This window comes from Hibiscus syriacus, unplaced genomic scaffold, assembly GCF_006381635.1.
Source record: "Hibiscus syriacus cultivar Baekdansim isolate YM2019G1 unplaced genomic scaffold, ASM638163v2 tig00110895_pilon, whole genome shotgun sequence".
Taxonomy (NCBI): Eukaryota; Viridiplantae; Streptophyta; class Magnoliopsida; order Malvales; family Malvaceae; genus Hibiscus; species Hibiscus syriacus.
The window spans coordinates 991,621-1,135,799 of NW_024062903.1; the positions used below are offsets into that span (position 1 = coordinate 991,621).

Genomic DNA, 144,179 nt, shown 5'->3' on the forward strand with positions numbered 1-144,179 from the left:
AAAAATAAAGTACTATCATAAAGTAACATAACACATAGAGACTTTCCAAAGTTAGAGAATAACTAAAATTACACTAAGTAGCGAATAATCAGATATGTATCGATTATGAGTAGTAACTGATTAATAAAGATCACATAACGTTCTAGATCAGAGAACGAGCGAGACAACAGTTAGGAGGTACAGTAAGCTGAATAGAAATAACCTATAATAACCAAAGAGATAAGAATCATAAACCATCCTTTGTGTGACACTCAGGAAACAGCCAGGACATCCAAGTTACTTTAGCAATAGGGAGATTATCTTGTTTATTAGTTTGTCCAAGTATATACTAGTCAATGTCAAGGAACTTTAGATGCCACAAGACTTGACGGAGTAAGTTGACGCGGTGTACATTTTTGTTGCAACTAAGGATCTCACCAATATACGCAAGGGGCCAGGTGTATGTTTTCGATTCAATTTCGGATCTCACGCAAGCACCCAAGGTATTTCGACAGGCTAGAGGGGTGCGTGAGCTCCGAGATATAGAACCCTCTTCCGTATTTTGATGTCTTCCACAATATGTATGTTGCATAGTTATTTCAATATTACATTCAAATAATGCAAAATAGAGTCAGTATTGCATTCAGATAATGCGTAGTAGAGTAAGTATTGCATTCAGATATTGCGTATCATGTACAACCATTAGGGTTAAAGACCCTTTAGAGAGGTACTCATGGATACGCCCCTAACAGAGAAATTAGGGACGCATGAGACCCCTACTTCAATGATATAATAGCTAAGCCTTAAGTAGGTAGTACTTGATCTAGATCATTCATGTACCTACTGCTTAGTACCATGTATTCAGTATGCTTGTGTTTATGAAATTCTTATTTTTTTCTAGATTAATGATTATATTACTGGTCTTTGTAAGCTCAACCTTCAAATGTTTTCGTTGGCAGATCAGTAGCTTCAGCAGTTCGAGGAACACCATCGCAATAGGACTTCTAGTATCTCATTTAGAGTACTGTAACATAGCTTAGTGGGTATATGTATTCATATAACCTTACTCATGTATTAAGTTTATTAAACTTAGAGTTTGTATTATTTTGGATTTAAATTACGTGTCATAGAGCTCCGATTTTGTAAAATGTTTATTATAATTATTTATGTTTAATTATGATAGCATTAAACATGTTTGAAAAGAAAACAAATAGGTTTTGAAAATTATTGGTTGCCTCGGTAGCCAAATGTGGGACTTTAGGCTCAATCAGGTTTAAGGTGTTATATTTTTGTTATGAAGTTGTTAGGTTAAGTTGGTCCTAAGACCCAGTGGTCAGTTTTAGTAAGGTGTCAGTAAATGCATACCCCTAGGCACTAAAAGTACTTGTATAAGTCTAGAACCCTAATTGTGCTTACCTCATTAATCTACATTATAGAATTTATGATGAGAGATAGTTTCGAGCATAATACAATGGATCGAATGGAGAGGTGAGCTTTTTATCCCGATAAAGTTTGTAACGTTGTACTTTCAAGGGCAGAGGTTATTGGAGTTCTATTAGGCACGTGTGTTGCCTTTTTCAGAGGTATAACGTCCACTCTTAGAGAGATAGTGGACATTATTCCTAGAGTGCATACATTATAGAATTTATGATGAGAGATAGTTTTGAGTGTAATCTAGAGGATCGGATATAGAGGTGAGCTTCTTATCCCGATAAAGTCAATAAGGGAGTTCTTCCAAGGGTAGAGGTTATTGGAGTTCTGTTAGTCGCGTGCCTTGCCTTTTTTAGAAGTATAGCTTTCACTCTCAGAGAGATATTAGACATTATTCCTAGAGCGCAGACAATTCAGTCAACAACCCAGGGTGCGTTAGTGCCAACAAAATCCCAAGTAGAGAGGCTAAGGAGGTATCAGACAGTCAACTTCTTTGGTTCAAGCGATAATGATCTGATTTCACTCGATCAGTGGTTGGGAGATACCATGAGGACCTTGAGGAAGTTTCATCTTTCCCCAATGGGTAAGTTAAAGTGTGTCACTGCTTTGCTCAAGGGTGATGATATTGATTGTTGGAAGACTGTAGAAATGGCCCTACAACCAGAGTTTCCCACGTGGAATCGATTGTTGGTTGAGTCGTTATGATCCAGATCTAGTTTTGATTGAGTTCTTAAAGTGCAAGAGGTTCCTTGAGGGGCCTCATTTTGATACCTATGTGCAGTTAGTGACAAATCCGCATAGAGTGTTTTAGTGTAGAGCATAAGGATGAGTTAGACACCCTGACTTTATGTACTAGTGTATAACTAGATATGTCTCAATCATTGGTAGAGAGAACCAGAGGTTTGCATGAGTAGAGAAGAGTGAAATCAGCTTAGTCATTTCAATTGAGTCAAAGGTCAGTTGTAGGGTCTCATAAGAGACCATCAACTCCACCATCAGTGGTGTGCTTTGGAAGCTCCAGTAGAGTTTTAGATTATCAAGAGTATGAGCGTTGTAGTAAAAATCAGCGAAGAATGTGCATTAAGTGTCTAAGAGAGTGTTGTGTGTGTGGATCCTTGATGCAAGTGGTAATGGGTTACCCTAGTTCAAGAAGAAATGTTTTATTTTGATTGAGAGATACAATCCCATCAGTTAAACATGCTTGAGAACCTTCACAGGAATGTGTCAGTCATATGTTCAGGCAGGAGAGTAGTGGAGTGGATCGACAAGTTCTCCATTAAGCTTAGCAGATTTTGAAGATTTAGGGTCAAGACATTGATGTTGCAGATGAAGTGTCAGATAGAGAATTCAAAAGTGCGAATTCAAGTGGCTATTAGGTATAACTTAATGGATTAAACAAGGTTACTATAAATAGTAGTTAAGGTCTTAGATTAGACTCGATATTCAACCTAAAAGAAATTGTTACCACAAGTGTTGCTTGACCTCAAGATTTTAGGATTTAGTGTCAAGAAGATAGGTGGTTGCTCATTGTTGAGTTGATGATCAACTCTAAGAAAAGTTTAGTCACAGAATCTTTAACCCTTAAGTTTTCCCTAGGGGAATATTATAGTAGATTGTTAGAGTTAGATACGAGGCTATAAGGACGTCTTCGTATCTTCAGCAGATGGTTCGTGTGATCGACCCATAGAGAATTAGTAATCCCAGGTTCAGTCTTGGAGGTAGAGATCTCCAAGAGAGTGTTTACTAAAGTTACTCTTTCCAGTATATCAATCACCCTATCTTCAGAAATCTCAAAATATGTCTCAGTAAGTGCTAACTAGGAACAGATGCCCCAAGTACTCACTAGGAGTAAGGTAGCCAGGTGTATGTTTTGATGCAGCAGTTATAGAATTTAACCCCATATTCTAAAGGTATTATAGATATGTCAGTGAGTTATAAGTATCATGATACAGTGAACCCTCTAAAGTCATCATGGTTTCTTTTTACGTGAACAGTTAGTGAATCAGCTAAGTGAGCCAAGCCTCGTTAGTGATGTCTTCGTGTTGGTATATGAGCATGAGTTATATCCCACACCTAGGAACATGCAAATTCGCATAGTAACATAGATTTTTTTTCTTTAGACTAAAGGAGATCAAGTGTGTTCAGTTACGCTTGACTAACATTAAATGTCATTGAATATCTTAGTAGTGGTAAGCGGTATGAGTACCAGACGTAAAGTCTCAGAATCCCTAATCAGAATAAAGTTATGACATCTCTGCTTTATGAGGCGTGCTCTCCAGTAGAGCCAGATATTGCTAGTTTCACTAGGAAAGTGCTCGGCTTCCAGTTTTGAGCACCTTATATGCTTGATTAGGAAAGTAGAGCGCATGAAGCCGCAAGGAAAATGAGAATCAACCAGGTAGCATGGTTGAGTATCAAATCAGAGTTGCACATCAGAGTCATTGAGCTCGACGTTAGAAAGTTGAGACTTATCGGCATATCTTCAGTAGATTATGTTGAGACATTGTTGCAAATTCCATAAGATCTTAGGGTATAACATGACGAGTTACCTATGTTTAGCGAGTAAAAGAGGTTATCAGGTTACGCATAGAATTAACTCAATTGAGTAAGGTTATCTATAAAAGAATTTAGAGATAGTAGTGAATCATGGAGTAGCCTTATCCTTGGGAAAAGCTCAAAGATTATAGTACCAGATAGTGAGAGTGTGATTTCTTTGGCCTCGTTCTTCTCAAAAGTTTCAATTAAGGGTCGGTGAATATAGCGGCCTTAGGAGAATCGTAGATCGATTTTACGGGTTTCAAATAACGTGTCAGGTTACAAGGCCAGTTCTTAGAGGATCAAATCGGATAAGAGCCTGAGTGTTTGACTAAAAAGTAAGTTGCTTTTAGTCCAAGTAAATTTTGAGGATGAAATTTCTTTTAATGAAGGGAGAGTGTAACACCCCAAATTTTGAGCTAGTAGTTTTAGATTTACCTGAGAGGTAAGTGGACCTCGTGAATTTTATAATTCAATTCATTGGGCTTAATTGAGTTGGACTTGTCCCCAATCAGCCATAAAGAAGGAATTTTTGTATAGTAGAAAGATAAAGAGGGACCAACCGTGTAATTATCCCATTTTTAAAAGATGAAGACTTTATATTTTCTTTTATCTTTTTCACTTTCTTTATTCTCATTTTCGTCCTCCCTTTTCCTCTCCTAGTTCCTTAGCAAAGAAAAAATGATGGTTTTCATCCAAGTCTTAAAGGAAAGGGTTTCGCTAAGCAAGGAGCCTCATTTCGGGATTCAAAAATAAAGGTAGTGTATTTCTAATTCTTTGAAGTATTAAACTTTCATGGATTTCAAGAATTTTCTAAGATTTGGTAGTTGAGCATTTTAGGGTTTCATATTTGATTCATTCCATAAATCACAAATTTATTGTAAAACATGTGTCTTATGAAACCTTAATACCCTAAATAACTACCCATAACATCAGTACATGATTTAGAATCAAACTATGGCCTTTAGAAAGATTTTTAGGTATTACTGAGCCTAAAATATCCATTTCAATGTTCGAGTATCATTACTGAGATGAACAATATCGATACTGGATTAATTAGGGTGAAAATTAGGGATTTCAAGCAGAGAGTATCGATACTTCCAGGAGAGTATTGATGTTGCCCCTATAGTATCGATACTTAGGGTGACAATATCGATACTGAGCCCCCATTTTAACAACAATATAGATTTTTAGTACCGATACTTATAGGAGTATCGATACTTGACCCTAGAGTATCGATATTACCCGCATCAGATGATCAAATTTGACCCAGTTAAGGTACGTAAGAGCTAGGGATGGTCCGTAAGGATAAAACTTAGTCCTTGAGGGACATAAATGGCCAAAGGGGCCCAACGACACTCGTAGGAGTGGGTTACAACCAATGTAACAACATATATGAGTATATTTATAGAACACATAACATATATCTATGGATGGAAGATGATTGTACAGGTTTTATCGATAAGCGATTTGACTGAATAATCATATTATAAAACAATAAAGTCATTTACCGCAAAAACGACCGAGAGTGTCGGGCATACATTTATCCTTTTAATTCGAGGGCGAATTGAGGGAAAGTATAGTCATAGCGAATAGAGTATCGTACTTAGAAATGAATCCGAGTTAGATATCGGGTTAGCCAATATAACAACCAATAACAAGAAAACATAGTAATCGCCATGAAGTCCCGAAACGCGTAGAGAGTTCCCAATGTCAAAGAATGACTAAAATGCCCTTATATAGTGAATAACTAGATCAATATAGATGATCAATCATAACAAATTAATAAACTTCTCATAATGTTCTAGATTAGAGAACGAGCGAGATAATAATTAGGAAGTACAATAAATGAGAATATAAATAGCCTATAATAACTAAAGAGATAAGAATAATAAAACTAGCCTTTGTATGAAACTCGAGAAGTAGCAAGGTCAACCAAGTTACTTTAGTAGTAGGGAGATTGTCTTGTTTGTTAGTATGTCCAGGTATATACCAGTCAGTGCCAAGGCGCTTCAGATGCCAGCTTGGCGCTATGTCCCAAGACTTGACGAAGTAAGTTGGTGGGTTGTACGTTTCCGATGAAGCTCTAGATTTCACCCCATATATCCAATGGGTAGGGTGTACAATTTTTATGCAGTTCTGGATCTTACCCAGGCACCCAAGGGTATTCTGGCAGACTAGATGGGTGCATGAGCTTCGAGATGCAGAACCCTCAGCCGTACCATGATACCAGGCACAACTTGTGTGTTTCATTATAGTCTTAGAATTGGATTCATATAATTCATAGAAGAGTTAGTATTGAATTCAAATAATGCGCAACACAATCAGTTTTGCATTTAAATAATGCTAGTAGGGTCAATATCACATTCATATAATGCACGTTAGGTACAATTATTAGGGTTAGAGAACCTTTAGATATATACTAATGGCTAAGCCCTTAGCAGATGATTTAGGGAAGAATGGGATCCTTACTTCAGTGATAGATCAACTAACCCTTAAGTAGGTAGTACTTGATATAGATCATTCATATACCTACTTTTTAGTACCATGTCTTTAGCATGCTTGTGTTTATAAAATTCTTATGCTACTCTAGATTAGTGATTATACTGTCGGGCTTTGTAAGCTTGGCCTTTGCATATTTTCGTTGACAGGTCTGTAGATTGAATAATTTGAGGAGCATCGTTGCAGCAGGACTTCCAGCATTTCCTTTAGAGTATTATAACATAGCTTAGTGGGTATATGTATTCATAGAACCTTACTCATGTATTCAGTTTATTAAACTTAGAGTTTGTATTACTTTGGTTTTAAATTATGTGTCACAGAGCTTTGATTTTGTAAAATATTTATTATTGTTATTTATGTTTAATTATGATACCATTCAGCATGTTTGAAAATAAAATGAACATGTTTTAAAAAATCAAGGGTTATCTCGGTAGCCTTATATGACACTTTAGGCCCAATCGGGTTTTAGGTGTTACAGAAGGGGTTGACACCATACAAGACGGTTTGGCCATGCATGTGTCCTTATGAAAAGAGGAAACCTCATAAAGGATATATTGAATATGCAAAAGGGATGCCATATAAAAGCCATGGCAAAGTCTTTATATAAAAAATAAAGGGACATGGCCGAATAGATACAAGATGGTTTAGCCATGAATGTGTCTCTATGAAAGTACATGATTTAATGCTAAATAAACATGTCCCTAAAGCCTTATAATGGTCTGGTTAACTCTTAGTAGCGTAGATGCCTTTTTTAGTCGAATGAATTGCATTGGTTCAGCCTTGAGTTTGAAATTAGTGGCTCACAAAAGGCCTTAGCGGAATGGTTAGGTGTTGCTTCACTTGGGAGCCCAGCTTCACTTGGGAGCTCAACTTTCTGGTGGAAGTTGCGTAGGTCGAATATGCTTATTTCTCTTCATCCTTAGCAACTAAATGTGAGGTTAAGAAGGCTTGATTGAATGGTTATGAACCCCTTGAGTTTGGATCCTATCATGTCCCATGTGAAGTGCATATCCTTTAAAGAATGCATATGGTGGCATGCTTCAATCACATGACCTTCTTGATGTAGTATGCTTCCCCACGCCATGATAAGGTGAGGTCTTGACCACTTGATATAGTTTGATGCTTAAGTAGATGTAGACACTCATTTTCATCCAAGATTTAATTCAAACAGCTTTTTCTATCTTCTTCTTACATTATTATTTTCTTTTTAGTATTTTATAAGTGTCATAAATACTATTACTTAGTATTCGTATTATGTAATGTTTACTTATATATTACTAATTAATAGTAATTATTATTATTAGCATTTATTATTTATTTTTGTGTTTATTATTATTATTATTATAATATGGGCATAATGGTCTTTGTTTACATCTATAGGTCAAATTTACAAAAATCAAGGAGAGCTCAATTATAAGAGAGTCTAACAAGCACATGAAACTTATGGTAAACAAAAAACCCTAGCAGTACAAAGATCCTCAGCCATCGTTTCCATTCCAGCTAGGCGTGTCCCGTACATGTGCAGAATAAAAGCCATTCTACATGCAGAAATTTCAGGCTCCCCCAACTAATCTTTCGCAAGAAAATCTTCTCCTGCAAAGAAAAAAGAAAGGACCATCAACAACAAATCTCAAAGAACAATTTTCAGGATTGAATGTTTCTTTGATTGGTTGGAAAGGGGAATATTTTAATGTATAAATCGGTAAAATAACATAATCAAAAGGGGGAGGGATAAAATATAACGCAGAAAACAATGAACAAGAGGAAACCATTGTACTAATCAATTAGTCTTTTCCTTTTTCTTACAGTGTACTCCCTCTCTAGCTTTACTTTTTCACATTCAAATACAAATCTGATGAGTATTTTCGAAGAACATGCAATAGAAAAAGAAAAATAGGAGAGTTAAAACAAACAAATAAAGGAGGAGGCTTTATTTTCAATCGAACCCCAGTCGTCGACTTTTGGGCTCTTCGTCGACGAATCCGAACGATGAGGAGAAAGAATGGACAGGCAGAAAGAACATAATTATAACTCAAAACGATCAAACGGTGTACGACGGCTGATCAAAACAAGGAAAAACGAACAATTTTTGTCTCTTTCATGGCAATCCGAGCATTTTTTGAAGAAACGGTCACCAAATTTAGACTCAGGAAACCAAGACGAGCCACCCCGTAAAATTTGGCAACAAACGACCCTGTCCGAGAGAGATCACTGGCGACTTATGGCAACTGTGTGAAGAAAGAAAGTATGAAAAATTTGCTTTTTGGAAATGCGCGCAAATAATTTTTGGTAGCAAAAATTTTAACCTTTAGACTTATTGTTATATTTTATGGGTAAAATCTTATTTCTGACGTTTAACTTTGATTTTAAATAATTTAATCCGTAATTATATTTATTTTATTTTGACCAATTTTTTATTTTATTGTTTATTTATTTATATCTTTATTTTAATATTTTTATTTTTACTAATACCTTATTTCTATTTTGTTTTCCAGGTTCATTCTTAATTTTTTTATATTGTTAATTCTTATTATTTAACTTTATATATTTAACTTTATATTTTATCCACTCCAATCCTCAAATTAATTTTTTTGAAGTTGCTAATCTTTATTTCATTTTTTATTAATATTTTATTTGTTTGTTTTTTCAGGTTCTCTAATGGAAGTTCATGATTTTCTTTTTACTTATTATAACTTATTTTATTTTACGTATAATTTTATTTCATCTTTAATATTTCTATATTAGTACATCATTTTCATTTTAGTATTTATCTTTGTTATTTTATTTATTTACTTACTTATCGATATGTTTATTCTTTTAATTTTTTGGGAAAGATACAAGAGGATTTAACTTTGAAGGGATCAATAATTAAATTGAAATTTAATTTTTCAATTTTTAAGACAGTTGGGTAAACGTGTGGTACCGAAAAAGCTAATTCGGGGGTGCTTATTCTTTCCCAATTGTACTCGACTCCCAAATCTGACAATTCTTTGAGAAGATGCATATCCGGTAAGTGGGCAAAATAGGGCTTTCGATCTACCTCATTCAAAAATGATCAGTGGCGACTCCATCACAATTCCAAGTCGAAGCGTGAACCCGAGACAACCTGAATGACCATGCGACATATTGACAACTTCGTTGGGGACGTTAAGAGTCAGGCCAAAATCAATTACCTGGTTCTTTTTTTATTTACCTTTGATTATTTTTTAAAATAAATAGTTATACTGATGTTTTCTCTCAGTGATTTTAGATTTTCAAAAGAAAAGCCGTTTCAAGATCTAAACCTGAGCTCTAAACCCATTTATGTGGGAGTGAAAGCGAAGCCTATGTGAGAATTTATTTTTTGTATATGCCTAGCCTAACCTTCGAGATTCGTATGCCTTATGTCTTCGTAGGAATTTATTCCTCGTGCAGGCATAGGGAAACGTATCTCTTTGACTCTAACTCAGCCCGTATAAGCCTATAGTGGGTTTAGGATCGAGGATCTAGTAGGTCTAAGGGGGCATCAATTAGGAGAACTCGGGTCCCTTTTCTAGAACCCAAAACATGTTACTACGGGAATTAGAGTCTACCCCTAAACCTCTTACAAACCCTAGGATGTTGTTGCTTTATTTCTTGCCTTTATATTATCGTTCAAAGCATGTGAACTAGAGATATATGCGGTTATGATTATTTTTGGAGGAATGCATGCACGATTAGAAATCATGATTGGGTATATAATGCGGGGTAGGAACTGTTATGATTTTTTGTTGTAATTATTAATTCACTATACTAACTTCTTTTTCTTTTGTTTCTTTTTTTCGTTTCATTTTACTTTTGCATCTGCATCTGCATCATTTTATAAGAGATATTAATTTGCGAAGTATTCGTCAAACTCTGGATAGTTTTCATTAATGTACAAAAGGGTTATGATAGAAGAGGCTAAAGAACGTTAGGCCACGATTACGATCTACGAAAAATGAAAGAAAATATGACCAAGAGATGGCTACGTTAGCTGACTTCACATCAATTGAGCAGAATGACAACCAGGAGTTGTGATGCACGTGTGGCAAACACGAGATAAGGTGTTAATGTAGTCTACAACTCTATCACAACTCTGAAATCAACAATAAAAGTGAAGACATGATGCATGATAGGGAGAATCCATTTCAAACATAACGAAGATTATAGGAGTAGATCAAGTTAGAAGATGACGAGATTAAAGAAAGCATTAAATGTGGAGTCTTGAAAAGCACAAAAACATCATGGAGAATTTAATTTGGACCTTTAATTGAATCATGTATGGTTATGGCTCAATCAAGCATCCAAATATTCAACCTCCCACCAAAGGTCTAATTCCATGACTCAATCTTTTCACCGTTGCCGATAATGCCACTTAAATTCAAATAATCTTCAAATTGCCCTCAATTCGATTTGAATTGAGTTACCGGACAAAATTTGGTTATGACACTAATTTTAATTTAATCTAATAAATTGATCGTTCAATTAGGATTTGACATGTGTTAGCACATGATCATTACACAAGTGTCAATACATGATTAAATGATTTTATTTATTAATTTTAATTTATTTAATTAAATAATCTTTCTATCTAATCAGGAGTGACATATGTCACCATCTGATTTAATATAAAATAAAGGGACTTCAAATTACACTTGAGGAAGAAAAGGAGAGTGCCCAAATCATTGCACCGAAGGTCCATAGTGGTTTTAAACTTACAACAAATTGTATTTATCCTTTAAAAAATTGTTAATGATAAAAAAAATATAGAAAAAAATAGAAGTAAAAAAATTAGAATTAAAACCTAGAAAAATTATAAAGTAAAAGAGTATATAAATAATTAAAATTTTAATATTTTATTTATATCTAAATACATTACATATATTTTTTAAATTATAATTAATGGAAGATTTACAATAAAAATAATTGTAAGATTTTTATATTTTAAAATTAAATCAAATATTTTTATAATTTCATTTTTTTATATTTTAAATTTAAATATTTTTATATTTTAATACCAATTAGGTGATACATGTAGATTTTAAAATATAAAAATATTAATTTAAATTTTAGATTTATTTTTTAATTTCAGTTTTATATTTTTGAAATTAAATATTAAATTTAAATAGCTCGAAACATTAAATTTAAGTAAAATATTAAATTTAATTTAATTAGAAATCTTCCATCAATTCAATTTAATATATATATATATATATAATTTATTTAGATGTAGATAAAATATTTAAAATTTTAATTATTTATGTGCTCTTTTATTTTATAATTTGTTTAGGTTTTAATTCTAATTTCTTTTTAGTTCTATTTTCTTTTAAGAAACTTTTAAAGAATAAATACAATTTGTTGTAAGTTTTAACCATTGGACGCTCTCCATTTCCCTCTATGAAAGTTGGTTCGATTCCCCTCAAGTACAATTTTATGTCCTTTTATTTACTATCTAATTATGTGGAGATACATATCACTCTCTGGTTGGATAGAAAATTTATTTGATTAAATAAATTAAAACTTAATAAATAAAATCATCCAATCATGTATTGATATGTGTAACTAACAACACATGTCATGATCTTATACTAACATATGTTAGATTTTATTGAATGATAAAATAAATTTAAATTAAGACTAAATTAATAGAATATAAAATATTAAAGATTAAATGTATAATTATATCACATTTTTAACTGGCATGTCAATATTTCTGTCAACTGATTGAAAAAATTAAAAGAATAGTAACAAAAGTAAAAGAGTTAAATAATTAAGTGGTCAATAATATATTTTATTCTATTATTAATTTCAATAATAAATAATTTTATAATTTATTTATTTTCTATTTCAATTAAAATAATAATAAAACTATTGTCAAATACCCTTTAGCGGGAATTTTCCCACAAAATAATTTTACCTTCAAATATTCGAGACGAAATTAAAATTAGAACATTCAAGATAACTCATTGATAGATTTTTTTTTATTCATATGAGGTAAATATAAACAAAATTAAAATTAGAACATTCAAGATAACCCATTGATAGATTTTTTTATTAATATGAGGTAAATATAAGGTAATATCTATTAAGAAAAATATAATTCTCAATCTTTCGGCATTAAAGATTTACACTCCTAACATATATGTGCTCTAACTCGGATCATAAAAAAATAACAATAATTTTTTACTACAAAGACTATTTGGTTCGTGTATACTTCGTAGATAAATAATTTATAAAAAAAATTCTTAAAAATTGATATTCTTAAAGAGCCAATCAAACCTTAACATATTTCATCCGAAGATCAAAATATTTAATCGCAAAACCCAATCTATTTAAAATGAAACTTATTATATAAAATTAAATTAAATAAGCGTGAACAACCATTTTGTAATAAAGCAATTTGATATCTTATATACTTGTAAGAAGCAAATTTGGTAGTGGTATAATCTTTTGGCTTTCCTATAATTAGAAACTTTTTTTATAGAATATTATGCCTCGTTAAAAACCTAGACTTGTCTTCCATATTACAATAGTAACATGAAGGACAAAGGAAGAGAGAAAAGAGTGCCTACTACTTTTATTAATTAGGAGAATAATACACTGCCATCCCTCACATCATACTTTAAAAGCCTTAACCTTAAACACATAAGACTTAAACACCTCTTTTTGCTAAAACTTTAACACTGATTACATAATACTGAAAACAAAATCCCTGCAAAAATGTAAGGGAGTCTAGCACGCTAAAACCCCAAAAAAAAAAGCCTAACGATCATCATATACCATCCTTAGCTAGTCTGTCCGTTTCCCAATTAGCAGCTCGCAAGATTTGTCTTAACATAATATCCTTCTCATCCATTATGGAAATGATCTCCTCCACCAAGGATAGAAACATAGGGGGGGCTTAGTTCCAAATTCTTGATCCACTTCAAAGCATTACTTGAATCCGATTCTAAAATAATCCTCTTATTAAGACCGACACCTGAATCAGACAACATGCACAACCCCCTCTTTATCGCCAATAATTCTGCCATAATCGGAGGTCCCCCCAACCTTATTAGAGAACCAATGAATCAACACACCTCTGTTGTCCCTTATAAGTCCATCTATACCACATTTATTCCAACCACTCACCATCGCCCCATCAACATTAATCTTTATGAACCCATCTGGAGGAGGAGCCCAACAAGTATGTTGGGATCCACTTTTTTCTGTCTACCAACCGAATCAGCAATGGTTAAGTCATCCACTAGGGAGTCAAAAAGAATCAGCACAGCATCAAACCTAGCAGCAAACCAAGAGACTATTCGAAATCGAACAATAAAGAACATCATCACCACATCCAACTTTCCTTTCATGAAGATAACCTCATTCCTACATTTCCATATAGTCCACAGCACAGCCCTTAGGATAAATTTCCAAATATTGGAATTCTGTAATAGATCATCCCACATAATAATAAAGTCTAAGATGTTATTAGGAATCACCAAAGAAACATTCCACAAATTTGCAAATCTAACCCACAAACCCCAAACAACCTCACAGTACAAAAAAAAAAGATGAGAAACATATTCCACAAACCTGCCATACAACGAACATAAAGGGTCTTCAATCCCAGCCACACCTCGCTTCAACAATTCCTCTTTAATCGCCACTCTCTGATGAGCAACTTGACATATGAAAGTTTCAACACGTGAAGGAGCTATCCTGACCCAAATATGTTTGTCCCACTCAGCCTGAATCCCCTGATTACCAGCCGTATCAAACAAATTGCTAATACAAGACTTAGTTGAAAAACAACCCTCTCTATTCCCTATCCAAATCCAGTAATCGTCCTCATCAAGAGATAATGAGATGTTGTTCAATGTAGAAATCAGCTGCAACCATTGTTCAATCTCCCAATCCACCAGATTTCTTCTCATTTGAATATCCCATACCCAGCCTGCAGCATTGGTCACCGTAAACTCCACCACTTTACCCATTTTATTATTCGAAAGTGCATACAATCTAGAGAACAAGTCTTTAAGAGGGATTTTTCCCAACCAAACATCATGCCAAAACTCCACAGAATGATCGTTTCCAGCTTTCAAAGGCAAATTTCTCCTAATGCAATCTCCAAACTCATCATATGAAAAGAAGTTATTAATCACTCCTCTTCAAATCCAAGAGGCTCGAGCAGTTGAAGTATTCCCCAACATTTTGGAATTCAGATCCAAATTGTTCACCTAACAAACCACCCTCTTCCACCAAGAATCCTTTTCAGAGGCAAACTTCTAAACCCACTTTCCCATCAGTGCTTTGTTCAGAATATCTAAATTCGAGATCTCTAGACCCCCCAACCTTCTCGGTTTACTGACCAAATTCCAGTTCACCCAATGTATGTTTCTTCCATCTGTCAAACCCCCCATAAAAATGTAGCCATGATCGAATTTAATTTTTGCAACACAGTTCCTGGAATTCTAAAAATAGCAAGGAAATAAGTGGGAAGGGAGCACATCACTGGTTTAACCAACACCACCCTACCTGCTAACGCTAGAGAGTTTACCTTCCATCCAGTCAACTTATTATGAAACCTCTGCACTATTGGCTTCCACATTGCAATGGAATTTCTCTTGGACCCCAAAGGCAATCCTAAATACCCTGCTAGAAAATTACCCACTGAGCAACCAATTTCATTAGACCAACCAGCTAGCACCTCCTCCTCAACATTTATTCCAAAAATTCTGCTCTTAACTAAGTTAATCTTCAACCCCACCAATAACTCATAGATCCGTAACACCCTTCTAATATTCTTCAAATCTCGGATTGATGCTTTGGAAAAAAAATAATAAGATCATCCGCAAACTGCAAATGCGATAGCTTGAAAGAACTTTCTTGAACTACTAACTCAAAGCCCGAAAACAATCCCATATCCACTGCTTTAGTTAACAACAAATGAAGCAATTCACCACCCAAATTGATTAAACAAGGGGGATCGCGAGCAACCCTGTCTAAGTCTTCTTTCAGTATAAATTCTATTCGTAGGAGTACCATTTAGTAAAACCGAAATAGAAGCAGTTGACATACACTGATACATCTAAAAGCACCATTTTTCACCAAACCCCATTTAACCCATTATTTTCAACAAAACCAACCAATCTACCGAATCATAGGCTCTCTTGAAATCCACCTTAAAGACTACCCCCTCCAACCCTCTCTTCCTCCAAAAATCGATTCCTTCATTTGCTATAAACGAACAGTCCAAAATATTCCTTCATTGAATAAACCCAAATTGAGATGGACTAATTATCTCATTAATGCACAAATTGAATCTTCTAGCTAGGACCTTTGACAAAATTTTATATAAGCCTCCCACAAGGCTAATAGGCCTAAAGTCCTTCATCCCCTCCGGATTGTCCTTCTTAAGTATAAGGGAAATAAAGGAATGATTCACCTCCAAGTCCCACTCTTTCCCCATATAAAAGTCCTTAAAAAACAACATAATATCCTCTTTCAAAGAAGACCAACATTTCTTAAAAAAACCTAAAATTATACCATCCGGCCCAGGAGCTTTGTTGTTGTCCGAGTTGGCAATTGCTTCCCAAACTTCCTCTTTTGAAAATGGCTTCTCAAGTGCTAAACTCTGTCCTACCAATAATTTTAGAAAATCTAGATCTAATTCCTCAGCCTCCAAAAAATTATTCTGACTAAACAGACCATTAAAAAACTCCACCACATAAGCTCTAATTAAGGTAGGGTCTTCTACTACTTCATTACCTACTTTGTGGGACTTAATACCATTTTTTCTTCCTCTAACTGAAGCACTATGATGAAAAAAATTGGTTTTCTTACCACCATCCATTCTCCATTTTTAGTTTTTATTTTTGCAACCAAATCGATTCTTCTTTCTTTTGTAGCTCCCATAGTTCTTTTTTTGCTTCAATTATTGATTTCATTGACACCGAATGAAGACCTTATTGCATTTCCAATTCCAGATCCTGAATTTATTTCTCCAATAATCTGATTTTTCTCGGTAACTCTAAATAACCCCTCCCAGACCATCTCTTTACCACATCCTTCACCCGCTTTAGCACCTTAGACATGGGCTTCCATTCTTCCTCTTTACAAAGTTTAACTAGCTCGTTCTCCATCATCTCACTAAACCCATCCTCCTCCAGTACATAGTTAAACAATCTGAACAGTTTCTGCCCCCAATTACATTCTTTGTTCTCTAACAGAATAATATTGTGATCTGAAACAGACCTTGGCTGCAATGACTTACTTATATTTGGAAAACAAGCTAGTAATCTCTGATCAACTAAAAACCGATCCAACCTCTCAAACGTGGGAGCTTCCCTATTATTACACCATATAAAACGACCTCTAGACAAAGGCAAATCAAACAAATTGGCCTTACTCACAAAGTCTCTAAACATATTCATTGTTACCGAATTCACAGCCCCTCATTCTTTCTCTTCCTGTGACAACACTGCATTGAAAACTCCTCCTAAGCATAATAGACAGTCAACATTATCCAAAAATGATAATAACTCACTGAAACACATCTCTTTATCTGCATCCACACTAGGGCCATACACATTAATAAAACAACAACTTCCTGGTACTCATTCCAAAGTCCCTTTTATTACTACAAATCTACTATTAATGACTACATCCTTCACCACAATCTCCTTCTGATTCCACAAGGTTATTAGACCACCAGCATAGCCTATAGCAGGAGATATTGCCGAACCAGTAAGTATTTTACCCCCATTTTCCTCATCAACATATGACTGACAACCTCCAATTTTGATTATTGCAAAAATACAAATGTAGGTTTCTTCTCATCAACAAATCTCCTAATTGCTCGAGCTTTCACCATTCTACCCAACCCTCTAACATTCCAAGACAACATTGACCACTCAACCATCATTAACATACAATAACCTTACTTCCTAGTTACAACTACCTTCCCTCTTTCGAGTTCCTTTCATTAACCATAGGAACCATTTTGTCCATAAAAGCTTTCTCTCCTCCTTTGAACTTCACACCCAACAACTTGGAAACATTCCAACATTCCAAAGCCTATGCCACCCCCTTTGTCTCATTCACTGCAAAGGATTCAGACTCATTACCATTGCAACTCTTAACTTCCTACCTCCTGGAATATACATTCTTATAAAAACCTCTCTCGATTTTGCTTACTGTCGCGCATTTCCCAGAATGACGACGCATCACCGGTGAGACAGACACGTTATGCAACTTTAAAACAACTTCTTCAACATTAGTTACTTCTACATAATTAATGGCAACAATATTTGATCTTAAATTCCTTTGAACATACCCATTTGTTAGACTCCTATCCATGCTGGTACTCAGCCCATTTTCTTGAGCAACCGTGTCCTGGCCCAATATGATATCTCCAATGCTCCTCTCATTTTCTCTCCCTTCATTAAAATCCTCTGACACTCCCTATTGACTAGGAACACCACCTACTACTGTCTCCTCAGAACAAAAGTCAACAACCAACCTTTTTTTATAGCCTACTTTTCCTTTCAAATTTTCATCGATAAACGTATCATCTCCTTATTGAGCACCTCGAACCCATGTTTCAACCCTATCCTGAGAATCTGACAAGGACTGCTGCCCCAACTGCTCTTCATGTCCTTCCTGAACATCCCACTGGCTCCAGTCCGATGAGTTCTCCTCCTAATGATCCACTGTTCCATCTTCTTCAACCATATCATCCAAGACCGAAAAAAAATCATCACTCACTTCTACCTTAATTTTAATGGTAAACGATCTTCCATACGTATTGACAGAGACCTGAGAAGGAATATCAAAAGGACTCTCCACAACAAATGTGCCACTCTACAATCCGTTTTCTGAACTGTTTTCTCCTGGATCTTCACTAGCTTGCCCCATCTCAATGCCAAGTTTGTAAAGAAAGGAACCGTCCAACAATTTAATGGAACACCTATCAAGGAAACTACACAATAGGCTAATGGAAAACAATTCTCATCCACCACAGATTCCAACCTTTTGAACCATAAGGACAATACCTTCCACTTATCTTCCATCGCTGCTTTTTTTTCCTCCACTGAGTGAAAGACTATCAAACATGCATTTTTTGCATATCCCCATCTTACCACCTTGACATTAAAACCCTCGGTCCTTAATGCCCTCTGCACAAATTCTACTTCAAAAATCCCCTTACAAATTCCTGTTAAAGAAGACCTTACCCATAACCTCTCCTCCATTGAAATAAACACTTACAGAGACTTTTTCACCTCCCTCTTATCTCCAACATTACTCATCTGCTGGCCATCAACTTTTTTCACCCCCAATATTATATCCTTATATGTCCTACCATCATGAAAATTGTTTAACAACTCCTTCTTCCCTACATCTTCCACTATGGGTATTGGTTTTTTCCTTTTAGACTCCTCTACACCTACATCTTTTGACCTCACCACAATATGTCACTTCAAGTTCCTCGCAGCACTATTCCTCTGATATTTTACAATCGACACCATTACCCTCCTCACATCGATCACTACGTTATTCATACGCTCCATTGCCTTAAGCAAATCCTCCTTACTTGCAAAATACATAAAAGCAAACATACGACCTTATAGTTAGGTCTCATATTAACAAACGGAATATACACCTTAATAACCTTGCCATGAAAACTAAATCGTTTCCATAAAACACTTCTATGCACTCCCTTCCTGAGATTATCTACAAACGCTACCAACGGAACTCCTCTTGGCTCCGCTCTACCTCTGTCTAAAGAAGCACGTTCACTCTCTCTCTAGCTTTCTCATTCATGTTTTTTCCAACACCCTATAATTAGCAACTTATATTTGTTCCATCTTTCAAAAAGGAGAAAAACGATCATTTCTTTCAGGCGATTTTTGGTTCCCTATTAAATCCCTCAAAGAAACCCGACTGTCAGAAGGAAACACAGGATTTCAAAGATCGGAGTAATTGCAAGCATCGCGCCGGAGAAAATGGACTGCCCTCCTGGTTAGTCTCCGTATTTTGTTTTCCTTGTGCTTCCTATTAATTTCACGAATTCACTTTCCAACCTCCAAGTTTCTGTGCCGTTTTCATTTAATTCATCTTCCAAACTGTTTAATTTGTTAGTCTCCGATTCTTAGTGTTTCGCGTGGTAGCTGAGGAAATCGAAATTGAAAGAAATAAGAGATAATTTAAAATCGAACGGAAGCTTACTGCTAACCTTACTCAGTACAATATTCTTTGCTCTTCCCCCCCCCCCTTCTGTTGCTTTTCGATTCTCTGTTTCTTTTCCTGCTTAATTGCTTTTTGTTTAGTGGAGATCTATGGCGGTTATGCAATTGAAAGCCGTGTAATAGCTCTATAGGTTCCGGCGTTGTAATTTAAGGTTGAATTAAAAGGAACTAACTCTAGGCATCATTTTTAATTTTTGAAGTACGCTTAAGGTATCATTAATAATTGAATATGAGGTTTCTTTGGAGTTTGAACGTTCTTGATAAATATGTTAGAAATACAGGCGGATTATTTATTAAATCAACTCCAAACGAACTTAAAACTATTCTGTGATGTCTTATGAGCACATTCACCCATTGATTACACCTGAAGAGGATGATCTATACTGCTTTATCTGTCTAATTTATACTCTCTAACTTAGTTCTTGAGATGAACTGGGTTAGGGTATGACACCAAGCAACACAGAGGAACACTTTTGTTTTCATTCTTAACCTTTTCTTGTCAATTTCAACATCCATGGGACTGCAAATATAAATTTTGGATCAGTATATTGGTCTAATGTACTCTATTTGGAATTGTTCAACTTGTAGGAAATTCGCAAGATATGGATGTTCCACCGGTTGAAGGTGTTGCAGGGGGAGGGACAGCCTATGGTTGGAATGATGCTGGTTTACATGTTTCAAGTTCACTCAAGGGCTCGACTGACCCTACAGAAGTTCAAACTGCTGATTTAGTACATGTGTGGTGCCTCCCCAGCACAGCAAATGTTGGACCGCAAGAAGTGCCTAGAAATTTAGAGCCTGTAAGTCATTGTCACGCCTTTTTATTTTTGTTTAACATCTAATAGGCACTTCGGTTTAGGGATACATTCATGCAGGTCCAAGGGGTAGATTTGGATGGTCTTTATTTTTCCTTCCTATATCTGGAGTAGGCTTTTACAACTCTGTTTGTTCACTACATGCATGCAAACACTAGTCACAGCTTGTTGTTTTGATTTAGACTTGCATGTTTATATATCATTATCAAATTATGGTTAATAATTAATGTGCTCATTTTCATTGACCTGTTAATGTTTGTAGGGGTGGAAATTGTTTCTTTTGACTTTCATTTTCGTCCAAATAGAAATATAAATTGTATTCACTTTCTCACTTTCCATACTACTACTGTTTTGCAATTCTGTGTTCATCCTCGCATCCTTATGGTCTATGGGGCAGACTTCAGGATAGATTTCATTGTATATGATTTGCATATTATAATTTTATGTTTCCTTCTCAAGAGAGCTCCTTTTGGTTGTATAATGTGTAGACTGAAATAAACACTTGGGTTTTTGTGCATAATTGATTTTTTTTTAATTTTTTCTTTTCTATATTCTCTCTTTTTTTTCTTCTTTTTTAGTTTTGTTTTTGGACACATTGGTTACAAGAACAAATTTAAGGATTGGTTACTACAAGAAATGACTCAGATGTTCTTTGAATGGATGTCTCCCACTTGACTTATAATGAATTTTTTAATCTTGAAGATAAACCTTCTGGCAGCTAGAAATGAGAGGGAAAGTGTACAAATAGCTATCCGTCCAAAAGTCTCTTGGAGTGGTTCTAGTATTGCTGGAATCGTGCAGGTTCAATGCTGTGACTTATGCTCAGCATCTGGTGATCGGTTAGTTTCTAGACAATTTCAGTTCTTTGTTTTGTGATAGGTTTAGATTATCTCCCCACCATATTCCGCTGTTGGCAGGTTGATTGTTGGTGAATCAGTAAAACTGCGACGAGTGGTTCCCATATTGGGTGTACCTGATGCTCTTGTACCTCTTGATCTCCCAATTAACCAAATAAGCCTACAACCTGGGTATGGCTCTGTTCTAATAGTGCATGCTTTGCTGGCATGAACAAATGCTGAGTGGTCCTTAATCCATATTGCTTGGCACTAAGAGGGCCGTGTTTGTTTTTCCCCTGCTGCAGGGAGACAAGTGCTGTTTGGCTTTCAGTAGATGTGCCAAATGCACAGCCTCCAGGTTTATATGAAGGGGAGATCATCATTAATGCTATAAAGGCAGATACAGAGTAACATTCCTTCCTCTTTTTTACACTGTTTACCTTAGTTTTTATTCTGTCCATTAAAATCAATGAATTGCATTTATTAACGGAGCATGCTTAATAGTTTATATGCCTTTTGTATGAATCGAGTAGTGTTACCCATATTATCTCATACTTCTTATTATAAACATGTAATCTCAAGAATTCGTACCTATAATTCAGATCTTCAACACAATGCTTGGGCAATGCTGAGAAGAGTCAACTATTCACAGAACTTCGTAATTGTCTTGATGCTGTGGAGCCTATAGATGGAAAACCATTGGATGAAGTGGTGAATATCCGGATCTGTTCATTTTTTTGGTTCCTATTACGTTTATGTTTCCTTTCTCTTTTTGAACTGTTCATATGATTAATTGCCTTGTAGATGGAGAGAGTGAAATCTGCAACTACATCTTTAAAAAGAGCTCTTTTTTCTCCATCATTTTCTGAGTTCTTTTCGGATAATGGGCCAGTTGATATGATGGATGAAGATGCCATATCAAACCTTTCTGTACGAGTCAAGTTAAGTTTGACAGTTTGGGACTTCGTCATTCCAACAACTCCCTCACTTCCTGCTGTATTTGGTGTATCCTGTATTTTATCTGTATTTATGATTTTTTTAGGCCGCCACTTCTGAGTTATGACTGAGAAGACAGACTAAAGGGTTATTAGTCTTCACTTTACCCTTGTCTACTAACTAAATTCAGATTATATTTGGAATGGCTGATGACAAGTTATAGGTGTTTCATTTTCTCCTCTCTAGAGAACTTGTTGTGTGCTTAACCATGTGTCTAGATATCTGATACTGTAATTGAGGATCGGTCTGGTGTCGAACATGGGAGCAGTGAGTGGTATAATGCATTGGAGCAGCATTTCAAGTGGCTTCTTCAGTACAGAATCAGTCCATACTTTTGTAGATGGGGTGATAGCATGCGTGTTTTGACTTACACGTCTCCCTGGCCAGGTAACAAAGAATTGACATTGACTGACCTTTACAGCTGTGATTGCTTCCTTTTATTCCCTCTTTGGTATATATATTTAACCACTTCTACTACTGCAGCGGGTCATCCAAAATCAGATGAATTCTTTTCAGACCCACGGTTAGCTGCATATGCTGTTCCACACAGTCCAGTGGTCTCCCGGTATAGAGCTAGTTGCATGCTCACATCTCTCAGGTATTTTAGTTACAAAAACTGATGGATATGCTTATTGATGTGCAACAGTAATGAGGCAGCAAAGGATTATTTGCAGAAAGAGGTCGAGATATTGAGAACAAAAAGTCATTGGAAGAAAGCTTACTTTTACCTCTGGGATGAGGTATTATCTGTTCTTCAATTGGCCGAAAAACTAGTTGTATATGGAACTCTTGACACACTGATGAGATTGTATTTCTTTCTGCAGCCACTGAATATGGAACAATACGAATCTCTTTGCAACCTTGCGAGTGGGATTCATGCTTATGCTCCTGATGCTCGCGTTTTAACCACTTACTATTGTGGTAAGATTTCACGCCCCTCTTTGTTAAGTTTTCTATTAACATGCCAGCTACCTCTTTCAAAAATCATAATTTTCCCTTGAGTAATTTTTTGTCATCTGTTTGTATGTGGAATCAATAGTTGCAACCACATGATATGATAGTATAAAGTTTCCCCCTCTCTCTGAGGGTACTTGGTAATTTTTTGTCATGGTCCAACTTCTAAAGGCTTATTGATCTGCTTCTCTAGTTGACGTGCTATAGTATCGAGATTATGTATTTCAGGAGTCATGTCCCTTTTTTGCAAGGCATCATTTTCTTAACTGTTGCAATGTTTGACCTGGTTTGCTTCTCTCATGCAGGACCAGGTGATGCTCCTCTTGCACCAACTCCTTTTGAGTCTTTTCTAAAAGTGCCAAAGTTCCTACGCCCTCACACACAAATCTATTGTACAAGGTATCTCTTTGCTTATTATAGCTCAAAGGGTTCTTCCTTGTCCTGAAGAATAAGTAAAACTCTTTGTCTTTGTGTGCAGTGAATGGGTATTTGGTAATCGGGAGGATCTTGTTAAGGATGTTATTTCTGAATTGCAGCTAGAAAATGGAGAGGTAATGCTCTTACTGGTGGTTCTGCCTATTTCTTGTCTGGTTAGGGGTGACCTAAACAAGCATCTTTATAATTATTGTCTTGACTTGAATTAATCATTTTCTTATGATTCTTTGTGGGAATATGTTATTTACTTACTTTGATCCTAGCAAAGTGAACGGATTCCTACTGGATTCTTCCTCAAAAATGTTTAGTGTACTTACCACCAGTTGAGTTGTTTCTTTGTCCTGCAAGTGTGGCATTGTACTGCGGCTTTGCAAAGTTCATATTATGTATTTTGTTAAAAATATAACTAAGTCCCAGCATGAAAGTTCCAAGCACCATGAAATGTGATGTTGATGGGAGTGAGGTTTTATATTAGGAATGGTGGACTTACGTTTGCATGGGTCCATCCGACCCTCATCCAAATTGGCATCTGGGAATGCGAGGAACACAGCATCGTGCTGTTATGTGGCGTGCATGGAAGGAAGGTGGAACCGGTTTTCTGTATTGGGGTGCCAATTGCTACGAGAAGGCAACAGTTCCCAGTGCAGAGGTATTCATTCAACATCTCAAATCCACAATAACGTATCTGAACTCTTTCAAAGAAAACAAAGATTCCTGAAAATGCAAAACATTCCTTTTCGTGCAGATAAGATTTAGGAGAGGCCTCCCCCCAGGTGATGGCGTTTTATACTACCCAGGTGAGGTGTTCTCATCTTCGAGTCAACCGGTTGCTTCGCTTAGACTAGAGCGAATTCTTAGTGGCTTGCAGGTAAGGCAAATTTCCACATCTTCGTCGGTGCCATGCTCTAAATATAGAAAGATGATAGTGGTAAATTCCTGGTGTACAAGTTTTGCAACTAATTTACTTAAAATTGTATTTATTATGCTTGAATAGGACTTTGAATACCTGAAGCTTTATGCGTCAAGATATGGAAGGGAAGAAGCTCTTGGTCTTTTAGAGAAGACAGGTGTTTATTTAGGTCCGGAGCGATACACTATGGAACATATGGCAATTGATATGATGCGAGGTGAGATTTTCAACGCCTGCAGATCATCATCAGGTTCATAAATCATTTAATGTTATTACTTTATTTTTTGTGATCCCATCTTCTTTCATATTTTAGACATCTTTTTGTACTCTTAAATCAGTAAGAGACGAGCTTAGTTACTCCTCGCCCAACAATTTATATTTGTGTCAACTTGCAGTTAGGATATAGGTATGCTATGTCGTCCTTTTTTTTATTATAAATTTTTGTGTTTGACAAGTATTTGGATTTGATACTGAAAACTTTAAAATTTTCGAGAATACAAACTTTTAATGGCATATATATTATTTTAAAGTTAAATTATTATGATAAATGTTACCAAAGAAATGAACATGATAAACATATACGAATTTGTAATTTTCAAAATATACAAGTACAAATATGATATGAACAAATAATATAAATTGGTGATTAATTGAATAAACTTTTTTCATTCTATCAAACACTTTTAGAATAGGGTACATTGTAATTGTGATCGCTTAATTTTGATGGATCTTAATCTAATCACTACCTTTTATTTTTCTAATCAAATAATTTAAAGTTAACAAAATTGATAGATATACTTATACATTTGATCTTCATTATTTACATATTTCATTGACTTGATTTTAATTTAATTTAATTTAATAGATTTAATTTTCTAATAAGTTGATGACACATGTTAAATATTTTTATTAATTTTAATTTATTTAATTCAATAAATTATTCTTTCAAATAGATGGGGACACAAATAGTGTTGAGGAAAACTGAACTTGGAATACGGGGAGGCTTGGGCATGTCTTTGCCAGTAGGTCAAATTACGCATTTGTGATATGAAATACGATATTATGTATATATATCTTATTATGTAGTTAATGTTAAAAAATAGAAAAATAATGAAATAAGAATATTTTGGTATTAGTTTTGTCACGAATAATATTCTTTAATTAGTAGTTATTGATTGTCTACGATGACTCAAAAAGTTTAATGTCAAAATAAAATTATTAAAAAAATTTAATGACAAAATTAATACACCTTTAAAAATTTATGTCAAAAACATCCTTTTGAGTATCAATAGTCATATTCAAAAAGGCATAATTTGTCGACTTCATTACGGTGTCAAAAAGATCCATCCTTATTATTATGCATTTAAAATTTAGTGGTCTCGTGAAATAATTAAAGTTAAAATCAAAATTTAATATTATAATTTTAAAAATTAAAAGTTCAATAGCATAAACATAGTTTAAATTTAATAGTATCGAATGCAGTTTACCCTTAGTTTATACTAAAATTTATAAATATTTGAATAACAAAAATTTAAATTTATATTATTTAATCTAAATATTCAAATAAAATTAAACAAATATGCGTGTGTAATATTGATTACCATTAATAGAAGATGGTAGGTTAGTTAAAACGGAAAATCTCCCGGTCTTTAGATTCCAGCTAATTTGGATGATCATTAAATATGCCAATTCCAACTGCAATACGTAATAGCCTACGGAGTACCGTTAAGCATCATAAAGACAGTTCTACCCCCATCGAAATCCCCAAACAACCGATACTCGTAGCAAATATTAGGATATCAAGATGTCAAATCCGTCAGTTAGTTTCAATTTTTGCCACGTTTAGGTCAAAATTATCCCTAAAATGATTTTCCAAGTAGAAAATTGGAAACCTAGGCTTTAGGGAATTACGGCTGCCTTTTTATGGTGACTTCCCCTTCCCTTATTTCCTGTTTCTAGGGTTTCATTAGCATTTGCTGAGCTTCGTCGCCCACAGAACTTTCTCGACTTTAGAGAAGATTCTGCATCTCAAAGATTTGGAGTCTTTTGTTTCTTTAAGGGTTTCATCATAAGGCTAGCTGAAAGAAGAACCGGTTTCTGGCGGTTCTTTCTAAACCGATCGATTCATTTCTGTTTTTTTTTTCTCTTCAAGAATTTTGGGAGTTGGGGTTTTCGATTTGATGTTTCTGGTTTGATGGCACTGTAAAGGTGAGTTTTTCTGCCTTGTTAATTCGTTGTTCTTTCTTTGAATTTTTACTTTCTGCTATGCAACTTTTGGTTTGTAGGAATTTAGGATTTCTTTCCATTTTTATGTACTGTTAGATAGTCTTGTAAACCATCTGATTTGGAAATAGATAAAATCGTATCCGCAAACTTTCCTTTTTCTATTTGTTTCTCTGTTTATATAGTTGGTTTATTAACTTGGTATCTGCAAACTTTTGTGTTTCTTTCCAGGTTTCTAAATTCCTGCTATTTTTTGAAGGAAGAGCAGGAATTATCTATTTTTAGTAATCTAAGGATTATATGTATTACAAAGTTATGAGATATTCTTTTGCATATATTAGTGACTTTTGTGTTCTTTGTAATAGACTGCTCGAAGCAAAATTGCTTTGCTTAGGAAGATAAGATGCCACCTACTTGTTTTTGGAGGCTGAAGAGTGCAGTTCAGAGTCGAATTCAGAGAACAGAATGTGGGATTCAGGATTCAATAGAAGTTCTGATAGGTACAGGGAAGCTAGGGTTTGGCAATTATAGGCTTTTTCATTCTTTAGGATTTTCGACACTAGCAGATTTGCGAGGACTTCTGCAAACAGGGACACTTTTGGCTGCAAGATCTGATTCTCTCTTAGCGAATCGAAGAAGGAACATTTCTGTTGTGGGAGCAGTTTCTCGAACCATTTCTGTTCCATCTGTTTCAGGTCCTGCTTTCCAGGTTTGTAGCTATCATATAGATAGCGCACTTGCTGACGCCAGTCAAATACCATCTTCAGTGAGGAAACTACTGAGTAAACCTATGGCTGCTTCTGGTTCTAGAGTTGCAATAGTTGGATATCTTGTTGATACAGAAAAATTAAAGCATGAGCACCTTTCATCATCAACAAGTAGTGCTGACATCTTTTACAGCAACAAACGATTGAATAGCTGCATAAAAGCTAGAATGAGCTTGAAAAACCATGAGAAACCTAACAATTCACTCATATATGGATATTTCATGTATAGTGCTGGAAAAAAATGGTGCAACTTCAATACTTTTTCGGGTTCAGGTTCCAGGGCTTTCCATAGTTCATTGCCTTCTTGTTTGTCAGCTGGAACTGCGCCTGACGTTCCCTTTGATAATTCTGCAAGTGAAGAGCAGGTTAACAATTCATCTGCATCGTCAGAAGAGTATGTACTCTGTGCAGTTTTGAATCTTCTTTTGCTAAATTATTTCACTATTTTTTGCGATTTATATTTATGCCATGTCTGAAAATTATGACAGGAAGATTTCTTCTGGAAAAACTCTGAAGCTGCTTTCAGGATCATGCTATCTTCCCCACCCTGACAAAGAAGATACTGGGGGAGAGGATGCTCATTTCATATGTGCAGATGAACAAGCAATAGGTGTAGCAGATGGAGTTGGTGGCTGGGCAGATCTAGGTGTTGATGCAGGGCAGTATTCTAGGGAACTCATGTCTAACTCTGTATCTGCTATTCGAGAGGAGCCCAAAGGTTCAGTTGACCCTGCACGAGTTTTAGAGAAAGCTCACTCTAGCACAAAAGCTAAAGGTTCCTCAACAGCGTGCATCATAGCACTGACAGACCAGGTAAATTGTTCATGTTTTGGGCTTGGGTATCATTTTTTGTTTCTATTTGCATCATGGGTTGATTTTCCTGAAATAATTATTATGAACGCTCAAGAATACTGATCTTAGCCAAAATTGTGCTTTATGTTCTTAACATGAATCGAGGAATTAATGACTTGCAATTGGATATCTTTATCCAAATGAATTTGTAAGAAGTTTCATGAAATAATTATTATGAACTGAGGAATTAATGACTGGCAATTGAATGTCTTTGTCCAAATGAATTTGGATGAGGTTTCATCCTCTGTGCGGAGAATAATCTGTCATGGGCCCTGTCCAGAAGGTTTTCCCTTGCAAATTACCTTAATATGGGGTAAAATTCTGCGCCAGTTACTTATAGTTTGGTAAAACTTGAACTTAAAATTGAGACTTTTCTATTCAACCAAAATTGTACTTCAACCTTCTTCTGGGATGACTGAAATTTTTGGGTTTTAACAGCAGGGTCTTCATGCTATAAATCTGGGGGACAGTGGTTTTATGGTGGTTCGAGATGGATGCACTGTATTTAGGTCCCCTGTTCAGCAGCACGATTTTAACTTCACATATCAACTTGAGAGTGGAAGTAATGGTGATTTACCCAGCTCTGGTCAGGTAATTAACACATATTCCACTTGTGCTCTTGCTGGAAACATGTCTTCTATTTTGACTTTATGATGTTGAAATTTCAATTATGTTATCTATGGTTGAATGGATATTTTCTTAGGTGTGGCCCTAGCATGTTAGATGGGTGTTTCTGTTGACTGTTTCCTGCTGATGATAACTTAAATATTTAAAATAGGAAAGGATAGCGTTTTATATTTGTTGATAATTGAGAGGTCAACCAAAATATTTATTAAGCACTGGTTTCCATGTTATGATTCCTTCTGCGTCTTTTTGCACATTTTATACCCAACCCTCAATTTTTTTCCAATATTAAAGAATAATTTCCAGCTTGTTTAATTATTCATGTCAGGCTTTATTTTATTCTATTGTTGTGAAATATCTGAATGACCTAAATCTTCTGTCCAACTCAGGTCTTTGCAGTTCCTGTTGCTCCAGGGGATGTTGTCATTGCTGGTACAGATGGGCTGTTTGATAACTTGTACAATAACGAAATTACTGCAGTGGTGGTTCATGCAGTGAGAGCTGGTTTGGGGCCTCAAGTGACTGCACAGAAGATAGCAGCTTTAGCTCGGCAACGAGCACAGGATAGAGATCGACAAACACCTTTCTCAACTGCTGCTCAAGATGCTGGATTCCGCTATTATGGTGGAAAGCTTGATGATATCACTGTTGTTGTGTCATACATTACTAGCTCAGAGGGAGTATGTTCTTTCTCTCTTGCATTTGCTCTTAATGATTTCTTTCTTAAATTAAGGGAACTAAAAACCATTTTCTCGTTTACTTAGCTACAACAATTCCTGGTTTTATATGATATTCTTTCCTAACACAAATGACTTTTCCTAGCTAGCCTTGCATCTTGGGCATTAAGCTAGGCTAAAGGCTTTAGGAATAAGAGTTGAGTTTTGGGCTATCTCTTTCCCCTTTGATCTGTGTTAAAATAAACATGGGGGGGGGGGGGGTTCCATTTGGTTGGTTTTTATGAAGCCTTTTGGTTTTAAAAAAATAAATATAAGTCTCTCCTATTGTTTTGAATTCATGTTTACTTGTTATTTTATTTTAATTCTTACTTAATGCAGGAGAACAAGTCTCGATGAAGTTAGTGAAGCTAGGTTTGCACGATTTATCGTTCGGTCGATCGGAATTTTGTTATAAGAAGGATTGTTGATCAGTTGGAATTGGACGATGGAATGGACTGATGGATCTTTTGTTCTATGGTGTTTTATTAACTGTGTTTCTTGTTTCTTCCATATTCCTTTATTGTCTTTCTGTCTATCAAATGAATCCATGTTGAAACCTCAACATTTTTGTAAATATATGTTACCGGTAGTATTTCTTGACTCGAGCTTATTTTATATATACATGAAATTAAATGTTGTTGCTGGAAAAATTAATTAAAAAAAGGGATCTTCCTCTGTTCCAGTTCCTGTTAAAGTTGGCTTTGATCAGTTCAAATGAGAGAATTGGAAGCTTTGTTTAGTATGATGCATAAAATGAGATATTGTAATTGGTAAAAAGATAATTCAATTAAATCAATGGATTGAACTCTTAACACAAATGATTTCTCTCACCAAAAACAGTTTAATCATTCCATCTTCTCAAAATAAATAGTCAAATGAGATGCACCAGATCTAAATATCGTCTTCTCTACTGAGAATCAACGAGGACCCTAAACCCTAGATCTTAGATTTGTTAAAGGAAAAGCCTTTCATCCATCGTTCTTTGCTTGCATTTACGAAAGAAATGATGGCGGCGGTCACTTGGGGGATCTCCCAGCAATCTCACGTCTCCCGATGCTGCTCACTGTTGTTAGTCCCAACACCTCAAAGTGGTTTGATTGAAATCAAATTGAAAAATTCAGTGATTTAATTGATATTTTTTTGTTCGAGGGTCAAAATAATATTAATCTCATAATTTAGTGAAAGAAGTTTAGCTTTATTTTTTATGATTAAGAGTTGTTGCATCGTCTACCGCATAGTTTGTGTGATAGTCCCTTGTAAATTTGGCTTTTTGTTGCCCGAAATTGCTGAGAAATTGCGAAGGATAACAATGGTTGTCTCTTTGTTGTCAACTTGTAAAGAAAAAGCATAATCTAAAGTTGGTTTTGATTCTATATCTTTGTCTGAATGAAGATTGTAACACATTGTGTCATTTTGATTTAAGCAATGTGAGAAGACATGTTTCTGGTTTCTGTTTGGACAAGTGTCAGGGGGTCCTTTCATAATGGTTATCATGTTCATACATTTCTGAATCGACCAATCACAACCTATCACTTTCATTCCAAATAAATAGATCAAATCTGGATTTTTCATTTCTGTGTGTTTTTCTTTCTGGATTTTCTGACTTGGGTTTCTGGGGAAAATTCACTCAGAATCACTTGTATCACAGAAAAATCGAAAATTTTCCATCGACATGCAAAATAGACTTAAAAGGAAAACCTTTTGTTTTTTTGGCATTTTTCTACTCTTATCCATAGATAAATAGACTGGCCACTTAGCTTTTTTGTGGCTTAAATCTTTTGATAAATCTCTTTCTTTTCCTTCAACTTTCTCTATCAAAATTTCAAAAAAAAAAATCTTTTTTTCCTTTATTTTTCTATGAAACTTTCTCAGCTTCATCAACAGAAAACATGTTCTGCAAGTTCATTTATGGTTACCCTTTTAACAAACTTCATCCTATTTCCCGCCAATCTCCCATACAACAATGAAGATGATGCATGAATATTCACAGAAAGAAAAACTTTCTTTTAGGCTATAGTCCTCAAAAAAACATTCATGGACTTCAACTCAGACATAGATTTCAATGATGTCTTTGGTGGTCCACCAAGGAGGTCATCAGTTCAAGAGACGAGGTACAGTTTTGGTGAAAACCTGGATTCATCATCTTCAGGTTTTGATGAAACAGTGGTTGCACACCGAAATCCATGGTCAGGTCTGAGCGAAAAGCCGGTGTTCGGAGAAGAAGGGACTACGAATCATCGAAGAAGATACTCGAAAAACGACTTCTTTGATGATATTTTTAGAGGGAATCAGCCTTTGACTTGTTCTCCAAAGAAGTACGAGGGGAAGGACCCTTTTGAATCAGCTTCACAGCTATTGAGTCCTTGTAGGCCTTTGCCACCAAAGGCTGAACCTTTTAGCAGTTCATTTCCTTCTCAATTCAGGTTCTGAATTTCACTCTTTGGTCTTCATTTTGTTACATTTAATATTGTCTTGTAACAGTGTTTCATATTGTCCCTAAATTGCTCTAAATAATGTCCTTTATATACTTACCATATGCTGTTGGTTGATGAAGCTGAAGCCATTGAAAACCTTAGAAAAAATCGAATATACCCGTATTAGACACATACCCGAATCTAATATTTACATCTAAATCCGAATAACATGGTACATTTATAAAGTTAGCCAATGGCTTACTTATGCTACCTTTTAACTTCCCAGCCTTCCTGCCAAATTGAACAAAGGAGTGGACCTCCCTATTTCTAAAAGCAAGGATGGCTCTTCAAATGGTTCAAGTTACCATGCATATTCTCCTATGACAAGATTCTTAGGCCAAGCAAATCATGATAAAGAACAGGAAACGAGAAGTGCTTTCAGAGGTGATTCGAAAGAAGATTCAAGCAGTTCGGGAATTACTGGAAACGAAAACCGGTTTCACTTCTCGATATACAAATGGGCAGACAAAGGAGGTGTGCCATTTGCAATTCCTCTAAGGGGAATTCATAGGTTCAAAGAAAAGGATAAACTGCAGAGATGCTCAAGTGCTAATGGTTGGATAGCTTGTGAAAGTATAGCAATGGAACCAAAAGTGAATTTTCATAACAATTTCAGCTCTACTGATAGAATGTCATCAAATGACAAGAATAAACACAGTTTTCCTATTGATTGGAGGAATGAAGTCAATGAACCGGTACAAATTATGGAGGAAGGCAACATTCCGAAGCCCGAGTCAGAAAGTTGGCCTAAAAGTACTGATAAGAAGGTTTATGGTGACACTGTCTTGCCTAGTTCAAAGGCAGAAAACAAGACCCAGTATTCCCCTAGGAATTCATGGGATAATGGAAAAGGCAGAGATAGAGGAATGGTCAAAGAGTTCATTAAAATTTTCAACCAGGAGGCTTCACCGAAACTTGGCGCTGACATCGCTTCTGAGAATCATAGCTCTAGATTGAAGCAAAGACATAATGCAAAGCCAGAGATTGAACCAAGAGTTAGTATGAATCAAAAGGATGAGAAAACTCACATGCCTAAAATGCAAAAGGAGAAGAAAATATCTGCAGATGTTCATGTAGGCGGTAGTATGTCGAACAGTGCATCAGAAATGAATACTAATGACTCAGAAAAAGACACTGGTTAGTTCATCTGGTTTTCTATGTTTACATCATTGATATATTGTTTTAATGAATACACCATGAATTTTCAAATGTTCAGTACTAATCATCCACTTACTCCATGCTGGCATCAGTTTCTGATGGCTCCAAGAGTATTGCTGAAGATCCAACAGAATCATCCGAGGTCAACTTTTCGGTATGCCATTCAATTCATGATTTCACTTCATGTCTATCTGTACATCTCCTGCAAAATAGTCGATATATTCTGGTTTTCGATCCGACTGTGCGTTGTATTGATATATGAAAGTCAATATTTGACTGCATAACAGATAGAAGACCTGACACTAGTTTCAGAAGAGAAATTTTTTCCAGAATATGGCATGGAACATGAAGAAATCCAGGTAACAAATAGTACACTAAAAGAAGCTATAAACATATCCACAAACACCTATGTTGCTTCACGTTTTTTTCAGCCAGATAGTAATTCATTGTATTGCAGGCCATTGATGCTAAAATACGGCAATGGTCAAATGGAAAACAAGGAAATATCCGTTCACTGTTGTCAACCTTACAATATGTAAGCTATGTTGTTCCTGCTCTTTATTTTTTCTCGAAATATTTATGTCCAACGCTCATATTGAACACACGGGCATTGGATACGACTTCCAAGGATCCTCGAAATACATTGAAAAACATATAAAAATCCGACCGTGCCTACACATACCAACACTCGCAATGAAGTCACGAGTAACATAGTTGTATGAAACAGGTTCTTTGGGCCGATAGCGGTTGGAAACCAGTGCCACTTACTCATATAATCGAAGGACGAGCCGTTAAAAAATCATACCAAAAAGCTCTGCTGTATCTTCATCCAGATAAACTACAGCAGAAGGGAGCTGCCTCATACAAAAAATACATTGCAGAAAAAGTCTTCGACATTCTTCAGGTAATGTATAATTCCTTTTAAGCATTTCTTCTCATATTGATTTCAGTAAAGGTCCCAATATCTATATCCGAGTATTCCGAAACATAATCGAAAACTCGCATCCGAATCCTAGTCTTTTCATAGGGGTAATTCTTTGTGATAACAGAGGTGAAAGCTTAGAAACTTGTACATGGAATCGGTGTTGGCCTACAAAATGTGTTTGATATGATTAATTATTGTACTTCAAATAATCTGCAAGTTTATACAACTGGACAAGCGCTCCCAGACAGACCACATAGGAAACTGCATAGGCTGAAGTTTCATACACATGGGGTGACTGGTTGTTTCCCCACAATCTATTTAACCTACCTACATTTCTTCTTATAGGACAAAAGCCCTAGCTGCAACTTATCACCGTGTTGGTCCGGACTTCGAGTTTTTTTATTTGAAGTAGTCGTGTCGGACACTTGTATTCGATAAATGATAATATCTTTTGATAATAATTCGAATACATGAAAAAAACCTTTTGTGATGCATGTGATTATGTTTTAACATCTATGAGGTGCAAGACAAATTTGATTTCAGTTCAACTCTCGTCATTGCAGGATGCGTGGACTCAGTTCAACTTGCTCGATTCGATCTGATTTACTATTTGTTCAACCGCGACATTTCATCTATTCAAAAATGAAACAAAATGCAAGAGCTCGGGATAAGAGGAGAATGCACATGATTAATACATCTTGAGATATCTTTTTTATTGTTTACATGCTTTATTTGTACTGCATTGGAGTTTAAAGAAGAATTCAAATTCAATCTTTAGAGAAAAAAAATGATTGGTTGATTGAATAAAATAGAACAGGAAAAATGGAGATAGAAAATAAAGGGTCCATCAGAGTTTGGCTTCATGTGAGCAGAGCCTGCAACAATGCTCTGATTGGTGAAGAAGAGATGAGAAATATAGTGTCGCTCACTCTCCTCAATTTCATGCCGTTTTGACTGTGACACGCTTGTCGTTTTATGTTTCCCCCTCACTGTGGGGGAAATTGTTATCTTTCCTTGCTATTTACATATAACTTGCTGCCATATAAGTAAGTATACAGTACCTTAATGTCCTTTGCTTAATATAAATTTCAATTCTTTAATATCAATCGAATCTTAATTAAATTAATATTATTGTTATTACAATACCGAGCATATCACCGGTAAAATTATTATTATTTCTTTCTTTTTGAATTGCTTTAATGTTTATGTTAAATAATTATTTTTAAGATTCAAAATTATTTTATTTTCAACTTCTCAATAGATTAATATTTACATTAGCTAAAATCAAACGTTTAATTATATGTATCATTTATAATATATTCATATTTAAGTAGGTAACTCACATGATAACCGGAGCCCAATTAATAATTCATAACTAATTCTATATAGAAAAGCAATTGTAATTTTAATTTTCTTAAAAAAATCAAAATCTAATCATAATCTTATTCAAGGAGGATTAAGCGAACGTGGGATGGGAATCATGTGATACAGTTTGTTTTTATTTAACCAAAGAAAATTCCAAGCGATGTTAAATTTAAAATTAGATATTTGAATAATTCGACCCACAACTTTAATGGAAAAAGTTCATAAAAAATGTGGGGAAAACAGTAAAATTAAGGGAAAGAAAGCGTGGAAGTGATTGAGGACGGAGTGAAAAAATAAAAAGGGGGTGGGGGAACAAAGAAAGGGGGCGAGATTGGGAGATAGGGAGAGGGAGGGAGATTGGGGGAGAGAGAGGAAAAGCTTAGCCTTGTCTCTTTCCTCGTCTTCCTTTAAAGCTTTGAGCTATTTCCAGTTTTCAGGCGGGGGGAGCTTAAGCTTTTATCCTTCATCTCTCTTTAACAATAAACGTCTCATCATCATCATCGTCATCTTATTCTCTTCTTCTTCTTCGTATTGTTTTCTCTCCGTTCGCCGCCATACAGAATCTCGAAGCCTTTCCTTTAAAGGCAACTCACCTTCGATTCTGTAGTGGCGGCTTGCTTTTCGTTCAACGCCGAATGGCCTTCTCTCGACCTGTATGCTCTCTCTCCCATTTTATTATTTTTTTACGAAAAATGCTTTTGGCTATGATCATTTGATGAAATTATGAGTTTTAATCTGTTTGATTCTCTGATCTTTCGCATTGTTGTTCTTCTGTTTTTAATTTCTTCTGGATCTGATGTGATTCTTTTCTTCTTGTCAAATTTATTTATGTTCCTTTTCGCGGAGTACCAATAACGTTTCTCCTTTTATTTTCATATACACAAATAAATAAATTATATTTCCATCTGGGAATGTATTTGGAAATATGCTGGTTTGATGGTTAAATTTGCCGCTAAAAGTTTCTGTCCCCCCTCAATTCGGACATGTAATTGGTTTATTTTTCCTTTTCATGGCTATAGGTGTTATTTCCTTGATATATCTGGGAAAGTTTCGCATCAATGCAGGGTTAATTAACTAGTTATGTTATCATTTACATGGTTTTGGTTTTTTATTTTATGGTAACAATAGTTTTTAATGTGTGTAAGAGTATATAAAAAATCAAGCATTTTTATACGTGATTTTTTTTATAATATGAAAAACCAGTTTGCTTCTCTTTGTATTTGACTTGTTCCACTGCTGGTCTTAGGGTGTGTTTGGTTGAGTAGAAAGTTGGAAAGAAAATTTGATGCGTAATAGAAGTGGGAGGAAAGAAACTAAGATAGAGCCATATTCCATCCTAATGCAGAAGAACAAATCAAGAGAAAAAACGAAAGCGATGTTAGTTCAAAAGTTTCATTTTCTTTCCTCTCCTTTTCTAATTCTAACCCCATTTTCCATCTTTCCATTTTTCTATTCTCTCTACCAAGCATAGCCTTATAAATGTTAATTGCTCTAACTGAAGGATAACAATTAACCATTGCACTTAACCTTTGCTTCGGGACGTCTCTGATATTTGGTATTCGTTGAACGAGGAATTTGTAATGTCAACAGATTAAACTAAGGGATAGTCTTTGGTAAAAATACTTGTATAGATGTTGTGCAGTCTTTGAATACAAGAGCGGTCAATTCTATTAGAGGGTTTTTTTCGACTTATTTTCCGTTATCCGTCATTGTCTTGTTCTTCCTATATGATGATTATGAAATAGCGTACGTACTTTAAGACAGACTGCTAACGTTTGCTAATTTTACTCCAGGTTGTGTAAGCATTAATTGAAGTCTGTTACTATCATATAAGAAGTCCGAGCTGTACACCTGTGTATCTCAACGTATACGACCTAACGCCCACAAATGGTTATTTTTACTGGGCAGGCCTTGGTATCTTTCATTCTGGTGTCGAAGGTTGGTTGATAACATTTTTACTAGAAACGATTTTAATTCTAGTTTGTCCTTGCATATAATTTCTCAGCTAATTAATTGAGTTGGAAATATAGTGGTAGAAGCAATACTAAATTGCCGGCATTATAACATTTTATGACTGCACTGCACTTAAAATTATGTCATAAGATGAAGCAATGCACTTGAATTAAATATGCAATATACAGACTTGTGTCTTAGCTATTGGGTTTTTGAGTTTTAAGTCCCTTACTCTGTATAGTTCATGGTGTGGAGTATGCATTTGGAGCTCATGACTACCCAACCAGTGGTGTTTTCGAGGTTGAGCCACGACAGTGCCCGGGATTCAAGTTTAAGAAATCGATATTCATTGGAACCACATCATTGGACCCTGCACAGGTAAGGGATTTCATAGAGCACTACTCGGAAAGGTACAATGGAGATACATATCACTTGATTGTCAAGAACTGCAACCATTTCTGTGCTGATATTTGTAAGCAGCTGACAGGTAAACAAATTCCTAAATGGGTAAATCGACTGGCAAGAATAGGTACACTATTGCATTCTTGTTATGCAAGATCATAAATCGTTTTTCTGATATGTCGCCTTATTTTTCTCAATGTTGTATTTGTCACCCATCTCAAACTTGTCTCTGTGCCAGGTTCAATGTTCAACTGCATTCTTCCTGAAGGCCTTAGATCTGCAGTTGTAAAACACGATCCGAATTACGAACCGCAAGATAGTGAGAAGAAGAGACTGAGATTTTCCTTTAGTTGCCTGGCTTTTGTGTCGAGGCAGCGGAAATCTTTACAACTTCAATCGCCCTCAAGAAAATGCCTACTAGCATCATTGGAATCGAAAAAATAGATGGAACAATGATTTTTGTGGAAAGGAAAGTTAAGAATTGGGGTTTTTTCTTTGGCATTTTGAGGGCATCCCTACCAAGCTCCAGAAAAAAGGCTTTTGATGGTTGAAGATTTGTTTTGGTGTTGTGTTGTTTCTTTAGGATGTTGTCATGTTTGTAACACAACACTAATGTGCTGAAAATTTGTTATTTTGAGATGTTGATTTATTTATTTCTCTGAGACAGTCTAATGAATGTAAGTGTCTAAATTAATAATAATTTTTTAATTTTTTTAACCAGTGTCCATAGTTTTATTGTTGCCAATAATTGTACAAGTTTTCTTTTCTTTTCTTTTCTTTTCTTAGTGATGTTGAATACTGAAATTTTACGAGGTTGTTATTATTATTAGACATAGAAACCTATTTTTTAGAAGAATAATTTTAAAGAAAATTGAAATGAAAATATCTTAATATGCTTTTTCATTATCAAGTGATTGAAATTTCATGGGGAAAAAAACGATATTAAAATATGATAAATTATTTTATGTTCCCATTTATCACGTCATCTATGATACCGGTAAATCACATCCATCGATTTTAAAATAATTTCTAAATAATCATATTATTGATTGAAACTACAGATGACGTGGTAAGCCGGACCCATCTAATAATTTTCCCTAAAATATACTTACAAAAATGCTGTAAAAATGTAATAGTTTTTCTTAATCTTCTGTTTATTCTATTAGAAAAATTAAATTGTTCAAGTTTAAAAACTATCGTTTTCTAATTTCAATTTTAAATAATTTAGTTAACGTGATATTAAGTAAATAAAGCGAAAAATGATCCACTGATTTTAGTTTTTTATTTTTTATTTTTATAAAGAATTGTTAAATCACTCATCAGATTTCGATTCTTAATATATTCATTTACCTTATCTAGTAAAATTTATTTATTACAAATTTTAAAATATTTTTTCGAAGAAATACAGTAAAGGATAACCAAGAAAAATAAATTTCAGAGAGGAGAACCCAAATAAAAAAAATCAACATTTCAGGAGTAACTGCCCCACTACATTTACAACCAATAATAAAGTAATTAACATAAATAATAGAATCAAACAATGACTGTACAGATGGAGAATCCAAACTAGCTTTGACCAAATAAACCTGCAGGAACCCAAAAAAAAAAATACATTTCAGATTTACAGTAGTCAACTTGCTGTAGGAACCCAGCAAGATACATGGCTTTGAAACCAACAAAAAGGGCCCTAGGCGTGGCTTATATAAGATGATCCTGGCCATACTTTTCATTAATAAAGTTGACAACATAGTTGCAATGGTGTTGTCAGTGCAAACTAAGAAACTCAACTGATAATAGATAAACATGTGGAAGCAAGGTTGAAGAATTTATCAATTGTTTTCGGATGCAAAACACTAGACAGACTATTATTACCATCGAGAGCGGCAATGTATATATTCGCTTCTCAGCCAACCCGATATCCGACAGTATCAAACCACCCTGCAGGCAAGAAAAGAAAAGCAATACTGCTTCAACTCTTCATACCATACCAAGTTCAAGCAACATAAAAATGAAGACAGTTAAAGTAATAGTGTCGTATATACTGTAAGCATCTGATTACCGTCAATGGAGTTGCATTTTATGATTTATCTGAACTGGTTAACATAGAATATTTTCTTAAAAGGCCCTGGTTTAGCTTTTATACTAACCGTTGGGAACAATGTAAGAGACATATCTAAGAGTTCCTGCAAATAACATGACAAAATTTCAAAACAAAGTTGATACCTTAATACAACAGGTACTACAGGTGTTCCAGCTATAAAGGCACCAGTCTTGAATGGGAGGAGGTGTCGTAATCGGTTTTCGCCCGGGTACGAATTTTTTACTTGGCGGGAAAAGTGATGTGAATAAATGTTTTTTGAAAATAATTTGGGAGTCGCCATCGGCCTTTTGGGTCAGGTAGGTCGAATACCTAAAAATTATTTTTTTAAAAGAGTTTTAAGAAAACATCAATTAAAAAAATGAACTGATCTGCGTTTATAACCAAAAATTCGTTCTTTTTAATAATAACAAGGGATTCGTGGTCGGTTACGTTTAGGGAAGGATTAGCACCCCTACAACGCCCAAAATTGGTACTTTTTAATTATAAATTGTCTTTATTATTAAAAATTCAAAATATATTTAATTTATAATCCTATTATTTCAAAATTATATAAAAAATATTTAAAAATATCGGAAAATGACTTCTAGGTGCCTTAAGACAGCTCTTTTCTTTGATATTAATAAATATTAATTTGAATAAAATTAAATAATAATTTTTTATAATATTTAATTTTAAAATACCAGAATAGGACATCCAGTTGTATTAAGACTGCCCTTTTCTTCGATAAATATTAAAATAATTTATTGAAAAAAATAAATTATTATTTATTATATATATATTTATGACTACATAATAATAATAAAAATATTTAAATATATAAACAAATAAAATTAAAACAATAAAAATATAATTAGAACTATATGAAAATATTTAAAATTGGTGACTAGATTATAGTAAAATTAAAATTAAATATCCAATTCTTAATTAATCAAAATTATAGGGATTAAACATGCTATTTTCTTATTTATTAATTCAGTGACTAAAATAAAACTTATCTAAAATTCGAATATCAGATTAAAATAAATTAAAAATATAAACTCGGGATTAAAATATTAATTATTAAAATTAAGGGATTAAATCTGTTATTTACCCTAAATATATTATTTTAATATAAAGGACTAAAATAAATAAAACTAAAATTTAAAGATCAAATTAAAAGGATTATAAATTGATTTAGTGACTAAAATGTAAGAGTTACAAGTTATAATGGCTACGGACGGGATTTAACAATTAAAATTTACACAAATAGTCCTTCCTGAAACGACGTCGTTCGGGAAGGCCTATTTAAGGTCTGAAACGGCTGGCCCGAAGGGCCAGCCTTCATTTCTCAGTTTCTCCTCTCTCTCTCTTCTCTGAGAGAGAATTTTCTCTCTCGCTTCTCTCTAAAACAGAGAGAAGCCAGCCGGCCGGCAGCCGTTCGTCGGTGTTCTTCCGCCACCGGCCACCGCCTTCGGTGGCCGAAATAAAATTTTTTTATACTAAAACATAGATCGGACCGTCCTAATGACGGTTCCGATGGCTTTTTCTTTTAAACGGCTCCCGATCGGAGCAAATCTAAGAAATATACCTTCGGTTTTCGAAGGTTTTGGTGAGGTCCGGTGGTCGTGGCTTCCTCGGTAAGCTTCTTTTCTTTCTTTTTTTTTTCTTCTGTTTCTTTGCTGGTTTGTTGGGTTGTTGTTCTCTGTTTTGTTGTTTTTGCTCTGTTTCTGTCTCTCCGGCTCTGTCTCTTTTTTCGCAGATGGGGTGATGGCTTTATAGCCATCACGGTGTGGCCATCGGACCGGGTAAAAGAATGGAGTCTGGTGAGTCACCGGACTCCCAGTGGTGACTCACCGTTGGGATGACATGTGTGAGGCTGGAGTGGCGGCGAGGCTGAAGATGATGAAACCCTAATTAGTTTTAGGGTTTCGGTTTAACTGGGCCTGGACCAGTATGGGTTGTAATTGGGCCTGGATTTGGGCTTTGTAATATTAATAAATAATTAATAATAATAATAATAATAATAATAATAATAATAATAATAAAAATGGGTAAAAAAAAATTAATATCTTCAGCTGCCCCTCTTTGCTCATTCTTATGTTGACAAGATTAGGGAAAAGACGAAAATATAATTTTTTTTATCCATTTAGCTCCACTTGACTATGATGGAGATGTTGAATAAATTCTTCTCTTTCTTCAGATGAGTTCTTCTCATTATGAACTTTCCGCTGGGGATGATGTTGACCTCTTTCCTTCTGTGATAGAGTCATTCAAAAGGTTGAATAAGCTCTACTCATTATGAACTTTTTCTTTCTTTTTCAGATGAGTTCTTCTCATTATGAACATTCTCTGGAAAGGTTGATCCATCAAGTGATGGATTTGAGAAAAAGGTTGAACAAATTCTTCTCATTATGAATTTCTTCTTTCAGATGAGTTCTTCTTCAGATGAGTTCTTCTCATTATGAACTTCTTCTTCCTTCTTCAGATGAGTTCTTCTCATTATGAACTTTCTCTGGAAAAGCTGATCCATCGAGTGATGGATTTGAGCAAAAGGTTGAACAAGCTCTTCTCATTATGAACTTCTTTTTCCTTCTTCAGATGAGTTCTTCTTATTATGAACTTCTTCTTCTTCAGATGAGTTCTTCTCATTATGAACTTCTTCTTCCTTCTTCAGATGAGTTCTTCTCATTATGAACTTTCTCTGGAAAAGCTGATCCATCAAGTGATGGATTTGAGCATAAGGTTGAACAAATTCTTCTCATTATGAATTTCTTCTTCCTTCTTCAGATGAGTTCTTCTCATTATGAACTTTCTCTGGAAAAGCTGATCCATCAAGTGATGGATTTGAGCAAAAGGTTGAACAAGCTCTTCTCATTATGAACTTCTTCTTCCTTCTTCAGATGAGTTCTTCTTATTATGAACTTTCTCTGGAAAAGCTGATCCATCAAGTGATGGAATTGAGCAAAAGGTTGAACAAGTTCTTCTCATTATGAACTTTTTCTTCCTTCTTCAGATGAATTCTTCTCATTATGAACTCGAACTGGAAAAGCTGATCCATCAAGTGATGGATTTGAGCATAAGGTTGAACAAATTCTTCTCATTATGAATTTCTTCTTCCTCTTTCAAGTAATGAGTTCTTCTCATTATGAACTCTACCTGGAAATTTTAATCCATCAAATGATGAATTCAAACAAAAGGTTAAACAAATTCTTCTCATTATGAACTTCTTCTTCCTTCTTCAGATGAGTTCTTCTCATTATGAACTTTCTCTGGAAAAGCTGATCCATCAAGTGATGGATTTAAATCTTTGCTAAAATCTTTGAAATTCCTGTCAAAATTCAACATGGATGAGAATGAATGAAAATGCACCTATTTTTTTGCAAATGCCTAAATATGATGCATGATTGTTAAGTTATTTGATTTCAGATTGGTGAACTGAATATTTCTTCATTTGTAGAAACCCAATAAATCATTCTTCTTCAAATCAGAGAATCTATCATCTTTGACAAATGTAGATGTAGATATAATGTCACAAAATCTCTTAAGAATAAAACTCAATAGTATAGGCTCTTGAAAAGCTTGCATTAATGCAACATGTTAATTCTGATAACAACTCATCTGATTATGAAGTGATCTTTCAAGATGATTTCACAGATATCGATAGTTCTTTTAATACCAAGAAATCTTGAATTCTGATTCTGATGAGGAGAATAAACTGTTATTCTTGACAAAAATGGGATTCTCAGAGACTGAAGCTTCAATAGCCATGGAGAGATGTGGTCTAGATTCATCAATTGCAAAATTGACAAATTTTATATGTGCTGCTCAAATGGCTAAGGTTACTGACACATTTCTTCCGGTAAAAGATGGGAAGCCATTATGCAATGATCCCAATTAGAAGAAAAGGTGAAACTTGGGCTATGATTTTTGGGAAAGGAATAAGCAAAAGAAGCTTTAAAAGAAACTTCTTAATGAAGACGATCATGCAATTTATCTTTTAATTTCAATGATTGTTTATGGGTTTTATATCAAACCAAATCAGAGAACTCAAAGAATACTTCCAGAAGATGCTATTAGCACATTCCTCTTCCAAATTCAATAACCGGTTCTGTGGTTCATACCAAAACAGATCAGATAACTCAAAGAACACTTCCAGAAGATGCTATGAGCACATTCCTCTTCCAAATTCAATGATTGATTTTACCAAATCAGATCAGATAACTCAAAGAACACTTCCAGAAGATGCTATGAGCACATTATTCTTCCAAATTCAATGATTGATTTTACCAAACCAGATCAGATAACTCAAAAAACACTTCCAGAAGATGCTATGAGCACATTATTCTTCCAAATTCAATGATTGATTTTACCAAACCAGATCAGATAACTCAAAGAACACTTCCAGAAGATGCTATGAGCACATTATTCTTCCAAATTCAATGATTGATTTTACCAAACCAGATCAGATAACTCAAAGAACACTTCCAGAAGATGCTATGAGCACATTATTCTTCCAAATTCAATGATTGATTTTACCAAACCAGATCAGATAACTCAAAGAACACTTCCAGAAGATGCTATGAGCACATTATTCTTCCAAATTCAATGATTGATTTTACCAAACCAGATCAGATAACTCAAAGAACACTTCCAGAAGATGCTGTGAGCACATTATTCTTCCAAATTCAATGATTGATTTTACCAAACCAGATCAGATAACTCAAAGAACACTTCCAGAAGATGCTATGAGCACATGGCATTTGTTCCAGTTAATGTTTGGACTGGGATATCACAGTACTTATTCGATGTAAAGCCAGAATTTGTAGATTCGAAGCATTTTCATGCTACTACACTGAAAAGGGCTATATTCATAATTCTTCCAATTAAGAACATATTTTCTCTTATTCTGCTTTCTCCATGTGCTGATGCTTTTCCATTGAAAAAGAAATGATGGCTTTCTTGGAATCCAAGAACAAAGTTGAACTGTTTATAAACATATACAGGAAGTGCCAAATTGACAGAAAGGATCTGTAAGGCTCTTGAAGCTTATGACAAAGAGCCACATTCGAGTGTCCAGAAGTATGTTCTTGATGAGTGCTGAAAATGGAATCTAGTATGGGTTGGAAGGAATAAAGTTGCTTCACTTGAACCTGATGAGGTGGAAATGCTTCTAGGTTTCCTTAAAAACCATACACGAGGATCTGTATAGAGACATGTTTCCCAGTGATATAAATGTCTTGTTTCTTTTTGCTGGAATCAGTGCTGCAGAGGTCGCCTTCTACTGTCTTAGTATATCTTTGAAAACAGATGTGCAAGAACTGAATGATGATCAGTTGGAGCAATTGATGAGTAGATTTGGCGGATTCGACCTTGTTGTCGGTAGCATCCCGTGTAACAATCTTGATGGAAGCAATAAACATCATCATGATGAACTAGAAGATTTTTATTGGTGCATTTTCTTGCAATGACTGCTACGACAGCTGTCTCTTCTGCTGTTCCAATATATCCCATTCTTTTCAAATCATGGAACGATTTAGTTAACAGTAAAACTGGTCATCCTCAACTTTTAGAATACTGTAACAAATGTTACCCTATATATCCAGAGTGCAAATAATGACTTGTTCATGGATTTATGATGATGATGATTGGCTTACTTTGTATTCCATGCATTTAAAAGTATTAACATAAAGTGATATCAGAAATTTTTAACTTATTTCAAAATTATGTTAATTCATAGAAGAATAAATTGAATTTTCGAAAATAAATTGAATCTCAAATAAATTGAACTTGAAATAGATAGAATTGTATTCAAAGTTATGACAAGCATAAGATTGATAAAAATTCAAATGTCTCAACAAATTATTAGCATAAGTATTTCTAAATTAATCAAATTGACACAATTTAGAGTAATGATGTAAGCTTTTGTCTGGAATATCTCAAACGTTGTCAAAATGCTTGTAGATGTGAAGTTTCTCCCAAACTGTCAAAATCTTAAGAGGGTTCAATTGCCAGATGCCTAATATCAACATGCATTTGAGCTGCCCTTTCAGGTTTTCAACTTAAATCCTTCCTTTGGTTACAAGATGCCCTTTGCGGGTTTTCACCTTGACCCCCTTTTTTTTCCTTTTTTTTTCTTTCTTTCTTTTTCTCTTCAAGCATAATATTTCTTGACAGAATCCGAGTTTATTGGATTTCTCAGAATTTTTCCATCCATTTCTACCAAGATCAACGCTCCTCCGAAAAAAGCCTTTTTTACAACGTATGGCCCTTCCCAATTAGGCATCCATTTCCCACGGAAATCTTTATGTATAGGCAAGATCTTTTTTAGTACTAGATCACCCTCTTGGAATTCTCTTGGATGTACTTTTTTGTCATGAGACTTCATCATCCGTTTCTGATACATCTGTCCATGGCAAATAGCTTTCAATCTTTTCTCCTCAACAAGATTCAATTGATCAACTCTAGCTTGGATCCATTCAGATTCATCCAATTTTATTTCTCTCAATATTCGAAGCGATGGAATCTCAACTTCAATTGGTAAGACTGCTTCCATCCCGTAGACTAAAGAAAACGGTGTTGCCCCAGTAGATGTTCGAACAGTAGTTCGGTATGCATATAAAGCAAAAGGTAACTTCTCGTGCCAATCTTTGTAAGTTTCAGTGGTCTTTGTAATGATTCTCTTGATGTTCTTATTTGCTGCTTCAACTGCCCCATTCATCTTTGGACGATATGCCAGTGAGTTTGCATGTTTGATCTTAAACTGTGCACAAAGTTCGGTCATCATTTTGTTGTTCAGGTTCAGAGCATTATCTGTAATGATCCTTTCTGGTAGGCCATACCGGCAAACTATCTCTTTCTTTATGAATTTGCAGATTGTGAACCTCTTAATATTGGCATATGAAGCAGCTTCAACCCATTTGGTAAAATAATCAATTGCCACAAGGATGAAACAATGTCCATTCGATGCTTTTGGTGTGATTGCTCCAATGACATCTATTCCCCACATAGAAAACGGCCAGGGTGCTGTCATTACATGTAAAGGAGATGGGGGTACATGAATCTTGTCTGCATATATCTGGCATTTATGACATTTCCTTGCATAATCAATGCAATCTGTGTGCATGGTAGCCCAATAGTATCCATATCTCATTATTTTTCTGGCCATGGAAAGACCATTTGCATGTGTTCCACATATTCCACTGTGTACTTCTTCAATTATGCTTTTAGCTTCGCTGGTATTTAAACATCTCAATAGCATTTGATCATTGCTTCTTCTATACATAATCTCTCCATCAAGAAAATATCCAGCAGCCATTCTTCTCAAGGTTCTTTTATCAATTTCCGATGCATTTGGTGGATAACTTTGATTTTTGATATATTGCAGAATATCATGATACCATGGTTTACCATCTACCTCTTCTTCCACACTATAACAATGTGCAGGAATTTCATATACTTGCATTTTGATTGGCATCATATCAACTTTCTTAGTTGCCTGAAACATAGCAGCTAATGTAGCCAAAGCATCTGCCATTTGATTTTCTTCTCTAGGGAGATAATTGAAGGTGACTTTCTCAAATTCTTTCACTAATTTGAGGGTAAAATTTCGGTATTCCAACAATTTGGGATCTTTTGTTTCCCATTCTCCTCGTAATTGATACACCACTAATGATGAATCTCCATATATTTTGAGACATTTGATTTTTCTTTCTATAGCTGCTTTCAATCCCATGACACAAGCTTCGTATTCCGCCATGTTATTGGTGCAAAAGAACTCCAGTCTACTTGTAAAGGGATAATAAATATTTTCTGGAGAAATTAACACTGCCCCGATTCCTCGTCCCAAAGCATTGGATGCTCCGTCAAAGTAAAGCTTCCAAGATGCAGATGCATCATTTGTTCTGACTTTTTCATTCATGGATATGCACAACAAATCTTCATCAGGAAAATTGAAGCTCAAAGACTGATAATCATTTGATACACGACTGGCCAGAAAATCAGCTATGACACTTCCTTTTATCGCTTTTTGGTTGACATATACAATATCAAACTCAGATAATAACATCTGCCATCTAGCCATTCTGCCTGTCAAAGCTGGTGATTCCATTAAGAATTTCAAAGGATCAAGTTTGGATATCAGCCAAGTAGTATGGTATAACATATATTGTCTGAGTCTTCGAGTAGCCCACACCAAGGCACAACATAATTTTTGTATTGGTGGATATCGAATTTCACAATCAGTAAATTTCTTGCTCAGATAATAAATAGCTTTTTCTTTTCTTCCAGATTCATCATGCTGTCCTAGTACACATCCCATCGAATTTTCGAAGACCGTCAAGTAGAGAATTAACGGTCTATCAGGCATTGGTGATACTAAAATTGGGGCATTGGATAAATATTTCTTAATAATATCCAAAGTTTCTTGACATTCTTCATTCCAGACTTCAGGATTATTCTTTTGAAGTAATTTGAACACTGGATCACATTTGTCAGTTAATTGAGAAATGAACCGAGATATATAATTTAATCTTCCCAAAAAGCCTCGAACTTCTTTTTTTGTATTGGGTGGTGGAAGATCTTGAATTGCTTTTACTTTATCTGGATCAATCTCGATTCTTTTTTTGCTGACCACAAATCCCAAAAGTTTCCCGGAAGTTACCCCAAAAGTGCATTTAGCTGGGTTGAGCTTTAATTGATATTTCCTCAATCTCTGGAAAAGCTTTCTCAGATTTTGAATATGTTCTTCTTCAGTTCGGGATTTGGCAATCATGTCATCCACGTATACTTCAATCTCTTTGTGCATCATGTCATGAAACAAAGTTACCATGGCTCTTTGATACGTTGCCCCTGCATTTTTTAATCCAAATGGCATCACTTTATAACAGAATGTGCCCCACATGGTTACAAATGTTGTTTTTTCCATGTCTTCAGGATTCATTTTTATCTGATTACATCCTGAAAAGCCATCCATGAATGAAAACGATGCGTGTCCTGCAGTATTGTCCACAAAGGTGTCTATGTGAGGTAATGGAAAGCTATCTTTTGGACTAGCTTTGTTAAGATCTCTGTAATCCACGGGAACAATGTTGGCTACCCATTCTGGGTATTTGGCTGCCTGTAGGAAACCTGCATTGATCTGTTTCATCACTTCCTCTTTGATCTGCAACAACATTTCTGGTCTCATTCGCCTGAGCTTTTGTTGGACCGGTTTATATTCTGGATTGATTGGAAGCTTATGCATCACTATATCTGTACTCAAGCCAGGCATATCTTGATAAGACCAAGCGAAGATATCTTTGAACTCTTGAAGAAGATTTATCAATTCTTGTTTTATCTGGATTGTCAGAGTAGTACCAATTTTCACCTCTTTTATTTCTTCATTTGTTCTCAGATTCACAGTCTCAATCTCTTCTTTGTGGGGTAGAATTTGTTTGTCTTCTTTTTCTACCAATCTTAATAGTTCAGTAGGAACATCACATTCCAGTTCATCCTCACACCCATTGATTTCTTCCAGACATATGGGTTGCTCTAAATTTATCTCTTGATTAAATTTAGGAATAAACATGCTATTCACATGGTGACACCTGCAAATTTAAGTCAGACATATTTCCAAAAGAATATAGTAAATTTATGAAATAAATAAATGTATAAATGTAAGAAAATGTAAAGAATGATTGCCATCTGAAAATTTTAAAGAAAATTTCTTATATTTAACATAATTTCCTTTACAAGATAACAAAAAGTTTTCATATTTTTGAGCTAAACATAAAGATTAGTTCTGAATATTACTCTGCGTTAATATTAAAAACTATAGGAAGATCTTCAGTGGTCCAATTGTTGAGTGTTTCTCCAGGAAAACATGGGCGAATCCTATCCAAGTATTTGCCAGTCTTGTTGTCATTCATGATCATGTTGATAAATAATCCATTCATAGCTTCTTCAACTATGTTTTGATCTTTCGTCAACTTTTCTTCTTTAAAGGTTTCAACAAGCTGTTGTTCTACATTAATTGTTCCCTCTGATCTGAATGTGGTCTTCAACTGTGGGAAAAACATGTGTTCCCAAATGATTTCTTTCCCTTTCAACCTTGCCTTTCTGTCTTCACATCTTCTTTTCATCTCTTTGTTCTTTTGCTGAAAATTGGGCTTAAATCCAAGCCCAAAACGATCTTTCTTCATCTGTATATTTACAGGAACCGAAATCCCTTGAAGATTCTTTCCTAAACCTTTCCCAGCTTTAGCTCCGATGCCTAAAGTTTGTCGTACCGTCATCTTGGTACAATCAGATAATCTGGGATATGGAATTTTACTTCCTTCTACAATAAAGGTTGCATTTACAAATTCAAGAGCTCGGAAAGAGCATTCAAGAGCATCATCATTGGTTTCGATATATGGAACATCACTTGTTACAGACGTAATGATTTCTTCTTCAGCTCCGACGCATATTAGTTGTCCATCAACAACAAATTTCAATTTCTGATGTAATTAAGAAGGAACGGCTCCTGCTGAATGAATCCATGGCCTCCCTAATAAACAATTATATGTAGGGTGGATGTCCATCACCACAAAGTCAATATTGTACACGACTGGACCAATTAACAACGGTATTTCCATTTTCGCAAGCACATCTTTTTGAGTACCATCAAAGGCTCGTACTACATTCTGATAGCTCTTCATGTGTGATTTATCCACAGGCATTCTTTGAAGTGTGACTAGAGGCATCAAGTTGAGAGCGGATCCATTGTCAATCAATACTCCTGGCAACACATGGCCATGACAATGTGTCGTGATATTCAAAGCTTTTACTGACCCCATTCCGCCTTCAGGTATTTCATCATCCGTGAACGATATATAATTGTCAACGGCTATATGTCCCACAATTCTGTCAAGTTTATTGAGGGATATATCTTCAGAGATAAATGTTTGATTGAGAATTTTCATCAAAGCATTTCTATGTGCTTCTGAATTCATCAATAGATCAAGAATAGAAATTCTCGCTTGTTGTTTGTGTAGTTGTTCAACCACACTATACTCACTATGTTTTAGGAATTTCAAAAATTCTTGAGCTTGTTTTTCTGTCACAGGCTCATTGAATGCTGGAGGGGATTCATCATCAAATACCTTCTGAGGTATTACCATGGCTTTTCCTTTTGCTTTCACTTGTTCCGAGGCATTGGATGTTTCGGGAGAGTAACATCTCCCACTTCTTGTAAAGAAACCGACTTCACTCACTGCTTCAGATGTCGATGTTGTACCCAAACTCTGTATTTTCTCTTCCGTTTTTTCTAGAGAAACAGATCCTCCTACCATTGAAACATTGGTAGTATAATTCCAAGGTACCCTGCGGGTATCTTTGTATGGAAATGGTAGAGGAGTGGTGATAACTACTTTCGGCTTTATTGGTGCAGGAATCACCGTAGATGATTTCACATTAATGATCACAAGATCATTTATTCTTTGACTAGGTTTAGAATCCTCTGATGAGCAAACATCATCTTCTTTTTTCCCTGGTTTTTCTTCAAAGAATTCCATTTCTCTGTTGTTCATCAATTTTTGCACCAAATCCCTAAACTCAGGACATAGTTGAATTTTATGCCCCTTCTCTTGATGATATTCACAATAATTCTTGTCTTCATTCTGCTTTGGCCTGAATTGTTGTGGAATTATACCGGCTAAAGAGAGTTGTTGGAATACCCAAACAAAAGGAGATTTAATTTCAGAAATGTCAGTTTTTGCTTTCTTTCTGTTCTCTTCCTGAATTGCATTCACGTTTTTATCTCCATGATTTGGCAATGGATGATTTGATGCAGATGGTGTATTAAAATTCCAACTTTCCAGTGTTGATCAAATTTTGAACCACCCTTTTGAATGCCAAACAGTTTTCAATAGAATGACCCGTAATTCCTTCATGGTAAACACAGTGTGCCTTTGTATCATACCAAGGAGGGAATGGTGGTTGCATGGGAACCAAAGGATAGGGCCGTATGACATCTGCTTTTAACAGTGAATCATAGATCTCAGCATATGGTACTGGTAAAGGTGTAAAAGATAACCTTTCATTTTCCTTTCAAGATCCTCTGGACTCTGCTCGATTAGTGTTTGTTTCCTCTTTCTTAACCCTTGGCTGGGTTATTGTAACACTTTTCGATGAATCCTTGTTGTAAGAGTTTGCATTGTTAACTTCATTCTCTTTTTTTCGGTACATAGGTCTTTTGGAACTAGACCCCTCATTTGATTCAATTTTACCACTTTTCAAGACATTTTCAATGAGTTCTCCAGAAATGACCAAATCTGCAAAATTTCTGGTTGCATTCCCCTTTAGATGATTTAAATAAGGAGCTTTCAATGTATGGACAAATATTACTGTGGCCTCTTTTTCTGACAAAGGTGGTTGAACTTGGGCTGCTGTGTCACGCCATCTCTGGGCATACTGTCTGAATGTTTCATTATTCTTTTTCTCCAAATTTTGGAGAGTCCATCTATCAGGGACCATGTCTGTTACGTGGCGGTACTGCTCTAAGAATGCTTTAGCCAGATCTTTCCAGGATCTAATGTTGGCTTTGGTCAATTGAGTATACCATTTTAAAGCTAGTCCTGTCAAACTATCTTGAAAGCAATGAATTAACAATTTCTCATCTTTCACATATCCTGTCATTCTGCGACAAAACATAGTAATGTGGGATGAAGGGCATGTGGTACCGTCATATTTATCAAATTCGGGAGCTTTGAACTTGATGGGGAGGATTAGGCCTAGAACCAAACTCAACTCACTAGCGTCAAACCCATAGAATGATTCAGTTATTTCCACGGATTTCATTCGTTCCTCTAAGCTCTTGATCTGTCTGGTTAATTCTTCATTTACTTTTCCTTTCTCATTCAGCTCATTCAAATCTGGGATTAAATGCTCAGTATTAAGATCCCCTATTTTCACATCTGATATAAGCGGATTTTTGCTTGAAGATGCAGGATCCACTTGTCGATTTTCATGTGGTTTGGCTTCTTGAAATACTGATGTGCGAGCATTGATTTGTATAGGTGTAGTACCAGAGTGATAAATTGGTTCTGGTGGAAAACCTAAAGGATACATAGGTTCTTGGTCGAAAGATACAGGATTTTCATGCATTTTTCCAATGATAGCCTGTCTTTTAAACATGTCTTTTATTTTCTGCATCATGATGTCCTGTGAGTTTGCAATACTGGCTTCAATTTTCTCTAGCTTCATTCTCATTTCTGTTTGTTCTTTATTATGCTGTTCCTCAATACGTTGTATTTTATCCTCCATAATTCTCTTAGTAGCTTGTCTAGTACCGTAGTGATGTTGTATTTCTCTTTTGTCCAGAATAACTGCGATTGAAAAATCTTTTGATATTATTTTTTCCAAATTTTAATTAATGAATTTTATCTTAATAAATATCCATAAAGAAAATCATGAAATGAATAATGAATGTATGCAAAATGTATGTATGCAAAAAGGTATTGATCCCAAAAAATTAACTGTCATAGAACAACTTTCATCGGCATACAAAAGTTTCTTTATAATAGTTCATAACTACAGATAAGGCGTAGCTTTCCTATTAAGCTCTATAATTTCTTTCATTAACCTTGACACCCTCTTTCTGAACTTAGAGACTAGATCAACGTGATGCTCAATTATTTTAGCTTCAACAGCTAATTCCCCAACATATCTAGCAACTTCGCTCATTTGTACCATGGCCTCGAACACCATATTACTTCTTTCTTCACTTCTTTCAACATATAAATCAATTGACTTTTGCCATTGTTCATTAGTTCCTTCCAGAGTTTGCTCTAATTCAGTGATTCTGACTTGACAATTGTGCAGAATTTTTTCAAGATCTCTAATGCGTCTTCGCAGTGAAGCACTTTCCTCATTACTTTCTTTGAGATCATTAGGTCCTAGACGAACCTTTTCTTGAAATAATGACTCTTCAAGTTGCAAAATGTAAGCGTTAAACTCTGAGTTTTTGTTTCTAGACTGATCCAGATCTTCTTCAAGCTTTGTTCGTGCTTCTTGCGTTCTTTGATTAAGCTTTTGGATTTGAACATTCTTGTTTCTGCATCTTTGCATCCAATTACTAGCCACTTCTTGCTCTACCTCAAGTTTGGTGTTGAAATTCTTTCTTTCCAGCTCCTATTTTTCTTTTTCAACATTGAATTCTTCAATCTTTTGGCCCCTGACTTCAAGTTCAGCAATCAGCTGGTTCATTTCAGATTCAAATCCCTTGAACATGATATTTTTCTCACCTTCAAATTTATCAAAGATTTCATTCTTCATTTCTTCTAAATCTTTAGCTCGATCCCTTTCTCTTTGCATTTCATTCATGATCTCGTGGTGTTCAGCCTTGTGTTTTATAATTCGCTCTCTTCTGTCGACCTCAAAATCTTCCATTTTTTGCTTTCCTTTCTCAAGGCTTTTGAGTAGACGGCTATTCTTTCCTTTCAGATCTTCAACTCGACTTTTCTCGATGTTCAATTCTCTGGTCATCTGTACCGTTGATTGGCTTGGTCCTGATGCTTTCCGGGATTTATATAACTCTTGGTAATTTTCTTTAATGCTCTAAATTCACCATCAACTTTTTCTTTGTTTTCTCTCAACATTGCACATTGTGATGAATGAAAGTTAATATCAACACCCAACATAGCTTTATCTCATCTCATTTGCTCTAATTCTCTTGACCAGCCTTCTTTTTCTGCTTCAAATTCAGCTCTCAGGATTTCAATCTCTGATGGAACCACCTTAATGCGATCTTCCATAGAGATATCCTCATTTTGATCTGGTAGAGGAATATTTTCATTTTTCCTGACATATCTCCATTCCTCATAATTAGGAGTTAGCATTTCTTTTGCTGCTTTAGCTCGGATACAAAAAGTTGTTTTCCAAGCTGTAACGGCTTCCATGATATTTCTTTTATAATTTTTGCTGTGAAATGCGAACTCAGATGAATGTAATCCAGCGGTGACAGGTACAAATTGACGACCTTCATACTGTCTTATGACCAGAAGTGGTGCATATCCAATTCCTCCCCATAATCCGAGCAGCATTATCCAATTGTAATCACCACATTTGTAAAAGAATTCCCTTTGGATTTGCCACGGGGCTCGCCAAACAATGTCATTACTTTGCAGATTTCGAAAGGCATTAATCCACATATCTTTCTTAATTTCTTTCGGCCATTTCTGCTCCAGAAATTCTTTTAATGGTGAGTAATCCGTATTAAAGCGTCGGTATGAAACCTTTTCTGTCCTCCAGAAATGACTACGGATCCAAACATAGAACAACTGGGTACACCCTGAGAATCGTCCACCTCCTAGCTTTCTACAAGCATTTAACGATCTGAAGGTCTCTGCTAGAATTGCAGAAGCAGGATTAATCTTTTTCGGTAGCTGTTCAAACAAATCTACCACTGCAGCTTCAACATATCCCAATACTTTTGGGAAGATGACCATACCATACATACTCAGAGCAAATAGATCGAATCGTACTTTAGTGTCTGGATGACTCTGAATAAGTTCTTTAATGTTGGTCCAAGCAATGCCTTCGCTTTCGCCTTTTTGTTTTGTACGGGATGCCACCCATTCTTCTCGTACCCCGGCAATCTTTGCTAATTTAACTCGAAAGGGTTGAGTTTTAATTGACTTTGAATAGATTCGATTCTCTAAAGCCCCTTCTATATGTAGCAAAGTTGTGTACTCTTCAATAGTAGGGACCAAGTCCTCCTTATTGAGAGTGAAATAATTGTACCCTGGATTCCAGAATTGAATTAGGGCTCTGAGTAATTCATCATCAACTTCGACATAGAGCAAATATGGGATGTCTCCGTAAGTATGATAAAACTGTAATTTTTTGTTTGAATCCCAACTTTCCCAAATGCTTCGCAAATCTTGCATATCATTTCTTTTTAGCGAAACTGGAGCATAACTGGCCAAGTCAGATACATAATCATCCTGCAGACTGTCTCCTTCTTGTCTTTATAAGTCCTCAGCCCACTGTCTTACTTCTGAGTTTAGAATTATTTGATTTGAACACTTTTTATCCATGGATGAAGGCTTTCCAATGAGACAATTAACACGATGATCAATTCATTTTATCCTGTATGATGCTATGCAAAATAAAAAAAAATAAAGAACACACAAAAAGAAATGAATTAGTTTAAAGAATTTAACAATAATATCTACCTAAATATCTTTATTTAAACATGCTTTTTCATAATTTAAATAATTTAAATTTACATGTAATTTAATCAGTAAAGAAAATAAATAAATTAACAGGAAAGTTAGAATTCATTTCTCCTGTGTGTACACCTATTTTGGACAAAATTTCGGCATGACTTCAGACCGAGAGAGTTTCTAAGTTTTATTATATGCATGGTTTCAGATCTAAGAATAAAGGTACCCGAATTGTCCTTGTTATTGCCCCCTTGGGTTAATAACCCTCAATCCTAATCCATCACAGACTAAAGTGGATCGAGTTCAATTCGAGGGGATACATTTCTCTATGCCTGACACGGAGAATAAATTCTCACGAAGACATAGAGCATATGAACCCCGAAAGTTACTTGCTAGGTCTGACACGGAGAATAAATTCTCACGAAGACGTCGCTTTCACTCCCACTTAAAAGGGACAAACTCAATTATAGAGCTTTGTGTTATGCAATGCAAGTGTTGTGTGTGAGGAGAAATGTTCAAACCTCTGACAGAAAAATAAATAATGAAATAAAATATTTGCAACTAAAAAAAATATTAATAGGAAAAATATATACATACTATGAAAATAATAAATATATAAAAATTTGAAAAGAAAAAATTATAAATTAAATATATAAATTTTAATTTATAATTAATAGAGATAATTTATAATTGATTTTAAAAGTTTGACCAGTCCCCAGCGGAGTCGCCAAGCTGTCGTAACCGGTTTTCGCCCGGGCACGGATTTTTTACTTGGCGGGAAAAGTGATGTGAATAAATGGTTTTTGAAAATAATTTGGGAGTCGCCATCGGCCTTTTGGGTCAGGTAGGTCGAATACCTAAAAATTATTTTTTTTAAAGAGTTTTAAGAAAACATCAAATAAAAAAATGAACTGATCTGCGTTTATAACAAAAAATTCGTTCTTTTTAATAATAACAAGGGATTCGTGGTCGGTTACGTTTAGGGAAGGATTAGCACCCCTACAACGCCCAAAATTGGTACTTTTTAATTATAAATTATCTCTATTATTAAAAATTCAAAATATATTTAATTTATAATCCTATTATTTCAAAATTATATAAAAATATTTAAAAATATCAGAAAAGGACTTCTAGGTGCCTTAAGACAGCTCTTTTCTTTGATATTAATAAATATTAATTTGAATAAAATTAAATAATAATTTTTTATAATATTTAATTTTAAAATACCAGAATAGGACATCCAGTTGTATTAAGACTGCCCTTTTCTTCGATAAATATTAAAATGATTTATTGAAAAAAATAAATTATTATTTATTATATATATATTTATGACTACATAATAATAATAAAAATATTTAAATATATAAACAAATAAAATTAAAACAATAAAAATATAATTAGAACTATATGAAAATATTTAAAATTGGTGACTAGATTATAATAAAATTAAAATTAAATATCCAATTCTTAATTAATCAAAATTATAGGGATTAAGCATGCTATTTTCTTATTTATTAATTCAGTGACTAAAATAAAACTTATCTAAAATTCGAATATCAGATTAAAATAAATTAAAAATATAAACTCGGGATTAAAATATTAATTATTAAAATTAAGGGATTAAATCTATTATTTACCCTAAATATATTATTTTAATATAAAGGACTAAAATAAATAAAACTAAAATTTAAAGATCAAATTAAAAGGATTATAAATTGATTTAGTGACTAAAATGTAAGAGTTACAAGTTATAATGGCTATGGACGGGATTTAACAATTAAAATTTGCACAAATAGTCCTTCCCGAAACGACTTCGTTCGGGAAGGCCTATTTAAGGTCTGAAACGGCTGGCCCGAAGGGCCAGCCTTCATTTCTCAGTTTCTCCTCTCTCTCTCTTCTCTGAGAGAGAATTTTCTCTCTCGCTTCTCTCTAAAACAGAGAGAAACCAGCCGGCCGGCAGCCGTTCGCCGGTGTTCTTCCGCCGCCGGCCACCGCCTTCGGTGGCCGGAATAAAATTTTTTTTATACTAAAACATAGATCGGACCGTCCTAATGACGGTTCCGATGGCTTTTTCTTTTAAACGGCTCCCGATCGGAGCAAATCTAAGAAATATACCTTCGGTTTTCGAAGGTTTTGGTGCGGTCCGGTGGTCGTGGCTTCCTCGGTAAGCTTCTCTTCTTTCTTTTTTTTTCTTCTGTTTCTTTGCTGGTTTGTTGGGTTGTTGTTCTCTGTTTTGTTGTTTTTGCTCTGTTTCTGTCTCTCCGGCTCTGTCTCTTTTTTCGCAGATGGGGTGATGGCTTTATAGCCATCACCGGTGTGGCCATCGGACCGGGTAAAAGAATGGAGTCTGGTGAGTCACCGGACTCCCAGTGGTGACTCACCGTTGGGATGACATGTGTGAGGCTGGAGTGGCGGCGAGGCTGAAGATGATGAAACCCTAATCAATTTTAGGGTTTCGGTTTAACTGGGCCTGGACCAGTATGGGTTGTAATTGGGCTTGGATTTGGGTTTTGTAATATTAATAAATAATTAATAATAATAATAATAATAATAATAATAATAAAAAAAATGGGTAAAAAAAATTTAATATCTTTCCCCATTAGTTGTTGTTCCCTCTGTTGTCAAGAAGAATATAAATCAAATTTTACTAGTTACGGATGGGCACAGGAAAATTGATGCTTGGAATGCTAGGAAATAGCAGCTACACATAAATATACACTCGTAGTGTGTGCACCATAAATTAAACCTTGTGAAAAATGTATAGTGAATATATAAGATGATCAACCTGGAAAGAGCATCATCATTGGAGCCAATTCATTTTGATGTGCATTACGAGCTCTGTCGGTCACAATGCCTGAAAGAGAAACCAATTAGGCACTGTACTTTTGATCAATTAAAGTGGCAAAGAACAAATTTGATGTTGTCAGTTCTTCTACCTGCAACACCTTTGAAGTCTGACGATTTTGACTCTCGCTGAACATAGACACAACCAAGACATTTTCTGTAAGAAACAAACTAAATATCATTCATCGCTCCAATTCAAACCAATCTATTTATACCAGGAATGGCAACATACAACACAGAAAATATAGAAATGGTAGGAAACATACGTCATAGAAGAAACATATAACTGTCAAAAACAAATGGATGAACTCAAACATTTACCAAAACTGAAGATTTTTATTCTAATATAAATGGTGACATTGTTACAACATAATATATGAACCTTGTAGATTAGGAGATTAGAGTGAAATAAAGGACAAAACTATTGCCATAACGCCATAACTATATCAAGATTTAAAAGGAAAAAGGAGAACAACTTATCAATTTAATAAGAAACAAAAAACCAACGACGACAAGTCGACAACCAAACCATGGGAGAAATTTACAAGGATAAAATTAACTCTCACCCGATATGACCAATAAAGGGAAGTTTACTCACTGATTTCTTCAGCAATAAAATCCAAGCATTTCAATTCAGAAAACCAAACAAGAAATATGTCAGTTAAACCAGCAAAAACTTGCCTTCAATAGCATAATGAACAACCAAAACGTGAAGAGTGGCTAAAGTTAACAGACCTTGGCAACAAAACTTGGAAAGGAAGAGGACATATGATATAAGATATCTAAATATGATAAGTGATTTGATACGATTGCTCCAGGCCTTTCTTGCTCTTCTGATTGTTTGGTATTCTGTAGAAAAACCAAAAACAGAAATATAAAATTTAGGAAAATACAAAGCAATTACTTCTTATGTTTAACTGAAGTCTGTAAGCTTCCATAATTAAATACATATAAATTATCTTTAAACTTGCCAAATTGGACTACTAAAACCGCTGGATAAGTATAGTCCTACCTCGGTTTTTGAATTCTCTTGGGTATTTGCGAAGTCCTTATGAATTTCATTAATCCAATAAAATCCTACAGTAAAAAGCAGCAACCTAGATAGAAAATCGGCCCGACTGGACGATCACGGCTCACCTGCACCCACCCAAGTGTGCAAAATCTTCCTGCTCTTCCTTTAGATTCGGGACCGAGAATAGCGTAAAAATTCTACAAATCAAGTAATATACGACCAGAATAGCCATTACCAAAACGAAACGTATAGGGAGAAGCATGACGAGGGCGATGCCTATCAGTAGTTTCTCCTTCAATGGCACCTTTCCGCGCCCCATGTAACCGTACACGTCATTGCGCACGAAGGCAGCGAATTTCTTCTCGAGCTCCTGGATATCTTCGGCGGCGGATTCAAGGAGGGGGCTGTCGTCGTTAGGGTCTGATTCTCCGGCCTTGGCCGGTTTTGTATTAATGCTATTGAGTTCGGATCCCATGTTGATTCCACGAACCAAATGGTTCCCTAAATATGTTTATTTGTTATATTCATAGATAATTAATAGATTGAACAGGGAATTTGGATTTGATCGGTCACACTCTCCATAGACATTCGTTTATATTTCTGATGACATCCGTTCTTATATCCGACGACATCTTTCTTCATTTTTAATTTTTTTTACATAATTTTATTTCTATATAATTTTTCAATGATTTCTCTCTCAAATTATCAACTATTAACTTAATAAATGTATATTTTTCTCTAAGTTAGTGATGATATTTAATTTATAGCTCGTTTGTATAGTAACTTAATTTACAATTTGTAGAATGAAATAATCTAATATTAATTATGTTTGGATAGATTTGTGTTATGGAGGGTCATGTGAGAATGTTAATGGTGTTTTACAATATATCTTTTTACACATGAATCTTCAACTAAAATTGTCATTAAAAAAGTTAACTTATGAAACTCTAATGTTACGTGTTTCAAAGAAATTGAATTTAGAGTTTCTAAGTGGATTTAGGCTATCTTATCATAGAAAAGGTAAAGTTTATTTGTTAACCGACAATGAAGATGTTGAACGATTCATTGCTTACATTAGTGTTTCACAAGATAATGTTACATTGTATGTTGTTGAATCTAGAAGTAGTGAAGTTGAGTCAGTAAAGGGTAGTAATCAACTAAGTTCTTCAGCCCCAGTTTATGGTACTCACAATATACAACGTTGTTATCAACCTCAAAATTTTATGGTTCCACCTAGGACTGTAAATGAGACGAGACAGATAGCGAGCTACTCGAGATCGACTCGATCAAGGCTCGATAAATACTCAGATCGAATGGACTCAACTCAAGCTCAACTCGAGCTCGACTCGAGTTCTTAACGAGCCGAAACGAGCTACTCGATATTCGACTCGAAAAGCTTGTGAGCTACTCGAAAAAAATGTTATATTATAATTTTAGATTTTTTTAAAATTACATTATTACAAATATATTAAAAATACATTATTGATAATTATTAAATTTTAAAAATATATTAAAAAAATTCTATAATACAACTACCCTCAAATTTTAATTTTTTTTAATTAACCAGCCAAAGTCCAATTTTTACATTGTATATTACTAAAAGGAAAATAAAAGCCTATTTAATTAAGCACATGTTAGATTACACGTGCTTGGTTGATTTTTTTCTTTATTTTTTAATTTTTTACTGTACAAGTACTTGACAACGTAGAAAAATAAAATAAAATATAAGAAAAAAAACCAAACAATAGAAAAATTGAAAATGGTTACAAATTATTTTTGAATAAATATTCTTATATTTATTTTAAATTAATAAAAAATTATTATCTAATGACAAATATTTAATATATTTCTAATGATAATATTTTTAATAACTAATTTTTTAAATTGTTGTTATATTTTGAGATTTCGGGTTCAAATATCATAAATATCAAGGGTTTGAGCATTTAATATCAAGATACTATATTGTACATACCTCATAAATCAATACCAAGTTGATTAATTAATGTATTTATAATGAACCCTAAACTCTAAACTTTAATCCCTAAACCCTAAGCCCTAAGTCCTAAACTCTAAACCCCATCCTTAATCTCTAAGCCCTTAATCCGATTATGTGATAGGGATTAAGTTATGCACATGAAGGTAACATACAAATTATGCAAAATAATATGTTTCGCTTCTCAATGATACACTATTAGTGGGGGAAATTTGGTAATGAAAACCATGAGAAGCATATCGTCTCGACAAACAAATTTGTTAAGGAAAGTAATCCAATTCTAGGTAAATCCAAACGAAAACTCGATGAACACACAGATTGAACTAACATCGAACACGTTCACAGATTGAGAAGTTATTAAAGGTGCAATAGAACATACGTTAAATGGAATGTAAGCATGTATGCCATTGAAAGGACCAACGGTGAAGCCTGTATATCCGACCATTGCTCCATGAACTGCGACGTGAGCAAGTAGGGCGCAGACGCAGTAGAAATTATCCGAAGCGATGCTAGGAATAGCCCGGATCATGTATGTAGGATCTGCAAACCAAATTTCTCAAGTCAAAAATTTTTGTACGTTATTTAAAAGGTTGAAATTAATAGTAAGTACGTAAAATGTTAACCTATATATTTTCTCTGAGCCGTTTTTCTATATATTCATATAGTCCACCTCTTCCTTTGAGATAGAGTAAAACAGAAAGTGTTGGAGTTTGGGTGAAATGAATGGAGAAGAAGCTGATATACAGTGGGGTTTGTCTTTGAAAAATTGTGTTGGCAGCATTCATGTGAGCTGAGCTGAGAAAGCAATTGAAACCAGGTAGGATAGTTATCCGACTTAGATTGCCCACATCAAGCATTCACTCAACGCCGCTTTTTCCGAGGTTCTGTTATGTTCTGCTGCGCCATAAACTAGTGGCACCCGCGTATTGATATTTCGATTGTTTGGTATCTTTATTATCGAACCAGGATTTGGAAATATTTATATATCGAATTATATAATTATAATCTATAAGAGATATTGGACGTGTTTGAGTATTATATATAATCTGCAATATAATCGCTATTGTTTTATGATTTCAATTGCGTAATTAGTTTTTCGAAGCAGCCAGCTGGTGGCTGAATGCATTGTCAGTATCCCACATCGTTAAGATACAAAGAGACGACGATAGAATCTGCTTATAAAAAAAGTGGGTTTCTTCATTAAAGTTTCATATCTTTCTCGGCCTTTTACATAAGATCAAGTGTAGAATTTGTTCTTATCAGTTAATTTTGTTACGTCAGATAATGTTATTAAGATATTAAATTTATCAGAGTAGCTTGGTACTGAGACTCGGGTTCATGAGTGTTGTACTACAGCTTTGAGTTCAAAATTGAGCTTCAATTGAGTTTGAGTTACAATTGAGTTTAAGTTTGAGTTTTAATTAAACTTGAGTTTTGAGCTTTAATTAAGCTTTTAAATTTTTGAGTTTAAGTATTTTTGAGTTCGAGAAAAATTTTAGGTTAGCGAGTTTTCTAAGTTGAGTTTATATTTAAAGTTTTTGAATTTGAGTAAAGTTTGACTCGGCTTGTTTATGCCTCTAGTTCTACTATAATTTCATCACCAAGAAAATTTTATTTCATCACATTTTTAATATCAAACACAATCTCAAAATCTATAATTTTTTCTTAATCCAAATCTCAATAAACTTTTAACATTAAATTTCGGTTTTCGTATTGACTAGTTAGACGATGATAAGCCAACAGAAAAAATTTGAGTACTAATCAATATTCAAAATTTGATCTTGGTCAATATCCGGATTTTGATATTGGTCAATACTTAGATTTTGATGATGTTTTAGAAGAAGAAGCAAACTCTACTTGTAATGATTTTGATATTGATCAATACCCGTATTTTGATGATGAAACAGTCGCTGCCGAGGAAGTTAAGGCTATGAATGAACATGTTGAACATCCATTCTGTAATTCATATAACCCTGAAAAAGAAAAAGAAGAAGAAAAAGAAGAAGAAAAAAAGAAGAAAGAGTCACAAGAGTATAACTGGAATATGTCAGAATTACTTCAGATACCAGAAGAAGAGTTGGTAAAGATAACAGTTGATTGTTACACAAAAGTTATTCGTATCAAGAAAGATGATTGTTTTGATACAAAGGAAGACTTGAAGATAGCTTTGTATACAAAATGTGTGGAAGCTGGGTATCAACTAAAAGTTAACAAATCAAGCAAAGATCGTTTCGAAACAAAGTGTATGATTGACAAAAACTGTACGTGACGTATGATTGCAAAAAGGCTAAAAGATTGCTAAATGTTTCAAGTTATGACTTTTATTGATAAACATACATGTTCAAGAACCCAAGTTTTTCCTCACCATAGACAGTCAAACAAAAAGGTGTTGTGTGGTTTTCTGGCTAAGTTAATGTTTTTGAATGGCATGGTATATCGGAGACATGAAATTATGACTGACATGAATGCTCAGTTCAAGATTAGTATCTCACATTCTCATGCTTGGAGAGCCAAATGGCCTTGGAATTGTTGAGGGGGTCGCCAGAAGCATCGTTTACCCAACTGTCGGCTTATTGTCACAATTTAAAGCTGAAAAATCCTGAGTGGTAACTCATATCAAAATAGATAGAGATGGATATTTTGAGTTGTTGTTTATCGTCATTGGTACTGCAGTTAGTAAATCAATATAATTTTGTTGACTCATTTTTGTTAGTTACATGCATTTCACATTTAAATGATTATATTTCTTGTGTATATTATTTTGTAGATTCGTTCGTTTATTACTTGCATGCGCCCAGTTATTATAGTTGACAGAGCACATTTGAAATATCGATACCTTGGAGTAAACTTATTAGCAGTAGCCATGGATGCTAACAATGAGATTATTAACTTTACCTTTTGAGACTATTAACTTAGGTGATTTTTAAATGCAAACGTTGTATTATGTGTATTTTATGTGTTAATGCATACATTTTTTGTAGTTAGGCATGCATTATAATGTTGTACTCCTAACATCACATATACTAGTAACTTGAGTTTGAACATTGCTATGATCTGTTCATTTGTTATCACTTATCAGATTGTTGTCTGTTATCTTTTTTAAGGTGTTTGCCTTGAATTGAAACTAGAAAAAATGGTTATTGTGAACTTCTCCAGATTCACAACTCAAATTCGCAACTCGAAAATTAAATTCCTAATTCAAAACTCAAATTCGCAACACAAAAATCACAACTCGATATTAAAATTCGCAACTCGAAAATATAATTCGCAACACGAAAATGAAATTCGCAACTCGAAATCGATCTCGATTTTCATTTTCGCGTTGCAAATTTAAATATCGAGTTGTGATTTTCGTGTTGCGAATTTGATTTCCGAATTGCGAAATCGATTTTCGCGTTGCGAATTCAATTTTCGAGTTGCGGTTTTCATTTTGCGAATTTGATTTTCGAATTACGAAATTGATTTTCGCGTTGCGAATTCGAATATCGAGTTGCGATTTTCGCGTTGCGAATTTGATTTTCTTAAAGGTAGTGTACCTTCAACATGTATTTTTTGCCTTTAACATAATGCAGATTGAAATTAAATAAATCAATTAAACAAAAAAAAATAAATTTTATTTGCACTTTACAACACATTGGTGTATTTGCCACAAACAGTACATCCAACCTAAAATGCTCCTAACAATAGGGAGCTTACAGACATTGATGTATTTACACTTTACACTTTATAGCACATTGATGTATTTACTACTTTTGATCAATATTTCATCTAAAACAAAGAGTAACATGTTAACAACCCTTGTTCAAACTTACCAATAACAAATGGTTGTTTATGCACACTTTCAGCACCTGATGAGATTGTAAGCATCTCAATATTTCTCGGCTTCAAACCTATGCATAAAACTCACAAGTGAAAATCATGTACATTCTAATCACAGTTCAGAGTCATATAGACAAGCGAAAGGAAATTCTCACATGGTCATACTATCACATATCGACCACTGGATGCAGGTAGGCAACGTCTCGCATATATCTCTCTAGCCATAAAATGCTGAAACCACAACCCTACTGCACATCTATCTCTATCTGTCGGAGGTAGAAACTGTTTACCTCCTATCGTCATACGTTCCAAGCACATGCATACAAGCGGACCACAATCCCCTCTGGATATTGACGTTTGTTGTGGCACTGTCTTGTCTCTCATCATTGTAACTTTTAACTTATTTGGCTTCTCATTTCCTGAATTAGTCCAATAAGAAATCGCATCTAAGTATTTAGCTCCATCCCCTACAAATAATATCTTTCAAATCAGACAATGGTATGTAATTCAGCATGCTGTCATATACTATCGTCTTCAGGGATGGGAGCTGAAGCTCGACGAGAAACCAATGACGATGTTCAATAACAGGGGTAAATACCTGCAATATAATAAATAATACTTCAGCTGCACACATCAAATAAATTTTATGAACACCTTTAAATATGCAAAAATAAATACTAATCTTATCGACCTCCCACAACACATGATCAAGGATAGCTTTGTCATTACCTAACGCATATAAAGCGTTTCTCTGATCTTGCAAGTGAGCTGCGTGAAAAGATGAAGGCATAATAGTCCATCGCGTCTTTTTGAGTTTCTTCAATTTCCTTAAAATCAGAAGTCGTGTTACCCATGCATCAATATGCTGTTTTATAAAAAAATACATATATTAGTGAATTTAATAAATTTAAAAAAAAATAAAAATCAATATAAAAAGAATATAATACTTACCCTCCATTCGAAATATCCATTCTCTTCAATCCCTAATAAAATACCCTACCAAGACCGCTCAAGAAACAAATGTGTATTGTCTATTTTGCATATGTCGGTGAAGTACCCCTGGCTCTGCTCATGTAGATAAAAATCAATTGTGGTCTTAGCTAAAACTGTATTATCCTTAATTGTGTCCGGTATTGTGCATATCTCATGCCGAGGAATGGTATTGGCCGATAACTGATACGAAAGCCATATCTGATCCATCATACCGGGCACAAGAAGGGGTTTACCAATATGTCGACATAGTATGGAATGTGGATCCTGAATGATGGGAGGCTGATCTTGAACGATGAGAGGGTCCCCTTGAACGATGGGAGGGGTCTCTTGAACGATGGGAGGGCCTCTTAAATTATGGGAGGGGCCTCTTGAACGATGAGAGGTGAATCCTGAATAATGGGAGGTGGATCCTGAACAATGGTAGGTGGATCAGGCTTCTTCTTACGCAGTCTTGGAACTATTACAGTGAAAGGAGACTTAATGGCAGGTTCACGACGTCTGATACGTGAACCCCGTCGTGCAAGAAAAACCCGACGTAAAACACCTACCTCATCCGGCCGCTAAAAATAAATTAATACATAAATCAGTAAATAAATAGATAATGTCGAAAAAAGGTTATTTGCGTTTTTAGTATAGTATTTCTTATAAAATTAAACAAACTTACCTCATTGCGTAGAGTATGAACCTCATTCTGCAATGATGAAACAATCTCAAGTAGAGCACCTACTTCATCACATAAAACAGCTACCTCACAACGTAAAACACCACTGTCATCATGTAAAACAACTACCTCACCACGTAAAGACCCTACCTCATCACTTCATGCACCATTTTCATCACGTAAAGCACCGACCTCATCACGTAAAGCACTGACCTTATCACATAAAGTACCTAAATCATCCCGTGGAGGTGGAGAACGGGGAGATAAATATCATGGCATCTTTACTGGTCGCCTATCATAAGGTAATGGTGGAGAAGAGGCTCGATGATGTGATGGAATATGTGATGGATCTTGGTGTCGAGGTGTAGAGTCGGCTAGAGGTGATGGATCTCGGTGTCGAGGTGTAGAATCGGCTTGATTAGGTGATGGATCTCGGTGTTGAAGTGGAGAATCGACTTGATGAAAAAGTGGGGGGTGCTCATCATCCGTCCCATAAAAAAATGCCTACTAGCTTGCCACCAATCAGTGGTAACCTCAGCCTCTGTGGGTCTCAATGTTTGTAATGAATAGTTTGCCTCCTAACAATATAAAAGCCCAAACAAAGTCAAACGTATACTAGTAATAACTTGTTTATATATGGTAGTATTTGTGTTAACTTACATCATTGATCATCATATATGGTAGTAACTCTTCCCAATCCAACAACCGGATCCTTTTCCAAGTAATAGCCCTAGGAATATCATTTGAATTCTTGATGGCATAAGTACGCATGCTGGGAAATATCTCAAATATCCAAATCTACAATATAATACACAAACATTAATTTTAGTAATTGTTAAATAATTAATTTTGGAAACATTATATAGAAATTCTCACCTTAAAGGCCCAAATAAAGCCTACCAAAGTGTATTTGAAACCATGTCCACGCAAACTACGACAGTCTCAAAGGAAGACGACAATTTTTTCCAAGTAGCTTTCCATAGATATGAACCCCACGGAAACACGTTCCATGCATCTAGGTCATCTACCAATAATATTAAATCCTTACAAATAGGATGTCTGCCCTATTTGGCTAAAAGGTCGGCATACAAAAGTAACAAAAGGCATACTCGGACAACATCAAGGTCATCCATCCGAGTAAAACCATCTTTAAGAAGTAATCTTCTCAAATCATCGACGTGTAAAGTGGCCTTCACCTTTGCTAGCTCAGGAAAAACTTGAAATAACCATGATGGGCGGGCGATATGACTAGTGTACAAACCTAATTCATCGTGTCGTTCGAAATGTAGACCAATGACCAAGTAAAACTCCTCCCGCCCAAAATGAGTATACGCCAGTGGAAAATGAAACCATATCTCCTCATCGCCACGTTGTATCCCCTCGGGTAGATCGTTAGTCATAGTCTGTAGAAACAAATGAGTCAACAAAGCATCTCCACTTGGATGTTGTACTTTCAGCCATGGCCCGAAACAAGTATTCTCAAACAAATTTCTTTGGACATGTGTAAGTGTCGACGCAATTGTAGTGACTAGGCTTAATTTATTCATTAAAGTCAATGCAGCCGAAAAAAATTCATAACAAAAACAATAAAAATACCAAGTTAGATATACTAATAATATACCAAAAACTACAAATTATACACATTAAATAGACATGATATTAAACAGGGAAAATATAACCAAATATGTTTCAAACTAGCCCGGTATTCACCCAAGTCATTATTCTATCATAGTTCACAAAATGCATCAGATAACATTCCAGAAGTAAGCACTTATATAAACATTTAAAATGACAACATATAGGTTTAGTGCAGGTTCAAGGCAACATTATAGAAGAGTAGTAGTTTATTCTTGAAACTTAAATTCGCAACACTGTGAAGTTAGTATTTGTCTTTGTTTTTTGGTTGAAGTAATGCAATTCATTCAAGTTTCAATTTACAGAAGAATAGTAGTTTATTCTTGAATCTTAAATTCGCAACACGAAAATCGCAACTCGAAAATGAAATTCGCAATACGAATTTTGAATTCGCAACTCGAATTTCTTTTTCGCATTGCGAATTTCATTTTCGCGTTGCGAATTTTATTTTCGTGTTGCGAATTTCATTTTCGAGTTACGATTTTCGTGTTGCGAATTTAAGTTTCAAAAATAAACTACTATTCTTCTGCGAATTGAAACTTGAATGAATTGTATTACTTCAACCAAAAGACAATTACTAACTTCACAGAGTTAAAGGTTAAATTGTTTAGCAGTATTGGCAGCAACAGAATGAATTTACTAAGCAATCTAAGTGAAATGATTAATCTATATATTGAAATTACGAGTAAATTTAATATCAATTTAAATATGAAAATGATTAATTATCTAATAATAATACAAAATTTTCAAAATAAAAATAATTAAAAAATCTAACCCTCGGTAGTTGATTTTTCATTTGTGGCCGTGAATGGTTGTGAGAGGGTGGCTGTGAGAGATGGAGATGGAGGGGGGTCGTCGGATATGGGGATGGATGTCGCCGGAGATGGGGACGGATGTCGCCATAGAGAGTGAGAGATGGAGATGAGAATGAGTTGCGATTTAGGGGTTTAGGTTATGAGTTGCGATTTACGGGATATATTATTTACATTTGTGTTGCGAAATTAATATTCGTGTTTCGAATTCGAAAATCGAGTTGCGAAAATAAAATTCGCGTTGCGAAATTGAAACACGCTTTGCGAATTATAAAATCTTGTTGCGAAAAGGACATTTGTGTTGCGAATTTAAAAATCGTGTTTCGAAAAAGAAATTCGTGTTGCGAAATTGTCAAATTCGAGTTGCGAATTTTACTTCTTTGTTGCGAATTCCAAATCCGTGTTGCGAATTTGGAAACTGTGTTGCAAAATTATAGTTCGTGTTGCGAATTTGAAATCGCGTTGCAAATTCGTTGGTTATTTTTGCAAATCTAAAAAAAATTGGTTAAAATCGTATATTATAAGGTATTTTCGGTCACTCAAGTTATTTTCTCTTACAAATTTCATCGCTCAATTTTTTTCTTACCTATTTTTAATTTATTCACTAAGTTTTAAATTTACATCAATTTTTATCAATTGATATTAAATTATAAATATGAAGATGTTAGGGCAGCCGCGTAAGTTGATGTAAACTATTTTTACTGATATGAAATTCACATATAATCGATTTCCCTAAAAACAATGGAAAAAGATGACAAATATGAATCTGACCTAAAATTAGAATGTTTGTATAATAAAATATTTAAGAAACAATAAAATACACAATAAATTAAAAAAATAATATAGTTTCAGAAGAATCTAGACTATGATAATGAAAGTTTTTATATATTTAATATTATTTTTAATCACTTTAATATTAAATTTTTTATCTTTTATTAACGTATAATTTCTAATTTTACTTTATTGATTCAGCAGGTCATATTCTAAAATTCCAATGCAATCGATTGAGATTAAATTGGCTTAAAACATCATACGGGTAAAAAAAATTAATCCAATAGATCATTTCTAAAATTAACTTAAGATTTAGACAAATGTATAATACAAGAAAAACTTGTTACATTTCACATAACGAGTTATTTAAATAATATTTTTTTATTTAAATTCGTCGTGTCAAAATAACGAATTTTAATAAAATATATTTTTTTATTAATTTTTTCACGTTAGATTGATAATTTTTAATAAAATATGACGAATTTCAAAATATTATAACTGCCCCAAATAAATTATGTGGTGCCGTATTGGATTAAATAATTAACCCAATTATGATATTCGGCCAAAATTGCCACCGATTGGTCCAATTCTGTAATATTATGGGCTAATGTAAACTTTGGATTCTTTTCCTTCAACGGTAAGAAAGAGAAATAGAGGAAAATGACTTAACTGCCAAGTGTCAACACAACCGTACCCACCCAATCAGTTTTTCATCACCAACATTTGGGTGACAGTTTTTCATCACCAACATTTGTATGTTATCTCAAAAGTATACCCATATTTCGAAAAATTCAGACCTAAATTTTTAAAAAATTTCCCAGAGATTTTGATGGCTAAATTGATGGGAAAAAAACGATAGAAACGAAAACGATAAATTAAATTCATTATAGGGACAACAGTTACTCTTAAACTAAACATCAACAATTGTAGAGTTTACATGTAAGAAATTTACAAAAATAAATAATTCAACAATTTGTAAGCAGTAATACCAACCATTTATGATCAATTTCTCTATTTCTGTAAAGCATAATAGTTAAAATTGTGATAAATTAAAGTAGAGACACTACGTTGTCAATTTTGAAATGCCAAATTAGGAAATGAAATTGAATCAAATATAGGCAAAAGTGATATGACATTTCCAAATCACAAGATTTGCTCTAAAAAAACAACAGATATCAAGGGAGCGGAGCAAAGTTAGACCATGAAAGAGGAAACTTGTGGTGACCAACAAGACCCAAATGAGAATATATTGCAGTGCCTCTCAAATGCCCCTTTCATCCCTTATGGTTTGTTTCACTTTCTTACAATAGAAAAACATTTCTTCTTTATGACAGCCTTGCCTCACTCCAATGCACCTAAAATGACGCCCATGAAGACACTACCATTTCTTCGGGAGACATCCGGTTGCTTCCTATTGCTTCTCCTGATTGCTTCTCTTATTCATTCGTCTTCGTCTCGTGCCTTCTCCGATTCCGAGTTCGCATTCATTGCTCGTCGTCAGACCTTGCATCTACGCGAGAACGATGACTTGACCGACGATTATGAGTCTCATGTGAAGCTTAATTTCACGTTCGAGAATTCCGGACTCAAACGTGCTTACATTGCATTTCAAGCATGGAAAAGAGCTATATATTCGGATCCTTTTAAGACCACTCGGAGTTGGGAAGGTCCCAAGGTTTGTGATTACGAAGGAGTTTTCTGTGCACCGTCCCTCAAAGATCCCAAGTTGATGGTTGTAGCCGGCATCGATCTTAACCATGCCGACATTGCCGGATATCTGCCGGTTGAGTTAGGCCTATTGACTGATTTGGCTCTGTTTCATATAAACAGTAATCGATTTTGTGGGATCATTCCCAAGAGTTTCTCCAAGCTCACTCTTCTACATGAATTGGATGTTAGCAACAATCGTTTCGTTGGTCCTTTCCCCAAAGTTGTAATATCAATACATTCTCTCAAGTTCCTTGACATAAGGTACAATAATTTCGAAGGCGAATTGCCATCGGAGTTGTTTGAGATGGAGTTGGATGCATTGTTCTTGAACAACAATCGGTTTGTGTCGAACATTCCGGAGACCTTAGGCTCGTCTACTGCTTCCGTCATCGTCGTCGCCAACAATAGGCTTTCCGGTTGTATTCCGAACAGCATCGGGAAGATGCACAATACGTTGAACGAGATTGTGTTCCAAAACAACAATCTCACGGGCTGTTTGCCGATGGATATTGGGATGCTTGGGAATGTAACAGTTTTAGACATTGCTTCGAACACGTTCAACGGTATTTTGGCGAAGACATTTAAAGGGCTTGGCAAGATAGAAGAGCTTGATGTTTCAAATAACATGTTGGCCGGTTTTATGTCGGACGACGTCTGCCGGTTGCCGAGCCTGAAGAACTTTTCGTTTTCTTATAACTATTTCAGTGGCGAGGCTGAATCTTGTCTGCCATTGAATAGGAAGGGCATTGTGTTCGACGATATTGGTAATTGCATACCTGATAGGCCTAAACAGAAGTCAGCTAAAGAATGCCAACCGGTGGTAAGCCGACCAGTCGAATGCAGTAAGTCGAAATGCGGTGGTGGCGGCGGTCAGTCACCGCCTAAACCGCCTAAACCTACAGATGATGACCCTTATGATCAATCACCTGTTAAAAGGCAGCGGCCTCCACCTCCACCAAAACATTTGCCACGACCAGTTGTTAAGCCTCCCGTCCACTCCCCTCCTCCGCCAGTCAAATCTCCACCACCACCACAACCACCACCAACAGTCCCCTCTCCACCACCTCCGGTTCACTCACCACCACCACCACCACTAGTCCACTCTCCGCCCCCACCTGTCCACTCTCCGCCTCCTCCGGTGTATTCTCCTCCTCCACCTCGGTCTCCTCCTCCTACCCCAAAAAGAGAAGTCATTCTACCACCTAATATCGGTTTCCAATACTCATCACCACCTCCGCCAAAGTTCCCAGGATACTAACGAGAACATATTCAGTTGTAATTGATTTTAGTAGTTTTACAATGTTACAACATAAACATAGTGTTGTATAGTTTATAGCTAGCTATCATTCCAAAAAGAGAATGTTTATAATTCTCTCGTGCAATACTCACCGGCAATATGTTTACCTGAAAATATGATAATTTAGAAGTAAAGCTGTGCCTGTGCATATGGACTATTGTATTATCTCTTCCAGTTTTCTTTTTTATATAAAACAATTCTCTTTTTTATATCAGAAATAAGAGTTATAGTCAGATAATTTTTAAAATAATTTGAAATTACATAAAAATATCAATTAAGTTAAAAAAATTTAACCACACGTAATAATAAAATTTTCTTATAAATTTGGGTGAATATAACTATCCAAGATAGAATATGTTTAAAGATTTAATTTTTAACAATAATTGTTTATACTTATGTATATGTTAATACTCGAATTTAAGACTTCAAGGAAATATATATATATCAAAAATTTATTTATCAAAACATTAATTGGCCTTTATTGAATAAAGAAAAGAACAAAATGTAAATCTCGAGAAGTCTAAACGAGAATACAACTAAGCAAAACACTAAAAAGAAAAACCATCAAATCATCTTTTTCATAATCCCTGAATTCTTGGATTGTTTGCTTTTTTTATAAAGATAACCGAAATGCACCCAAGAAACCGAAGTTGGCTCATTAAGGTTTATTTTTATTTGGTTGGGGCCACCCACTAAGAGCGCATACTTAAGCATTGAATTCGCTTTTCACTTACTTTACTTAGAGGGGTCTCCAGTACGGAGTTCCTTTGGTTTGCTTCTAGGGCAACTTAGAGCAAGGGATCGTCATAAGACTTTTGCTGTTGATTTTTATAATCAATCCACATCCGTCGGCCATAAGACTTTGGACATCAAGATAAATTCATAGTCCCGAGATAAGTAATTTTCTGAGGAAGAAGGGGAAGACAAGAATGGTTGTTCATTGATCGACCGTCCAATCCAATACTCGTATTTACTGGCCAATTCAAGCATTTCCTCTGACCGTACTGCATTGAATCTACTCAACGGTTCCGGAACGAGCATTTTTTAGTATGAGTTGAGAGTCAAAGGAATAGCTCCAGAATATTTTTTTAGGCTTTTAGTCATATGTATTCCCTTCTTTGAGTGTGCTAGTAATAAGCTGAGAAAGTAAAATCGCGAGGAAAAACTAGTTTGGGGACTAATTGTGGGGTGTACTTTTTGGGCCTGAATGACTTTGCTGGCCATAATGGATGGGCGTGGAATGATCACTCTATTAATTCAGGTGAAAGCCAATATGTAGTTCGTGCTCTCCACCGAGTAAACAAAAGATGTAGTAAGTGATCTAGGGCTACGTCATCCGTGTAACATCCTCCATGTCGGGTGAGTGATTAATTTGCAAAGTTTCAACATTTGATGATTAAAGTAGAATAATTATATAGTTTAAAAAGTATGGTTAGTAAATATGAGATGGAGGTAGGGACCAAATGGTCATTTGTAAGGAAAATTTTAATAAAAAAAATATGTTATGGGGATATATGAGAACCCACGTGGAGTATTAGGTTCCAGAATACTCTCATTCCTTCTTTCTTATTTCTTCTCTTCCTTCTCCAAACGTGGGCTTGCAATTAAAGGTAAGAATCTGAACCTTGGTAGTTTCTTTGATTTTTAAGATTGGAAATGAAAGCTTGGATGTTATATAAGCTAAAGGAAAGCTTATATGACATTAAAACAACAAGATAAGTGTTTTAGAGAATGATTTGGAAAATGAATTTTTAGATGAAATTTTGATAGGAATGAGTTTTTGAAGTTTGAATAAGATTTTTGACTTGTCAAGAAGCTAACTAAGAAGTATGAGGTGTTAGAATTCAAATTAGAACATATTGGAATTTGGGTTGGATTCTTAAATTCTACATGGAGAATTAGATTTCTAGGTTTTAGAGGTATTTAATGGATAATAATCAGTTTAAGTAAGTGTATGAAAGCTAAGAGTAGTAAAGGGATTGAAATATGTATGTTTGAGCTGAAATGGGATGATTTCCGAGCTCAAATTAGGATTTTCGGGCTAGGGGAATTGGTACCCATTCAAGGGGAACCGATACCCCTTCAACGAATATGATTTCCAGAATGATAGAGGGGAATCGATACCCCCAAGGGGGAACCGATACCCCCTCATCGTATATGAAATTCCAGAATGCTTGAGGGGAATCGATACCCCCAGGGGGGAACCGATTCCCCCATGAGAAAAAGAAGAAGAAAGAAAAGAAAGCAAGACTAAGCTATAAATTCTTTAAATTAGTAAGCTATTAAAGCTTAATTTCAAGACATAGACGTCTGATGATCATCTTAAAAATTATGTTTATGTAGATACCGAGCCTACTCGAGTTCGGGAACAATCTACAAGTAGGATCGATCGAGGAAAAGGCAAAGAAGTATAGGTGAGTGCATATGCATAGCATGGATATAGTATTATATTCAGTTCTAGACTTGTGATAAGTCTAGATTCCATATTTTGACATATGACACATTCCATATTATGATACATGACATGAATTTATATTATGTGTATTGCATGACATGAATATGCAGAAAAAGTTATATGAGCTATGTGATAAAGGTATGTAAATGATATGTCTATGTGATAAAGGTATGGAAATAATATGACTACGCGATATGAACTACGGGAAATGTATAAGCCCATGTTATGTAGATGAGAACTATATGTATAGTTGGCATGCCAAGGGTAGAGGGTATACTCGGTTCTTTAGGACATATGTATATCCTTTGGAACCTGTGTGAAGTCTTGAAAGACACATACTTGATCCATAGTATATGTATATGATTCTTAAGGAATTCTACGTGGTCCTTATGGACATAATTCTACGGGCACTTCGGTGCAATTCTACGGGCACTTCGGTGCAATTCTACGGGGCACTTCGGTGCATTTATACGAGCTGTGGTGACAGCATAGTGCACAACCTCACATTACTCAAATACCTTAGGTTCTCAATATGCTATCATGGGCCAATAAACTTATTAATACAGAATAATGAATGTTACAGTCATACGCTTACAGGTATGGATATTGATGAAGTATACTATATTGATTAAGTACATGTTTGCATCTCATCTCATATGATCCTGACATTTTCATTACATTACATTGCCTTATTATTATTGCCTCACTAAGTCGATGACTTAGCGTGTGAGTGTTTCACACGTAGGATCCGAGGAATTAGACGAGACAGGTGAAACAGCTTGACAGTATTACTCCTGCAACCATCAGATCAGAAGCAACTTAATCAGTAGGTCATTTTGTTATGTAAATGGCAGTTGGCATGTAATTAAAGGGTTAAGTTGTGTATGCTCTGAATATTTTTGTAAACTTATATTACAGTATGTATATTATTGTATTTTCTTAATATAAGTTCAAATATTTTACTATTATTTATTAAGAGTTATGTTTTAAAGTCGATGTAGTATCTCTGACTCATATCCGGGTCGGGTATGGGTTGGGGGTGTTACATTTAATGGTATCAGAGCCATGGTTTAGCCGATTCTAGGCATAAACCAGAGTCTATGGAGTCTTTAAATGGAATACATGCCAACAAATAGTGAGAACTTCTGATCTGGTATAGTATGAGTATGCTGTTTTGCTAATAGGATAATGTGTTTATTCTTATTAGATGTCCGGACATAATAGCTCCCGAAGTGAAGCGGGAGAAGATAGGCATGCTGAAAGCAGTAATTCACCTGCCCTGGCCAGGCAAGGTGAAGAACAGGCATCTCAAGGAGTGCCTGTGCAAGATCAAGATACGTTTTTCAGAACGTTAGACGCTATTCTGACGCGTCTTCAACCTCCTGTTCCATTAACTCCACGAATTAATGTAGCAAAAGAGTTAATAAGTTTAGGAGCTCCCGAATTTAAGGGAGAAGCTGAGGAAGGTCCGGTGTCAGCGGATCTTTGGTTGAATGATTTGAAAATCATGTTAGAGGGTCTCCACTGTTCTGAAGTGGAGAAATTAGATGGAGCTGTGTCTTTATTGAGGGGTCAGGCGAGGATATGGTGGACGAATGTCACCATGAGAATGTCAACCGACCAGTTGACTTGGTCTTTGTTTTTAAAAGAATTTAAAAACAAGTATATTGGAGATCAGTTTATCCGACAAATGAAGCAGGAATTTATGAATTTGAAGCAGATGAGCCGCTCTGTGTATGAGTACGAATGTGAGTTTAATAAGCTGAGCAGGTTTGCAGCTGAACTTGTGCCTACTGAGAAAGATGCTTGTGAATGGTTCGTGGAGGGCTTGCGCCCTAGACTTAAAGAAATGTTGATAGTATTAAACCTGTCCTCGTTCCAGGAGGTGATCAATCGTGCAAAAGCTCTTGAAAGGGCTCAGAATGAAAGATTTGGGGACTCAAGAGTTCAGACATCAAAGAGGATGACTACTTCTTCTGGCTCAGCACCAAAAAAAAGGGGAAGAGACTCGGGATTTCGATCACAAACTAGATCAGAATCAGTTGCATCGTCTGCTAGGGGAGCAAGTCAGGCAAGAACTAGACAGACGCAGTCAGTGGAATCCGGTGCTGGGAGATCTACTCCGGGTCAAAGGAAACAGTGTGAGCACTGCGGGAAAAACCATTATGGGGATTGTCGTATGGCAGCTGGGACTTGTTTTCGATGCGGAGAGGCCGGACATTTTGTCCGGGATTGTCCCTTGATTGTTGGTGAGCCGGCACCATCTGGAAGAGCTGGTTCTTTCTCACAAAGAGGACGAGGAAGAGGCAGAGGAAGGAACCCGTCTGAATTCTCTGCTCAACCTGAAGTTCGATCCACTGCTCGAGTATACAACCTAAAGACAAGTGAAGACCGTGATGACCCTGATATTATAGCAGGTACTTTTCAGTTGTATGATAAATTAGTATTGGTACTGATTGATCCGGGTTCTAATTATTCTTATATTACAAGTAAGTTAGTAAAAGAGTTGGGGATTCCCTTAGAAGCTACGAGTAATGAGATTATAGTAACAACTCCGTTAGGCAATAGTGCCCGGGTGAATAAAGTTTGTAAGGGGTGTCCCATAAAGATTCAGGGAATTGAATTCCCTGCTAATCTGATGGAATTACCCTTTGACGAGTTTGAAGTGATTCTGGGAATGGATTGGTTGTTCCGGTATTATGGAGATGTTAGTTGCAGATTGAAAAAGGTAACTCTGAAAAGTCCAGACGGAATAGAGATAAGTGTGAGCAGTGAAAAGTTTAATCCTTTAGCAAATGTAATATCAGTGATGTCTGCCAAGAAATTATTGCTACAAGGATGTCAGGGTTTTCTTGCAAATGTGATTGATTCAAGAGCTCAAGAGAAAAGGTTAGAGGAAATTCCAATAGTTCGAGAGTTCCCTGATGTTTTTCCTGCTGAATTGCCAGGATTACCTCCGGATAGAGAGGTAGAATTCCAAATTGAAATAATACCGGGAACAGCTCCGATTGCAATGGCACCTTATCGAATGGCTCCGAAAGAATTGCAAGAGTTAAAGAATCAATTACAAGAATTGCTAGAGAAGGGATTTATCCGACCAAGTGTATCGCCTTGGGGAGCTCCGGTGTTATTTGTTAAAAAGAAGGATGGATCAATGCGTCTTTGCATTGACTATCGACAGCTCAATAAGGTGACCATCAAGAACAAGTATCCCCTTCCGCGCATTGATGACTTGTTTGATCAACTAAAAGGAGTTTCGGTATTTTCGAAGATTGATCTACGTTCGGGTTATCATCAATTGAAGATCCAGGAGAAAGATATTCCGAAGACAGCTTTCAGAACGAGATATGGTCATTATGAATTCATCGTAATGCCATTCGGAGTAACGAATGCACCTGCTGCTTTCATGGATCTTATGAACAGGATTTTTCAGCCCTACTTGGACCAGTTTGTTGTTGTCTTTATTGATGACATACTAGTGTACTCGAAATCCCATGAAGAGCATAGCACACATCTGAGGATCGTCTTGCAAATTTTAAGAGATAAAAAGTTGTATGCCAAATTGTCCAAATGTGAGTTCTGGTTAAAGGAAGTAATTTTCCTGGGGCATGTGATCTCGGCAGTTGGGATTAGAGTAGACCCTCAGAAAGTTAAAGCTATAATGGATTGGGAAGTTCCTAAGAATGTGTCTGAAGTTCGGAGTTTTCTGGGACTTGCCGGTTACTATCGAAGATTCGTTAAGAATTTTTCGATGATTGTGCTGCCTCTAACAAAGCTAATGAGAAAGAACGTACCATTTGTTTGGACTTCTGAATGTCAAGAAAGTTTCGAAGCTTTAAAGAGAATTCTGACGGAAACTCCGATATTGGTTCAACCGGAATCTGGAAAGAATTTTGTAGTATACAGTGACGCATCCCATAACGGGTTGGGGTGTGTATTAATGCAAGAAGGAAAAGTGGTAGCGTACGCATCGAGACAGTTGAAACCACATGAAAGGAATTACCCCACTCATGATTTAGAAATGGCTGCTGTAGTATTCGCTCTCAGGATTTGGCGTCATTATCTTTATGGGGAACGTTGCTACTTATATACGGATCATAAGAGCCTGAAGTACCTGATGACTCAAAAAGAATTGAATTTGAGGCAACGTAGATGGGTAGAGTTCTTAAAGGATTATGATGTGATAATTGACTATCATCCCGGAAAGGCTAATGTGGTAGCAGATGCTCTGAGTAGAAAGACGGTTGCAGCTTTACGAGCTATGGATGCAAGATTATCTTTAACGGGAGACGGTGGTCTTTGTGCGGAATTAACCCTTAAACCAGCATGGTTGGAACGAATAGGAGAATTGCAAGGTAAAGATGAAATGTGTTTGAAAAGAATTGAGCAAGTAAAGAACAAAGAGATTAAAGACTTTGAGATTAAGTCAGATGGAAATCTATATTGTAAAGGAAGAATTGTAATACCCGACAATGACGACTTGAAGAAAGAAATATTAACAGAGGCTCATTGCAGTCCGTTAACGATGCACCCGGGTGGAACCAAGATGTATATGGATTTGAAGAATCGATTTTGGTGGTCAGGGATGAAGCGAAGCATCACCGAATTTGTGTCTAAGTGTTTGATATGTCAACAAGTCAAAGCCGAGCATCAAGTTCCATCAGGATTATTGCAACCGCTTTTCATTCCTCAATGGAAGTGGGAAAATGTTACGATGGATTTTGTTTCGGGGTTACCCTTGACCCCGAACAAAAGAGAATCAATCTGGGTAGTTGTTGATCGATTAACTAAGTCAGCGCATTTCCTCCCGGTTAGAACAGATTTCTCTATGGAAAAGTATGCAGAGCTGTATATTAGAGAAGTTATTAGATTGCATGGAGTACCTGTTTCCATAGTCTCTGATCGGGACCCTCGATTCACTTCTAGATTCTGGAAATCTTTGCATGGAGCGTTGGGGACTCGTTTAAACTTTAGTACGGCTTTTCATCCTCAGACTGATGGGCAATCAGAGAGAACTATTCAGATATTGGAAGATATGTTGAGAGCATGAGTAATGGAATTTAAAGGATCATGGGAAAAGTATTTACCGCTGGCAGAGTTCGCTTATAACAATAGTTATCAGTCTAGTATAAAGATGGCCCCATATGAAGCATTATATGGAAGAAAATGTCGTACTCCATTAAATTGGTATGAACTCAAAGGCCGAAGTGTTCTTGGTCCGGATTTAATTCAGGAGGTAGAACAGAAAGTTCGAGAAATTCAGCATAACCTCAAAGTGGCCTCTGATCGGCAAAAGTCCTATTCTGATCTTAAAAGGAAAGAAATTGAATTTCAAGTTGGAGATAAAGTGTTTTTAAAAGTGTCTCCATGGAAGAAAGTGTTGAGATTTGGTCGAAAAGGAAAATTGAGTCCTCGGTTTATTGGACCATATGAGATTGTAAAGAGAGTAGGACCGGTAGCATATCAGCTAGCTTTACCACCTGAGATGGAAAAGATACATGATGTCTTTCACGTTTCAATGCTTCGTAGATATAGATCTGACCCTTCTCATATCGTGACACCAGAAGAGATTGAGGTTCGTCCTGACTTGACTTATGAGGAAGAACCGATTCAAATTTTAGCACATGAAGTTAAGCAATTGAGGAACAAGACCATTCCTTTGGTCAAAGTGTTGTGGAGAAATCACAAAGTAGAAGAAGCAACATGGGAGCGTGAAGAAGATATGCGACATCAATACCCACATTTGTTTGTGCAATGAAAATTCGAGGACAAATTTTCTTAAGGGGGAGAGATTTGTAACATCCTCCATGTCGGGTGAGTGATTAATTTGCAAAGTTTCAACATTTGATGATTAAAGTAGAATAATTATATAGTTTAAAAAAGTATGGTTAGTAAATATGAGATGGAGGTAGGGACCAAATGGTCATTTGTAAGGAAAATTTTAATAAAAAAAATATGTTATGGGGATATATGAGAACCCACGTGGAGTATTAGGTTCCAGAATACTCTCATTCCTTCTTTCTTATTTCTTCTCTTCCTTCTCCAAACGTGGGCTTGCAATTAAAGGTAAGAATCTGAACCTTGGTAGTTTCTTTGATTTTTAAGATTGGAAATGAAAGCTTGGATGTTATATAAGCTAAAGGAAAGCTTATATGACATTAAAACAACAAGATAAGTGTTTTAGAGAATGATTTGGAAAATGAATTTTTAGATGAAATTTTGATAGGAATGAGTTTTTGAAGTTTGAATAAGATTTTTGACTTGTCAAGAAGCTAACTAAGAAGTATGAGGTGTTAGAATTCAAATTAGAACATATTGGAATTTGGGTTGGATTCTTAAATTCTACATGGAGAATTAGATTTCTAGGTTTTAGAGGTATTTAATGGATAATAATCAGTTTAAGTAAGTGTATGAAAGCTAAGAGTAGTAAAGGGATTGAAATATGTATGTTTGAGCTGAAATGGGATGATTTCCGAGCTCAAATTAGGATTTTCGGGCTAGGGGAATCGGTACCCATTCAAGGGGAACCGATACCCCTTCAACGAATATGATTTCCAGAATGATAGAGGGGAATTGATACCCCCAGGGGGGAACCGATACCCCCTCATCGTATATGAAATTCCAGAATGCTTGAGGGGAATCGATACCCCCAGGGGGGGGAACCGATTCCCCCATGAGAAAAAGAAGAAGAAAGAAAAGAAAGCAAGACTAAGCTATAAATTCTTTAAATTAGTAAGCTATTAAAGCTTAATTTCAAGACATAGACGTCTGATGATCATCTTAAAAATTATGTTTATGTAGATACCGAGCCTACTCGAGTTCGGGAACAATCTACAAGTAGGATCGATCGAGGAAAAGGCAAAGAAGTATAGGTGAGTGCATATGCATAGCATGAATATAGTATTATATTCAGTTCTAGACTTGTGATAAGTCTAGATTCCATATTTTGACATATGATCACATTCCATATTATGATACATGACATGAATTTATATTATGTGTATTGCATGACATGAATATGCAGAAAAAGTTATATGAGCTATGTGATAAAGGTATGTAAATGATATGTCTATGTGATAAAGGTATGGAAATAATGACTACGCGATATGAACTACGGGAAATGTATAAGCCCATGTTATGTAGATGAGAACTATAGGTATAGTTGGCATGCCAAGGGTAGAGGGTATACTCGGTTCTTTAGGACATATGTATATCCTTTGGAACCTGTGTGAAGTCTTGAAAGACACATACTTGATCCATAGTATATGTATATGATTCTTAAGGAATTCTACGTGGTCCTTATGGACATAATTCTACGGGCACTTCGGTGCAATTCTACGGGCACTTCGGTGCAATTCTACGGGGCACTTCGGTGCATTTATACGAGCTGTGGTGACAGCATAGTGCACAACCTCACATTACTCAAATACCTTAGGTTCTCAATATGCTATCATGGGCCAATAAACTTATTAATACAGAATAATGAATGTTACAGTCATACGCTTACAGGTATGGATATTGATGAAGTATACTATATTGATTAAGTACATGTTTGCATCTCATCTCATATGATCCTGACATTTTCATTACATTACATTGCCTTATTATTATTGCCTCACTAAGTCGATGACTTAGCGTGTGAGTGTTTCACACGTAGGATCCGAGGAATTAGACGAGACAGGTGAAACAACTTGACAGTATTACTCCTACAACCATCAGATCAGAAGCAACTTAATCAGTAGGTCATTTTGTTATGTAAATGGCAGTTGGCATGTAATTAAAGGGTTAAGTTGTGTATGCTCTGAATATTTTTGTAAACTTATATTACAGTATGTATATTATTGTATTTTCTTAATATAAGTTCAAATATTTTACTATTATTTATTAAGAGTTATGTTTTAAAGTCGATGTAGTATCTCTGACTCATATCCGGGTCGGGTATGGGTTGGGGGTGTTACAATCCGTTAGGTGTTTTATAACGCCAAGGTCCGCGGATGGAGTTAAACTTCAAGGCTCTCTGGTCTTTTCCACAATCCAACTAAAACCCATGAAAGCTTCAAGTGGTGAAGGCCAACATAGAAAAATATAACATATTTACATTCCAACCAAACGGAGAGAGAGCACTCTATGATGGCTCTAACCTGCGCCTATCCTCAGCAGCTTGCTCTTCCACTGCTCGAGGAGCCTCCTCGATCCAAAATCGATCATTTTCATCGTGATTATGCATCGTTGCCAATAAGTGTGTTGCTTTGTTACCCGACCGATAGATATGTCGATAGGTACATGCATGTAATCCCCTTACTTTGCCTTTTGCTTCCCATATTAGCACACTAATCTCAGAGTAATCAGTGTTTTTTGAGGATAACTTTGAGATCACAACTTTTGAATCCCCTTCAATCATCACATCCCTGAAGCCCAAATCAACAACAAGATCTACGGTGTGAATGATTGTCGTTGCTTCAGCAGCAAATTCCGAGGTAATCCGATTCATATTTCTCCTGCTTGCCCCCATAATATTACCCGCAACATCATAAATTAAAATGGCTGGTCGTGTTGTATTCCTTGCTTCTTTGAAACATGCATCGAAGTTTATTTTGACACACGGGGGAGACTGTGGACTTAACTGAGCGATAAAACCTGATTAGGATAGTTGGATCCTTGCATTTGCCATGGAAAAGTCTTGACATTGAGTACGAATGGAGATAATAATCTCATATACCCCATCTTTTTCCCTTCATGGTACTGTAAATTACGTGCATATTGTCGTAACCGTCCTTCAAGTGGGCATAGAATTGGGCTTCGACGTAAATAAAACATGCTAGAGCTGCCACCAAACATTTAGTATTTTTTTAAGAAAAATTTAGGTTGACCGAACACCTTAATTTACCACCTTACCTGATCTGTGTTTTACCAAAAATATGTCAGATTCGGGAGTCGATTACAGTCAAGGAAGGATTAGCACCCTTACACTGCCTTTTCGATACCAATTTAATTTTTCGATTGTCTTAATTACGAACATTAAAAGTTAAGTTGAAATTTAAAAGTTTGACCCAAACTACTTACCATTAAAGGATTTGAAATTGACCTAAAAATATAAATCAAATCAGTTTTAATTATTAAAGTAAAACAAAATTAAATTAAGAAAATATAAATTAAAAGGGTTTAAATGCAACATCTTTAAAATTAAGGACCAAATTGGCAATATTTAGATGTTGCAAGAAGAAATAAAAAGTCATGAGGGGTTAATTTACGAAAAATAAGAAAATTGTACAAGGATTAAATTGAATAAATTTGAAATTCATGGGCAAATTTACAACATGTGACCAAAACGAATTACACATCAAAAGTTTAGGGACTGTGGAAATAATTAAACTATTTGCTAATTACCCTTTGATCTCTTATAAATACCCCACAAATCCTAAAAAAATTCATTTCAACCCCATTTCTTAAATATCACTCTTCGTTTTTTTTTCTAAACTCTCTCAACCCAAGCCAACCGGCCGAATGGTCGGCCACCGTTCTTAGCCATGCACTGCCGCCCAGCCGTCGCTCCGACCACCGTCGTCGATGGTCGAAATCCTAGGGGCTACCCGAAAATGCTTCTCTAAACGTCCTAAAGCCGAACCCGAGCCCCAAATTCCCTAAAAAAACCCTCAAACGACGTAGATCTACGTTCAAAGTTTTGGCTTTACCTTTATCGATGGTGACTTTTCGACTCTCTGGTGACTCTTCTCCTTCTGACGAGGCCTTTGTGCGTTCCCGACATTCTTTGACGAGACAAAGCCTCCAACTTTGTTTTTTTGCTTTCGATTTCGAATGTTTTTTGCCTTTGGGTTTCTATATTTGGTACATTGTTTTTTTTTTGTTCTTCACTTCGATGATGTTCGTGATTTTTTTTTGGGTATTTTTGTGATTTCCTCTGTATGTTACTTGGTTGCTATTAGTTGCTTGATCGATTTTTTGCCTCTTCTTGTTGTCTTCGTTACATGGTCGAAGACTTTTATAGCCCCGTAACCGACCGTTGTGGTCCTGAATATCTCAGGGTGTTGTTGATTCTTCCGGGGTGGTTCAGTCATGTTCAACAACGTTGGTTGTTGGTGCGGCTGGAAAGCTCGGGATGGGTCAGTCCTAGATTGTTCGGCCGAAAATCCCACTAGTTGTTGGCGCATGGCCTCCACGCGCGCTGCTTGCTTCCTCTTGTGCGACACCCCTGATTAACATGGAACCCTAACTCTTTATTGGGCTTACCAGTTCAATAGAGAATAAAAAATAGTGTTTCTATTGTACTTACCTTGCTGGGTTGGGATTTCGCCGGAGTAACGGAGCATCGGTCTTGTGTGAGATGAGCGACGCCGTGAGAGAGGTAGAAAGTTTAGAGCGAGAGATGAGAGTTGAGGAAGAATAGAAATGATAAGGGGATTTGTTTTTTTTTATTTAGTCTAATCGATGGCCATCATTAGATGATTGGGGCAGTGGCGTTGGGAGGCATCCATTGAGGTTCACAGCAGCGTTGAGCGTGGGTAGGGAAAGTGAAGAGTGAAGCAGGGAAAGTGAAAAGTGAAGTGTGAAAATTGAAGAGTGAAGCGTGAGGTTGGGTATATTTTATATTAATTTTACAGTAATTTAGTTTAGAGTGAAGCGTGGGTTAGATTTATTATTTAGTTTAGGTTTTATATTTTTTTTGGTAAATTAAGGTTTAGCTACTGTGATCTTAGGGGTTTATTCTGGTTCCAGTACTTGTTATTTGGTTAAGTTGCATTTTAATCCCGCAAGTGTATTTATTTCATTTGTTTGTCATTTGGCATGGTGGTCCATTTTAAATACGTGTACATACAAAAATATATATGCATGAGTTTGTTTGTGCTTAAATTATTTAGATATGTATTATATGTATGTATGAATGCATTTGTTTTCAAAATCCTACGAACAATGAATAATGGGTATATTTGAGCATTGGTATGTTAACATATATATTTTGTGCATAATTTTGGATGTATGTTTACATGTATATACGTACTATGTTTTTTATTTACTTATTTAGTATTGGTAGTATGTATATAATGTATTCTTGTTTTCCAAATATCTTTATTATTTTAATTGGTATAAAACCATGTAGATTTATTGCTAACTTATAATTTTAATTGCATGTAGTTTTATCTTCTAAAATAGAATACCTTCTTAAGCATGTCTAAAATAATAAGTAGGATTCACGTATACTTATTCATTGTATATGTATATGTATTCTTGCATGAGATGTATGACATTATAAATTACTTGGCATCATTGTTTGCATAATTTTGTATGTTACCCTCATGTGCATAATTCGACTTATAAATACATAATCGGACTAAGGGTAATACCATTTTAATTTAAAATTGTCTTGAGTGACTTGTCTTAACTGATTATAGGGCCGTTTTGACCATTTTAAATTAAAAGTGTATCCCGAAAGTGAAACCTAAAAAATCGACTCGTCACCTAAAATTTGGGAACGAAAGAAAAGGAAATGTTCATTTATTTAAATTTTTCAAGAAAAGGTTGTTACAACTCATATCAGATCTGGTATCGATATTTTAAAGTCGAATTTGTAAATTTCATTGCAAAGACGTTAGTTAATCGACTAGGTACCGATTTAGAGCGTTGTGGGGGTGCTAATCCTTCCTCACTCGTAACCGACTCCTGAACTCATTTTTTGGTAACACAGACTTTAACTTGTTGTTTTAATTAAAATTAATTTTTATTTAAAATGACAAAACGTTTTTGGGTGTCCAATCACACCCTAATCAAGGATTGGTGGTGATTCCTCGAATCTTATTTTTCTATCGTAAAAGAAATCCCAAATTTTTCGAAACGAGAGGTTTTCTAAATCACATTTTCTTTTAATTAAAATTTAACCAATAGAGAATGAATTAAAATATGTGGTTTTTAAAATCTCATTTTTTTGAGAAAAAAATAGTTTCGACAGTAAAGTTGTGGGTAGTTGGGCAGAAGAGATGAACTGGGGCATTACTCGATTAAAGGGTAAATCTTTCGTTGTTTACATTCTTAAAATAGCTTGGTGTGATTACTTATACTGTATACGGGAAAAAAGGAATTATAGGCAGTTTAGGAATGTGCCTAGGAATATTGATGATATTGTAGACTGTATTAAAGGGATTGTGAGTGTAAAGGTACTTAGGAAAGCTATTAAGAGTGATGTTGTCAATAGTGATCTCTGTATAATTTGGGGGATTCATTCTTCTTAGGGGATGTTAGCTTATGATTTTTTTGTTTTGTAGCAGTGTGTTTACTGCTTCTTGGATAATAAACTGAGAAACTTATTCAAAAAAATTGCTAAATTTTTACTTAATACAGCCTGTGGCGGTTGCCCATGTTTGTTGTCATGTTCTGTTTACAAGCAAAATGTTTGAAACAACACAAATATTTCAATAAAGAAATACAAAAGGACTCGGTGTTGATTTCAAACATGATAACTACAGATACTTGTAATTATTATAACTTACAGGCTGCATTAGGATGCTAAAGATTGTCACTATTGTGAAGCCTAAGAGCTTAAGGACTAGTGATATAATTTTACCATTTTCATGAAATATTTTAATGATTAAATAAATATATATATGAACGTTAAACAAATCAAACACGAATAACTTCAAAAATATAAAAAATATATATAAACAAACACAAATATATGTTCGAGAAATATGAACGAATATGTGAATTAATCAATAGTGTGAGTAATTGTTGATGACTTTAAAATCTTACAATTTATAGGATTAAACTAAATGAAACCAAACTTTAAAGAATCTAAAACATATTTATCAAAATCAACTCTTCTGTGAAATAAAAAATATATATCTTTGTCAGACAGCAGTGAAGGCATTGCTGCCTCTCTTTCCTCCTACAATTTCATTTTAGGTGGTTACTGTTTCATTCGGTAATATTAATAAAACATTTTCTTTATTTCTTTTAAAAAAGTGAATAATTTGTTTTATTTTTGACGATTTTTTTATTTAAAAGTGAAGAATATAGCATTGTTTTGTTTATATGGATTAGATCTATTAGAAATTAGTTTATGTTTATGTGTATTTATGATCATCAATGGATGGAAAATATATATATTTTTTAAAAAGTGATTTTTCATTTATTTTTATTATTTATTGACGAAACATTTTCTCAGACAATTTCATTTTTGATAGTCTTTCTTTTATTGATAATATCATATAATAAATATGAATCATTTGTTTTTGTTTTTGTTTTAATAAAATAGACAAGTGTGCATTAAATATTCAAAAAGTTTATATTTATTTAATTTAGTCCTTGCATATGAATTTAGAACTCTAAAATCGTTTGTAAGCATAGACAAAGTTAGATCGTATATCGGGAGAGTATGTTATTTAAGTTTAAAATAATAAGGATTTATTATATATTTTGATCTAAGAAATTGGAGGAAATGAAAGTCTATTTTACTTAAATTTTAATTGATAAGGACCGAAATTACTATTAAACCAAAAATTTGAGAGGAACATGAACCCCTCTCACTCTTTATATAATTCCGTCTCTGTTTTTTTTTTAACATTGTGGTGGAGCTTTTATTAAAAGAGGAATAAAAGAAACAAAAACAAAATGGTGGCTCGCTGTTCACCATTGCACATCACTTATTGGAGAAATTTCAGAATACCTTCATTTCATACAAAATCCAAAGAATCACGGTGGATCGATGTTCCGACGATTCCGACCAACAAGCTCATGTACATCGGTCGACGCCTCTTCGACCTGGAAAAGATCCGTCGGTTCGCTTAATCCTCGTCGAGCGAATGCATGGGCCACTTGGTTGCTGCTTCTAGGTGAGAACATAAAGTTTCAGGTTGAAAATTGGTCGCCTTACGTTGAATATCAATAATTAAAGCCCGAATTACTGATAGATCCATTCCATTGGAGTTGATACGCTGGATGACATATCTAGCATCCCCTTCAATTTTAATATCCTTGAAGCCCATCTTCATTGAAATAAAGACTATGGAGTAACGCTTGTGCTTCGAACGCCAATCTCACCTGATACGTACAACGTCAACAAGCTCTTATTGAGACCCCGTTGTCGTTCCCAATACGACAGTAAATAACATTCTCTAACAAATCCCGGGCACTTCAAACACTCTTCAAATTAGTGAGGGATTGGAGTTTTTCTTTGCTTGGCAAAAATCAATCGTAGCAAAGTACCTAGCACGATAGACCCTTACCACTGACGAGCTGGGATTTTGAATGAGCCTCCACCCTGTTTAGTTAGGAGAGCAATATTAAATTTTCCAAAATCTTTAAACCCAAGTCCCCTCCTTCAGCCGACACAACTCTCTCCAAGCACACCAACGAATTCTCCTCTTCGATGTCGAGCTTTGCCCCTAAAAGGTGATGTCAAATACTCTAAAACGTCATTGGAAGAAGAAAAAATGACATGACATAGATAGGTAGAGATTAAATGATAGATTTGATAAGCACCTCTTTACCGCCCGCAGACAGCAGTAGTCTATAACTCCATTTCTGTGTATTAGCAATAAAGCAGTCCCTAAGCCCCACAAACGCCATCCTCTTGTTTCTCCCAATAATGGTTGGAAGATACAAATAGCGTTCCAAATTGTTCGAGCTATCTACAACAAAAATACGACAAATGCCACTTCGATACGATGTGCACACATTGGAACCAAAAATGCCAGATTTCTCGAAATGGACCAGCCGTCCCGAAGCCCTACAATAGAAATCTAAGAGAGTTTTAATCTGATTAGCCCCATACGATTTTGCTTTCCCAAAAAACATACAGTCATCTGACAGAAGTAAATGAGTGATCAAATGAGCCCCTCACGAAATACGGAGACCTTTTAAACGACATGCCTAAGATGCAGAATGCAACAACGTAGACAAGCCTTCAACACATAAAAGGAATAAATACGGGCTTAAAGGATCACCTTGGTGAAGACCTTGGGAATGAGTGAAAGATTCCCCAATCATCTCATTCAGGACAATCGCATAAGAGATTAATTGAACACAACTCATTATCCAATATATCCATTCTATCGCAAAACTCATTCGAGCCATCATAGCTTTGAGAAAATGCCATTCCACCCTATCGTGAGCTTTATTTATATGCAATTTCAAAGCGAAAAACCCAATCGCCCAGTCTGCTTATTCTTTAAAAAAATAGAATGCCTCATAGGCCACCATGATATTGTTAAAGATCATACAACCAAGAAAAAGAATGCTTGGGCTTCGTCAATACAGCCATGCAAACATACTAAAAACGATTTGTCAACATCTTGGAGATAATTTAAAAAAGAGCATTGCATAAACTAATGGAACTGTGACATACCATAGGATTAGAAACTTTGGGGATCAAGACAATATATGTTCTGTTGATATCAACCAACGAGGAAGTCCCTGCGAGAACTTGGAGACAATAGTTTGTGACATCCTCACCCACAATCCTTATACCATCTTCTTCAATCGCTTTTAAAGGAGACATGGACTTCAACACACTCAAAAGGCCTGGTCAATCGTTCATTCATCTTATCAGTAATGCTCGGCCTAATGGCCTCCAAAATTTCCGTTGATGCCACATCTTTTTTAGATGTAAATAACTGATCAAAATATTCTATGACCACTCGACTCATTGCAATATGATCATCCTACATATTTCCATCACTGTCTTTTAAGCTCGTGATACGGTTCCTACGCTAGTGATTCGATGCTACCTTATGAAAAATAACATATTCATGTCCCTATGTTTAAGCTAGTTGGCTTTGACACGTTATTCCCAATAAAGTTATTCTCCATCATCCTCCATATTTAATGTTATCCTCACATCAATCAGCTTCTCTAGCACTTCATCAGTAACTTGTGCTTCATTCAATTGGTTTAGTCTCGTTTTCAATTGAGTTAATGTCAATGATTTCTCATGTTTCATTTGGCGAAACCAAATCTACAAAATGCTTCTCAATCGCTTTAGCTTGTCCAACAAAAAAATTTCACCCATATCCCATAGTCGTTTGACTTCTTGTTCCAAGACTCTTTAGTAAGCCAGACAGCTTCAAATCGAAAATGCCAGTGAGGTCCAGAAGAACTAGAAAAAGCGTCAGGATATAATAGGAGGGGATAATGATCGGATATCGAATGCTGAAGTAGATCAAGTTTGAAATGTGGAAATAGATCCCACCATAACCCATTCGCCACCCCTCTATCCATACATTCTCGGATATTAGTAGCTTCAAACTTTCCTTTTTCCCATGTAAACCACTTTCCATTATAACCGATATCACTAAGTCAACAATTGATCAAAACTGCTTAATACACATTCATTTGGTTATCCGTACATAGAGAACCTCCTGCTTCTCATGATTAAGCAAGATTTCATTAAAGTCTCCAATAATTATCCAGTGCAGTGCCATCTATGTCCATCAGAATCCTCATCAATAACTACATCGATATGTCTCGCAGAGTAAGATTGTAACCATATCCTACAGTCATTCTTCCAACCGAAACTCAGACCACTACTCCAACCAATGACTGTCCTAATCAATAACTACATCGATATGTCTCGCAGAGTAAGATTGTAACCATACCCTACAGTCATTCTTCCAACCGAAACTCAGACCACTACTCCAACCAATGACTGCCATTTTAATTCCATTCGGAAAATCACAAATACAACGAACATTCTCCATACTAACTAACTGTAACTTAGTCTCCATAAATAAGAGTATTGAGGGGTTCGCTCTTTAACTGCGTGTTTAAGACGCCTAATTGCTCGAGGTTGCCCCAGGCCTCGAACTTTACAGCTAAGAAGTTTCATTGCTCCTGGCTGACTCGCTGAGCATGGCCTGCCGATATAATTTAACTTTGTTGTGCCAACCTGTGTGCAAACTCCCCTACCCAGCACCTTTTCCATGATCCATGACCACCTCTTCCCGAACTTTAGGCCTCTTTTTGAGCTCCGAGTCAGTAATCGGATTGTCCTCTTCCAAATTGTCCATAATAACATCGAAGTCCGTTAAACCAGACGTACCTTGGGCCATGCCGATTAAGGCCTTAGTCAGTTTCTCCTCTTGGCCCACCACAGGTTGAGTAGATTTGGCTACTTTTGAATTCCTGACTGACGCTAGACTAGGATAAAAGATCTCCCCTTTTTTGTGATAGAATTTAATTCAATTGGCCAAATCCTATAATTTACGTTGGTAGAGTCCCATGGAACTTGGATTTCGTAATTAACATCTTCCCTCAACCAGACTCTCCCCGATAGAGCAGCCTTTCTCGATGGCACTCAGACAGATCCCAAGCCATCGAAAATTCAATGTCCCCATGCTTTGCCTGTATCGGGAAAAAAAACTCTCATCATGCCCTAACTTATCACAAACAAAGCAAAATAAAGTCGATTTCTCATACTTGAAACGAACATAATGATAACTACTATCCTTCAACTGAAACTTCTTCTTTCTTTTCAACACCAAAACGAATATCCATCTGAACTCGAATCCTCGTGATTCGTTTATACCCGAGTGCTATAGCGTTAGTATCATATTCCACATAAGTACCAATGAAGTGTCCCAAACCCTTCGCTATCTTCTCCATCATGAAACCTAATGGAACATCCTGAACCGGAACCCAATAATTTTGATGAGACAAAGGAATTGTTTTAGGGTCTTCCCCTTCTTGAATCATGTGCAATATCAGAAGATGAGAGCTGAAATTCCACGGACCCCGCCTCAATCCGATCCACATCCATCTCAAGGAATAATCAGAATATGAACTTGTTGTTACCTAGATATGAGATTGCAATGCCCCCCACCAAATGCCAAACGTTTGCTAAAGTCGAACGCATTGATTGGAAATTAACCACGCTGGATGTTAAGAATGTGCCCACGAAACAAAGATCATAAGAAATATATGTTTTTCCGCCTCATCCCCCGCATCAAATATCTCCTCCTTCCCGGTATGCAACTCCAAACTAGCAAGTTCATCACCAATATCCGCCATTGAAACAACTTTGAAAAACAAAGAGAATACCAAACTGAAAACACCGTGTCAAAAGACAGAGAAAGCAGGTCAAAAGACAGATTATTTTTTTAATTTAGTTTCGTCTCTATTTACAAGTGTTAATAAATTCGATAAAATCATCAATATTATATGTGACTTTTAAATTTAAAATAAATTCTTTTTCAAATAACACAATGATGACTTTAATAAAATTGTAAATATTTGATGACAACTTTGTTGTATACTATTCATTTTAACCTATTTTTTCTAAAAGTTTTTTTTACATAGCCTAAAACTTTGTTTTTTTTATTTCACATTATGAGAGAGAAAAAAACCCTTGTATTCTCATATTTATCCCATAATTTCAATGTTATTAAAACCGGATTAGCACAGAATCGATAAAGAATCGGAAGAACCGACTGAAAATCGGGAAAATTGGGGTGAACCGACTAAAAACCAGGAAAATCGGGGTGAACCGGCAAAACCGGTTTGAATTGCCGGTTCACTTTTTTTCTTTAAAAACAATTAAACCAAACGACGTCGTTTGTTCAACGAGCCGAGTCAAATTCAAGTATTGCTGAGCTCGACTCGAACTCGAAAACTTTAAAAGTAAGCTCAACTCGACTCAAAAACTCACGAGCTAAAAATTATCAACTCGAAATATAATATTAAAACTTGAAATCAAAAAGGCTCGAACTCAAAAAAAAATTAGAAGTTCGATTGAAGCCTAAAATTTGAGCTCAATTGAAGCAAAAGGATAGTTCGCTTTGTGCTCACAAAAAGGCTCCATGATTTTGAATGTCAAATTACCTCTATTATTTATAGAAGTAAGTTGAGATGCTCGTCTATGTTTCTTAGCCATGTGGGATTGTTTTGTTCTCATATTTTTACATTTTAAACTTTTTGGGATACTATTCTATGTTTCTTAGCCATGTGAGATTGTTTTTTTAAAAACAATTAAACCAAATGACATCATTTGTTATAATTTTTTAAGCCCCAATTTTATTTTTTTATTATAATTTTATAATTATATTTATTATTTAATATGTTTTACCTTAAATATTATGTTTTAGTTAATTTGAATTATTTTTGTTTCACTTGATTTTATGGTTTTTCATTTATACATGTTATGTCTTGTGATATTTTTATACCTTTTAATATTGTAAACTTAAAAATGTATTACATATATATTAATATTGCTTTGAATATTATGTAAAATTAAAAAAATATATTATTTTATATAAAATCCGATTCAACCGTGGTTGAACCCGATTAAACCAATGAACCAGTAAACCAGTACCTTCACCGATTCAATGTCCGGTCCGATTTTAAAAACATTGCATAATTCTTAAAAATTCAATTTCTAAGAGTGGGACCTGAACACGATCATATTGACGTAAGGCTGAGGAGAAAGGCGTGTGGAAACCACATGGAATGTCGGTTCCTGTAGTGAACCAAAGACATAAATTTTCTTATGCCGGCTCGGCTAAATCTTTTTAGTTTATTTAAGATAAAATTTTGGATCGAGGAATTCAGGTGTTCTTAAATATTATAATACAACAACAACAACAACAAAATCCTATTACCATATGTAATGGGTAAGGGGAGGTAGGGTAGTAGGTTGTCCCCCAACACCAGGTTGAGAGCAGCTTCCGTGGAGGACCTCCGACAGTCAAAAAATTAAAAATAAAGATAAAATACAATGCATACTTAAATAAATAAATAAAATACGTAGTTGAACAATCTTCATATGCAGTCCTCATATGCACGTCTGTAGTGGTAAGTAATCCCTGCAAATAAATCCCTATATAAAAATATCTGCATATAAACAGAAACGTAAGACCCGGCCAAAATTATAAAGAGGAAACATGTTGAGCAGTATACACAAAATTCAACGATAGCAGGCTTCGAGAAGGGATAAAGTCAAATGGGTTAGAACCTAAACTAAGACAACACTACTCCGCTACCTTAGTTCTAGGCCTTCATAAATTCCAATGACAGAAACGTATAAAAGTATAAGTAATGAAATACTACAAAGGCATTAAAAGAAGACAAAGATGATACACGGATGTGACTCGCCCTACTCGGCTACCCTGGTCTTTAGTCGCCATAATTTCCTATCAGAGGTCATGTCCTCGGTAAGGGCTAAATCCTTCAAATCAGATCTCAAGCAGTCTTAAATATTATAATAATATTTTTTTATTAGTCTGAAGTGAATATAATATAATATATGTTGAAAGATTTTTAATCATTTTATATCGAAAGTTCATACCATTGTATTAGTGATGTTTGAACCTTAAACCTCATACAATAATTGTTTAACCACTGAAACTGCTTGATGATAAACTATAATAATAATTATATCAATTAAACTAAGGTTTCGAACAAAATAAAAGAAGTTTAACTTAATTTTAAGTTTCATCAAACTAATTTTCTCAATATTTCTCATCTTATATCATGGAATGATTTGAACCGTGTTGCCTTTACAAATGCACAAAAGTAAAAGAGCATGTAAAGTGAAAAAATAAAGTGCGATTAGAGAGTCCAGTGCGGTCGCATCGGCATCTCAAACCATAGCCACATGATAGAAATGCTTTCCTTCGCCTTTTTTCTATGCTGCGAGTTAACTCACTTTCTCTTATTGGACCATATTTTGAATTATGTGCATGAAAACTCAAATATCTGAAGAAAAATTGCTGAAATGGTTATCATTTCGTTGGTTATGTAGTAGCATTGTTTTAAATTAATCGATAAAATAAAGCTAAAAGCATGATTCATTTCATGTTATATTGTATAGTCCCTTCAGGGAAACAACAATGTACAATCTATGGTACAAGGGAGGCTGTTATCCCGAACAACATAAACCTAAACAGTTTCATGGTTCAACTTCATCAACAATAAGGAGAATTTCAAGGAAAAAAAGTTATCCTCGCATGATCTATGAGATGAAAGATAACACTGTGTAGCTTTGACTTGCAAATATGTAGATTTCGGACGGTCGGACCAGCTGCGTTCTATGGTGTATACAAGTATGTAGGCTCACTGACGTACAAGAGAGTGCTTCGTTTTTTAGAATATTGATCAGTTCCCATCATCGTATTAGAGAATTTGTTGTCATTCGTGCGATGACTGCATTTTTCTCACTTTAACTTCCAGTGACCGAACAACGCTTGGATAGTTCTATCCTGAACCCAGTGGGAGGGAGAGCATCGCCGCGTATGACAAGGTAAACAATGAATGCCATATATGCAGCGGTCCATATACAGATCAGTAGTCCAAACAACAGCCCCTTGACTTCGGAAACAAAGAAATCAAACAAAAGATACCCATTGATTACTATTACAAGGGCAGCCACAGTCCAGGCCAGTCTCTGCAAAATAACATAAAAACCATCAAATTTAGCTGTGTTTTTTCTACTGATACATGCAAGCATTCATTGGATATTAATTCGCTTAATATCATCAATCGCAGCAGTACAAGCAGATGCAAAACTGTAGACACCAAAAACTAGCTACAAGTTTCCATTTCCGAAACATGGAAATCGGAAAGCTGTCTAAGATTTTATGATTGCAAAATATACTTTGCAAATGAATAAACAACTAAATGGAAGTGCCTAGAGAATAGCAATGAACATGTATGTCATAAGGTAATTTAGGATAACACTCCAACAAATGTCAAGAATACTCCATCCCATACGCTTTCTACATGTACGCAAGCATACCAAATATCAGCCAGTTTTATTCCTTTCCACCGGTTGGCCTAGGCCCCGGCCAATAACAGTGATGACAAAATGAGGGCAACGACCCTCCAGATGAGTAAATGAATACAGAATATCAGTGAAAGGAAATATTAGATGGGTCCTTTGGTTGCAAGTTTTGCATTACTTGTACCAAAACTTGATAAACTATAGGTCTCCATGATAGAAAATCAATTCAATTACTTGTGTTTAAAAAACAAACTGGTAGATATGGAGAACAATAAAAGTGAGGCAAGCAGCCATGGAGATGGGAACATAAACTTCTGGCAGTTGACCATGTTTGTTATCATGATCTATTCACAATCAAAATGTCAAGAATATTTATGCTAACATATACAAAATGACTCGGTATATATTTCAAACATGATAACTGCAGATACTTCTAGTTATTAAAACTAGCAGGCCAAACTAAACTACCAACAATAGTCACTAATGTGAAGCAACAGATAGTAGAGATAAAACTAAAGACAAGTGAAACAGAAGGCGTACCTGGAGAATATGCCCAATCCTAAAGACCCCCATGACCTGCTCCTTAGAGACCAAGGTTAGAAGTGGTATGAGTGCAAAAGGAATCTGTATTGACTGAAGTACATTAAGCCATTCATTCAAGGTATCCAAAGAGGCTTCAGACGTATTAAAGACAATCGCTACAATAATTGTCGGCACAATTGCAAAGCTTCGTGTAATCAATGCCCTCAACCACTTCTTCAAACGAAGATTGAGGAAACCTCCCATTATAAATTGGCCAGCATATGTCCCAGTTATTGTACTGCTTTGTCCAGCTGCTAGCAAACCGATACCCCATATGTAAAGAATTGGGAAGAGTCCTCCACCATACTTCTCCTCAAGATACTGCCCTGCGTTTACTAGTCCTATGTTATTCGCTTGTTTTGTACCATAGAAACCCTTGGCAAATATCGTTGTCACAAACAAATTGATCATAAAGGAAACCAGAAGCGCAATGGATGACTCAATTGAGTAGTAGTTCAGTGCCTCTTGGACTCGGCCTCTCTTCTTCGGATCAATCTTTCTTGATTGTACCAATGCAGAGTGCAAGAATACGTTATGAGGCATTATAACACAACCCACAACCCCCACAGCTTGCCGAATTGTTTTCGAGCCAATTCTAGGAACCAAAATACCTACAACAATGGCAAAAAAAAAAAAAAATGATACTTAAAAAAAATTAACTTGATAGTGACTGATTATTGTTTTTATTTTTAAAAAGAAGCCAAACCTATTAGTAATTCTTTCCCACTGGGTTTTGTATCACCAAACATCCAAGCAAATGATAAAGCCATAGTTGCTATTAAAACAGCAAAAACAGCTTCTAGTTTCCTGACTCCATAATTCTCCAGGAATAAAAATATAAAACTGTAAACAAAGAGAGGGTGGGTGTAAAACTTGTTAGAGGTGAAATAAACTAGTACAAGTTTAAATAGAATCTGACTTGACCTTCCCCAGTTAAGTACCAGAAACCCGAACTTCAGATTCAGAATAAACTAAATTTATATCACCCCAGATAAAGACTTTTACCAATCCGATGCTGTAATTAAGACACCTGCCCATAGCGGCAAAGCTCCTTTACTCAAAATTTGGATAGCTATAGCACTCCCAATAACCTCTTGAATGTCAGCTCCAATAAGGGCCAATTCCGCCATGAACCATAGCACAAAACGAGCACAAGTCGGATACTCCTCCCGGCAGAGTTCCGCTAGATGCCTGCCAGTAGCCACCCCGAGCCGAGCCGATAACAACTGGATCAGAAGGCCCATGACGGTAGCCCACATCAACAACCAAAGCAGAGAGTAACCCGCAATTGCACCAGCCTGCAGATCACCTTCCAAATTCCCCGGATCTAAAAACGCTATACTCATCAAAAAACCCGGTCCAGTAAACATCCATAGCTTCTTCCAGGAAAAGGGAGGTACATAATCGACGTTTCCGATGGATTCCGGGGTTTCCAAGTCGACAATGACGATTTTCTCTCGGGATTCGAATGCGACCTCGTTTTCATCATCGAACGACGGGGAGGAAGGAGGTTGGGATGGTAGGAGGCGTTTGGATTCGGATTCCTCGGTGGTGTCTTGGTCCTTGTCCGGTTCTTCTTTCAACGAATCCTCCTCTCGGGTTGGGCAATTCATCGTCGAGGTGAATTGTATTAGCTTGTTTAGCTGCCGCCGGTACTCTTCTGTTCGAGTGGTAAGCTTTACCGTCGAACGTGGTAAGGCGTTGAAACTTCTATCGGCTTAAATTAAATTAAATACTCTACTCTATTCAAGCCAGCTACGACCGTCTCGTATTAGATCAGGTAAGGATTATTTTTATATTTTATATTAAATTTCGTTCTAACTATATTTTTATCTAATTTTTAATTATTTTCTTATAATTAGTTTATAATAGATAGAAATATTGCGTTATAAAAATAAATTAAGACAAAGAAATAGAGCTTCACTAGCTAATTGTGTCTTAATTTGTTAATAATCCAAAATTTTAAAAATAAAAATATTTAGATAAAAAATTGTGTTTTTTATCTTATTTTTGCATACAGTGGCTCTAATTTTGATGTTGTTCGTCGATTGCCAGTGTTTTTATACATTAGATTTTATTTTTTAAATTTCTAAGAAATCTGTATTTATGATATTTTCTTTACTTTTTGAAATGTTTTCTATTTTTTATTTGTCGTTTGATCATTTATTTATTTATTTATTTCTCATGGATGGATTTGATATCACTTTAACTTATCAAGATGACACATATTTGTTATCTTATTTATCTCCCTTAACCCCGAGGGTAATTTGGAGTGTGTCATCACCCTACTGAAGGGTGACGTCATAGATTGGTGGGAGACCATCGAGTTGGCCATGGAGCCTGAGAGACCGAGGTGGGAGCACTTCTGTAACACCCCAACCCGTACCCGACCTGAAAACGAGTCTGAGATGTCACATTGACTTTTAAAAACGATATTCATACAAAATATCAAAACTTTTGAACTCATTTTAAGAAAATACCACAATATTCTATCAAATTATGTTTCGTATAAAATTTTGAGTCAAAAACGTATTTATGAACAATAAAATACGGTATGAGCAACACCATATAAACAGTAATGAACAGTACCGTGAATAATACCGAATTCTAAAAAAATTTCCATATTGTTTTAGGGGAACTGATTCCCCTGCTACAGGGAATCGATACCCTGCTACAATATTGCTACAATACTACTACAGTACTTCCGTAAAATACGTATAAATTCATAATTATCTTAGTTTTTATCCGTATAAAATTTCCATATACAAATACACATTTAAATCATTACTAAATTCAATCATATGATTTTACGAACCAATAAAAACATTTCAAATTCAAATCTTTATTACATGCCAACCACTATCATTATTACAAAATACATACTATTTCATTCTTTTCTGATCTAATCTTTGGAAAGGAGAAACTGACCTGTCTTGCATAACTCTTGTTAATCTTCCTCTTCTCAATACCTACGCGTGAAACAATCACACGCTAAGTCGTTGACTTAGTGAGGCATATAAAACACGTAACATTACTCTACTCATATCAATGCATAAATAATTAATACTATCATATAATATAGAAACATATATCATCATTTATCTTCTTCGCATTGTCCTTAATCTCTTAGTCATATGCTCTTGTATCTAATATTCTTAACCAAACAATATACACATCATCATATAATTCTTATAACAATTCATATCATCAAAAGTATATACATCACATATATTATATTTTTGTTATCTCTTTAATTAGCTCATGGTACACTTGTGAGAACTAAGAATATGTGAGTGCATTGAGGTTGTGCACAAATGCTGTCACTACAGCTCGTAAAATTCCCACTAGGGGCACTGAAATTTGTCCCGAAGGACCACTATGTCCCGTAGGACCACTGTATTGTCGTGAATGACCACTATGTCCTGTAGGACCACTGTAACCCTCGACTCTTGGCATGCCAACTATACCACTAGCTCTCATATCACATAACATGGGCAATATCATTTATATCATTTCACATATTCACATGCACATTTCACTTTTCATATGATGTCATAATCATATGTCACTTAGCTTATAACATTTCTCTTGTATTCATATGACATGTAAATCATTGTCATATCTTGTTATCATATGATTCACATACATCACTTATCACATATACTATATTTCACTTATCACATATACTTCAATATCATTTGACTTATTTCACTTTATTACATTAAAGGTTAAACATATAGTCTTATGTTCATATAATCTCATTTTACCTTATCAGTAAATACTACTTATTTTGTCTCATCTTTTCATTTATTTACATAAGCCATTTAGTACTTACATGAACATATTCACTCATATAATCAAGCATACACACATTTCATGTCATTCATTTCATTTTCTATATCCTTATCACATAACTTATTTTATTTCTCATGTTCTTATGCAAGCACACATATATATATCATACAATGAATAGCACATCATGTTAAACATATCACATATACATATAATCATGTAACTCATGTCACATACAATGACATTTTAAGAGTTACTTCTTACCATAGTAACTCCGTCACTGGCTCATCGCAAGCCAATGTTCATTCTATAACATAAGCACAATTAAATTGCACTCACCTTAGTCTTTCTTTGATTCGACCCTAATTCTTTGATTGTTTCAGAATTTGTTTAGGCTCAATATCTACATAAATATAACATTTCAAAACAATTATCAGAAGCCTAAACCTTAAACTTGATGTTAATAACTTATGTTGGTTTAATGAACCAAAATTCCATTTTTTCTTTAGGGGGAATCGATACCTCCAGGGGGAATCTGTACCCCCTGCGTAATCTGGAAAATCTAGAATTTTACTGTTTAAACCCGAAAATCATCAACTCTTCACTCAATTCTTGTATTTTAAGCCCCTATCATACCATTAAACTCAACTACCATCACTTAAACCAACTTATTTCCATATAAACCATATTTATCTTCCATATCTCATTATGATTCTTAAAATTAAGAATCATACCAAATTTTCCACATGTTCTAAATTCAATTCTAATATTTCATACTTCTTTATTTCACTTATGACAAGTTAAATTTGACTTCCACTTCTAATTATAAACTCTATTCCAAGATTTCATTCAAAAACTCAAAATCTTTAATCTCTCATATACCTTTCATTTTGTTGTTTTAGAACAAATTAAGTTTTCCTTAAGCTTAATTATCATCTAATGATCATAAACCAACTTTTAAATCAACAAATAACCAAGAAATCAGAAACTTACCTTTGAGCCCGGGAGATACGGGAGGAATAAGAAGAAGGAAGAAGGAAGAAGGAAGAAGGAAGAAGGAAGAAGGAAGAAGGAAGAAGGAAGAAGGAAGAAGGAAGAAGGAAGAAGGAAGAAGGAAGAAGGAAGAAGGAAGAAGGAAGAAGGAAGAATGAAGAATGAAGAATGAAGAATGAAGAATGAAGAATGAAGAATGAAGAATGAAGAATGAAGAATGAAGAAGAAAGAGTTTTAAGATAACTCTTCCCCCACCCCCACGTGAATCATATTTATTAAGGAAAGAAATATATTTCCTATCAGATGACCATTTTTCCATTTAATTCCTTGGATAATTACTAACAACTTTCCAGAAATATTCCCAAATAAATTATTGAACTATTCAAATGTTCTACTTTAATCACCAAATTCTAAAATTTTACAATTTAGTCACTAACCCGTAATTTGGGATGTTACAACTTCTTGTTCGAGTTTCAATAGAAGTATATTGGGGAGGATCACACCGAACACTTGATAGAGTAGTTCCTCTATCTGACCTAGGGAGACATATCAATGTTTGAGTATGAGAGGGAGTTTCTCAGACTAAGTCGATACGCTCTAGATTTGGTGGCATCTGAATACCATTATTGTATGAGGTTCAGGGAGGGCCACAATCTTAACATTCTCACCCACCTATGATTTTTACCAAATTAAACCGTTAGGCAAAAGTGATCGAGAGGGCTTTGAGGATGAGGTCCAAAGCTTCATTTGCTATATCAGGGTAGAGTCAGAGGATAATAGAGTCTTCAAGACCCACTCAGGAACTGACCAAGAGGGTTAGAGATTCTTATGGTTCATGGAGGACCCCAGCGAGCCAGTCTAGGAGACTAGACCAAAGCATGGACTATAGAGGTAGATCAGGGCCCCGTATGAGACCCTTGTCGACAACGTTAGTGGTGAGTACTAGCGGATCTGTGAGTACGTCTTACCCATCCTCTTAGACATGCGGGAAGAGAGATCTTGGAGCATGTCATTTTGGGACTAGAGGATGCTTCAGTTGTGGCTCGTTAGATCACTTCATCAGAGACTACCATGAGGCATAGATTATGACCCTAGAATCGACTCAAATGTTAGTTAAGAGGGGCCGGGGACCCTTGAGAGGTGGGAGTTTCATTGTTTGACAGCACAATAGAGGCACTACTAGATCTGTGTCCGGTTTAGAGCCTTGGCTAGCCTCCACTAGTATGTCGTCCAAGCTGAAGAGGAGTGTCATGTAATTTCCATGATCTCATGTACTTTTTCTATGTTTTAACATTAGTAGACCCATGATCCACCCACTCCTACATATGTTATGACTTAGTCCAAGAAAGAAACCTTCCAGTCGAGGACTTAGAGATAGAAGTCAGAGTGTCTAGTCCTCTTGGGTTAGACATTTTGGTCGAAAAGATCCACCGCCGATGTCCAGTTAAAATTCAATGCCAAATTTTCTCAACCGATCTAATAGAGTTTCCATTTAGAGAGTTCGATTTGATCTTGGGCCTGGATTGGCTTTCGGAGCACAACGCTAGCTTAAGGTGTAAGGCTAGACAACTCAAGCTCATGAAGAATTATGGAACCAAAGTGGTGATGTTTGGCGAGAAATCTAGGTGCTCAAGGATCGTTTAGGCAGTAAAGGCTCAAAAGATGATCGATCGGGACTGTGAATCCTTTTTAGCTCATGCGATCGATGCCGGTGTAAGGCTAGACAACTCAAGCTCATGAAGAATTATGGAACCAAAGTGGTGATGTTTGGCGAGAAATCTAGGTGCTCAAGGATCGTTTAGGCAGTAAAGGCTCAAAAGATGATCGATCGGGACTGTGAATCCTTTTTAGCTCATGCGATCGATGCCTAAATTTCTATCCCCACCATCAATGATATTCGAACCGTTAGTGATTACCCTGATGTGTTTCCATAAGAATTATCGGGATTATCGCCAGATTGAGATATAGAATTTGGCATTATGGCATTATCGGGTTCTACTCCATATCAATTGCTCTCTATCGTATGGAACTGACAGAGCTCAAGGAGTTAAAATTCCAACTTCAATAGTTGTTGGAGAAGTGTTTCATTTGACCAAGCATTTCTTCTAGGGGAAAGTCATTCATTTTTTTAAAGAAGGATGATGGGTCGATGAGGTTGTGTACTAACTACTGTTAGCCAAAAAACTATTAAGATTCGATATCTACTCTCTAGGATAGATGACCTTTTCAACCAGCTTAAGAAAGCGTGTGTGTTCTCTAAGATAGACATAAGATTTGGGTACTTCAAGTTGAAGGTTAAGGATACCAATATAGCAAAGACAACGTTTAAGACGAGGTATGGCCATTATGAGTTCCTTATAAAGCCGTTTGGACTCACCAATGCCCCGACGTCATTCGTAGACATAATAAACTGATTTTTCACCTATATTTAGATCAATTTATAGTGGTTTTCATAGATGACATCCTCATGTACTCACGATCTGAGGAAGAGCATGACATACATCTCTGTATAGTTCTTTAGACTTTCTAAGACATTCAGTTATTCGCCAAGTTGGGGAAGTATGAATTATAATTGTCCGAGGTTTTATTTATGGGCCAAATTGTGGCAGCAGATGGTATCTGGGTCGATCCCAAAAAGATTCAACTCGTATTAGAGTAAGAACCGCTTTAGAATTTGACCGAAGTGCGTTGTTTTTTTGGTCCTTGTTTGTTATTATCATTGATTTGTAAAGGGTTTCTCGAAGATAGCTACCCCAATTAATAAACTACTTCAAAAAGGAATTCCATTTGTATGGGAAGAGAAGTGAAATAAAAGCTTTGATCAATTGGATATCATATTAACACAAGCCCGCATTTTAACCTAACCGGAGTCAGGAAAAGAATTCACAGTGTTTAGCGATGCCTCGCTGAATTACATTGGGTGTGTCCTTATGCAAAAAGGGACAGTGGTAGCTTATGCATCTCTTTAACTCAAGCTCAATGAGCGAAATTATCCCACCCACGATTTAGAACTTGTAGCGGTAGTTTTTGTGCTTAAGATCTGGAGACATTACTTGTCTGGTGAGAAATTTCATAATTTTACCTACCACAAGAGCCTTAAGTACCTACTCATGACGAAATAGTTGAATTTGAGGCAGTGTAGATAAGTCAATTTGTTAACGAATTATGACTGAATAATCGACTATCAACCCAGAAAATGAATGTTATTGCTAATGCTTTGAGTAGAAAGTCGATGTCGGAGTTGTGAACCTTGTTAAAATACTTGAGTTTATCTAATAATAGTGGGTTGTTGATCGAACTTTGTGTAAAACACAAGTTAGTAGGTGAAGTTAAGAGGCTATAGATTTCAGACAATCACTTAAGGAATCACATGGAGCTAGTCCACCGAGGCAAGGCCCCACATTTTGAATTACACAACAGAGGCTCACTTTAGTTTAGAGGTCGTTTATGTATGCCTGCTGATGAGTAATTACTTAGTAAGATCATCCATGAAGCACATTATAGTCCACTCTTAGTTCATCGGGGTAGTAACAAGATGTATCAAGAGCTTCGATTGATGTATTGGTGGCCATGTATGAAAAGGGAAGTGTTTGAGTTCATTGCGAAGTGCTTTGTATGTTAGCAAGTTAAAGGTGAACATTAGGTTTCATTAGGGTAACTCCAACTGATTTAGATACCACAGTGGAAGTGGGATAGAGTGACTATGGATTTCATGATTGGGTTACCGATAATTGGACAAAAGGCACGATGCAATGTGGGTTATAATTGCTCAATTGACCAAAACAACACACTTCCTCCCAGTTCAGATGGATTACAGCTTAGAGAGGGTAGTGTAGCTATATATTTCTAAGATAGTGAGGTTCAGTGGAGTTCCAACCTCAATCATATCCGATAGAGACCCTCGTTTCACTTTCTGATTTTGGAAAGCCCTCAGTGAATCCCTAGGCACCAAGTTACACTTTAGTACCACATTTCATCCTTAGACAAATGGTCAGTCTGAGCTTGTTATCTAGATACTATAAGACATGCTCAAGTGCACCATCATATACCTTAAAGGTAGTTGGGAAGACCATTTTCCGCTAGTGGAATTCACATATAACAATAGATATCAGTCTAATATTTAGATGGTTCCTTATGAGGCTTTATATGAATGAAAGTATAGGACTCCAATTTGTTGGACCAAACTCAATGAAGTAAAGATAGTAGGCCCAAATTTGACCAAGGAAACCAAAGAGAACGTTCAATTGATTCAGAGTTGGTTAAAAAAAGCTTATAACAGACAGAGGTCGTATGTAGGCTTAAAAAGCAAATATATTGAGTTTACTATAGGAGATAAGGTGTTTCTCAAGGTATCCCTATGGAAGAAGGTGCTTTGTTTTGGGCACAAAGGAAAGTTAACTCCACGCTTCATAGGACCATATAAAATACTTGAGAAGGTTGGCCTTTTGGCATATCGATTAACTTTACCCCTAAAGTTGTAATGTACCCATAACGTGTTCCATGTATCCATGCTTAGAAGGTATCATCCTAACCTTTCCCATATAATACCCTTAGAGCAAATTGAAGTAAGCCAAGACATAACCTACAAGGAAAAACCCATAAGGATATTGACAAGAGAAGTGAATGAACTAATGAAAAAATTATTCCTTTTGTAAAGGTCCTATGGAGAAATCATGGCATCGAGGAAGCAACATGGTAAACTGAGGAGAATATGCAGATTCAATATCTCTTCTACCCAGTAAATTTCAAGGATGAAATTTCTTATTAGGAGGGGAGAGTTGTAACTCCCAAATCTTGGGTTAGTAGTTTTAGGTTAACTCGAGGAGATTTATATAAACCCATTAGACTTATAAAAAAAGCTTGGATCAATTAAGAATGTAATTGTGCTTGTTTTAAGCCCAAATAGTAGAAAAAAATGTCATTTTAATAACTAAGTGGAAGTTGAATGACTAAAACGAGCATTATACCCTCCTTTCAAAACAAAGGATGGTTTCTTTTAATGATGTTGATGTAATATGCCTTAATCACTCCCTTTTTCCCCTTATTTTTCATCATTCTTTTGTCTTCTACCAATTTTCTTCTCCTCCATCTTTCTCCCTTCAAGAAAATTATCAAAGGTGAAAACTTGGCAAAACTCAAAGATCATTTTAGGACTTATAAGGTAATAATCATAATCTACTAACCTCAAGCTTTCATTTAAGCTCTCAATCTCAAAGTTTGGTCACAATATCCATAAAATAGGTTTTAATGGGGATTCAAGAAACTAGGGATTTCTAGCCCCTTTTTAGTAAGATTTGGTATAGAAAAGTGTTCTTAGCATTACCTTGGTCTCTTAATCAATTTAGTAACTCATTTTCCCTATGTTATATTAATGAGAAATGTTAGAGAAGGTTCTAAATCCAAAGGAAAAGAGAAGTTAACTCTTGGTTTATTCTGAGACGTTTCTAGTAGTTAATCTTAAAGGTATCACATTTTTAACCTTCCTATACCATTTGTGGGTCATTAATTGCATTTGTTTAGCTAGCACTAGTTTATGAAATATTTGAGCATGTTAATGGTAGATTCTAGCTTGAAGTGTTTTTAAACATGAAAATAACTCCTTATAACCTCTATACACTTAAAAAGACTTAAACATCAACTAATGGCCTTAAGAGGGAAAATAGGTAAGGTAAGGCTAAAGTTTCGTGCCCAAAACAGGGCATTTCTGGTTTTGAGTATCGGTATTGAAAGAACATTATCTATATTATTCATCAGCTAGCTTGAAATAAGAGAGTTTTGGAAGGGTAAATATCGATACTTATCCATAGAATATTGATATTGTTGGTCTGATTTTGGTACTCACAGGGTAGTATTGATACCGAGTATACTTAGTAGATTCTAGTAGGCAATTTAGCATCAATACTCATAGGAGTACCGATACTGGGGGTAGAGTATCGATACTCCCAGTAGGGATATTGATAGTTAGGCATTTTTCAAAACGATACTCCAATTAAGAGTATCAGTGCCCTCGTCATAATTTAATTAAGAAACTCATCACATCTCAAGTATTTTTTGTTAGGGGGTCAAAGGCCATCTAAACTCCATAAATAAGATTTCAAGTGAGAACATAATTAATGACTTTAATTACATCTAGAAACGATATAAATTAGGAAATTGTAAAACTAACCTTGTATGGTGCTCGAGAAACAATCAGAACACATGGGTTACTATAGTAGCTAAGTAAACGTTTGTGTGGTAGAATGTCAGGACAAGTCTCAATTAGTGCATAAGGCACTTCTTTACTGACCGGGCGTAGATGCCCCAAGTACTTGTATAGAGTAGATTGGTTGGGTGAACTTTTTCGATGTATAAATTTCATATCTCACCCTAGGTATGCTAGAGGGGTGTGTGTCTGAGATGTAGCGAAACCATCCAACCATACCATAATGTCTACCTCTGTATGTATGTTTAGCTTAGCATCTCCTCATGCTAATAATTATGTTTTCTAGCATGTTCGTGTAGTGGACATATGTAGTATAAATTGGTCATTAGCGTGTCACTGAGATTATGAGCTCAACATTCAAATTTTTTTTTCACGTCCAGGTTCTTAGGAGGAGCGTTTGAAGAGCTTATCGTGCAGTCTGCATTCTAGATAGTATAGAGGACTCAGATAGACTCGAAGGTCTCCTAGACCGCTCTCAGTCCACTCTATCTCTATAAGGAGTTGTAGCCTTAACCTTTTGAGTACATCTTGAGTATATTGTTAAAGGGCATGTATTATATTTGGACCTTTTGTATTCAAGTCAACTATTTTTTGAGATACTCTTTTAAATCAGTTTAGATGTATTTTGGGGGTTACCAATTTGTAAACTTAATTATTATTATTTTATTTTATGATTATAATAGATGCTCTTAAATTGGTTTTTATAATTGCTTTAATTTTTTTTTTGGATAAACCACTTCAATGGTCCCATTTAGCACACTAATACTTTGATCTTTGAATCCTAGTAGAAGGATTCTACACTTCTACTCAGGACGTATAGAGGACTCATATAGACTCGAAGGTCTCCTAGACCGCTCTCGGTCCACTCTATCTCTATAAAGAGTCGTAGCCTTAACTTTTTTGGCATCCTTTGTTCTCTCTACCAAAACATTGAACATCTCGTCATGATGGGTCACTACCTGCCTACGCAACTCATATATAAGTTTACAAGCAATCTTAGAAAATTTATCCTTCTCAATAGGTACCAAACTTGAACCATACTTCAACAACTTCAGGAACTCAATCTCATACACAGAAGTAGTCATATCTCTCTAAACTAGGTCCTAAAACTACTATCGTCTCTGCGTCAGATATCACTCTCCCTGGAAACGGTTCCTAAAATGCTTTATAAATAAATCCCACGTCAGACAATCGATTGGAACACTACTCACTACAACCAAGTGTGGGCATTCATATTCAACATAGAGACAACTCTCAAATATCTCTTCCCAATTGGTCAACACATCTCTTAGTATCGCAATGCCAATCATCAACCTCAGTCATAGCTCTATTAGTAGGGCCTCCAAAAGTCCTAACTCCATTAGCAATAAGGGTCTAAGTGATGGGAACTTCAGGTGTGACACCTACAACATGGATTACACCCTAAATCAACTGAATTAATTGCCTACAGAGATTCTCATCCAAAAAAAAACTTGCAGGCTCGGTCCTAGAAACTGACACTCCACTAATCAGGATGGTCAAACCTATACCAAGGGTATCTGGTGGATCTATTAGAGTTGTAGGGGTTCGAGGGGTAGAAGGATCTATCGGAGCCGGATGATCTAGAAGCGTATTATTTAACGGGTCAGTAAATCTAGTCGTTTGACCTCACCTAGTGTTATTCTCAGGGAATCTCGAGGCTTACTACATAAAGATAAAACTTAATATTATATTTGACACTTGGAGTCCTATAAACAGTTAAAGTCATAAAAATTTGGTGACATGGACTTTGTAACTCGATTTGTAAAACATTTCACAACCTTACTTTTATTTAAGACTCATCAATAGTCTGAGGTTTTATTTTAATTTATATTTGAGGGGTGCAACACGAGGACTTCCCAGGAGGTCACACATCCTAGTACTACTCTCGCCCAAGCACGCTTAATTGCAGAGTTCTTATGGGATCCGATGCATTAGTGCTGGTAGGATCACACCCGTCATGACTTACGCCCTTAATTTATTTAAGGTATTCTCTTTGTTATCGTTTTCTTCTAATTCATCCTCACAAGACTTTCAAAACTCGGATTCTACGAATCATAATAGTATTTAATGGGAATATTACAAACATTATATGAATATGTTAGAAAAATATTAATTCAATGATAGGTTTTTATTATTATGATTAGTTTCTGAATTTTCAAATTAAAAAATATAAAATTTTATTCATACATCGTGATATAACAAACATTATATGAATATGTTAGAAATATACTAATTCAATGTAGGTTTTTATTATTATGATTAGTTCCTAAATTTTCAAATTAAAAAATATAAAATTTTATTTAGACATCGTGATACCACTAATTGTAATCTCGTAGACCTAGCCTATATTTTACGACTGAATCTAGTGAATTACAATAAAAATTTTTGAAATATTTTCAAAATTTTAATTAAAATTATAAAGTCAAATTGACTAATATAAAACATAAATTATCACGACTAAAATAAAATACCCAATAATTAGTGACAAAATAATTCATGCATCAGTTGTAATATAAATTGTCATAACACTAGTATGTCGAAATATAGGTACATTTCACCACAATAAAGGCAGTTTGAAAGATAAAAACATTACAAAAAATATATTGTATGAAATGTGTTGATCCTCCAAGTGTCGAGTCTAGGATGTCTATCCAAAAGTATCTTAAAGGGAAAAGTTTGGGGGAGTGAGCTAGGGAGCTTAATGTGTTCCAATAAGTGTCGAATAAAACATGCGAATAAATTTCAAAACGGATTTCAGAATCATAGTATAAAAGTGACAATATGATTTTATTTGAAACACATAGCTACCCTTTAACCGTACACCATATATAGTTCCCCAAAACTACATTCATAAGGACTTACTCTAGGCCCATTGGACCTAGGAGCCAACCTAATGAAGCATCTTGGGTTCATAAGGACTTACCCTAGGCCCATTGGACCTAGGAACCAACCTAATAAAGCATCTTGGGTTCATAAGGACTTGCCCTATTTGAAGCGTGGAAGCTACTTGAGGGGTGTACCTTAGGTCCATAAGGACTTAGCCCATACACAAAGCAAATGATCCATCCTAAGGGAGTGCCTTATGATCTATAAGGTCTTATCTAAGGCCCATCGGGCCTATGAGCCCACCCAAGGGTCACCTTAAGTCCATAAAAAATTATCAGCTTGATTGGAGCTGAACATGCAGAGCTCCATGTCAAATCCAAAAAAGTACCCAGTAAAACAGTTTTAAATAATATCAATAGTATCAAGAAATCATAAATCATGCATATTTATTTTTAATAAAGACATTAATTATAGAACAAGTATCAGACAAACACGATTTAAAATTCACTAAACAAAAATTAGATTTTAAAATAGATGAATATTTTGAAGTCAAATTGAATAAGACAATCACATTTTAAATCATATAAAACAGTCATGTGCACATGATAATTCAGATAGATATTTAAAACAATATATAACACATAAGGAACACACATTGTAAAAAGGGTCGGTCTCAGAGATTTACTAAGGATCGATCTCGCTACGATGTATAGTAGTACATAAACCTAAATAATATCAAAATAGAGTTATTACACGAGTAATATTATAACTAGAGTATTTAATAGGTTTACCAAATCATATGAGTAATAACGGGCTCATGCGAATGACTAGATCAAGAAGAGCTGGGTCGGAGAGACGTATGATCGAGAGAATCACGAGTACCTTACATAATTAATAAAATAAATTAGTTCTTAGTCCAACCTTAAAAGTATTTATCCAAAACACTTAAATTCATATGCATGTTTGGATTCAAATGTCAGTTTGGAGGCTTTCAAGTTAGAATTTGATGAAACAGACTTCAAATTCAAACTTAGGATGTTGAAAAACATAGAATAGGATATAAATAGTCAAATTTGTTGTCAAATTCAACGGTCAATGCTGGTAAAAGTCAAAGTTAAAGTCAACGAGTCAGGTCAACGATCATGTAAATAGTCAACGTTTCTATGTAAATAGTTCGATTCTACCAATTCAGTTGGACCAACCAGTTCAAGCAGAGTTGGTTCAAACCGAATTGGGTTGGTTTGATCTGACCATATCAATCTTCTAGAAGGCTCTCGACTAAAAAAGAAACCCCGCGCACAAAGGAGATGCATGGCGACGTGTGTGGAGGGGCAACATGATAGGGGAATGGGTCAGTTACTCCACATGCAATCATTCATCAATACCAACAAAAATCAGTTCGGAAACACACTGAAAACCAAACAAAATAAGCTAAAAAAGATGGTTGAAAGTCTTATATAAGGCGAACAAAGAAAACACCAAAATGAAATTACTCACCAGTTGGGTTTTGATCACGAGGCATCAGGGAGTCTAGTGGTGGTGGCCGTGTGACATACATGTATTATGATCTGTCCAAATCATTGAAAATAGTGAAAATGCTTGGGTTTTCTAACGAGCCTTCGGTAATCTCTCCACAATGATCAACGGGGAGTCTCGATGAATGGAACACTGAGTTTTGATCACGGTGGTCAGGCGTTTATAATGATGATGGTAGTGACACTCATCGATGAGTGATGATTGATATTAGAAATAGGTGTTCCAACTTGTCTTCTATATTTTACAATGATTGATGAACAATTTGGCTAATCTGGTAGTTATGGTTTGATCAAAATGTGAACAAGTACTCCGTAGTAGCGACGGTGCTTGCTACGGCTAACCATAGGAGGATGAAGGGCGATGCCATAATTTGGGGGAATGTGGAGTTCTTTAAAAGTTTTATTATTCATGAGGAAGAGGTGATCTAAACAACAAAATGGGCTTAAAAATCCAACACAAGTCAATGTAAGATAAAATTTTATTAATTACCATTAGGTACAATAGACTAGTCTAAATGAATAAGGCCTACGTGAACTCTCTAGAGGACGTGGGCTCAAAACCTATGAATCATACCTTTTATTTTTATTTTTAAAAGCCAAAGGGAATGAGTAAATCGAGGTTTAAGTCTCTGAACTTTCTTGGTTCTTATAATTGGTTCATGAATTTTTATTAAAACATTGATTTAGTCCCCGAAATTAGTCCAAGAAATTAAAATTTTTAAATCCAAAAAATCCAAGGTGTGACATTTTATATAAGTCCATTATTAGCCTTGTAGGAAACCTTGATCCAAATTTATGTCAGATTGGGCTTGGATTGAGCCCAATTGGTAATAAAAAGGCATTTTTTATTTGAGTCCAAAGTTTGAAAGACCAAGGAAGTAATTTACCCAATTTTATTTTGAAATGTTGACTCGTCTTAAATGGTATGTGGTCACACAGCTGAAAGGGGCTATTCTCTTCTCTTTTTCTTCACACAAGTTTATCTTCTTTCTTTCTTTTTCATCTCTTTCTTCTTCATAGGAGGTTAAAAAAGGTTCAAGCCTTATGATTTGCAAGTGTAATCCAAAGATACCAGGGTAAGGGTTGTAATCTCCTCATCATTAGCTTTCTTCCAAACCCAAGATTGTAAAGTTTGGATATAGAAACCATAAGTGGGGGTTTAGAGAGGTTTTGGAAAGCCTTGAGAAACCAACTTGTTTTCGGGGGATTTGAGCTTTAAAAACCTTTCTTAACATCTTCCTAGTTCCCAAAAAAGCTAGTAATTCATGTTTTTTTTATCATTGTTTGGCAAGAGAAGTTAGAGAAAGATACAAAACCAAAGGAAATGAGAAACTAGAGCTTGGTTGAGTCTTGAGTGTTATTCAGCAACTTAGGAATCAAGTTAACACATTTCTAACTCAACAATATCATTTGTAGATCACTAGATGTGTTTGGTTGGTTTGCATGAGTTCATGAAGCACATGAGTACATCCATGGTAGATTTCAGTTTATGATGTTATTTAGTATGAAAATTGGCCTATAATGACCCCTTTTAACGTATATAAGACTTAAGTAACATTCGGGTGCCCTAATAGGGCTTTTAGGGAAAGTTGGTTATATTTTTTGTGCTTAAAACATAGTGTTTCTAGGTTTGTGTATCGATATTGGATGAACAATACCGAGATTGTTCTTTAGATAGCCTAAAATAAGGGTTTTTAGTTGGCGGTATCGATACATATTCATATGATATCAATATTTTTCGTTGAGTATCAATACCTAAGGGTAGGGTATCGATACCATCTTCATATTACATATTCCAGTAGCCATTTTTGGTATCCACACTCATGGGAGTATCGATACTATACAAAATAGGGGTATGGATACCCTATATAAGGATATTGATACCGAATTAATTTCCAAAACATCGAACATAATTTTGGTATCGATACTCAAGGTTTTATCAATACCCTAGTACAGAAGTATCAATACTCCAAATAAGGGTATTGATATTGTCAAACTTTCTTAGATTCCGGTATCCAATTTTGATATCGATACCAATGGTGTGTATCAATACTCAGTGGTCAGTATCAATACTAAAAGGCTTAGTATCGATACCATCTTCTTAAATTGGGTAAGAAACCCAATTTAACTAAGAGGTTTGGGAAGGGGTCTAATAGCGCCAGAACTTCACTAAATAAAATAATAAGTGAGATCAGTTAATGAATGCAACTACGACTAGAAACTATATGAGTTAAGATGACATAAAACTAGCCATTATGTGACGCTCGGGAAACATTTAGGACACCTGAGTTACTCTAGCACTATGGCGATCATCTTGCGTGTTTAAAATATCTAGATATATCTCAGTTAGTGCCTTTAGTTGTTGGCTGGGCGCAAATGCTCTAAGACTCTAAGGAGTGAGCTGGTTAGGTGTACGTTTTCGATGTAGTTTTGGATTTTACCCCATATACCTACGGGTATTATGGGTAGGCTAGAGGGGTGTGCGTCCTGAGATGCAAAACCCTCTGACCACACCATGATACCTACCTCAGCTTTTCTTGTTAATGTTCTTGTATATTCATACCTATGCCTGCTAGCATGCTCATGTAGTGAATTCACGTAGTATAGTACAATTATTAGTGTGTCACTGAGCTTGTGAGCTCAGTATTCGAAATTTGTTTCAGTGCGCAGGTTCTTAGGAGATCTCTCGAGGAGCTTATCGCCAGTCAGTGATCTAGATTGCCCAGACACCATGTACGTCTTGAGTCTTGTAGAAGGCATGTATTATTCATAGACCCATTTTGTACAAAGTCATAACTTTATTTTGGAAATATTTTATATGTATTATTGGAGATGCATTTTGGGAGCTCCCCACTTTTGCAACTTAACTATTTCAAACTTTTATAAATATGATTTTCATGATATTTTAAATAAATGATTTAAGGTCATCTTAAAAGAAAATTTTTGGGTTAGCCACTTCGGTGGCCCCTTGTAAGACTCTAGTATGTCGATCTTCGGGTTGGGTCGAATTAGGGTGTTATAAATTTCTTGTGTCAATTATTATAGAAAAATATCACAATTATGTATTTAGTTTACATGTGGTTGTAAATATTTAATGTAATTTTAATTTTTTTTTCCAATAAAACTAGAAGCACCTATAAAAATTTAGTAGTTTCCATTTTGTTAAAAATATAACTACGTATTTAAATAAAAAATATGTTTCAAAAAAATTAGTTTTAATTAAAAACTACATTCAAGCATTTGATTAGAAAAAAATGTAATAATTAAATAAAACATTAAAACCAAATCTATGTACTAAAATATACATTTAAGTAAAAATGTATAGTAATATTAGGAAAGAGTTTTTAATCTATATATATTTTATCACACCCACGATGTACAAAAAGAAAACACGTTCAAATAAAATAAATGTGTACCAAAATTTAATTAACAAATAAATATAAGTAAATATTAAAAATTTGAAAGCATAAAAATAATTAAAGTGATATCAACATAAAATAAGATATGTACAAGAGATAAGATTTAAGATTTAACATGGTTCAGTCTTGTTTACTTCCACGGACGAGATGAATAATAATCCACTATAAACGTAGATAACATGAAGAGTGCAAATCACATGTATTTCAAAAGCCGATATAAATATCAAAATCCGGTATATCTCAAAATATTCTTCCAATATCCCTATAAAACTCTCTATAAAATAAGCCCCAAGAAGTTGCAGAAATCCCAAAAAATAATTACATCTTTCCAAAATAATTCTGTCTCATATAACCCTAAATATTAAGACAATCTTTTATTTATAGATTCAAATACTTGGTTACCAAGAATTCTTTTTTCTTAAGAATTCTTACCTAAAATAATTTTTTACTTCATTAAATAAACGTAATTATCCAACAATCTTCCACCATTAGAATTACATTAAAATCTAACTTAATCACCAATTATAATTTAGGTAAAAATATAAAAAATCTCTCGTTGATCTAAATTTCATCAAAATTGATTTTAAGTCTTCAACAACTTCAATCTTTTTGTAAGTCACATATCTATTGAAGCACCACTATCAAGTCTTCAACAACTTTAATTCTTATGTAATATCCATTGAAGTATCATTGGATCAATCGAGAATTACTCCACTACAACTGAACTCATTACAACAAATTCATCTTGCATGTCTCCAAAATTGCTAACAAAATCCGCAACAACAAATTCCTTCAAAAATTCACAACCTTAACCATAGCTCATGATACCACTTCTTAGGGATTCGAGAGCGAAAAAAATAAATAAACTGATATCAATATAAAATAAGACATGGAAAATAGACAAGATTTAACGTGATTCGTCCTTGCCTACCTGCACGAGCAAGATGAACAATAATCCACTATAAACGTAAAGATTACGAAGAGTACAAATACATGATATCACATGTATCCCGAAACCTAACATTGATAACAAAACCCGGTATATCTCAAAACACTCTTCCAATATCCTACAAAATTATATTTACAACATAAACCCCAAAAGTTACAAAGATCCCAAAAAAACATTATATCTCTTCAAAACAATTCTCTCTCGCATTACGCTATTAGTTAAGACATAATCTCTATTTACATAGTCAAATATTTGATCATCGAAAATTCTTTTTTTTATAATAATTCATATCTAAAATAAATATTTATTTCATTAAATAAACTTAATTACCTAATATTTTTCGACCATCATGATCATAATAAAATTTAACCTAATCACTCATTATAATTTAGGTTAAAATATACCAGTAGATGGTAAAGTATTTGTATATATACAATTCATTAGGTGCCTTTTAAATCCTTAGGAGGTGATTGTTGATTATTTAAAAAAAAAATGTTAAATGGTATTTCAGTCTATAAAATTGTATCTAATTATCACTTTAGTACATGATTTTTTTTAGTTTAGTTTGACCCTGAACATTTTAATAGGAATTCATGTTACACCAATTCATTTTTTGGTAAAGACAATCAAGTGACACTCTTTGGTACATGACACAATATATATTAATTTTGAAATTTCTCAAGAAAAAATTATAGAAAGTTTAAAAAAATCTTTAAAAATTGAAGAAAAAACCAAAAAAATTCAATTTTTACAATTACATATTTTCTCAAATAGTTTCTTAATTTTTTTAAAGATTCTTTATAACTTTTTTTTTAATATATATTATGTGTCCAATGACATATTTCTAGGGTACTCATGTGAATTTTTTTATATAAAAAGTTGAGTTAGATTAACATGTATTGTTGAATAACTTAAGGACTAAACTGAATAAAAATATTTATCCAAGTACTAAAGTAATCATTATGTACAATTTCAGAAGTCAAAATGTATTTAATCTTTGTAAAAAATATATAAAATTATGAAAAAAATATTATTAGAATAGTATTCATTTAAAATAATTGTATTTCTATTTTTTACCACTAAATTAAGACTTAATTAACTAATAACACCAACTCAATTAAATATGGTATAAGATATTTATATTTTTTTTATCAAATACGTTAATAAAAATATATCAAAATTTTATTGACTGAGTATTAGTTTAGTTAATCTCGTTGCTAATGTAACATTTAAAAAATTATGTTTAAGTATACTTAAATATAATTGTCTCTGATTTAAAGAATAAGATTATAAATAATTTAGACATTATAAACTTCAATTTAATAAATATATATATATATATCGAAATTTTAATATGAAAATAAATTTATATTGTAATCTTATATTTATACATAATTTTGATGAATTCATTTTCTAAAGTGGGAGTGGGACCTTTGCACTATCATGTTGATGTTAGTCGTTTGATGTGAAGCTGAAGAAAAAGGCGTGTGGAATAACTGTCGCTATAGCGAACCAAATGCGTAGCTTTCTTAAGTCGGATCGCGTCGGATAGATATTTTCTTTGAAATTTTATTTGAATTGAATTCCAACTATTTCGAAAGCTTGTTTTACTAATTTAGAAATAGTAAAAAATATAAAATAATATTACATATTTTTCTTTTGGTAAGTACAAAATATTATCTGTTTATAATTTTTTTTTTCATTATTTGATATTGAACGCTCAAATGTACATTATATGCTATGAATAACTTTGTTGCATTTTAAGGTACATTATATTTTCAAAGGGTAAAACTTAATTTTAGAAATATTATGGGCGGGAAACAAAAAATTGAAAAATGTAAGTGTTGAAAATCTATTTTAAAATCTATGCTATTTATTATAGTACATGTGTAATTTGTTATGCGCTCGTGATAAGTTTTATAAAATATATTTTAAACTATATAATTCGTTATATGGATTTGATGAAAATCGTATGAAACTCGTCATGGAAACATGATGAGTTTTAATTGTTTATTATATTTTATGAAACCTATCACAATGATATGTATTTCCAAAATTCTATAGCAAATGATTTGAATCCTAAATTAATTTTTCAACATTCATATTGTCCTAATTTTTTTCGTTTGGATTATTTTTTTTGTGAATAAGGATGGATCGAGAGGGCAGGTGGGACAATCATCCCTTCTCTTCGAAAATTTAAAATTACCATATATTTTAGATTTTTTACTTTTGAAATATATAAATTCAAATTCGTTTTTCTAATATAAAATCTTATGTCAGTCCGTGATTATGAATAAAACATATAATCATTTATTATACCATGAAATGATTTGATTCATGTTGTCTTTACATGCGAGAATATAAAGCGATTAATGGACATCGGCATAGGCATCAATGAAATGATTTGATTCATGTTGTCTTTACATGCGAGAATATAAAGCGATTAATGGACATCGGCATAGGCATCTCAAACCACAGCATCGGCATCTCAAACCACAGCCACTACATAGGAAATCAATGCTTTTCATTCACCTTTATAATGCTGAGATTTATTCCCCATTTTCTTATTGGGTCATATTTTGAATTATGTACATGGCAACTGAAACCCCCTAAGAAAAGTGGTCTTGTTTAGAGAAATAAAAAAGGAAATAATGGTCCAACCATAATCTTCTTCGGCCCATACCTTATAACAATTCTATTTACATTGGGGAAATTCAGGTATGCAGCATTTTAATATCCTTGATGCAGTATTAATTATATAATATGTTATTAAATCATGAGAAAGTACACGGTTTAGTCTAGTGACGACTCACCTTAACTCATATGCTTGAGTTTATTTCCCCCAAAACCATATTTTGCTCATCGCTCACATGCCATGCATATTGATCAAATCCAAACTACATTTTTTTAAAATACTGTTAAACTAACCCTAAACCAGAAGAGTGGCATGCGTAAATGAAGGTAAGTCGAGAAAATTTAAGACTTAAATTGAGCAGACATGACAAGGTATAGATTCGGTCCATCCAATGGTTAAGAGAAAAATTGGAAAATGAAGAATACCTCGTGCCCATCTCTCATTAATCGTATGGTACAAGTAATATATAGAACACACAGCTTATTAACTAAGGCTAACAACCTACAAACTGTACAATAGGAACATAACTAACAGAAAACAAGCTACTCCTCAACACTCCCCCTCATGTTGGAGGGTGAAATACATCTCTCACCCCCAACTTAGACAGTAAGTAATCATGCTGAGCAACGCCCGACGCCTTGGTTAGAATATCAGCCTGTTGTTCTAAAGTATGCACATGTTCAACTTGTAGCAAGCCCCTTTGGATCTTTTCTCGGACAAAATGACAGTCGATCTCGATATGTTTGGTCCTCTCATGAAACATCGAGTTAGCAGCAATCTGTAAGGCAACTTTACTGCCACAAAAAAGTTTCACTGGTGTATTAGTATCAACACCAAGTTCCTTCAGCAGACCCTATAGCCATATTACATCAGACGTTGGTGTAGCCATGCTCCTGTATTCAGTTTTGGCTGAAGACCGAGCCACTATATTCTGTTTTTAGACTTTCAGGAAACAAGAGAATCACCCAATTTGATGCAGAAATCAGTGACAGACTTCCTTGTCATTGGACAAGTAGCCCAATTCGAATCACAGCTCGCAACCAATTGACAGCTACTTGTAGCCTTCAACATAATACCCAAACCGGGGCTCTTTTTTTATATAACGCATTACACGAAAAGTAACCTCCAAATGATCTTTCTTTGGTTGATGCATGAACTGACTTATGTGTTGAAAAGAATATGCAGTGTCAGGTCGTGTATGTATTAAATACAACAACCTACCAATTAGCCTCTGGTATACAGCTTTATCAACAAAAGAATCTGCTGCAGCAATACCAACATTGTAATATTCCGCAGTAGTGAACCGAACATTCTATTCTAGAGGTGTAGAAGCTGGTCTTGCTCCCGTTGCTCACGAATCCTGAATAAGCTCAAGGGCGTATTTACGCTAATTCAACAAAATGCCCTTCTTTGTCCTCAAAACTTCAAGACCAAGAAAGTACTTCAACTCCCCTAAATCTTTCATGTGAAATTTTTTATGCAAAACAATCTCTTGAGATCAATAATTAGGTGGGCATCATTTCTCGTGATGAGAAAATCATCAACATAAACTAAGAGCACCACAATCCTATGTCCCAATTTCTTAGTAAATGGAGAGTAATCAGGCTTACTATGAATGTAACCAGCAAAAAGCAAGGCAGCAGTAAGCTTAGGATTCCATTGTCGAGACGCCTGCTTCAAGCCATAAAGGGATTTCTAAAGTTTACAAACAACATTCTGTTGTAGAGTACAAAAGCCCTGAGGTAGTTCCATATACACGTCCTCGAGGAAATTCCCTTACAAAAAAGTATTGTTGACATCCATTTGCCACAAAAACCAATTGAAGACAACATCAAGAGCCAAAACAAGTCTAATAGTGGTAATCTTAGCAACCGGAGAAAAGGTTTCCACAAAATCTACCCCTTCTCTCTGATTATAGCCCTTGGCAACTAGCCGAGCCTTAAATCTCTCAATTTCACCAGAGGCTTTATACTTGACCTTGAAGACCCATTTACACCCAATACAAACTTTCTGAAGTGAGAAAGACACAATAGACCAAGTGTTATTCAACTCAAGGGCATGGATTTCTTCTTGTATTGCTTGGACCCATTTGGGATCAGTTTTGGCTTGGTTCTAAGAATGAGGTTCAACAGTTTGAGAAATAGAAGAAACAGAGGTCTGTGTATGGTGAGGTAAATGAGAATAAGATAATTGGTTAGATATAAGATTCTGACCTGAAATAGAAGTGGATTGGCAGATACATATGTAATCATTCAACCAAGTAGGAGGTTTAGAAACTCTGGAAGAAATCATAGTGGAAACAGACCTAGGTGGCAAATGATTGAATCTATCTGTTAAAGCATTAAGAAATTACCGAGAGAATTTGCAGAAGAAACGGACTCAAAAGTACTGCTAGAATCAATGACCAAGTTTAAAGAAGAATTTTCAGGAAGACTGGTAAAAGAATCATAATGGGAAATGAAATCAGATTTTGGAGATGTAGGAACAGGAACAAATGAAGGAAGAGAATATGATTGAAGAAAAAGACAAGGAAAAACAAGAAAAAAATTGTAAAAAATCAGAATCAGATATATCAGGTTGTGAAGGGAAAAACAAATTTGAGCATGGTGCAACAAGTTTAAATGGAAAAATGGTCTCATGGAATATCACATCTCGATTAACAAAGAAAGCTTTAGAATCAAGGTTAAAAATAGCATAACCCTTTCGTGTTGAAGAATAACCAACAAAATTAACAGGTATAAACTGAAAATTTGTCAGAATTCTTTGGTTTTGTAGCATAACATAAACACTAAAAAACTCTTAAATGAGATAAATTTGGTGACTTATGATGAAGTATTTCAAAAGGAGTTTTATATTGAATAACTACATATGGCAACCTATTAATCAGATAATAGGCAGTGGTATCACACTCACCCTATGATTTAATAGGAACATAAGAGTGAAATCTAAGAGTCCTAACTTCCTCTAAAATATGCCTATGTTTGCGTTCAGTAACCTCATTCTGTTGGGGGTCTTGACACGGAAGCTTTGATAAACTATACCAAGAGGTGTAAAGAAAGATGAACACTCAGAGTTAAAAAAAACTTTGACCATTGTCACTCCTAATGACTTTGACAGAAGTATAGAACTGATTTTGCACTTGAAGAAGAAATTGTTTGAGAAAAATAATTGATTCATTCTTATGCTTCAACAAATAAATTCAAGACATTCTAGTATGGTCATCAACAATTGTAAGGAAGAAACGGTGTCCACTCACGGGCGGATGCACTAAGCCCCCTAGGGGTCAAGTGCATCCCTATTATTTAGAAAAAAAGTGAAATTTAGTATAATATGTTAAAGAAAAAAATAAAAATAAAAATTTTTGCACCCCCATTATTTTAAGAAAAGAAAATTAAAATTTTGGACTCCATTTATAAATTTCTGGATTCGTCACTGTGTCCGCTATGAGTAGATATCCTATATGGACCCCAAATATCAATATGGATGAGCTGAAAAGACCTATAGAACGAGAACTACTATGGGGTAAAGGTAATCTAGTCTGTTTTGCTAAAGGATATACAAAACATTGAAGCAAAATATCAGGTTGTATTTTAACAAGCTACAAAAACTCCATTTTATTTAATTACGAGAAAGCAGTATGTCCTAGCCTAGATGCCAAATACAAGCAGGATCACCAACAGTAGACATACAAGAAACATTACAACATGATAAAAAACCATCATGAATCTCTCGAGGAGAAGGGACCGAATCCAGGGTCATAAGAAGGGTAGGATCTGTTGACAATTGCATGGTATTCTAGATGGCAACCAACAATTGTTAAACAATTTTGCATGGCTTTCTTGATGGCAGCTGGTGGCTGTAAGAATTCAAAGGTGGGCTGCCTAATTTTATTGAAAATAAAAATGGAGAAATGCATTTTAGTTCCTGTACACTTTAGGGTATTTATAAGATTAGTCCTTAAGCTTCAACTATAAATACTATATCCCATTTAGCTTCAAAATCATCCTAAATCATTTCTTCTTCCCAATACTAAAGAGTTTAGAGAGTTCTCTTGTGAGTTTTGAGTATTTTGTAAACACCTGTAAATTTTTCTCTTTAGTAAAAGATCTGCAGCAGTCCGGAGACGTAGACATAATTGGCTGAACTCCGTTATCAATTTCGGGTATTATTTTTCCACTTTATTTCGCATTCCCACTAATATAGTTATAGGGAAATTACTCGTTTATTTTTCAACACCTGGTATCAGAGCTTTTGGTTGTGAATTTTGTCAATTTTTTACGAGTTTACTATTTATTACTATTCATGTAAATAGTGAATTTCGTGAATAGTAAAAATTTTGTAAGGGATACGAATTTATCGACGGAGGATCTAATACATGGTAGTTCACAAGAATTGTCAGAAACGATCCAAAAGAAGCCAGATTCGAGTGGGAGCGATGATTGCAGACGATAGGAAGGTGAAAATTGAGAAGTTCGATGGTGTGGACTTTGGCTTTTGGAAGATGCAGATTGAAGATTTTATTTACCAAAAAAAATCTATATCAACCTCTCTTAGGAAAGAAACTAGAGGACATGAAGAATGAAGATTGGGCTCTTCTCGATAGATGAGCCCTCGGAGTTATTCGACTGACGTTATCTCGCAATGTTGCTTTCAACATAGCAAAGGAAAAGACCATGGCGGGTCTTATGGCGGCTTTCTCCAGTATGTATGAGAAGCCATCAACCTCAAACAAAGTTCACTTGATGAGGGGATTATTCAATTTGCGGATGGCGGAAGGAGCATAAGTGGCTCAACACCTAAATGAACTCAACATAATCACAACCTAGTTGAGATCCGTGGAAATTGAATTCGATGATGAAGTTAGAGCTTTAATTCTCTTATCATCTCTATCAGATAGTTGGAATGCTACTGTTAAAGCATTCAGCAGCTCATCGGGAAACAACAAATTAAAATTCGACGATATTCGGGATTTGGTATTGAGTGAAGAAATTCGACGGAGAGAATCGGGTGAAGCATCAAGCTCCCCAGCCTTGCACATGGAGTCTATAGGGAGAACTTCAGAAAGAAATTCAAATCGTGGCAAATCAAAATCCAGAAGGGGAAAATCAAGAACAGGGAAAGAAAGATTTTACCTGTTATAATTGTGGCAAGAAGGGTCACTTTAAAAGAGATTATCGAGCACTGAAGAAAGATATCAGAGCACAAGAATATGCCAACATGACAGAGGAGACATGTGATTCCATGATTCTAAGCGTCAACAGTCTGATTGAATCATGGATCTTGGATTTAGGGGCATCTTTCCACTCTACCCCATGCTAAGAACTCATGGAGAACTATGTCAGTGGTGATTTTGGGAAGGTTCATCTAGCTGATGATGAAACCTTGAAGATCGTCAGAAAAGGAGACATCCGATTAAAGTTGTCAAACCAGACCACCTAGAAGCTGAAAGGAGTGAGACATATTACAGGCCTCAAAAGAAATTTAATTTCTGTAGGACAGCTTGATGGACAAAGATATAGTACAACCTTTTCAGGATGTGAATGGAAGATTACCAAAGGAGCACTCGTCATTGCTCCTGGTAAGAAGACTAGTACTCTCTATGTAACCTCAAATTTAGAGAATATCATTGCAGTAGCAGATGCTGATGGAAAATCAAACCTATGGCACCAAATGCTTGGCCATATGAGCGAGAAAGGGATGAAGAAACTTTTTTTCAAAAGGGAAGTTGTCGGATCTAAAGAGTGTAGATTTCGGACTATGTGAGGATTGCATCTTTGGCAAACAAAATAAAGTCAGTTTTGCAAAGATTGGCAAGACACCCAAGGCTGAAAAGTTAGAGTTGGTTCACACTGATGTATTGAGACCATCTCCAGCTCCATCTCTTGCAGCCTCACTATATTATGTCACATTCATCGATGATTATACAAGGAATGTGTGGATTTATTTTCTGAAGAAGAAATCAGAAATCTTTGATACCTTCAGAAAATGGAAAGCCATGGTGGAAAATGAGACTGTTTTTGAAAGTTAAGCGATTGAGGTCTGATAATGGTTTGAAAGTTAAGAGATTGAGGTTTGACAATGGAAGAGAGTACAAAAATAGTAGATTCAGAGATTTCTGCGTAAACAATAGGATCAAGATGGAGACAACAGTTCCCATGACACTACAACAGAATGGCGTAGCAGAGCGCATGAACAGAATTCTAAATGAACGTGCCAGAAGCATGAGGATACATGTCGGATTGCCCAAATTGCTATGGGATGAATCTATCAACACTGTAGCTTACCTAATCAACCGTGGGCCCTCAGTTCCTTTGGATGGTGGAATACCAGAGAAAGTTTGGAGCAAGAAAGAAATAAACATTTCTCACTTAAGAGTGTTTGGTTGTATTTCTTATGTACACATAAATTCTGCTGAAAGAAGCAAACTTGATGTCAAATCCAACAAATGCGTCTTTGTTGGTTATGGTGGTGATGAGTTCGGTTACTGATTTTGGGACTACGTAAATTGGAATACCATCAGAAGAAGAGATGTCATTTTCAATGAGAATGTGATGTACAAAGACAGGACAACCATAGAATCAAGTAGCTCCATTACCGAAGCTGAAACAAAGGAATTAGTTGAGTTCGATGAGATTTCCGGAAATGATGTTCAGATCAGACCAGAAGCAATTCAAGAAGAACCAGGCACACCGGAACTAAGACGCTCCTCCAAAATTCCTAAACCAACCCAACGTTATTCACCTTATTTGCACTACTTGTTGCTGACTGACAATGGTGAACCAGAGTGTTATGATGAAGCAATGCAGGTGGAGGATTCAGTTAACTGGGAGTATTCCATAAAAGATGAGATAGACTCGCTTATGTCAAATCAGACATGAGAATTAGTTGAATTACCACCAGGCAAGAAAGCGCTTCATAACAAGTGGATTTACAGGATCAAAGAAGAGCACGATGGAAGCAAACGCTACAAAGCATGATTGGTTGTCAAAGGTTTTCAGCAAAAAGAATGTATTGACTACAATTAAATTTTCTCTCAAGTCGTGAAATTGTTTACAATCAGACTGGTGTTGAAAATTGTAGCTGCAGAGAATCTACATCTTGAGCAGTTAGATGTGAAGATAACTTTTTTTCATGGTGATTTGGAGGAAGAAATCTATATGAGGTAGCCAGAAGGCTTCATAGAGGCAGGCAAGAAAACCTGGTATGCAGGTTGAAGAAGAACTTGTATGGTTTAAAACAAGCTCCTAGACAGTGGTACAAGAAGTTTGATAGTTTCATGGGTAGCAATAGTTTTACCAGATGCCAAGAAGATCATTGTTGCTATATTAAAAAGTTTGAAAACATCTTCATTATTTTATTGTTGTATGTTGATAACATGCTTGTTGCAGGTTCAGACATGCAAGAGAGGTTCAGACATGCAAGAGATTATAAACTTGAAGCAAAAATTATCGAAGCAGTTTGCAATGAAATATATGGACGCTGCAAAGCAGATTCTTGGGATGAGGATCAAGAGAGACACAAAGTCGGGGACTCTGATGTTATCACAGGCTGAGTATATCAACAAAGTACTCTCCAGGTTCAACATGCAAGATGCTAAACCAGTAAGTACACCTTTAGGTGTTCATTTTAGACTCTCCAAAGAACAGTCACCAAAAACGGAGGAAAAACGTGCATACATGGAGAAGGTGTCGTATGCCTCAGCAATTGGAAGCCTGATGTATGCCATGGTTTGTACTAGACCATATATTGCACATGCAGTGGGAGCTGTTAGCAGGTACATGAATAATCCGGGCAAGGTACACTGGGAAACAGTAAAATGGATCCTCATATATATGTGAGGTACTACAAACAAAGCACTTTGTTTCAAAGGTGGAGATACGATACTGACAGGCTATGTAGATGCTGACTTAGCCGGAAATGTTGACATCAGAATGAGCACTACAGGGTATGTCTATACTCTAGGTGGTACTGCAGTGAGTTGGGTTTCTCAACTACATAAGATAGTTGCTCTTTCCACAACTGAAGCAGAATATGTCGCTGTTATAGAAGCCAGCAAGAAGATGGTCTGGCTCCAAAGTTTCTTGGAAGAGTTAGGCAAGAAACAAGAAAACAATGTCTTATATTGCGACAGTCAAAGTGTTATCCATCTAGCAAAGAATTCATCTTTTCATTCTAGGACGAAGCACATATAATTGAGATATCATTTTATCTGGTCTCTTTTGGAAGATGGGATTTTGAAACTTGAAAAGATTAGTGGAGCTCAAAATCCGGCAGACATGTTGACAAAGACGGTGACTACGAACAAACTGAACTTGTGTTCAGCTTCAGTTGGCATGCTAGAGTAACAAGACCAGAAATACTGTTGCATTGATCGAGGTGTGAAGATAGATTAAAACCAGTCTTCGAGTGGGAGATTGTTGACAATTGCATGGTATTCTAGATGACAACGAGCAATTGTTGAACAATTTTGCATAGCTTTCTAGATGGCAGCCGGTGGCTGTAAGAATTCAAAGGTGGGTTGCCTAATTTTGTTGAAAATAAAATGGAGAAAATGCATTTTAGTCCCTATACACTTTAAGGTATTTACAAGATTAGTTCTTAAGCTCAACTATAAATATCTTATCTCATTTAGCTTCAAAATCATCCCAAATCATTTCTTCCTCCCAATACTAAAGAGTTTAGAGAGTTCTCTTGTGAGTTGTGAGTGTTTTGTAAACACCTGTAAGTTTTTCTCTTTAGTAAAAGATTTGCAGCAGTCCAGAGACGTAGGCATAATTGGTTGAACTCCGTTATCAATTTCAGGTATTATTTTTCCGCTTTTATTTCGTATTCTCACTAATCTAGTTATAGAGAAATTACTCGTTTATTTCCCAACAAGATCAAGAGGGGGAAAACACCTGAAATCAGAAACGGTCCAACATTGCTGTAATCGCTAGTGAACAGATTGGTAAAGAAATTTACCGCAGACTCTTTAAGGGTCGTATCATCGTTGCACCAATCACCATCATTGATTTTTAGGGATGAAATTCTATTTTTTAATTTCTTGTCAATAGCTCGCTGATGAAAATATTTAGTGTTGAAATCACCAAGCAAAACCTAACCTGATCGGGACTTCTGCCTCCAAATAAGCTCTTCTTTGTCGAGTAAATTTTCAAGCTCGATAAGAAGACCAGATTCCAACTTGTAGAGAAAAGGTCAAGAACGAGTTTGAGTAGCCTTTTGAATACCATAGATACGAGCCATGAGAGTGCACTTTTTTAACTCCAATAAAACCAAAGATTTGTTCCAATTGTCCACTGCCGAAATGAAATTGGATAAGGTATCCGTCATGCAAGAAGAGAAGTTCCAGTTTTCTAAGATTATCCTACTGAAATCTTCGTGAGAAAGCCACGTAGAGATATAGTGAAAAGGGCTATGGTTATTTCTCCTAGGAGAGTGACCCACTTGCAAAAGAATTGGCCTATGGTCGAAACAAAGACGAGAAGAGGCTGCATAATAAATTTCGGATTGTTTTCATCCTAATAAGAATTACATATGAATCGATCCAAACGAGCATGGGCGAGACCTCTCGACCAAGTAAAATCCATCCCTGAATAACCCATATCTCTCAAACCTAGGGATGACAAACGGGCGGGTCGGGTGCGGATATCCCCTCCCTCATCCCCATACCCACCTAATATTTTTCAATCTACCACCCGCCCACCACCCATGATGGTTACAAATTTTCAAATCCACACCCGCCCACGCGGGTATATTTTTAAATCCATCCCCACACCCACTAGCGACATACCCATCTAGACCCGCCTGACAGCAAACTAATGGGATGTTGGAGTTAGTTCCCAGACAGTTCGTGATGGGGTAGCAACGCATGCTTCAATTTGTCAGAGGACTGGCTCTACGAATGTTATGGAGACAAATTGTAGGGAGCATGTAGTCGCAGAGCTGGATTGTTGAGTTGCTTTCGATGTTAATGCTCATAGTGCGCCTAATATGGGTTTTGAGGGGCTAAAGAACATGAAAACTGCTGCTTTTGATGTTAATGCATATAGTACGGCTAATTTGTGTTTGGATGGACAGTATGGGCTAAAGAACATGGAAAGTGACGTGGTTAGTGGGATTATGGGTTTAATCAAAGAGCTGAATATTTCTCTAATTAAAGACTAAATATCCTTAATATTTCGTTAAATTATATGTTATATATTATACAATATTAAAATTATAAATTAGTCTCTAAAATTACATCTAAATTCATAATGGTCCAAAATTTAATAGATATTTAGCTGGGCGGGCGGATGTGGGGCGGGCGGATGCGGGGCGGGCGGATGCGGGGCGGGTAATGTCTCAAACCCATTACCCGCCCACCACCCACTACGGGTACCACTTTATAAATCCACACCCGCCCACTACCCGCTAAAATTATACCCATCCCCGCTCCAATTGGAGCGGATGCGGTGCGGAATCCACGAAACTGTACCCGTTTGCCATCCCTACTCAAACCATAGTCAAAGATTAAATTGTGGAATGCGCGACTCAAAATAGTAGAGGAATCACATCCCTTTCTGTCAGAAGTAGTGAAATGATCCAAGGCGATCGCATGGAAGCAACTATATTTCTCAAATGAGGCCATAAAAATCTTACGACCCAATCCTGAAGGGCTAGCATAGACGATAGTAGCATAGAAAGAATTTCCACTCTGCTTGGAGATGATATGACAATGAATAAATTGTGTGATTAAAAATAACCTCCACCGAAATCATATCATACCAAGCTAACCAAATACCACCGGAAAACCCCATGGCCTTAATCCAATGGGAATTCGAAATCCAAGCGAAACAATAACCGAATATGCTTTACAGCCACTAAAACAAGGTTCCACAAATAAAACCAAATCCGGATGAAAATCATGCAAGAACTATATGATGGCGGGAATAAATCTAAAGTACCCACAACCCTTAACATTCTAAGATAAAATTTTTAGATTCATTTGATAAAAACAGGCAAAGGAAGTCGAGGTTACCGTGCTTATTCAAGCATTGCCACAGCATGATCACTGTCAAGCATTGACACAGCTTGGGCACTATCAAGCATTACCACGACATGGTTACTAGCCATAACAAGATGATCTCTGTTAAGATGAACACTGGGTAGGGGTCTTGTTGACGAAAACGGGTAAAGAAAACAAAAGAACACGAGAATTTTACGAGGTTCGGCAATGTGCTTACGTCCTCGGTGCCTAGGCGGCGCTAGAAGTTTTTATTCAATGATATTTTAGGTCTAGGTTACATCTCTATTTATAATAGAAAACCCTGGTACATAATTACAAAATTAACCCTGTACCGTACCGCGGGGCCTGCGCCCCCGCACCCCCAACCCACATAATTCGTAACCCCACAACGAGACTTTCTTTGTAAGGACAGTTGATGTTCACTTCACTCACTCCGCTCCATCTCCTGTCCTCTTTACTGGTATATTTATGAGCCATACCTAACAGGTCTATTTCCTGTTGCTAAGGGAGGGACCTCTGGCTGTAACTCAGTCATCTACCTGCCATTATCAGGGGGATCTCCCGAAGGAGAATTCTGTGAGTTGATGGAACCCGACTCGCATCCGCAGAGATAGCTATGGTGTTTGGGTTAGCATTCTCATCTATCACAACGATCAAATGCTTGGATCCATCTAGAGGAACTATTTTAGAGGTAGAAGCAGCAAGATGAGAACCTCCATCTCTCCCAATATTTCGAGTAGGCACCAAAAAATCAACAAGAGTGGCGACGAGGGGTTTGCGTACATTAACTGTTTTGGATCAATTGGTGACTGCCAGAGCTTTTCCTTTGTTTCTCGATCTGGGTTTTGGCATGGGTATTGGCTGGTTGTTGAATTTGAACTTGAGGGGGAGTCTGGTATCAACATTATGCACATTGCCACCTTCGTTTTCATTAACAAATATCGGGTTGAATCTTGAGTCAGTGAAACCCACAACATTAGAAGCGCTTGGCAAGGTCTCCGATTTCTTTTTATTTCAGCGCTGGCGTCTTTCGACAATAATCTAAGGATCAAAAGGTCCATCATTGAAGGTCTGGTTCGTTGCAATAGACGCCTCACCAGTCGATTCTTTTTGTTGCTCAGATTGACCTACACGGAAGCCATCCAAGGTATGTCCATTCGTACCACTTTTAAAGCTAACAACGGGAAGAGTCTCATATTCAACAATCTGAGTTCTTTTATTGATTATAATTTTTGAAATAAGGGGTTTGTTGAGGTCCACTGTGACTGCCATACGAGCAAAACTACCTCTCCTACCGTTCTCTGTCTGTTAATCAATTTTAATGACAGGACCAATGCACTCGCCTATGTCCATGATAATGCTACGTTTATAGAGGGTGACCGGAAGGCCAGAAAATCTTATCCATGCCATGACAGTCTTCAGGTATGGATCAGAGGAGGAAAAATCTGGAGTCCATCCAATCTTACGTCCCAACAACTTAACCACAACAGTTTGTTCAAAAGATTTTTCGACCAAGGACAGAAATCTAGAAGAAAAGTGATAGTCGGCAGATCATCATAAGTACTCCTTACGACATCGTCTTCCTCAAGATCAATGTCTTCTTCATCCATAATCTCATCATCTTCCTTTGGGACAGAAGGATTTTCCTTCAAGAGGGAGTCTTTGTAAGAAAGAGCAGGACCTGAGTTAATCGCTTTAGTAGTCACACTATCGATCCCCTCACGATCAGGAGGATCATCATCAATTCGTCGTTGCTTCCTAGGGTTGCATGGAGCGGAGGCATCGTCTTCAGAGAGAGTAGTCATTAGGGTTTTTTTAGCAAAAGTAATTTTTTTGAACAAAAAAATAGGTAATTATTTAAATGAATGTTTTATTCATTTTCATTTGTCATTTTCTCAAGGAATCCCTTTCCAGTACGTCTTATGAGCTGAAATTTCGACTTTGAATCCCAACTGGTCCTCGCCATATATATTATTTAGAAGTTCTCTTCCTCTTTTTCTCATAGCTTATCACTTGATATTTATAATTAATATATCCCTTTTATATCTTATATTATGTCTTTATTATGTTTTTTAAAATCATTATTTCGTAACTTGAGTTCATTTTCTTTATAAAAAAAAGTTGGTGTTTTCTTCGTGTCGTTTGGCAACTCGAGTTGCTTAACCTAATCCACCAATTCATGAAGACAAATATCCAAAATGGCGAAGTTACTATAAAACCAAGGGCTTGAATTTCGTGCTTAATTCACCATCTTTTAACACTTTTTTAATAAAATAATGATATAAATGAATAAAAAATATTTTAGATAAACATATATTAAAAAACTTAATAAAAAGTATAAGTGAGATAATAATAAATTTACATTCAAATAGATAATAACCTGTAATATTAATTTAATTAATAGTTTATTTCTTTTTGGATATGAAAGGATTATCGTATAGAAGTACTTAAATAAATATAATTTTAGTTGAAGATTCATTAACAATATATATATATATATATATAACACATAAGATTCAAGGGGTTGTATGATGCTAATAGAAAAAAAACATTAAAAAAAAACTCTTCTTGTTGCTTTTACTTGGTTTTGCGGAGGCGATGGCACCAGCCCTTAAGGCTGGTTACTGGCCGCCGATTCTTTTCTTTCTTTTGTTATTTTACCTTTGAATAAATTGTTTTTAGCAGCAAGGATGGTGATGGTGGTGGCCACTGCCTCGCGATTGAGCGGTTCGTGTTTTGTCGGCGTTGTTTTCGTCGCCGTTGTTTCTTTTCTTCGTCTCTTAGTTTGAATGGAGTGTGTGGTTTTGTTCGAAAGATGTTGTCCTCTGGCCGCTTATGTTTTTGTGTTTTGCATTTTGTGTTTTTTGATGGCACTCCGAACGGTGGTGGAGCGATGAATTCAGCAGTGTTGGTGTTAATGTGTCCTTGGTTGCTAGAGGATTCTGCTGCAGAAGCTGGGTTTGACTTCCTGTTGTTGTAATATGGTGGTTGTTGGTAATAGTCTATTTCGACATGCCTATAGTGTCGATTGGAGGGTTGTTTAGTTCTGGTCTGAGTTTGCTGACAGCTTCTGTAACTTGGGAGTTTGCTTCTTATGGAAGTTCAACATTGTTGAGAGGTCCATGCTTTCTTTGATGGATATTTGGTCGAGGGCGGAGTGTGGCATTTAGTTTCTGTTGTTATGGCGGATGGTTATGGTTTCGTTGTGGCATGTGCAGAAAATATTGGTCCCGAAAAAGGTGGTATGGGGGATATGCAGTTCAAGGTGTTGAGTCAGAGGTATTTTATCGATAGTGGAATGTTGGCAGCATTTCGGTGCATATGGATGTCTTAGTGGAGTTTATCGCAACTGGTGTAGAGGGGTTTTTTGAAGTCTCACTTTTTCTAATGTTGGGCCTTTTTTCAAGTCTGTTGTTGAAAGTTATGGGCAAATGGAGTTTTTCAAAGTTTTAAGTCAGTGGTGGCTTCCCATTCTTTTTCTTTATTCCAGGATGCAGGATGCGCCTTTTTGGAATAGGTGGTTTTTTTCTAAGCATGTGAGGAGTTCTTTCAAGTTAATTACTTTTTTTAAAGGAAGAAGTCGAAAACGTAGGTCGGAGTGGGTTGTATTATCCTAGAGTTTCGATGATAGATAATGAAAGCCATGGTGGGGTTATTTCTGGGCGTCGTTTGGGTTGTGTGTTTGAAGTTGAAACAACTTTAGCATTTGGTGATGCTTTGGTGTGGATTCTTCAGTTTCATGAGAGAAGGTGCTTGAGAGACGGTTGTCAATCGTTTCAGCAGTCGGCGTTTGTTGTTAGCCGCCTTTCCAGTCCAGTGTCTTCCCGTTATCCTAGGTATGGGTTAGATTCTGTCAGTTGTGTTATTTGAGAGACTTCAAACTCTTCCCAGGCCAATTGATATGGGAGAGAGGGTGTTCTCGAGTTGCTATCGATTCTTGGAATTAAGCTATTGTTTGTGTTTGAGACTATTGCAATCCTATGCAATCTGGGAGCTAGTTATTCTTTTTCAGAAAGTGCATATATCCAACTCACAGTGCCTGACATAAGTTTAGTTTGGGTTGCTATTGCCGGTTCATCTAGATGTTATTTCTTTGCATTGGTTTAAGCGTCTGCGCTCTTGTTCCAGTTATAGTCCTCTATTTTTCATTGGTTTGTATTTGGTGTGTGTTGTGTGTGTGGACTGTGAAAAATTAGAATTTGTTGTGTATTCCATCCTTCACTACAAGAAAATATACCTTTAATGACACATGAACGATGACACACGCTAATTTATGACTTGCAAAAAACGTGTGTCATAAAAAAATGTCATGTTTCTTAAAATCTGAACAATTTATGACTTACAATAATGTGTGTCATATTTAATAGTCATAATCCAAAAAAATTGCAAAAACACGGAGTACACTTTTAATTGTGTGTCATCTGTAAAAGTCATCTTTTAATTTCCCCCCCCCCCCATAATTTTCATCCTTTCCCGCTTCTTCCCCCTGGATCATCAGTTCACACTAAACCTATGCTTCCTTTTTTTCTCTTTGCATTCATGTTACCAAGAAACACGATATTAAGAGATCAAATGGAGAATGCTTCTTCCCCAAACCCTACCCTCTAAAATCCAAACGAGAACACCCAAAATCATCAAAGGAGAATTGATACAGGGGGTAAGAAAGACAATGGTTAGAAGAGCCAAGTGGTTGTAGGAGCGGCAAAAGTTGAACAAAATCCTTGTTTTTTTCATTTTTGTAAAGCCAAGAGATTATTATTGTTCCATTAAGAAGAAATGGCCAATGATCCAAAGAAGAGGTTTCATTCCATCATGGACAAGCTCTTCCACTCCATGTTTTCTTTTTTCTATTTTTTTAAGTTTTAACCACTGATTTGTTTGATGAAACTTGAAGTTTCAATTAAATCTCATCACTACTGCTATTTTTTTTATATAAAATGTATTTGTAATTGTAATTAATGGGTAGTCCATCGCCACCGGGAACGGGAATGGGGATACATGAACAATTATTAGGAGCAAAGAAATGCTCAAATCCAACGTATTCTTTAGCAGCAGAAGAGAATCAGCATGGCTTAGCTGCGAGTGAATCTCCACTTTGCAGACCATGGGATAGAGGAGATCTTCTCAGGAGACTATCAACTTTCAAATCCATGACTTGGTTTGCTAAGCCCAAGGTTTCTATTCTATCTTCTTTATATTCTTACCCTACCCTTTCCTATGCTTTTTGGGTTTTTTTTTTAATTCAAAGAGATGATAATGTTTTCCATTCTTTTTAGGTAGTAAATTTTGTTAATTGTGCTATGAGAGGTTGGGTCAATGTGGATATGGAAATTCTGGCCTGTGAATCATGCGGAACACATCTCCTATTTTCGACCCCACCTTCTTGGACACAACAACAAGGCATGTTATGTATCTAATATTGCTTAATTTTTTCCAGATAGTTTGAAAATTCTAGTATTTGTAGGATAAATTAGATATCATTTTTTTTATGTTCTTCAGTAGAGAATGTGGCCTCAGTGTTTAGCTTAAAGCTGAATAGTGGACACAAATTGACTTGCCCTTGGATTGACAATGTTTGTGATGAAAGACTGACTGAATTTCCTCCCACTGTGCCTGCTGATTTGGTTGATAAATTCCGGGCGAGATCGAACTCACTCTTTCAACTTATGACTCTTCCAGTAATTTCATCTTCAGCCATTGAATTTATGAGAAATCCTCAACTCGAAGAATTTCTCAGACAACCCCTAATGGTGGATTGTCTGAAAAGGAACGCTGAATTTTCTCAAATAGAATGTATAAAAGATGGATATGTTGTGGATTATGCTAACTTGTACTATCATGTATGAAACTTGTTTCTCATTGTAGTTTGCAATTAAAAACACATTAGGGCTGAAAATATTTTCCAGTCTCAGCTTCATAGGAACATGTACACTTAAACATGCATGTTCCTTTATGAAACTTCCTTCTACTGCAATTTCATATCATTCCACCTGCTTTGGTAAAAAAGAGTGATAATAATCCAATGGTTTCTCCAATTTATGACTTTACAAGTTTAACATTTTCTGCATTGATGATTGTGGTTTTATCATTTATGCATTCTTGAGTTCTTGTTGGTGTTGAAGATTATTAATTTTGAAATTTTCAGGCTCAAAAGCTTATAAGTCTTTGTGGCTGGGAACCATGTCCACTAACATACGTTGTTAACTTCAAGGATGGTCAGAATCAGTTTGTCAAATATGCTGAAACTTTAAGTTCACCCCAGGAAGTTGATTATGGACTAAATTTGTGTCTCAACTTCCATGTAGCTGATGAAAATGAAAATTTGGAGACAAATAAAGACTCTGGGAATTCTTTTAGATTGCAGTATGATCACAAATATGTTGTTTGTGTAAGAGATGATAATTTTAGAAACGTCACACCATTGGAAGGAACCAACGTTGCTGCAACGTTGCTTAATTCTCAGTATTACTGGAAACATTCTTTAATAAAATGTAAGTTCCACTATCAATATACCTTTTGTTCCTAATATTTTTCGTGTTTTTAATTAGTTCCCTTTGTTTGGGGCTCTACTCCTATGCTTTTAACTGATATATGAATTTTTTGTTTTTGCCTTTATGATATCCTTCGTGTATTCTATTTTTCATGCATATAGCATCACAAGCCTATTTCAAAGTTAAATTACTATTAATGGTATATTCCCGAGGACATTTAACTTATATGTGACTTATGTGGTTACTAGCTGATCAGTATGTATTGTAGTAATCTAATTTGCTACATCAGTGCAATTGAGTAATTCATGTTTCCATACTTTATGCATTATTGTCCGTCTTTCCCACATTAGAGGGATTGCAATTGGAGTTCTATGTGCCAAGGTGGGTATTTGAGTTATACTATATTTCTGGTTTAGAACTTGTGAATTAAGCATGCTGATAAACATCTCAAGTATCAAATCCGCTGTTCTTTTCTTGAGGTAGAGTTAATTGAATTATTTTGATTCTTAGTTTTGACATAATTGGACTGCTTAGCGTTGTACTATTCTTGTTCCTTATCACTTCATTTTCAATTTTCTTTTGCAGATATATAATGAGAAAATAACAGATTTATTGGATCCAAATCAAAGAAACCTGCAGGTAGAATGGATTAGTATTTAACTTTTCAGTTTCCAAATCAATGTTGTTTTGTAACTTTTTTATATATTGGTAATTGCTGATGAAACTTATATGGTGTTTTATTGGTTTTATGGCTTAATTGGGTAAATCCAGAGAAACATTGTGGATTTTGTGCTATAATCCTTCTGATACAAAAAAAACTGATTTTTGGCTTTTTGATAGACTGTACATGGATGCTTAAGTTGTCTCGATCTAACCTAGATATCAAGATATGTGTGATATTTGTTAGAGATGTGATTTATCTAAATTCACTTAGACCAAGAAAGTTTAGTTGAATGCCCTCCTTTGTTTGATTGATTAAGGATTTTCGGAGTTCAGACCCACTATGTTACTCCTTATAATCATTGGAATCTATAACTAATTTTGGTAAATGGATATCAATCACCTTTTCCTCTGAGCGAAATAGAATTCAGTAGCATGTTTGTTGCAAGTTTGAATGAAAATCATCATTATAACCGAGAAGGAATGGTGAATTACCCATATGTAAATAGAAGTATCGCCTTAAATAACAGTGTAACTGTGAGAAATGAAAAGTAAAGCTTTTAAAGCTTAAGATACCTTTACCACAAATTTACTTGATTTTTCGTTCTTTTCATATTACTTAGTGATGAGTGATGACTTGATAACCATAAATGAAAATGTTTGCTCTTTACAAATGTTTGGACTACTTTATGTTCTCACCTGAATATAGTTGATGCTTGATTAATATATGCAAAGTATTAATTCCTGTATGTCATCGGCAGTTAGTTCAAATAAGGAGTGGAAACCAAAGGTGATCAACTCTAATTTTGGGAAGGGTTCGAGAACAGCTGGTGCATTTGATGTTCCTACTAGTTCAGTTGAAGCCAATGCTCATTCGCAGCCTGTTTCAAGAGTTCTCGACTTTGAAGAAGCAACTTCAAAATTACAGAAGAAGCTAGAGGAGTTGCATCTCCCGCAACGTCGACATGTTTGATATTCGCAAAGAATGAGTATCTTATGTGGAAAACTTTATTATGCCGTGATATTTTGTATCGACATATGATTATAATATTTTTGATAACTTAATGTTAATATATTGTATGCAAATGGATTGCTTATATATAATATGATAAATATATTTAGTATTATGAGGCATTAAATGTGATTTAGTTTGATTATTTGTCAATCTACAATATATATATATATATATGACATACAATTACGACACACGAATGTGTGTAATCTTTTCTAATGATGTGTGCTTCAATGACACGCAATGTAAGTCATAAATGCGTGTCATAAATTTATGACACACAAATGTGTGTCGTCTTCTTGAATTAGCAGAAAACATACTATTGGACTCATGATGTTTATGGATCACTTTGCTTCTCTCAAATTAGAATGTTGTTTTGTTAAGTCTCTCGATTATTAAAATACCCGACTATTTATATTTTATAAACTTGCCCTTTTATATTAAAATTGATAGTCGTCTGAGCTGAACACAAACATGTTAACTGGGATATGATAAAATTTAATATTCATAACTGTTTGAGCTGTATTTTGTAGATAAACTCTTTATTTGTATTATGTCGTCGAGCCAATGCTTGAAACATTATGTCACCGAATTAATGATTTTAAAATATTTTTATAATTATTAATATTTGTTCGTACTTATTTTTTTGTCAACAATTCAAACATATATTTATATAGTAAACGGTCTTCCATGTTTAATCTAGTTGACATTCACACATGGAAAGTGGGAGAAAATTATCTTAATTCAAAAACACGTTTTCTAGATTATATCAATGTTGACTTTTTATTTTGTTGGCCACATGATGTTGACTTTATTTAATAAAACTCCCTTTGGTTTCACCAATGCACTTCAAACTATTGAAAAAGCTAAATTAATGGTACATTTTTGGTCTTATGCTTCATTCCATCCCTCTATTTTGTGAAAGCTGTGAAATTATTCTATCTATTTTAGTTTATCAGAATATGATCCTCGTACTTTATGAAAACTGAAAGACTAGTTCAATTGGGTAATACTATTAAGCTTTATCATTAAATCATTAACTTGTAAAAATAAGCATTTGTATGCAAAAATCAACATATCAAATTTATGTGTTTATCAATTATTGGATTAACTTGTCAATTTTCATAACATATGATAATCAATTTATGATAAACTTAAAGTAAATGGGCTAACTTGTCAAATTTTGTAAAGCGAAGGTATGAAATCCATGATAAGGCCTACATTTATAACCTAATATGCAAGTTCAAATCTATTGTATATTTAATGACTTGTAAAAGTTTAGGGGTCAATTTGATCAAACTTTACCAAGAGATTATTTTGATCAATTTCAGTTCTCTCTCGCTAAATTGTTAGTGAAATTGTTTTTTTTTCTTCTTATTTTTATTTAGGATAATAATAACTCTCAATGTTTACATATTTTATCTATTTAATATTAATTATATTCTAAAATCTTTCTCAATAAACAGAAAATTCATCTGCGCCTTTTAAACCTTTCTCAATTCTAAAAGGTTAAAATGTGTTCTAAATCCTTGTACTCTTTGCACATTTGGAATTAAGTATTCTTACTTTTATTTCTAGGATTTCAGTCCATTTACTTTTCATTTAAAAATATTGTATATTATTATTATAATAGTTCAACTTATGGTAAACTATGATTAAATATTGGATTTGGCTCAGGTATAATGTGTGCTTATTAGGGTGATTAACACTCCATTCGACTCGAAATAATATTATTTCTTAATTTTATATTTTTTGATTCAATTCAAATTTTTTTCAGTGTTTGAGTTCTAGTCTACTTTGGATTTTCAAATTTTAAATAAATCTAAAATTAAAATGCTATCGTTTTGGTCTTTAGTCAAGTAATTTGATTACTTTGTGAGTTTGAGTTCTAGTCTACTTTGGATTTTCAAATTTTAAATAAATCTAAAATTAAAATGCTATCGTTTTGGTCTTTAGTCAAGTAATTTGATTACTTTGTGATATGGCCTCTAATTTATTTTGTTTCTTGAGTTCCTTTCTCGATTAAGTTTACTTTTGATCAAATTTGAAACACACGCTCCTCAATCATTATAGAATACCTATGTGGATTCAATTCATATTCTTGACAACAAATTTCCGACGTTTTCAATTTAGTTGTTTAAGTTTGCATAATTTCCTTATTTCTTCAATTCTTCCTAGTTTTATGTCTATTTTCAACCAAATTTGAACAACATGCTCTTTCACCATTGTAGAATATTTATGTAACTTTAATTCTTATTTTAAAAATATTTTTTTATTTTCAATTTAGTCCCTCAAGTTTACATTTTATTTGATTTGGTACCTTGATTGCAACTTTTGACTCCTTTGTACTCCATTCAATACTTATTCCTTAAAATATATTTTTTTAAAATAGCATTATAAATCTATTATATAATTTTAAATGATATTTTATTAATTAAATAACGTTATAAATCTCACTTATGCATGTAAAAAATAATATTGTATATGATTAGAGAGAGTTGTTTAATTTGGAACCAATTAGTATCATGACATTATTAATAATTATATTTAAATTTAAATAAAAATATTAAAAATATATCCAATTTGAATTGACTCGAATTTTATAAAAACAAATAAAATAATAATAATAAAATCCAATTAATAAAATAATACTCGTAAACTCGATTAACTTGATCGAATACTCACTCCTAATATCTATACCCATAGACCAAAGTTTGAATCCAAAACCCCATTTCTATTTCCTTTACTTTTCATTAATAAGGTAAATACAAAATGTTATCAACGATTAATCAAGTCTTATATTTGGCTCAATTGTCAGGTGCTCTTAAACTATCTTTTCCCTGGTTTCAGTCTGCCAATTCTCATCTTATTTTCCTTTCTTAATTATTATCAACAAGATTATAACACGTGTCATTATCTTATTGGAGGATTATTAATTTTTTTAATTAAAATATAATAAATTAACAAAAACTATAAAATAATGTGAACTAAATATGTAATTATATAAATTTACTTATTTTTTATATAAACATTTTTATTAACAATTAATGTATAATAATTTAATTATAAAAAATTATAATTTGATGATAACAATAAAACTGTTCCAATAAAATAGTGACGTACAGGCGAAAGGATAGTTGACCCTAAATTATTATAATATTGAAGACTAAATTGAATTTATAAAAATCAAACGGCTGCCGGTCCATTATTATTTTTAATTAATCACTAGTATTTGATTTATTAATTGATTAATTTAGATCGGGCACTATAAAGATAATGACGACCCTCCCACCCTAGTTTACTTCATTCGCAAACGTTATGATTCGAACCCCTAACCTTACTTAATAACCTAACGTCTCACCCACTAAATTAATTGGTTGTTGGTCGGGTCCACTCTCTTATATCATTTGAAGAAAGAATCCCACGTGAATTGTGGACATAACTTTGACTCCACTTCCGGTTACAGGTAAAATAAGTGGAGCTCTGTTTCGTTGGTCCACAGATGACTATTTAATTAGATTTGCATTAAAAGCTGTTAAATGTGTACACTACCAGCTAATCTCCACCTTTTGACCTTCTGCTTTTTCCCTTTTATCATCCCTTTGATACGGTCTTCGAAACCTGTTTATCCGGTTGCCGAGGAATTTTACTTTTAGGTAAAATGTACTAAAGACCACTGAATTATTTTCAAAAGATCCTTATAGTCACCAAACTTTTGAAAGTTGTAAAATTTTAAAATAATTATTAAATTTTGTCAAATTATTACATAATTATAATTAAAATTATCCATTATTTACACTTATTATAATATTATAGTGACCAATATGTAAATCTTTAATAGCTATTTTATAACTTTTGACAGTGATCAAAACAGTCATTTGAATATAATTAAGTGACTTATGATGTAGTTTATTCTTTACCTTTTTTAAAGCATGTAGGTCAATGGGCTGACAATTTGGAATACGTGGAATGATATTATTGGACGG

The 144,179-nt window shown here is 35.1% G+C and overlaps 7 protein-coding genes, 1 non-coding gene and 1 pseudogene across 10 annotated transcripts; 6 read left to right on the forward strand and 3 right to left on the reverse strand.

The window, feature by feature from the left end:
* Positions 1-19,155: 19,155 nt before the first annotated feature.
* Positions 19,156-24,967, forward strand: LOC120145893. Its single transcript, XM_039159609.1, has 16 exons — positions 19,156-19,452; positions 20,268-20,479; positions 21,197-21,333; positions 21,412-21,522; positions 21,636-21,737; positions 21,933-22,041; positions 22,135-22,335; positions 22,545-22,713; positions 22,810-22,891; positions 22,973-23,066; positions 23,151-23,247; positions 23,586-23,679; positions 23,759-23,831; positions 24,191-24,364; positions 24,461-24,583; positions 24,710-24,967. The coding sequence occupies exons 1-16, from the start codon at positions 19,437-19,439 to the stop codon at positions 24,881-24,883; spliced, it is 1,968 nt and encodes a 655-aa protein (XP_039015540.1). The 5' UTR covers positions 19,156-19,436; the 3' UTR covers positions 24,884-24,967.
* Positions 24,968-26,519: 1,552 nt separating this feature from the next.
* Positions 26,520-30,404, forward strand: LOC120146048 (probable protein phosphatase 2C 55). Of its 3 annotated transcripts, none has more exons than XM_039159717.1 (6): positions 26,520-26,833; positions 27,080-28,009; positions 28,104-28,428; positions 28,906-29,058; positions 29,481-29,771; positions 30,147-30,404. In XM_039159717.1, the coding sequence occupies exons 2-6, from the start codon at positions 27,252-27,254 to the stop codon at positions 30,162-30,164; spliced, it is 1,545 nt and encodes a 514-aa protein (XP_039015648.1). In that variant the 5' UTR covers positions 26,520-26,833; positions 27,080-27,251; the 3' UTR covers positions 30,165-30,404. The 3 variants fall into 3 exon arrangements, with proteins under 3 accessions (XP_039015648.1, XP_039015649.1, XP_039015650.1); XM_039159718.1 differs by having other exon boundaries at positions 27,214-28,009; XM_039159719.1 differs by having other exon boundaries at positions 26,522-26,833; positions 28,909-29,058.
* A 1,081-nt stretch (positions 30,405-31,485) lies between these two features.
* On the forward strand, positions 31,486-35,269 carry LOC120145870 (J domain-containing protein required for chloroplast accumulation response 1-like). The gene is made up of 8 exons (XM_039159591.1): positions 31,486-31,754; positions 31,817-32,230; positions 32,508-33,418; positions 33,532-33,593; positions 33,727-33,798; positions 33,897-33,974; positions 34,167-34,343; positions 34,928-35,269. The coding sequence occupies exons 2-8, from the start codon at positions 31,842-31,844 to the stop codon at positions 34,964-34,966; spliced, it is 1,728 nt and encodes a 575-aa protein (XP_039015522.1). The 5' UTR covers positions 31,486-31,754; positions 31,817-31,841; the 3' UTR covers positions 34,967-35,269.
* A 1,745-nt stretch (positions 35,270-37,014) lies between these two features.
* LOC120145924 (deSI-like protein At4g17486) lies at positions 37,015-38,799 on the forward strand. The gene is made up of 4 exons (XM_039159628.1): positions 37,015-37,106; positions 37,564-37,667; positions 37,924-38,211; positions 38,323-38,799. The coding sequence occupies exons 1-4, from the start codon at positions 37,015-37,017 to the stop codon at positions 38,526-38,528; spliced, it is 690 nt and encodes a 229-aa protein (XP_039015559.1). The 3' UTR covers positions 38,529-38,799.
* Positions 38,800-40,168: 1,369 nt separating this feature from the next.
* LOC120145925 lies at positions 40,169-60,765 on the reverse strand (annotated as a pseudogene).
* Positions 60,766-72,089: 11,324 nt separating this feature from the next.
* On the forward strand, positions 72,090-73,871 carry LOC120145926 (pollen-specific leucine-rich repeat extensin-like protein 3). Its single transcript, XM_039159629.1, has one exon. The coding sequence runs from the start codon at positions 72,090-72,092 to the stop codon at positions 73,854-73,856; it is 1,767 nt and encodes a 588-aa protein (XP_039015560.1). The 3' UTR covers positions 73,857-73,871.
* Positions 73,872-97,138: 23,267 nt separating this feature from the next.
* On the reverse strand, positions 97,139-100,360 carry LOC120146009 (metal transporter Nramp2-like). The gene is made up of 4 exons (XM_039159677.1): positions 99,659-100,360; positions 99,360-99,496; positions 98,612-99,264; positions 97,139-97,735 (listed from the first exon to the last, which is right to left on the reverse strand). The coding sequence occupies exons 1-4, from the start codon at positions 100,264-100,266 to the stop codon at positions 97,511-97,513; spliced, it is 1,623 nt and encodes a 540-aa protein (XP_039015608.1). The 5' UTR covers positions 100,267-100,360; the 3' UTR covers positions 97,139-97,510.
* An 11,136-nt stretch (positions 100,361-111,496) lies between these two features.
* On the reverse strand, positions 111,497-111,615 carry LOC120146148. The gene has a single exon (XR_005518187.1). It is a non-coding gene; the product is annotated as a 5S ribosomal RNA (ribosomal RNA).
* Positions 111,616-136,806: 25,191 nt separating this feature from the next.
* LOC120145928 (nuclear-interacting partner of ALK-like) lies at positions 136,807-140,154 on the forward strand. The gene is made up of 6 exons (XM_039159630.1): positions 136,807-136,865; positions 136,997-137,204; positions 137,307-137,430; positions 137,530-137,870; positions 138,176-138,521; positions 139,943-140,154. The coding sequence occupies exons 1-6, from the start codon at positions 136,807-136,809 to the stop codon at positions 140,152-140,154; spliced, it is 1,290 nt and encodes a 429-aa protein (XP_039015561.1).
* The last annotated feature ends 4,025 nt before the right edge of the window (positions 140,155-144,179 follow it).

Coding starts and splice junctions, on each gene's coding strand:
- LOC120145924 (XM_039159628.1), top strand. CDS start 37,015: ATGCGTAATAGAAGTGGGAGGAAAGAAACTAAGATAGAGCCATATTCC. Junction 37,107..37,563: donor AGAGAAAAAACGAAAGCGAT/GTTAGTTCAAAA, acceptor CTATCATATAAG/AAGTCCGAGCTGTACACCTG. Junction 37,668..37,923: donor CTTTCATTCTGGTGTCGAAG/GTTGGTTGATAA, acceptor TACTCTGTATAG/TTCATGGTGTGGAGTATGCA.
- LOC120146048 (XM_039159717.1), top strand. CDS start 27,252: ATGCCACCTACTTGTTTTTGGAGGCTGAAGAGTGCAGTTCAGAGTCGA. Junction 28,010..28,103: donor TCATCTGCATCGTCAGAAGA/GTATGTACTCTG, acceptor AAATTATGACAG/GAAGATTTCTTCTGGAAAAA. Junction 28,429..28,905: donor TCATAGCACTGACAGACCAG/GTAAATTGTTCA, acceptor GGGTTTTAACAG/CAGGGTCTTCATGCTATAAA.
- LOC120145870 (XM_039159591.1), top strand. CDS start 31,842: ATGGACTTCAACTCAGACATAGATTTCAATGATGTCTTTGGTGGTCCA. Junction 33,594..33,726: donor CATCCGAGGTCAACTTTTCG/GTATGCCATTCA, acceptor ACTGCATAACAG/ATAGAAGACCTGACACTAGT. Junction 33,975..34,166: donor TGTTGTCAACCTTACAATAT/GTAAGCTATGTT, acceptor TGTATGAAACAG/GTTCTTTGGGCCGATAGCGG.
- LOC120145928 (XM_039159630.1), top strand. CDS start 136,807: ATGGCCAATGATCCAAAGAAGAGGTTTCATTCCATCATGGACAAGCTC. Junction 137,431..137,529: donor TTCTTGGACACAACAACAAG/GCATGTTATGTA, acceptor TATGTTCTTCAG/TAGAGAATGTGGCCTCAGTG. Junction 138,522..139,942: donor GAAACATTCTTTAATAAAAT/GTAAGTTCCACT, acceptor TGTCATCGGCAG/TTAGTTCAAATAAGGAGTGG.
- LOC120145893 (XM_039159609.1), top strand. Junction 21,334..21,411: donor TGCTCAGCATCTGGTGATCG/GTTAGTTTCTAG, acceptor CGCTGTTGGCAG/GTTGATTGTTGGTGAATCAG. Junction 23,832..24,190: donor TGCAGCTAGAAAATGGAGAG/GTAATGCTCTTA, acceptor GTTTTATATTAG/GAATGGTGGACTTACGTTTG.
- LOC120145926 (XM_039159629.1), top strand. CDS start 72,090: ATGAAAGAGGAAACTTGTGGTGACCAACAAGACCCAAATGAGAATATA.
- LOC120146009 (XM_039159677.1), bottom strand. CDS start 100,266: ATGAATTGCCCAACCCGAGAGGAGGATTCGTTGAAAGAAGAACCGGAC. Junction 99,497..99,658: donor TTAATTACAGCATCGGATTG/GTAAAAGTCTTT, acceptor CTTTGTTTACAG/TTTTATATTTTTATTCCTGG. Junction 99,265..99,359: donor TGGGAAAGAATTACTAATAG/GTTTGGCTTCTT, acceptor CCATTGTTGTAG/GTATTTTGGTTCCTAGAATT.